The sequence below is a fragment of the Staurois parvus genome, unplaced genomic scaffold (genome assembly GCF_062004578.1).
Source record: "Staurois parvus isolate SC_StPar_1 unplaced genomic scaffold, SC_StPar_1.0 ptg001025l, whole genome shotgun sequence".
NCBI lineage: Eukaryota > Metazoa > Chordata > Amphibia > Anura > Ranidae > Staurois > Staurois parvus.
In genome coordinates, this window is record NW_028318821.1 from 188966 (window position 1) to 333144 (window position 144179).

At 42.6% G+C, this 144179-nt stretch overlaps 2 protein-coding genes and 1 pseudogene across 3 annotated transcripts; 1 reads left to right on the forward strand and 2 right to left on the reverse strand.

Annotated features, from left to right (window-relative positions):
* Nucleotides 1–24781: 24781 nt before the first annotated feature.
* LOC149441116 (choline/ethanolaminephosphotransferase 1) lies at nucleotides 24782–106445 on the reverse strand. Of its 2 annotated transcripts, XM_089657717.1 has the most exons (7): nucleotides 105878–106445; nucleotides 102473–102614; nucleotides 83973–84057; nucleotides 82241–82372; nucleotides 80653–80811; nucleotides 42439–42564; nucleotides 24782–27487 (listed from the first exon to the last, which is right to left on the reverse strand). In XM_089657717.1, exons 1-7 carry the CDS (start codon nucleotides 106077–106079, stop codon nucleotides 27368–27370), a joined length of 966 nt encoding a protein of 321 aa, XP_089513843.1. In that variant the 5' UTR covers nucleotides 106080–106445; the 3' UTR covers nucleotides 24782–27367. The 2 variants fall into 2 exon arrangements, with proteins under 2 accessions (XP_089513843.1, XP_089513844.1); XM_089657718.1 differs by lacking the exon at nucleotides 83973–84057 and having other exon boundaries at nucleotides 105878–106018.
* LOC149441117 (serine/threonine-protein kinase 25 pseudogene) lies at nucleotides 35353–36938 on the forward strand (annotated as a pseudogene).
* LOC149441118 (uncharacterized) lies at nucleotides 56384–57250 on the reverse strand. The gene has a single exon (XM_089657720.1). The coding sequence runs from the start codon at nucleotides 57248–57250 to the stop codon at nucleotides 56384–56386; it is 867 nt and encodes a 288-aa protein (XP_089513846.1).
* Nucleotides 106446–144179: the final 37734 nt, after the last annotated feature.

Here is a 144179-nt window from a genome sequence, read left to right on the forward strand (position 1 = left end):
CATGTGTATCAAAATGAGAATTAATGAGAAGGAATGGGAGGAAATGTTTTTGCTTCAACAATATGAGGAAATGCATGGGATGGAGACGATAGGGAGAGTGAGTCAATGAAAAGTGTTATCACTATGTGATAAAAGAGGGGACTGAAAGGATTAAATGGAATCTATAACTGAATCCATTTTGTATACACTAATACAAGATGCTAGTTTAACATACATACAGTGGGGCAAAAAAGTATTTAGTCAGCCACCAATTGTGCAAGTTCTCCCACTTAAAAAGATGAGAGAGGCCTGTAATTGGCATCATAGGTAGACCTCAACTATGAGAGACAAAATGAGAAAAATCCATACAATCACATTGGCTGATTTGGAAAGAATTTATTTGCAAATTATGGTGGAAAATAAGTATTTGGTCACCTACAAACAAGCAAGATTTCTGGCTCTCACAGACCTGTACCTTCTTCTTTAAGAGGCTCCTCTGTCCTGCACTCATTACCTGTATCAATGGCACCTGTTTGAACTTGTTATCAGTATAAAAGACATCTGTCCACAACCTCAGTCACACTCCAAACACCACTATGGTGAAGACCAAAGAGCTGTCGAAGGACACCAGAAACAAAATAGTAGACCTGCACCAGGCTGGGAAGACTGAATCTGCAATAGGCAAGCAGCTTGGTGTGAACAAATCAACTGTGGGAGCAATAATTAGAAAATGGAAGACATACAAGACCACTGATAATCTCCCTCGATCTGGGGCTCCACACAAGATCTCACCCCCTGGGGTCAAAATGATCACAAGAACGGTGAGCAAAAATCCCAGGATCACACGGGGGGACCTAGTGAATGACCTGCAGAGAGCTGGGACCAACGTAACAAAGGCTACCATCAGTAACACACTACGCCGCCAGGGACTCAGATCCTGCAGTGCCAGACGTGTCCCCTGCTTAAGTCAGTACATGTCCGGGCCCGTCTGAAGTTTGCTAGAGAGCATTTGGATGATCCAGAAGAGGATTGGGAGAATGTCATATGGTCAGATGAAACCAAAATAGAACTGTTTGATAGAAACACAACTCGTGTTTGGAGGAGAGAGAATGCTGAGTTGCATCCAAAGAACACCATACCTACTGTGAAGCATGGGGGTGGCAACATCATGCTTTGGGGCTGTTTCTCCGCAAAGGGACCAGGACGACTGATCCATGTACAGGACAGAATGAATGGGGCCATGTATCGTGAGATTTTGAGTGCAAACCTCCTTCCATCAGCAAGGGCATTGAAGATGAAACGTGGCTGGGTCTTCCAACATGACAATGATCCCAAACATACCACCCGGGCAACAAAGGAGTGGCTTCGTAAGAAGCATTTAAAGGTCCTGGAGTGGCCTAGCCAGTCTCCAGATCTCAACCCCATAGAAAACCTTTGGAGAGAGTTAAAAGTCCGTGTTGCCCAGCGACAGCCCCAAAACATCACTGCTCCAGAGGAGATCTGTATGGAATGGGCCAACATACCAGCAACAGTGTGTGCCAACCTTGTGAAGACTTACAGGAAACGTTTGACCTCTGTCATTGCCAACAAAGGATATATAACAAAGTATTGAGATGAACTTTTGATATTGACCAAATACTTATTTTCCACCATAATTTGCAAATAAATTCTTTCCAAATCAGCCAATGTGATTGTCTGGATTTTTTTTCGCATTTTGTCTCTCATAGTTGAGGTCTACCTATGATGCCAATTACAGGCCTCTCTCACCTTTTTAAGTGGGAGAACGTGCACAATTGGTGGCTGACTAAATACTTTTTTGCCCCACTGTATATATGAATTGTGTATACACTAACAAAACTGTTTATGCCAGCTTCATGTAGAAATAAGTGTTTTTGCAAACTTTACAAAAAAGCAGATAAGGTTTACTCTCATTTCCGAAAAGTTGTAACCACAGCTTGGGCGTGGGGTCAGATTACAGCCATGGTTTGGGCGTTGGGTCAGATTACAGCCATGGTCTGGGCATTAGACCAGATATGGCATGACAGATAAAGCAGAAGAGTGAAAATACAAACCTCATAGAAATAATTGTTGAGGTAAGGTAAAAATAATGTACATGTATTTGATTGGATGGTCTGAGGGTGTGACGGGAGTGACTTTTGGGGGTGGGGGGACCGCTTGGTCAGCTCATGTCCCCCTCATTATGTTTAAGGCACCCTGTGCCTGTTAAGGGTTACAGGGTGTGTATGTGAATGTCTGAGTCTTGTGTGTTGTCCTTTGTCTAGGGCACATGGCTGTCCATTGTCTGTTTACCATGTGCTACCCCCCATTGTGCTGTGTCTCTCTGTCTAGTGAACTATTATGGGATGTACTGTTTGTGTATTGGTGTGGGGGTTGGTCAATGTCCTTGGCCACATGGTTGCATCCCATTGTTCTGTGTCTGGTTGGATGGGGAGGGGTGATGAGGTGTTTCCTGCCTATACTGTAGCCCTTCCCACTGAGGGTGGGCTGATGATGTATGTCCTGTCCCTGATTGTCTTTCCCCGCCCTCTGTATAAAACATGTTTTGTGTACAATAAAGTTAGTTGACTTCCTGTTTTAGTAGGAGCTGGGTGTCTGTCTATTTTCCTGAGGGATTCCAAGGGTGTGGTCCGTGGATGGTGTTCGGACAGGGGAAGTTGTGCTATAACGGAAAAACTCAGTGCGGTCTGGGTTCCGGTTCCGTTACATTGGTGGCAAGCGGTGGGATTGTGCTTCCAGCTGTAAACACATCCAAACCACCACCGGGATTCAAGAGCAGGAAAAGACGTCAGTCACCCCAGTGGAGCTATGGACCTGGCATCAGAGTTCCCAGGGCTGCTGCAGATCATCCTTGCAACATACCCCAGGACTGTGTCTACGGATCAGTACCTGGAGCTCAGGCAGCGGATTTGGGAGGTGCTTTGGAGAGGAGCGGTCCAGGCTGCTGGTATGGACAAAGGCAAGTGCTATCCAACCCCAGGGGAACGGGTCAGGGACCATTGGAAGTTACGGATGCCATTTCTGGGAGAGCAACCTCAGGAGCATTTGTTGGCTGAGTTGGACAGATTGGTTCAGCAGGAGATAGAACTGGACAATCGATATCGGGCTCTGCGGTGGTACGCAGAGCAGGAATATTTAGGGGTGTCAACAGAGTGCTCTCCTGAGGGACTTGACTTTGGTGGGCCTGGATTGTTGTGGGAGAGCCTTACAGACCTTTTTCTGTTTGGCGATAGAGGAGAACCTACTCTGAAGGAGTTACGAGAAGGCAGAGAGGCTATGTTCGGTCTCACAGGGGTCTCAGAACTTAAACCAGATCTGGAATACCTGCTGAAGAAAGAACTGGATCTGGAAAGAGCATACAGGCAACTGCTAGGACATGTTCGGCAGCATGCCCAAGAATCAGCAGTGGAAATTCCAGAGACTGGGGATCTGATAGACCTCTCAGCCGAGGAGGAACCAGCAGTAGACCGGGCAACAGGGCCAAACAATACTGAACTCTGCCCAGCACTGGTAATGTCTCCTGAGTTCCACGGACAGGAGATGGTGAGCCCCGATTCCCAAACCCCAGTTCCAGAGGCTGGGGATTTGATTGACTTTTTTTCTGAGGAGGAACCAGCCGGGGAGCTGCCAGCTGAAGCGCTGACAATTGGACAGAGGGTCCAGGACCTCTGTCCCATGCCTGTGGTAGTTTCAGAGGCCCAGGGTGAGAAGGGAGAGGAGGTTGTTGTCCTCTCTCCCCCACAGTCAGCCAGAGTGGAGGAAACTGTTTTCCCTCCCAAGCCAGGATCTGTGCACCAGGGGGACAGTGACAGTGGAATTCCATCCCAGCAGCAGATCCACAGTCTGGGAGGGGAGGAAGCCAGCCTCCCTCCCCTACGGTTAGCCGGAGCAGATGTGGGGTCCCCAGCAGAAGTGCTGGCAACAGGGCAGAGTGCCGCTGGCCTCTGCCTAGCAACTACAGCCACCACCTGGATACCCCAGGGATGCTGGGCAGTCGGCCCAGATCCCCCACAGAAGGATGAAGGAGGCCCAGCCACCCTGTCTTCTCCCCAGCGGCTGAGAGGATTCCCGGGAGAAGGACCAGTCCGTACTTCTCCCCAGCGGCGGGTATGTTCTACGGGAGAGGCAGAGGTTGGCTGGGTGAGTAATGCTTGGTGTGGGACAATTTGCATGGGGTACTGTGTGGGTGCTGGCATTGAGGGACTGGAGATGCAGAGTAACTTCAGAGTACATCCGTCTGGGATCTACTCCTGTGTTACTCTCCTACCGAAAGGGGAGATATGTGACGGGAGTGACTTTTGGGGGTGGGGGGACCGCTTGGTCAGCTCATGTCCCCCTCATTATGTTTAAGGCACCCTGTGCCTGTTAAGGGTTACAGGGTGTGTATGTGAATGTCTGAGTCTTGTGTGTTGTCCTTTGTCTAGGGCACATGGCTGTCCATTGTCTGTTTACCATGTGCTACCCCCCATTGTGCTGTGTCTCTCTGTCTAGTGAACTATTATGGGATGTACTGTTTGTGTATTGGTGTGGGGGTTGGTCAATGTCCTTGGCCACATGGTTGCATCCCATTGTTCTGTGTCTGGTTGGATGGGGAGGGGTGATGAGGTGTTTCCTGCCTATACTGTAGCCCTTCCCACTGAGGGTGGGCTGATGATGTATGTCCTGTCCCTGATTGTCTTTCCCCGCCCTCTGTATAAAACATGTTTTGTGTACAATAAAGTTAGTTGACTTCCTGTTTTAGTAGGAGCTGGGTGTCTGTCTATTTTCCTGAGGGATTCCAAGGGTGTGGTCCGTGGATGGTGTTCGGACAGGGGAAGTTGTGCTATAACGGAAAAACTCAGTGCGGTCTGGGTTCCGGTTCCGTTACAGAGGGTGTGTTTGCCCAAAGACTACAGTATAAAAACCCTGATGTTATGCCAATAAAACTGAAGTGTTTGCAATCGCAACTGAGGTGACTTGAGTGCATTCACTTTCCAAGATCTTGTAGCTGTGTCCAGGTGTGACCGTTGGTATCTTGAGGGGGCCCCCAAGGAACAGGAAAAAGATCACCTACCTACTTGCAGATTTGTTTCATTTTTGAAGCCTTACAATGACCTGTTTCACTTACATGGACAGCTCCTTTGAACGCATGATGTAGGTTCACAGCAATAGATTCCAAATGCAAATACCACACTTAGAATCAACTCCAGACCTTTTACCTGCTTGACTGGTGAAGAAATAATGAAAGAGTAGCCCACACCTGGCCACGAAACAGCTTTTGATTCAATTGTCCAATTACTTTTGGTCCTTTGAAAAAGGGGGGATAGCTACTCTTAACAGCAGTTGTAACAGCGTATACCTAGAGATGGACGCAGTTCAACCATTTTGGCTTCAACCTCCATCTTGGCAAAGGGATTAACCATCGTGACAAATATATTTCTCCCTTATTCTTCCCCCCTCCCTTTCTAAGAGTCCCAGCGACATTTGGCCAGTGTGTATGTGTGTCACAGAAGGGTCATAGGAGCTATAAAGCCCCCAAGGGAGCCGGGGCCTCCCTGCCCATAGAACCTGCAAATTGTAACACCTTGTAAGAGATAAGGCAAGCTTTCCCAAGAGTTGAAAGAGATTCCAACCTAATAAACCTAACTCAGCGTATGTGACAGAATCAGATAAACACTTTTCAAATCCATTTTTCCCCTATGTCTCATATCTTGGAATATGAGAGACTTACATAAAAACCAGACATATCGTCAGATTGGCTAAGAATAGACGAACAATTTGAGGGGTCACTTGCCTTGTCTCGAATACATAGGAAAGCCGAAAAATGGATCTCGTGAACCGTTCAGTATAGAATTACATATTTCATCTCTAATCAATCCTCAGACGTGTCTGCATAATAATCTACCCGCGGGTGGAATGTCACTTGTGCATAGGAAAAGTTATGAGCCCAAATATGAACTACACAAGATTTTGGCTCTAGTTTAGGTTGACACCCAGACCTCCACGGGATATTGGTCCTTGATGTCAGCGACACCCCCTGCTTGGAAACTACCAATTGGGCTGGCAGGCCTAAGAGAAATAAGTTGAAGACGTCTCCCATTTTTACATCAATACCACCTGGGGAGACCCATGCTCTTTTGCTCTGAAACTTGGATCTGCTAACCCAGGACTTTGGCAAGTACCTTAACCCTTTAAACTCTCTCTGATATCTCTTTGCTGTGCTGTTGGTCTCTGTATGTTTATATATATATCTTAGTTATCTCTTTTCTGTAATTATTTTTATTGCACCCATTTGACCTTTTAGTAATAAATCTTTCCTTCTGAAAGTGTTGAACTGTTTCTATAGCGCTTTATTGCAATTTCCTGCCTCTAAAGAAAACGCTACTGTGTTTGTTTAACCCTCTGTCTAACTGTGTTATGCAGACAATTACCTCAACCATTATAGTGTTATTGCTGAGATTGCCGAGTTTCCTCTTTCTCTGTACAAAAAGGAGGTGGTGGCAGTGTGAAGGGTTAATTGCGTTATTAACCTGACCCAGTAACAATCGCTCAAGCTGCCGATACATTGATTGTGGTCCAATTAGCTGGAAAATCGTTGTGCAGGGTGCAGCTGGGTGTGGCATTGTTATGCACGTGACATCGCGGTTTTAGATCGGCTAGTCCTTCGGTCACGAGTTTGGTGAGAAGGTCTGGGATCTGACGCCGTGATTGTGACATATTGGCTGGCAGCCTACATGGGATAGTTGCATTAAGAGCTTCAGTGCAGTGTTAAAAAAATGGCTCTATTTAAAATGGCTCTATTTATATAGAGAGAGAGACATATAGCAACAGCTCCTTCCTCTTTCTATTCTATCTTTGCTTGCAATTATGCCTGGTGATGCAGAATACAAGAAATTGAGCAAAAGTGATGAGTGCGGAATGTGCCTCACGAGGAATGGACGTCGGTCTCAAAATCCGTGAAAATTTACAGGAGCATGATAGCCGAGCAGATCAGAACTCGGGGGAACTTGAGCATGACGGGGTTCCCGCTACCTACATTCCCAGTGGCTCAGAGACTGCCTCGCAGGATGGGCATACAGAGACTGACACTGGAGGATCACCAAATGGTATCGTCACACCACCGCCTGAGCGGGGCAGCTCCGGAGTGCCTGTAACCAGCAGAGACTCTCCTGAGATGCAGGAAGCCCTGAAACGCATCCTGGAGATGGATCCTATGGCATACTTGCAGTTCCTTGACCGCCAGGCTGAGAGAAGGGCTGACAGAGAGGTGGCGGAACGCCAAGCAGCGGCGGACAGAGCAGAATGCCAGGTGCAGAGGGAAGCTGATCGTCGGCACGAGCTGGAGATGGCGAGACTCCAGCAGTGACAGGTTCAGAATCTCGGGTCCATAGAGCACAGGGACGCCACTCTGGCCGTGGGCCCAGCAGCCAAGTTTGCAGTGATGGACAAAGATAGCGACATTGACACGTATTTACTGTCATCTGAAAAAACGTGCTGTCAGTACCATGTTCCCCCAGCTCAATGGGTTTGTCAAAATGCCAGAGGGGCAGGGCGACGATTATGAAGCTTTAAAAGATGCCATCATCCAAAAAGTACCAGATGACCCTGGAAGTGTACCGCAAGCGGTTCAGGTCCATGCAAAAGGGACCTGGGGACTCTTACATGGATGTGGTGAGTCGCTTACGCACCACATTCCGACAGTGGACTAAGGGACTGAAAGCTGACTCCTACAAGTCTTTAGAAGATCTCATGATACGGGATCAACTCCAACACATCTGCCTGGCCGACGTCAGTTTGTCTTGGAGAGACAGCCAGCATCTACTAAAGCTACAGCCGATTTGGCAGATACCTTCGTCCACACGCGAGTGTCTGACCATCGCAAGGCTCCTCCGAACGGCTGGAAAGGGGGGAAATCTCCCCTAGCAACCTCTCCTACGCCAGTGAGTCAAGATTCCCCTCCACCCACACCTGCAGCACTTGGAGTCAAGCCATTCCTGCCTGACAACCGCAGATGTTTCACCTGTGGGAAAGCCGGACATCTCAGGATGCAGAGTCCAGAGCAGAAGCAGACGACATCATCTGGCCAGCCGGCCAGCATCTCTTCTTACGTGCTGTTTGTCCACAGAAAGATGCGGGTAACCCCTGCCAACTTGCAGCCAGTCACTGTGGGCAACCGGTCTGTAACTGGTTTCCGGGACACCGGGGCAGAAGTCACCTTGATCCGGCCAGAGGTGATTGAGCAAAGGAACCTCATCCTAGGAAAGTTCCTTACCCTCACAGGAGTTGGGGGGACCCATTCACGCATACCCTGTGCAAAGGTATTCCTAGATTGGGGTGCGGGAAGGGGGATGAGGGAGGTGGGGGTCTTGGATGAAATTCCCACACCTGTTTTGTTGGGTGCTGACCTAGGCACTCTTGTTTCTTACTATGCCCCTGCCGAGAATACCCGGAAGGGCCCCCTGGAACTCTCTGGACATGCAAAGGTACTGTGTGCAGATATTGGGGTAATGTCTGGGCAACCTGTGGATGGACAGAGGGAAGGGGCTGGGAATGGGGTGGGGATACAGGATTCTCCGTTAGCTGGAGAACGAGAAGAAATCCCCTTGCCTGGGGAGGTATCGAACTCATGTGTCATTGATATTACAAACGTGACTGTTGATAATGATGACAATGACACTGTTATTGATAACGTCAGTAATGTTGATGAGAATGTTGGTAATGCTAACGATGATTATGATGGTCATGGTAAAACAACTTATGCATTTTCAGTGTTGGGGTCACCCACAGTGCTGCGAAGGGGGCAGAGGTGCAATCTCTGGGGGCTGAGCAAAGGGATGGTCTGGATAGGCCTGTTCATTGCCCAGGCCCAAAAGAACATGCCTTGATAAGTGCCCAGCCGTTGGCCTTGTATGGTACTGGGCAGCCGGCTGGGACTTGTAGTTCCACGCCTAAGGCAGCACTGAAAAGCGATTCACAACGGATCTTCAGAGGTCAGCTAGCTATGAGTTGCCCTGCTGAGAAGGGTAAACAACAGCCAGCTGGGACTTGTAGTTCCACGTATAAGGTAGCACTGAAAAGCGATTCACAAAGGAACTTCAGAGGTCAGCTAGCTATGAGTTGCCCTGCTGAGAAGGGTAAACAACAGCTGGCTGGACCTTGTAGTCCCACATGCAGGCCAGCACTGGAAAGCCATTCACACAGGGATTTCAGCCTCTGGCTAGGTGTGAACTTCCCTGCTGGGAAGAGTAAACACAGGCCTGACAGGAAGAATGGCCTATCCACAGGGGGCTGGGAGCCTGAAAGCATGTCATTTGATCTGACCTGTCATGGTGTGTCAACAGGCAGACAAACATGTGTCCTAGGCAATGACAGCACACCTGGATGGGCCTTATTGGGGTTGATCCTCGGATCTCAGAGAGGTGGCTGCGGCCCTCAGCCACAATCACCTCTCCTTTCCACTCAGGTCTCGAAGCTGCTGGCAGTGCCTATGATAGAGGGTGTCTGGATTCTGGGAAACCCGGGGAGAGCTCACCATGCGGTTCAGGAGGTGGACGGTAGAATGCATGCCCCCCTCCTGCCTTCCACCAACCTTATCTCCAAGGAGGTGCAGGCTGAATGGGCCAAAGAGACAGAGGGAATGGCGCAGTCCGGAATCCAGGGGTCAGCTAAAACCTGGGCATCCCCGGTAGTCTCGATCCCCAAACAGGATCAGATGACCAGGCTTTTTGAAGACCTTGGAAAACTGAGCGCCAGCCCTGTAGGTATGGCACACCCCATGCCCAGGGGCCATGATGTAATGAAGCATGCGGAAGGTGCCCGCTGTTTAACCATTATGGACCTGAGCCGGGGGTATGGGCCACCATCTCTAATCCAGGAGGCTCAGGATGAGTCAGCCTTCACTACCCCATGTGGCTTGCCCGAATTCACGGGAAAGCTAGTTGGGGTTGAGAACGCCCCAACCACCTCCCCAGGGGTCAGGGATGACCTGCAATGTGGAGTGGAACTGGTGTTCGGCCCTGTCTGGGAAGAGCAACTTGGGCCCCTGTCACTAGCCAGGAACCAACCGCCCATGCCTAGTCTGACAGTTGAGAAGGGTAACTGTCAGAGGGGCATGTCAGTGGTTCAGCTTTGGGAACCACCGGTAGGAAGAGACCCCCAGAGGTCTGGGCATAGGGAGACTGAGGCAGTGGTGGCCTGGTCTGCTCCTCAGGCCAAAAAGCAGGTTACGTCAGTCGTGGGTGCAGTTGGCTACGGTAAGACGCCTGGGTGCAACTACCATTGCTCAGCTGGACCTGTGCCTGACCTAGCAGACAGGAAAATGGAGGAACTGGTGTCCTGGATGCTAGCAGGTAACGGGGACTGTTCATCTTGGATGAAGGTACCTGTGGACACATCTGGGAGGCGAGTTCCAGAAATCGCCTGTCCGGTTCCGGTGCACACAGGCGCCACTACCTTCGGGCCAGATATAATCCTAGGCCTGAGAAAGAAGATGGGAGAGGGAAATCTCCTCTACCTCAACAAGAAGCTACATAATTATATGTTGGCAGATGACACCCCTGAGCCGAAGTGTTTTGTGAACAAGTGGGCACCCCGGCAGTCACCATGGTATTCGGATAGCCACAGCCGACTGGTGCTCACCCGTGACCACTCACTTGGTTGTCCCAGCAGTGTTGCTGGGGAGAACAGCTTCCTTTTCAGAAGGAACCTGGGTCTCCCACAGTGCATATCACCCCAAGGTGAACCCCTAGGCACAGTGGCTCTGTGCCCTGGTCAGGTCAGCCGCAGCAGAAGTGGGTTGCGTCAGGAGGGAAATTGCAGTCCCCTCCCATGCAACCACCTAAGGGGGGAGGTGTAACAGCGTATACCCAGAGATGGACGCGCTTCAACCTCCATCTTGGCAAAGGGATTAACCATCCTGACAAATATATTTCTCCCTTATTCTTCCCACCTTCCTGAGAGTCCTAGCGACATTTGGCCAGTGTGTATATGTGTCGCAGAAGGGTCATAGGAGCTATAAAGCCCCCAAGGGAGCCGGGGCCTCCCTGACCATAGAACCTGCAAATTTTAACACCTCATAAGAGATAAGGCAAGCTTTCCCAGGAGTTGAAAGCGATTCCAACCTAATAAACCTAACTCAGCAAATGTGACAGAATCAGATAAACACTTTTCAAATCCATTTTTCCCCTACGTCTCATATCTTGGAATATGAGAGACTTACGTAAAAACCAGACATATCGTCAGATTGGCTAAGAAAAGACGAACAATTTGAGGGGTCATTTGCTTTGTCTGGAATACATAGGAAAGCCGAAAAATGGATCTCGTGAACCGTTCAGTATAGAATTACATATTTCATCTCTTATCAATCCTCAGACGTGTCTCCATAATAATCTACCCGAGGGTGGAATGTCACTTGTGCATAGGAAAAGTTATGAGCCCAAATATGAACTACACGAGATTTTGGCTCTAGTTTAGGTTGACACCCAGACCTCCACGCCCTACACGGGGTATTGGTCCTTGACATCAGAGACACCCCCTGCTGGGGAACTACAAACTGAGCTGTCAGGCCTAAGAGAAGTTGAAGACGTCTCCCATTTTAACATCAATACCACCTGGGGAGACCAGTGCCCTTTTGCTCTGAAACTTGGATCTGCCAACCCAGGACTTTGGCAAGTACCTTAACCCTTTCACCTCTCTCTGATATCTCTTTGCTGTTGGTCTCTGTATGTTTTTATATATATATATATATATATATATATATATATATACATATATATATATACATATATATATATACATACATACACATACTTAGTTCTCTCTTTTCTGTAAATATTTTTATTGCACCCGTTTGACCTTTTAGTAATAAATCTTTCCTTCTGAAAGTGTTGAACTGTTTCTATAGCGCTTTATTGAAATTTACAAACTCCTGCCTCTAAAGAGAATGCTACTGTGTTTGTTTAACCCTCTGTATATCGTGTTATGCAGACGATTACCTCAACCATTATAGTGTTATTGCTGAGATTGCCGAGTTTCCTCTTTCTCTGTACAAAAAGGAGGTGGTGGCAGTGTGAAGGGTTAATTGCGTAATTAACTTGACCCAGTAACAATCGCTCAGGCTGCTGGTACATCGATTGTGGTCCAATTAGCTGCAAAATTGTTGTGCAGGGTGCAGCTGGGTGTGGCATTGTTACGCACGCGACATTGCTGTTTTAGATCGGCTAGTCCTTCGGTCACAAGTTTGGTGAGAAGGTCTGGGGTCTGACGCTGCGATCATGACAGCTGTAACTCCTAAACCCTGGCTCCTATTTGAATGTACATACCCTCACATTAAACCTGAGAGTGTGCACTTTCAGCCCATATCCATTATATAACTATAGCTTGAATATGTTTTTGTAAATACCTGAAAAAAACGAAAATTGTGCCTGTATCCAAATATATATGGACCCAACTGTATGTGAGCTAAAACATAAAACTTTATCTATCTTGTTAAACTCACATCAACATTATTTTAAATGTAATGTTAGCAATGTTGTTACCCTAAGTAAGGAACGATGTTACTGGATGGATCACCTGGCCAAAATAAAGGAAAAAAGCCATCACATCTAAGGACTGGTAAGCTGATATAAGTGACTTTTTTTTTTGTATTTCAATGATTTTTATTAATTTTAAAGAAGAAAGAACTGAAGCAAAAGGCACGCCCACACAGGGGCTGTCAATGGCACATAGTGTACAAAAGAAACCATGCTACAACACCAGCAGTGCAAAAGGCATGCCCGCACAGGGGCTATCAATGGCACAGAAAATGTGAACAATACAATGTTATACTTCCAACAGCAAAGTAAACCAAAGGCAGATCTTTACTGCCGCACAAAAATCAGACAGAAAAGAATAGAAAAAAAAGAAAAAGAAGACAAGACCAACAGCAGGGATCCGGGAACGCATAATATTGATCAACAACCTAGACTAGCCTGGGGGAATGTGCAAAAAGCATATATGTCAACCACGGCTCCCAGATTTTCAAAAATTTGCGTTGGGAGTCAGTATGGATACATTTGTTCGTTAAGCATCAGAGTGGACATACGGTCCCGCACCCCCTGAAGAGGGACAGATGTACTTTTCCAGGCCTGAGTGATCATTCTCATTGCCGACAAGAACAAATATAAGGTCAACTTCTGCTGATCAGCCAACAGACCCAGTATGGGGCAATGAAGCAAAGCATACTCGGCTTCCCGGCATATGGAGAGATGAAACAGTGTGTAGAGCAGGCCAAATACATCAGACCAAAACTGAATCAATCTCGGGCATGACCACCATAAATGTAACGCATCTCCATGATGGCCACAACCCCAAAAGCAGTGATCACTATAGGTAGAGTTCGCCTGGGCTATACAAGCCAGGACCCAATACCAATGGAACGTATGCCGCCTCCAGCTTATTTGTGTTGATTGAACATTTAGCAATAAACAACCAGGCCTAATTCCAGTCCTCCGGATCCACAGTCGCCCTTCCATTGAGCGATATACGATAGGGAAGCACGCATCGAGCACCTATTCAAAGATGCATAAAGTAGGGAAACAAGATCCGGGGTGCCAGGATGCTGTTGGCAAAGCTGTCCGAGGGCAGATTTCTGATGTGGCTAGGTGGAGGTGCTATGCAGAGAGGCCAATGCTACAATTGAAGATAATGAAAAAATTCCGCCTGAGGGACATCCCGTGAGTCCCAAAGAGAATTCCAAAAGGGGAAAGACCACGAGGTCAAGAAGTGTCGCACTTGCGAAAAGCCATGGGTCACCCACCAGGAGAATGCCCCAGGTTGATCTAAACCCAGTGGGAAGAGAGGATTGTTAGTAATTGGGAGCAACACAAGCAGGCAATGGAACAAAAGTGTTCTCAAGGTCGTCGGGTGTAGAGCAGGGGGGAGCCAGAGAAGCGTTTAAGTCGTAATACGGGCACAATTAGGTAGTTCCAAAAGAACCCAGAGCAGAACATCAGAGGAAGCGTGCAACAGACAGTGGAGCAATCTGGATTGCCTGATAATAGTTGCCTACATTAGGCACCCCTAGACCACCTTGCAGCCTATGAAAAAAAAGTGTGTTTCTAGAGACTCTGGGCCGCCGATCAGCCCAGATAAATTGCATAAGCCGCGCCTGACTCAACTGAAGGAAATAAGAGGGAACCCACACTGGAACGGTGCGGAAATAATATAACAATTGTGGAGAATAGTCATTTTCACTGAATGAACTCATCTTATCCGAGACAAGAACGGGAATTGCCAAGATAGCATAAGAGAGGACACGGAACGAAGCAATGAAAAATAGTTGGCAGCAAAAAAAGCACCATAAGTGGAGATCAGGAGGATGCCCAAGTATTCAAGTTAAGAAAAAATAAGGAAAATGGGACGGCAAGTGTGAAACCAAGTCCGAGGTCAAGGTGATATAGAGAGTGACAGTCTTATCTAAATTGATAAGGAGGCTCGAAATCAAGGAGAAACGCACAAGCGCATGTTGCAAGTTTCGGAGTAAGAGTCAAGAGGCCATTGCCCACAAACAGACTCCGCTTAAATTCCTGCTCGCATATGTGGCCCCCGATACGTTACAATCAGCCCTGAGCGCCAAGGCCAACGGCTCAAGCGCCAAGACAAAGAGCACCGGAGAAAGGGGACAGCCCTGTCTCGTCTTTCGCCAAATAGGAAAGGGGTCCAAGAAATACCCTGCATACTTGACTGAAACTGAAGGGGAAGAGTACAAAGTCTGAATCCAAGAAAGGAAAGAATCATCGAAACCCCAGTGGGACAGCACTAACCGCAGATATTCCCAGGATGAGGAATCAAAAGCCTTATATATGTCCAAAGACAGTAAGAATCCCAGAATATTCCACTGTTGCAAAAGGTGTATAAGGTGAACAACCTTACAAACATTGTCGCCCGGCTGCCTCCCAGGGACAAAACCCACTTGGTCCCTATGGACCAGGCTACACAAATATTTATTGATCCAAAGGGCGAGAATCTTGCCCAAGATCTTCATTAAGAAGCGAAGTGGGCCTAAAGGCTTGCAGTTCCTGCACATCCTCTGTTGTCTTAGGAATCATAGAAATATGGGCTCTGAGCGCATCTGGAGAGGGCAAAGAGCCCTGTCATAAGTCATTGAAGTAACTAGCCAAAAAGGGCACCAACAGCGTTGCAAATTTCTTGTACTAGAGGCCTGAGAAGCTGTCTGGACCCGGGGCCGTGGAGGACCACAAGGATTTAATAGCTTGAAGAGCGTCTGACAGACGCACCTGCATTGAGGGCTGTCTGTGCCGCTTCTGCTGTAAAACCTGAAAAAAACACTTCCGCCTGAGCTACAGGAAAGGGATCCGGTTTGGCGTACAAATGCGAAAAGAAGTCCGTAAAGCACAAGACGATCTGCCAGGGATTGGAAGTACAACCCCCACAAGGAGCAGCAACTGGACCAGCTTATAGGGTTTCCCTATAATTAAGTTTCCTAGCTAGCATCGGACCCGGCTTATTAGCACAGGTATAAAAAAAACTTATGTTTAGTCCAACGTAGGGCCCATTCAGCCTCCGAAAAAGCAAGTCCAGTTCTGCGGCCAGGGTGTCTCACGTACGTTTATGGGCTGAGGACGGGTGTGACTTCCAATGAACATCAGCCGAGGCCAAAAGAGAATGAAGTTCCGAAAGGCGCCGCTCCCACTTTCGAACCGCAGCCAGCTGTATAATGTGGCCCTGCACCGTAGCTTTATGCGTCTCCTATAGAGGACTACCGAGGAAACAGATTCTGAGTTGTCCGCAAAATATGTCCGTATGAAGAACTCAATTTGCTGACAGGTGACCTGAGTGGTCAATAAAGACTCATTAATATGCCAATGAAAAGGGCGCCGTGCCATACTTGAGAATGCAGGAAGTAGGACCAGGGGATCATGGTCTGACCAGGGTAAGGAAGGGATAGATATCTGCCCGACTAATGGAAGCTGTTGCACCTGCATAAATGCGCGGTTAATTCTACAAAAACTGTCATGAGGATTGAAGTAAAATGTGAAGTCATGCTCAATAGGGTGAAGTTCCCTCCAAATGTCTACCAGCCCCGCAGATTGCAGGAGCGAGTACATACATGCCTCCTGCACAAAGTCGTGAGAAGGGGCCGCCCCATGAGCATCACGCCGATTCAATGCGGAATCCAAAGTAACATTGGAATACCCCAAAAGGAGTACAAGGCCCTTAGAGTGACAGGAAATGATAGAACAAAGAAGCGAGAAAAATTTGTGCTGAAAGCGATTAGGGGCATAATAGGAGACAAAGGTGTCCTCCTGATCCCAAAGGGTGCTCTGCAAAAGTAGATACCTGCCCGTGAGGTCCGCTATATTCCGGACACAGGTGAAGGGGATATTGTGCTTGAAGGCTATCAAAACACCCAGTTGTTTCTCAGGAGCCAAGGCTGTGTAGAAAGTGGGATAATAAGGTGAAAGATATTGCGGGGCGGAGGACTGGGAAAACCTAGTTTCCTGCAGGCATACCACGTCAATGTGCTGCGATTTAAGGTGATAGAAGACTTTAGACCGTTTCCGAGGCAAATTAAAACCTTGTAAGTTTTGTGAATGTACTTTCAAGAGGGGTGAAGCCATGGTGGGATTAGTGCAATCTGCTCAGCAGAGAAGGCATAGGTCAGCCAACAAGCACCCCTCCCAGGGATAGTCAATCCAGAGTCCCGAAACCCTGCTGAACACAAGAACAGAAAAACCAAGAAAGAGAAAAAAAAGAGAAGCAGGAGAAAAAGAAACACAAAAAATATGTACAATGGCATAGCCATATAACACCTACGGAAAAAAGCATCCTATACTCAAAGGATACCAATTTGGGGTGGCTCAACCACCGGACACATGGCTGCAAATGAATACATCAATAACCTAAGCCCCCAGAGAGCAAGGGGCAACAAACATAAAACCGCCAATAACATGACTACATCCCACATCAATATGACTAAAGGCTTATAGGAAGTGGGATACACCCATGGAGCTTGGGGACCTAACTCCCGCCGGGAAAATAACCACAGGTCACAGCAGAACCCAACCTACTCAGCACGGATGGTCCCCGCTCCAGCAACCCCACAAGACCATCAGCCTGGTACCAAATAAGGGCCAGTCAAACCAACCTCCCTCTCCGGGACCCGGGGGTAACTACCGACCCAAGCCAACCCCACTAATCCAGCCACCCTCGCCAAGACCCCTAATAGTCTATAGTGGAGGACAGTCTCAGAGCTCAAGTCCAGTCGGTGACCCCCTACCCTAGGAGAGATGCAGGGGAGTTGATCGAACAGGACCCCAACCCGCAAACCAGGGGAGCCCAAAAGACCAAACTCACAGTCCCATCAAACGGATTCAACGATGAGGCACAATGAAGGACATGACTGCAGCCCAGTGAGGAGCAGGTCGGACTGGAATGCAGGGGAGTCCGCAAGAGGGCCCTCTTCTGGTTGGATGACTTCTCCCAAAGGCAACCCAGAGGAAGTGGCCCTGCCTGGGATCCACATAAATGCACCGGGCTCTGCGCAGTACCTCCAGGCAGGATAAGATGTAAGGATTCCAGAAGAGAGCTTCCACCGGCATGGCAACAGAGTGGCTGCAGCCTTGATAGTCGAAGATGAGGTGAAATGGAAAGCCCCATGCTTATCTGATTCTACGATTCACCAAGACCGAAGTGAAGGTCTTCAACTGGCAACGTTTCTGAAAGGTGAGCTGGGAGAGATCCAAGAAAAGCTGGTAGCGATGCCCCTGGCCGCCAAGGGAAGTTTCCTTTGTGCGATAATACATGAACTTGATGTCTCTTGGGGGCCCCTCCAGCCATCGGGGGCCCAATGCTCAATGTATGCGGTCAAGCTCCTGGAACAGGGCAGTGGCAGTTGACGTGAGATTCGTAATGGTTTCAGGAATACCCCGCAGGCATAGGTTACCTCGGCGGGAATGGTTCTCAAAATCTTCAAGCCAGAGCAGCGTGTCTACCAATTCCTTCTTAAGGTCGCTCAGATCCTGCTTATGATTTTCAATCACCATGACCACAGCATCCATTTTATCAAGATCGTTTGTACGATTCACTAATTTCTCTAGAGAGACGCTCAGCCAGTCTGGAAGTAGAGGAAGACAATTCAGCCTGCAGAATGGATTTAAAGCGATCCAGGAGCTCAGCATCCCAAAAGGGCCGGTGTAGGGGGCTTCAGGGGTGCCTCTTACGCAGTGTCTGTGTCATAGGCAGGATCCGACTCACCTACTAGTAGCGATCTGGGCGGGTCCAAAATTGAGGGATTCAGGGTGTAACCGCCGGCAAGCAGGCCACAAGCTCCGGCACGGATTCCCAAGCGCTGGAAGTGCAGGTGGCCCCTGTTTTCTTCCCCCATCGATGCGGGCATGCGGTAGTGATCCGGGGAGGGGTAGTGGATGGGCAGCTTATCTCCCTGGGAGCCAGCAAAGCGGCCTATGTATCCAGCGGGTGGGAGTGTACCAACTAAGTGGTCATCTTCAGTCACTGCTCATGAGCACCCCCCATAAGTGACCTTTTTTTTAAATACAATTTAAGGATAAAAGGCATTAATATTTTTAATAATAAAGCTAAAGTAATGTAATATTTTTTAAATGAATGCAACACTTAGCCAAGTATAAGCATTTTTCCATATACTGTATAAAGCCCCTTGAAATCAGATTGTGAAACTTCAGTCTGTAACTAGAGCATGTGTGGGGTAAGCAAGTTAAAGCTAAACTTCATGCAGATATAAAAAACAACTAATAATGCAGGATTCATTATGAATAAAGTCACCTATAAATGCTGCAAGCGCAAGCATCTGAATTTGACTTAAAATTAGCCTCTTGTAATGCCACATATACTAGAATGAGGATCATGAAGGGCCAATCAAGTGTTCTGCAGAATACATGTGCTCACAAGGATCAAGATATCAGCAGACGTGAGGAAAGTTATAAATTCATCAACCCGTTGCTATTTCACTATCCAATCACAGAGTGGAGGCAGAAAGGTGACCCAGCTTATATTACGTTCAGTAGACAAGTCCGGTTACCAACATAGCTTTCTTGTTTTGCATGGCTGTATATATACACTGCTCAAAAAAAATTAAGGAAACACTTTGAAAACACATCAGATCTCAATGGTAAAAATATCATGCTGGACATCTATACTGATATGGACTGGGTAATGTGCTAAGAATGTAAGGATGCCCTATTGTTTGATGGAAATAAAATTTATCAACCTACAGCGGACTGAATTCAAAAACATCCAGAAAATCAAAGTGAAGAAATGATGCAGTAACAGGTTTTTGCTGCATTATTTTGTTGAAATTTCATTGCAGCAACTCAAAATGGTACTGAGTAGTTTGCATGGCCCCCACGTGCTTGTATGCATGCCTGATGTTGGGCATGCTCCTAATGAGATGACGGATGGTGTCCTGGGGTATTTCCTCACAGATCTGGACCAGGGCATCACTGAGCTCCTGGAATGTCAGAGGTGCAACCTGGCGGGGTTGGATGGATCGAAACATGATATCCCAGAGTGTTCTATTGGATTTAGGTCAGGGGAGCATGGGGTCCATTCAATGGTATCAATTCCTTCATCCTCTAGGAACTGCTGCCACATGAGGCCCAGCATTGTTGTGCACCAGGAGGATCGCAGGACCCACTGCACCAGTGTAGGGTCTGACAAAGGGTCCAAGGATTTTATCCCGAGACCTAATGGTAGTCAGGGTGCCATTGTCTAGTCTGTAGAGGTCTGTGCGTCCCTCCAAGGATATGCCGCCCCAGACCGTCACTTACCCACCAACAAAACAGTCATGGTGGATGATGTTCACAGGCAGCATAACATTATCCATGGCTTCTCCAGACCCTTTCATGTCTGTCAAATGTGCTCAGGGTGAACCTGCTTCCATCTGTGAAAAACACAGGGTGCCAGTGACAGACCTGCCAATTCTGGTGTTCAATGCCAAATGCCAATCAAGCTCTATGGTGCTGGGCAGTGAGCACAGGGCCCACTAGAGGATATCAAGCCCTCAGGCCACCCTTATTAAGTCTGTTTCTGATTGTTTGGTCAGAGGCATTCACACCATTGGCCTGCTGGAGGTCATTTTGTAGGGTTCTGGCAGTGCTCATCCTGTTCCTCCTTGCACAAAGGAGCAGATACCGGTCCTGCTGATGGGTAAAGGACCTTCTATGGCCCTGTCCAGCTCTCCTAGAGTAACTGCCTGTCTCCTGGAATCTCCTCCATGCCTTGTACTGGGAAACACAGCAAACCTTCTGGCAATGGCACGTATTGATGTGCCATCCTTGAGGCCTCATGTTACCAGTAGTGGCAATGACCCTAGCCAAATGCAAAACTAGTGCTAGTGAAACAAACGTCAAAAAAGATGAGTAGGGAAAGAAATGTAAGTGGCCTCCACATATAAAACCATTCCTTTTTTAGGGGTCATCTCATTGTTGCCCATCTAGTGCACCTGTTAATTTAATTAACACCAAAGCAGCTGAAACGGATTAACAACCCCTTCTGCTGCTTAACTGAGCAGATCAATATCCCAAGAATTTAATTGACTTGATGCTATACGCTGCTCAAAAAATTAAAGGAACACTTTTTAATTAGTGTATTTAAATATAGATCAAACTGATGGAAATACAAATACAGTCATGACCAAAAATATTGGCATCCTGCATTTCTGTCAGATAATGCACCACTTAGCCCACATCATACCAATAAAAACAAAAGAAAAATAAACATGAGAATGCCTATACATTTGTAATTGAAAAACAATTTTCTGGGTGAAGTGGCACATTATCTGACAGAAATGCAGGAGTGCCAATATTTTTGGCCATGAAAATATTTTGGCAGGTATGACAGCAACTATATATGAATTTAAATTGTGTATTTAGCCTGGTGTTCAACTTTAACTGACCATACAGTTTCTAATATTTAAAATTACTAATAGGCATGTTTGAGGAAGCAAACCTAAAAGAGAATTATAAAAACTGACTGCAGACTACATTACATTTTAATGTGCAGGCATGTCCTTTCCCATCTTGACCCAACCACTTTAATAAAAACCACTTGCATTTAGGTATGGTCCATCAGTGTGGCTATTTAGGATGTATGGTGAATCAATTGCTTAGCATTATTAGGCGATTATGATAAATAAGCAATAATTATTTATTCAAAATTGTATGATATTATATGATTAAAAGCAAATTTTTACACTTAGGGATTTGTCAATAAATTACCTTGCTTCTGGTTATAGTTGAAATGGAATTCTGAAAGTAAAAAAAAAATGTGAGGGTCACTACAGCCAAAACAGGCATTGTAGTTCTTGGGAGATGCCAATGGGTTAAATCACTAATAAGATCCTTATATCTCTGCACTGCATTTAATTAAGAAGTTTAGGGAAACTGCTAACAGGGCTGTTGAATTTGTATCACCTGACGCCCGGGACATGTTCCAGGCACAGGGCATGTAGTTTTAAACAACCTTTAGCCCTGCTGTGGGCAAGCAGCAGGGCTCACCTGTCAGGTGGAAGCATTTCGCCAATTGCTTCCACACAGTGCCAGCTTCTGCACACACCCCCCCGTATGAACCTCCCCTCGTCCACTGTCTCCCAGGCTCCGCTTGCCCATCTGCAGGCCTGGGACTGGTGCAATGCCATCGGCTAGAGGGGATGGAGGAGAGTGGGCACATCTGCTCCCCTCCTTGTCCTGACCCGGCAGTGATGTTATGTCACTTCTGGGTCCCTGTTGACAGATTCCCAGCCATGGAGGCAAGGAAAGAATGTAATGTGGTGCGATGTGCACTGCATAACATTCAGTGGAGCACAGGGGAGACATGTACGGTCTTTTACACCCTGGATGTCTCAATAAAGAGAACCTGTCACCAAAAATCATCACCCAGGAGACTTTGTCCCCTAGGTGATGAAAAAAAAAACCAGAGGCTCCCCACCCCCACATATACGCACATACAAACATAAAAGCACACGCTGGGGCGCCTATGCATGAAAACGTTGACTGCAATACACATTACATATCGCTGCGCATGCCAGAATAAGAGCAATAATTCTGGCACCAGACCTCCATAACAGTATAGTGATGACCTATAAGGGGCTTTAAAAGTGACGCCTATAGAGTGCGCACAAATTTCAGGTTTGACATTTTGGATATCTATTTACTCCGTGCAACCTCATCTTTTATATTTTACAAAAAAATAGGGTAATGTATTGCTTTTTTTGTGCCCTTAAATTAACTTTCAGAAAATATATAATGCGTGGGGGTTTTATGTAATCTTCAGGCCTAAAATCATTTTTTTAAACTTGTGCAAAAAAAAGGCCAGCTGTGGCATCAAAAGGGATAAAGGATAAGCCTGACACTCCCCTTCCCTGACGAACAACAAACCGGTGCTCATTACACTGCAAGGTCTTTCTCCTCCCTGTTAGTCCTTGGGTGTGGTGCTGGAGACAGGCAGGGAGGGGATGACAAAATAAACAGTGCAATGGTACAAATATTACAATTTAAGTCACCATAATGCCCCTTTTGTTTTTAAAAGCCCCAGACATTCCTAATAGCACCTCAGATTTAAATACGGTTTTGGTTAAAATGTATTTTTTTTTATCTGGACAAGTGGATTGGGACACTGGACAAGTAGTTTTTAAAAAAGATTTCCACACCCCTGTGCTAGATACACTATTAAAACACATATGCGTAAACCAAAAATAATATACAGGTGTGTTCAAAATAATAGCAGTGTGTTGAAAAAAGTGAATAAAGCTCAAAATCCTTCTAATAGCTTTTATTTCCATACACCCAAATGCATTGGGAACACTACACAGTCTATTCCAAATCAAAACATGAAGAAAAATATATCATATTTGTGTTGTTCCTCTAAAAAAATTTAAGAAAAGTGAATATTAGACTGTTCAAAAAAATAGCAGTGTTTGTATTCTTCTTCAAAAAATCAAACATTCACTATATAAACTGAAAAATGTTTGAAGATTTTGCTTTCCTTTGAATCACTTAATAAATATTTAGTTGTATAACCACTGTTTCTGAGAACTGCTGTACATCTGTGTTGCATGGAGTCAACCAACTTCTGGCACCTGTGAACAGGTATTCCAGCCCAGGATGATTGGACTACATTCCACAGTTCTTCTCTATTTCTTGGTTTTGCCTCGAAACTGCATTTTTGATATCACCCCACAAGTGTTCTATTGAATTAAGATCCGGGGTTTGGGCTGGCCACTCCATAACGTCAATCTTGTTGGTCTGGAACCAAGATGTTGCACGTTTACTGGTGGTGTTTGGGGTCGGTGTCATGTTGGAACACCCATTTCAAGGGCATTTCCTCTTCAGCATAAGGCAGCATGACCTCTTCAAGTATTCTGATGTATTCAAACTGATCCATGATCCCTGGTATGCCATAAATAGGTGCAACACCGTAGTATGAGAAACATCCCCATATCATGATGCTTGCGCAACCATGCTTCACTGTCTTCACAGTGTACTGTAGCTTGAATTCAGTGTTTGGGAGTCGTCTGACAAACTGTCTCCGGCCACTAGACCCAAAAAGAACAATCTTACTTTCATCAGTCCACAAAATGTTGCGCCATTTCTCTTTAGGCCAGTCAATGTGCTCTTTGGCAAATTGTAACCTCTTCAGCACGTCTTTTTTTCACCAGTGGGACTTTGTGGGGGCTTCTTGCAGATAGCTTGGCTTCACATAGGCGTCTTCTAATTGTAACAGTACTCACAGGTAACTTTAGACCTTCTTTGATCTTCCTGGAGCTGATTGTTGTTGCCATTTTGCTATTCTTCTATCCATTCGAATGGTAGTTTTTCGCTTTCTTCCACGTCTTTCCTGTTTTGGTTGCCATTTTAAAGCATTTACGATCATTTTAGCTGAGCAGACTATAATTTTCTGCACTTCTTTATATGTTTTCCCCTCTCCAATCAACTTTTTAATCAAGGTACGCCGTTCTTCTGAACAATGTCTGGAACGACCCATTTTCCTCAGAATTTCAGAGAGAAATGCACTGTAACCAGCATGTACAACATTTGCTGCCTTCCTTCCTTAAATAAAGGCAATAATTGCCACCTGTTTTTCAAAGAATGAATGACCTCACTAATAGAACTCCAAACTGATATTATTTTGAACATGCCCCTTTCAATTACACAGAATCAGCAGCATGCATGTCATTACTGTTGGGTCTGTTGGATTTCTATTACTCTACTACACCTGCTAGTAAATTATTTGCCATGTAGAAATATAATTTCTACCAAAAACAGTGATTGATCAGGTTAGTGATGTCTGACTGCTATTATTTTGAACACAACTGTATATGTTCATTGTTCTGTTCCCAGAGTCCTTGTCAGACACTATAGCCTGCAAATCAGCAAGTTCCATTTGTTTTAGAGAAATGTGGACTAAAACCTGATTGGTTTTAGGTGCTGTTCTTGCCTTTTTCAATCTGAATGCTTATGTACAAAGGGTTATAAGAAGCTAGCACTTTACATTTTCATATCTGACCAACTGCTATATCTGGATGTTTGAGCTGGCCAAGTCTTTAAAATGAACCTGGTAGGATAGCGATCTGTGTTTGCTGGTTTGTATTTGGCAATTCCCTTAGCAAGAGAAAGCATCCAGCTAGAGAAATGTCAGAACATACTTATTCATCCCACTTGTGGTATTTTAAGTACAAACATGCAAGATCTCCTTTTTTCTGTCTTTAAGATGCACAGAACATGAAGAAAAATCACACACAAACTCAGATACAGAGAAGAAAACTAGTTAATTTTCTGTAAACACACAGACACTTTTATTCCAGAAATGGTGTATATATATATATATATATATATATAAAAAGGGAGACCAAGGTTTAATAAAATAAGCTGGGATCAAAGTGTTAAAAATGTGTACTTTGCAGCCATGTCTCTCACTACTGGCATGGCATCCTTAAAACCAATAGGAGCTTTCTTTCTGTAGTTGACCTGAGTGAATCAAATTACACAACTCATCCTCTTCCACAAAGGGCTGGAAGAGAATACAGACTAATAGCTGGGTACCCCTTAAATAGGTTTTTGTTCACATACCAGGCAGGATTTGCTTGGGAAAAAAATGAATCTTTGATATTCTAGTTTTGATTTTACCCTTACGTTCCTTTAATTTTAAGCCACTATGTAATGAATCCAAGTACAGGAACATAAGACTTCAGTGGATAAGCTGCTCTTAAACTTTCATTGCTTCCACCAAGACAGAAAGCCACTGCAACATGGTAGTTTTTTAATATAAAGTTACATGATGCTCCTCTCTGCCTTCCACAATTCAATGCTCATGCCTAAGTGTCCTAAGTGCTGTAACAGGAGGGTGGTCAGAATCTCTTCAATTATCAACTTGCTGTGCTTGCTTCACAAAATGCAACAGTGTTATTTTGTACTCAACACAGTTATTTTAGCTGCTTCCCAACCTCCCTATAGCAGAACTACTGCTACAGGGCAGAAGGACTGCACAAAATCCCACCCCCGCGCCACCACTGACTACAGCTGTCGATCACTGGGTCCTGGCCAGAGATTCCCCGCCGGCACTCGGCGATCGCTGAGAAACACTGACGGGGGAGAGGTTATGTAAACAATACAGAGCTCTCCCCTGTCAGCTCCAGCACACTGCTTTGTATCGCTCTGCATAGTAGAGCAATACAAAGAAGCATGCTTACACAGTAAAACACACATAGCACAGTTAACCCCTTCCTGCTCAGTGTCATTAGTACAGTGTTGGTGTTTTTTATTAGCACTGATCACTGTATTAGTGTCACTGGGGATGTCAGTGACAGTTCCCCCCCAGTGGCAGAATGCCCAGCGCAGTCCCACAGTCCCGCTATAAGTCGCTGATCACCACCATTGCTAGTATATAAAAAAAATCCAGTATATATATTTATCGCCATTTGTAGACACTATAACTTTCACGTAAACGAATTCATTTACACGTATTGGGATTTTTATTTAGCAAAGATATGTAGCAGAATACATTTTGGCCTAAATTCATGACAAAATCTTTTTTTTTTTTCCAAAATTGTTTTTTGTTTATAGTGCAATAAATAAAAACGCAGAGGCGATTGAATAGCACCGAAAGAAAGCTCCATTTGTGGAAAAAAAAAAAAGAACATAACAGCGTTGCATGACCGTGCAATTGTCAGTTACAGTAACAGTGCCGTATTGCAAAAAATGGTCAGGAAGGGGGGTAAATCCTCTGGAGGGCAAGTGGTTAAATGGCAAGTGCATGTTTGCTATTAACATTATGATATGCCAATGTCAACGATTTTAAGCATACGTAAAACATTTAAAGAAATACCTGTAAAAGGCTTAACCCCTGCTCATAAAGGCAAGCATGCATGTGGCTGTACGTCTTGAGCAATCAAGCCCTACTAATTTATATGTTCAATTATGACTAAAGTGCACTCAAATTGTTTTCAATTTTGGATAGCTTGATGAAAAGGTCAGATATATATTACTGTGGTCACTTCTCATTACTGTGTTTCCTTCTCACCACAACAAGTACTGTTTGAAAGTCTCTCCATCAAAAATAAAGACAGCAGATATTGAGCTGAGATTCTAACATTTTCACACTGTAATACTAGAAAAAATAAACGTTTTGACTGGAGTTGTACATTAAAATTCTCTGACACTGGCATAGTGTGTGCATATCCCCTTAAAAGAGGTTGAAAAATAGACCATCTGACAGGTAATTTATATTTTATGTAACATATTGAAATAAATGTACAAAAGTACATACAGTAATGTACGTATAAAACCATAACTGGTTTTCTTTCATTTTGGATATTGTGGAAGGGTTAAATCCCCTTTCAGGTTCTTTACTGCCATTCATGACCCCGCTGGAGCCAGTTGGAAGACTTCCCCTCGCCTCCTTGGTATACCTCCAGTTTTGATTGGAGTTATACCTAATAAAGCGTTTTATATGCACAGAAACTCTTCAGTAAAATGGCAGCTCCCACAAGATTAAAACAATATTAGAAGATTGCAGTTATATGTAGGGGTGAAGTTACACTAAATGTACAAGATAAGGAGCATTATTATTTTTCACACAAGTGGTTGTCTTGTTGTGTCCTTTAAAATACTGCATATTTAAAATGCTTCAGGGTTTTTCAAAATCAAAACCAACATTTTCTTTTCATGCCCAACTCTTTTCAGGACTAATGACGTGCTACTGTAAAAACATAACATTATGCCCTATACATAGAAAACTGGAGCTTGATGAATCAGAACAAGAAGTTTTCATTGACATTGAAGACACTGAAATATTTGTTTTGAATTTTGCCATCTCTTCTTTTATGAATCATGCATTTCTCTTCCTTAGTTTAGGTCACTTAATGGTGATTAGAATGTGAGCCATTTGTTTTTATCCTGAAGACTTCAATGTGAAGATGAGAAGCTATTTGATTGCAGACGCTTACACTGTATCGGATCAAATCAAAGAGTGAAAGTACCTGTAAAGAATAAGATTGCTGCATTAGTATTGGCTTTCCCTTCAATGATGTAATACTAAAATTTGTAGATTTTAACGTTATAAAAAAAAAAAGGCAGATTTCAGGGAACAGGTAATGGGGTTACCAACAGCTTTTCTGTAGATAATAGAAGTAAACTAAGCCTTGAAATGTGATGTGAATATATCCTAGAGGTTATATTTCCCATTATTATTTTGACAACTTGCAAGCCTCCTGTATAGAACTAGAGCAGTGGCCAAATGTTACCATTAGAGATGAGCGAATTATTCAAAAATTTGATTCGGCTGATTCGCCGAATTTGCGGGAGAAATTCGATTCGATGCGAATTTATTCGCTGCGAATTTAACTTATTAAAAGGGTTTCTAGGCTTCAGAGAGCCTTTATATTAGTGCAGAACACTGTACCTTTAATTTAAATGCCCTTGGAGTCTGCTGGGGAAGAGAAATAATACTGTCAGTCAGTATGACATGCAGATGAGTGCCGTCGATCTTAGAATCACCGCACACTTCACTCATTTGGGCAGTCACGGGGGAGAAGGAGAAGGAGAAGAAGAATGAAAAGAAGAATGAAAAGAAGGAGAAGAATGAAAAGAAGGAGAAGAATGAAAAGAAGAAGAATGAAAAGAAGAAGAAGAAGGAAAAGAAGAAGAAGAAGAAGAAAGAAAAGAAGAAGAAAGAAAAGAAGAAGAAGAAGAAAGAAGAAGAAGAAAGAAGAAGAAAGAAGAAGAAAGAAGAAGAAGAAAGAAGAAGAAGAAGAAGAAGAAGAAGAAGAAGAAGAAAGAAAAGAAGAATGAAAAGAAGAAGAATGAAAAGAAGAAAGAAAAGAAGAAAGAAAAGAATGAAAAAGAAGAAGAAGAAGAAGAAGGAAAAGAAGAAAGAAGAAGAAGAAGGAAAAGAAGAAAGAAGAAAGAAGAAGGAAAAGAAGAATGAAAAGAAGAAAGAAAAGAAGAAAAAGAAGAAAGAAGAAGGAAAAGAAGAAAGAAGAAGGAAAAGAAGAAAGAAGAAGAAGAAGGAAAAGAAGAAAGAAGAAGAAGAAGGAAAAGAAGAAAGAAGAAGAAGAAAGAAGAAGAAGAAGGAAAAAGAAGAAAGAAAAAGAAGAAGGAAAAAGAAGAAAGAAGAAGAAGAAAGAAGAAGAAGAAAGAAAAAGAAGAAAGAAAAAGAAGAAGGAAAAAGAAGAAGGAAAAAGAAGAAAGAAGAAGAAGAAAGAAGAAGAAGAAAGAAGAAGAAGAAGAAGAAGAAGAAGAAGAAGAAGAAGAAGAAGAAGAAGAAGAAGAAGAAGAAGAAGAAGAAGGAAAAGAAGAAGGAAAAGAAGAAGGAAAAGAAGAAGGAAAAGAAGAAGGAAAAGAAGAATGAGAAGAAGAAGGAGAAGAAGAATGAGAAGAAGAATGAGAAGAAGAATGAAAAGAAGAATGAAAAGAAGAATGAAAAGAAGAATGAAAAGAAGAATGAAAAGAAGAATGAAAAGAAGAATGAAAAGAAGAATGAAAAGAAGAAGAATGAAAAGAAGAAGAAGAAGAAGAATGAAAAGAAGAAGAAGAAGAAGAATGAGAAGAAGAATGAAAAGAAGAATGAAAAGAAGAATGAAAAAAAGAAGAAGAAGAATGAAAAGAAGAAGAAGAAGAATGAAAAGAAGAAGAAGAAGAAGAATGAAAAGAAGAATGAGAAGAATGAAAAGAAGAATGAGAAGAATGAAAAGAAGAATGAGAAGAAGAATGAAAAGAAGAATGAGAAGAAGAATGAAAAGAAGAATGAGAAGAAGAATGAGAAGAAGAATGAAAAGAAGAATGAAAAGAAGAATGAAAAGAAGAATGAGAAGAAGAATGAAAAGAAGAATGAGAAGAAGAATGAAAAGAAGAATGAAAAGAAGAATGAAGAAAAGAAGAATGAAAAGAAGAAGAATGAAAAGAAGAAGAATGAAAAGAAGAAGAATGAAAAGAAGAAGAATGAAAAGAAGAAGGAGAAGAATGAAAAGAAGAAGGAGAAGAATGAAAAGAAGAAGGAGAAGAATGAAAAGAAGAATGAGAAGAGAATGAAAAGAAGAAGAATGAAAAGAAGAATGAAAAGAAGAAGAATGAAAAGAAGAAGAATGAAAAGAAGAAGAATGAAAAGAAGAAGAATGAAAAGAAGAAGAAGAATGAAAAGAAGAAGAAGAATGAAAAGAAGAAGAAGAATGAAAAGAAGAAGAAGAATGAAAAGAAGAAGAAGAATGAAAAGAAGAAGAAGAATGAAAAGAAGAAGAAGAATGAAAAGAAGAAGAAGAATGAAAAGAAGAAGAAGGAAAAGAAGAAGAAGAAGAAGAATGAAAAGAAGAAGAAGAAGAAGAATGAAAAGAAGAAGAAGAAGAAGAATGAAAAGAAGAAGAAGAAGAAGAATGAAAAGAAGAAGAAGAAGAAGAATGAAAAGAAGAAGAAGAAGAAGAATGAAAAGAAGAAGAAGAATGAAAAGAAGAAGAAGAATGAAAAGAAGAAGAAGAATGAAAAGAAGAAGAAGAATGAAAAGAAGAAGAAGAATGAAAAGAAGAAGAATTCTAGTACAGCAAAAAGTGTATCTGCAGAAAGCTCCGCTATTTCTGACAGTTCTCTGACAGTTCCTTCACATTTACAGCGGTTGAAACATTGTATCTATTTATTTCCGAAAACATCTGTATCCTAAATGGAAACAAATAGATACAATGTTTCAACCGCTGTAAATGTGAAGGAACTGTCAGAAATAGCGGAGCTCTCTGCAGTGACACTTTTTGCCGGCTGATCGGGAAAAATTCGATTCGTGCATCCGAAGTTTGCTAAAATTCGGATTCGGTGCGAATCGAATTTTTCCTAATATTCGAAACGAATTCCACTTCGCCAAGTTCGATTCGCTCATCTCTAGTTACCATCCAATGAAGCAATATTTGAAGACTATTGCAGGGTAAGTTAGTTATATATTGCTTTCTTAAAAGATAAGTTCACCTTTGGAACATGTTACATGTTCCACCCATTTTTAGGGTGGAACATGTAACATGTTCCCAAGCTGCAGCCGCGCCACCCTCCCCTCCCCTCCGACAGATAGTATGGCGGAAGTTCCCCCGTATGATCTGTCAGATTTGAAAACAGCACGGCCACGTGGGGCTCTACCCACACGACTGCATCACTCATTCACAGTGTTCTGTGAATGAGTGCCTACAAGTCCCGACAGACTTATTGGCTATAGGCTTGTAGTTTTCAAAGGAAGCCTGACGTATATCTGCTTGATCATATATTCTGTACGGCAAGCAGATATACTGACAGGTCTGCAGGAGACCTGCATGGCATCAGTGATCTACAGGCTCCTTTGGACAAAAATAATAAATGCATTTTTTTACTTGCAAAATTAATTTTGTCCAAAAAGGTAAACTTATCCTTTAACCAGTTCCCAACTGCGCTATAGCCGAAGGACAGCTACAGCGCAGTTGTGTAATCCTGGGAGGACATCCATGGATGTCATTCCAGAACACGCCCCCTGCGCGCACCCAGCGCCGTTGGTGATCGCTGTGTCCTATGGACACAGCTGATCACGTGATGCCGTAAACGGGCAATCTCGGCGGCCTTTTGCCACATGATCAGCTGTGTCCAATGACACAGCAGATCACCGGGTAAATACAGTTGCCGGTTATGGACTGCACTTTCCTCACGCTGTCAGTGTGAGGAAAGTACTGCTGGGAGCCGGCATTGTCAGTGAAGGGATCAGCACTGATCATCAGGGCCTCATCAGTGCTGCCTATCCTTGCAGCCTCATCAATGCACATCAGTGATGGTGAAAAATTACCTGTTTGCAAAATTTTATAAAAGAAACAAAGAAAAAACATTTTTTTTTTTGCTTTTTTTGTTTATAGCGCAAAAAATAAAACAACCAGTGCCAAGTAAATACCACCAAACGAAAAGTAAATACCACCAAAAGAAAGCTCTATTTGTGTGGAAAAAAATGATAAACATTTCATATGGGTACAATGTTGCATGGCTGCACAATTGTCATTCAAATTGCAACACCGCTGAAAGCTGAAAATTGTCCTGGGCAGGAAGGGGGTATAAGTGTCTGGTAGGCAAGTAGTTAGGGACTAGAAAAAAGACAATTCACAAAGAAAGATAGGCCATTAAAACCCTTAAAAGTGTAGATCAGGGCTTCTCTACCAGGGTTCCATGGCACCCTAGGGTTCCTCCAGAAGTTGCTAGAGGTTTTTTGGGCAATAAGTGATTTCTGCTTCTCAGATGAGTAACAACAGATACAAATGATCTTGAAGTAGGGATTCTTCCCAATCACCACAAATGTAAGTAGAGCATTTTTCCCAATGACCATCACACTAATGTACTGTGAGCTGTAAATACAGAATTATTAGCAGGTGTTCCCTGAAGCCAAATAGTTATTCAAGGGTTCCTCCATGTTATAAAGGTTGGTAAAGGCAAGGCGGCAGTGAGTACAGTTTCCTACACCATAAAAAGGTCTTTGGAAACTGGACAGAACTCTAAAAAGTAACAGAAGACAAGTTGCAGCTTGCATGATAGGCACCTTATATGACAGCTTCAAGCACAGTCTCACTTCCAACTTTGAAAAAAAACAAAACTTTGAGAAAAAGAAATGACAGGTCAAGAGGCAGTAAAAGATTAAATTAAGGTCCTATAGATTGATTACCTAAAGATGAATTCCAGGCATACTATATTTTTATATAGTTACATTGGTCTAGCTTGGATCAATGTAAAAATGTATACTGTATATCATACCTAGCCAAAGCCTCTGGAAGCTGGAAATCACTGAAGTATATACCTAGTACTCTAGTGATCTCCACTTAATTCCAGGTCCTGTGCTGAGCAGGACATACTCCTCACTCTCACACAAACTTTCACTGTTCCCCTGACCTTACAAGCCTGTATTGCTGAATTTGATGCTGTATCTGACTATAAAGTGACTCTAAATTAGAAGCCCTACCCAATAACCTGACTCCACAAACCCTTGACTTTTCTGATATCTTCAAATATTACTATGCTACCCGTTTTTACTAGTGTTGTCCTGGTTCACCCTGAACTCATATAATAATGGAAAGGTATAGCTAGCCTTGATATATTGTAATTCTCTGATAAAGGGGACCTTCAGTGGTGCAATAGGATTTGGATCTTCTACGCATTATGAAGTTCACTACAGGGATATGGATCGCCTGCAGGTCCAAATTTAATTTGGCTTCTTCACCTTTACCACTAACCTTCCTTTACAACCCTGCCTTGTCTGACAGGCTTACACATCACATTGGTTTTTCCCTGGATGAGGTATAAAGGTAGAGGGCGGATCCCTATCTCGAGGTCCAGGGAGACCACACTTTATCATATTTCCAGGAACAGCCTCTATTGATATATGTGATTTTATACATAGGTAGACCCGCTTCCACCACAGATTCCCAGAAGGACACTGTAGGAGGAGTCAAGAAGGTTCACTTAAAGCGGCGTTCCAGTGAAAATAAAAAAAAATAAAAGTCAACAGCTACAAAAACTGTAGCTGCTGACTTTTAAAAAAAATGGACATTCACCTGTCTCTCGATCCCGCGGTGTCCCTCCTGCAACCCATTTCACTGGCCACCCTGTGTTCCCAGTGCCAGAATCTTCTGTGTGGGCACCTGACTGTGACAGATTGTGGCTTCACAGCCAGGTGCTCACTGCGCTGCACTTTGTGAATGGTCCCGTAGTCTTCTGGGACCTGTCACGTGTCCCAGAAAACTACGGGGAGGGACTAGGCAATTGCAGCGGAAGTGGGAGCGGGTAACCGCTTCACTAAGTTACCAATCCTTTATGGGGGGCAGGGGACCAGTCCTTAAAGCGGAACTTCCCCTTTTGGATGGAGCTCCACTTTAAGTAGGATTGCCTTTTTAGAATAGGAGACAGGAAATCAGATATCTGGCGTGATGGGGACACTGATCAGCTTCCTGGATCCCCAGAAGAGCCATTTCCGGAGAAGAAGGAAGGACAGCTGCAATCAAAGTTTAATTATATCAAAAACATCAGACTAGAAGCCCATAATACTTGGAGATGCACAAAACATATGGAAAAAGGAACCTGAATGGACACGGCATCGGGGACACATTGAGTCATGTGCCAGGTAAATTCTATGAAGGCTCATAGGAGTATACTAGGAAGGAACTTAACTTGGATCAACTTATCTCTAGAAGAAATCACCAGTTTGGGACCATCCTCCAGACATTCTACCCAGTTCTCTTTATCAAAAGGGAGGAATATCTTCTTTCCACATCTCACAACCAGTCAAGTTTAGGGGAGTCTGTAATAAGGAGGGCCCCATAAAGTGTAGAAAGAGGCTGGTCTATGTCACTTTGAGAAAGCAGCTCTTCAATCGGATCAGCCTGAAGGAGGAGCAGCTGAAGGAGCTGAGTCATAATAGCATGGTGTAGTTGGCAGTAGTGGAATTGCATCTAGGTTGGCAGGTGGAACGTACCAGAAAATTGCGTAAAAGACAAAAGGATCCCAGAGGGCATGATGTCATCCAGAGTTTTAATGCCCTTGCGAGCCCAACTGAGGGTCTGGGATAGTATGGAGATGAGGAAGGGAAGGATTACCCCAAAAGGGTTGTGCAGGGGACCACTGATTCCTGCTCAAAAAGCATCAATGAGCAACCCCCCACACCCTTCAAGTGGCACATGTTGGAACCAGAATTCTGTTGTAGGCTTTGGGACATCTGTAAACCAGATTTCGGAGATCGGCGAAGGACCCCAAATAATCAGCCTCCAAACATACAGCAGCACTGGATCTAGGTCACGTGAAGCACCAATAAATGGAAACTATCATTTCTGCCCAGAAATCGATAAGAAAATTAGACAGAGCCAGCCCCCCCAACCTTGAAGGAAGCCAGAGAGTGGATTTAGCCAGCCTGGGCAGCGCTCCGTTCCATATAAAGGAGGCCACACACATTTCAATCTCACAGAAGAAGGAATCAGGGACCCAAATAGGGCAATTTAGAAAAATGTAGCTAAAGCTAGGCAAAAGCATTATTTTAATAAGATTAATGTGACCAAGGAGATTCAAAAGGGAGATTAGCCCAGGAAGAACAAGGTGACTTAAGAGCTTCCAGCAGCGGGAGAAGGTTGTAGTAAATATAATGGTGCAAGTCTCTAGTCACAATAACCCACGAATACTAAAACTCGTCCACCCAACACAATGGAGAAGGGTTAGCAGAAGCAACAGTGTGTTCATCAAGAGGAAAAAAATTATTCTGATACCCGAGAAGAATCCAAAAGGTGTCAAAAATATGCAGCGCAGCCGAAAGGGATGGCCCACATCACTGAGATATAAGACGACATTATCTGCATACAGTGATATCTTCTCCTCCAACAACCCCACCCGCAGGTCCCAGAAGATCTTTGAACCACAATGTCCAGAGCGAACAGGCTCAGAGAGAGTGGACAGCCTTGGCGCGTACCACGATGTAGAGGAAAAGAAGTGGAGAGACAAACAATGGTGCAGATTCGTGCTCTAGGGGCACGGTATATCAGTTGGAGCCAATTTTGGCCCAAACACGTAGCGACAGAGAACCTCCTAAAGGTATACCGATTCCACTAAGTTTTTGGCATCCAGTGAGACAATAATTCTAGAACCCACATTACCATGGGACATAGATAGATTAAGGAACAAACATCTGATATTAATGTCAGTGCTCTTGCCCTGCATAAACCTAGTTTGGTCCACAGCAATCAAATCCTCAATAACCTTAGAAAGGAGCATCACCAAAATCTTGGCAAAGATTTTGGCATCAACATTTAATAATAAAATTGGATGGTAGGATGCACAGTCCAGTGGGTCCTTACTGGGCTAGGCACCAGCACAATAGCTTCATTGTCAAATGCAAAGAAATCAGGGAAGAAAGGTCAGCAAACTAAGCAGTAAGTATAGGAGCTATAATTTCCAGAAATTGAGAATCAAATTCCATCAGGAGGCCATCAACCCAGGGAGTCTTACCACCCTGCAGCTACCCAATAGTCTCCTTCCCCTGGGAACTTTATTCCGTGTTCCATGTCAACCTCTGGGAACCCCTTTCTGGATGGCGCTTGAGGTCATCAAGCAGTCTGCCTATGATTTCAAGGCTGATGTTTGGTCCTTGAGATCACAGCTATTGAGCTAGCTAAGGGAGAACCCCCTTACTCAGACCTGCTGTAAGGGACCACCCGGCGGTACCACTAGCACTCCACTAAATAGGCGTTCCCAGAGCACGGAGTCTAAGTCCCAGAGTGCTTGTTCACCAGGGCCCCTGATGGTGGGGATGGACTTGGAGCCCCCCAAGACCAGGTCGTGACTACTGGGCAAACCCGTTAGTGGTAGTGGTATTTGCCGAGGGCTCCCGCGGGGAAGAGCCTGATATGAGGAGGTCAGAAGACCCCACTGGGAGGGATGGACGGATGGATGGCTGAGCAGGTGCGAGGTCAGACAAGCCGGGTCGGTAACAGGGAGGACGGTATGGTACAAGGCAGCGGGCAGAGAATAGTCGGGTCACACGCCAGGTCAGCAACAGCAGGTCAGATCCAATAGGGGGCATTCAAGAGAGAGGTCAGGCAAAGCAAGGGTCAGGGCAGGAGAAATACAGCAAGGTCAGAGCACAATCCGGGTCAGCAACTTACAATTCACAGGTTCACAGGATACAGGTAAGACCAGAAGGCACTGAATGACAGCTCAGGGCCATTTAAATATCCCGCCCTGCGCTGCCATTGGTGCCCAGCGGGCGGCCGCGGCTTCTACTGCGCATGCGTGAACTCGAATGCCGCGGCCGGCCCGAACCTAGTGCCCAAGTCCCTGCACAGGGCGGTGCACTGCGCCTGCGCCGGGACCATCGCGGTGGGGATCGAGGAGATCCCTGACACCTGCATCCTATGATCGGTTTGTTCCTCAGCCCCAAAAACAACCTCCCAGCTCTGTAGGGATATATACACAGCAAACCATTTAACGATTTTGTAAATGCCTGTCTGAACAAAGAATCTTGATTAAGGCCTACAGCATGGGAGCTCGGTTTATCCTATGATACACTAAGAAAACCTCTTTCCATGGAACTGGTGGAGATATACAAGCGATGGAAAGCTCAGGATGACTGTGATGACTCACCAATTGAGTCTGACATGGATAATGAAGATGAGAGTAATCAGAATCAGACTTCTCATAGCTCATTTCCAGAAATTATGCGCCCCTCCTCCATGAGCAGATTGCTGGTATTCCCATACCAGCAGCCAACAGAGGCAATACAGCACTTGCTTTAGTCTATCTGCCCAGGTGACTCCTGTATTTCAGGAGCTAAGGAAGTAGCACTGTGCTGGAGCATTTGGATCTGTTCAGGATTTGGAGAATACATTCAGTTTAGCAGAGGAGTCCAGTCCTGGAATCACAGACCAGATAATTTCTCAGCTGGTTTAGCATGTGCAGAGGTATTCCTCTTCATCCTGAGACCACATTACTGCTGCTTCACTCATTCCCCTCTTCAAGTCTCAGTGTAAACTGAGGTTGACCTGTGACTGGGAAAGTTACTATTATGGCGTTATTTCAAGTATAGTATTCTTTATTTTTAGATTGTAACATACAAAATGTTTACCATTATGTCTCATCAACCAGCACTTTATGTACAAAATAAACTGACATTATATAGAAAAAAATACGTATACAACCTTAGCTATCTCCAAAGTAAACATTTCAGGCAATTTCTCCTACTTTGGTTTTATCCATCCCCTTTGAAGAGCTTTGCATTATGGGCACAACTTACATAGGTCTGATTGTTAACATATATACAACTTTAATGATGCCCAGCTCTGATACCTTCACGAAGAAGACTTACATGGTGAAATGGGATCAGATTTTGAATAGAGAGTTTACACCAGAGGAATAGGGCAAAAACGTGGAATAATGCACATACTGTAGATCTACAATCTGTGCAATTTACAAGGAGAATCAGTACAAAATTCTTTAAACCATGTTCCTTCCCTCCTACTATTCCAGATTGATGCTGGAGATGCCAACAATGCCCAGCAATGCTGTTATATATTGGACTCTGCTGGCCAGGCTGGGATTACGTCATACGCCGATGGCGTCGGCATGCCTGGTTGGGGCGCTTATAAGCAGCGTGGGCCGGTGTGCTACCTCTTGGGACTCCTGCAACACTGGACCCTACTGGCGACCCCACAGATTGTGTGCTTCCTTGTGGCCACAGGTATATTACATTACATTTTCTCAGGATGGGAATTACTTTAGGTGGTTCAGGGATATGAATATAGAGTGGAGCCACATTAATGGAGCCACTTTGTCTTCTCTTTTTTCACCTAGGCCAATCGGTTTCTATACTCTATCAGTGGTTACCCATTGTGGCCTAAGTTAGAGTTTCTTGCCTTTTACTTTTCAACGAGGGATCGTGTATACACTAGTCTCTCTGGTCTATATAATTGATACATCATTTCAAGCATAAAGGTAATTTTGTTTTGTGAATTTAGGCCCATGATGTACTACCAGATGGTTTGTCCCTGTGGGATATTAGTTAATTTATATTTACATTATGGTTTTTCTCTAGGCCCACATAGCTTTGTACCATTAATCCGTCTGTGGTTGGACTATCATACTGACGTTATAGACCATTAACTGGCATTTCTGACTGATAATCTCTACCTGCTGATTACTTGGAATTTTTGTGGGGCTTTTCACCTGCCCATGATCTGGTTGGTGCACCCCCACACCAGACAGTGGGTTCTACCCTTCCTTGTAGCCCTGGGGGGACCTGGTTCTGATTGCGCTAGGGAGCCCTTTGCCACGCAAAGCACACTTGTTAACTCTGTAAGTGTTTATAAGTGTTACTTATGTTATATTTTTGTCTCAATTCATATACATGTTTATTGCTCAAGTTTGTTTATCATCTTTAGATGCATTGCTAGCCCCTGAAGAAGCAATTTCAGTCGCGAAACACGTTGGGTGTCTGCTACACAGATTGAATACTCCACACCTTCTGAAAGAAGTATACTGTTCTTACCATCCTCATTCAACTCCTTTTTGGAACCAATCTGTTATGGTTGGTTGGTTGTGGGAGATCGGCTGTGGTTCACGTGTGCAATGTAATCTTAAATATATACAAGATAAATTTTAACGGTGCCTAAAAAGTCCATTAGATATTTTTGTTTTCAATACTATTCAGTAAGGACGTGGCACTATGGTATGGGTTGGGGTATTACCTCCTACCACCCGATGGTTGCCCCATTCTTCTATTTCCAATCTCCTTTTGGCTATAAGTACAAGTCCTTTTACATGCTCAAATATCTTTTCAGCTTGACTCAGCTACGTTCTTTTTGTCTTCTACCACCTAGTATGGGTAAGGATGCCAAAAGACTAACTCTACATGTGTTAATGGTTGCAAGATGCCTGACTGCCTTTCTTGGTGACAGTCACAAAGCCTATCTACATGAGAGTTCCATCCCCATATTTAAGAGATTAAACTTGCGTAGGTTCTCGCGGACAGGCTAAATAACATACTCCCTATCTATGGATGGGTTTGGGACCCTTGGGACCGTTTTCAATGCCCTTCCTGAAATATGTGGTGATTGCTACTACATCTGTCCCAGTGTTCCTTACTGCCTATCATTATTCTCCCTTCTACTCCTCTACTATGTTTATTTTTCTTTTCTTTCTTTTTTTATTGTGGTTGGTTTATATGGTGTAACTACAGCCTCTGACCTACAGTCCATGGCTGGGAATAGTAGGATGCTGCTTTCTATCACATTACTTTGAAACTTGCATGGGCTAATGTCAGGTTATATACTGCTTTCCACCTATGTATAGCTATTAGGTTTTTCCTGTTGTGCTATATCATTGATAGCTTTATTTCTTCTCTGAGTCTATGTTGACTATTTTGCTCATTCACTTCTGATGATACTTGTTGTTATATCACTTGCCTTACTGTATGGAAATTGTGTACAAAGGCTTTCTATTTTTTCAATAGAGGTGATTGTAGCTGTATTAGTGCACTTGCGACAGAGACAATTGAGTACTGTCCGTGATACTTTTTTTTATTTGCACTAACATACAATTTTGAGGACTAAAAATAGTTCTCAAAATTGTATGTTAGTGCAAATAAAAAAAAGTATTACGACAGTACACAATTGTCTCTATTTTTTCAATAGAAATTTAATTTAAAAAAAATCTCTCAAATTGGCTGTTCAAATAATAGGCATACTTTTCCTAGTATATAGAATAATAATATCTGCCCAGAATAGGGGAAATGTCTAAACTGAGCGAGTTCACCGCTCACAGCAGCCCAAATATACTTTTAAGCCTCTTGCACAAAGACATAATTTAGTGATGTTTATACTCCAAATCTTGTTGATAGCGTACACAGGTGCATGGGTGTTCCTTGCAGCCCTGTGCAGGTAGTCCCATTCATGTAATTTGGGAACAGAAATAAAGCTACACCTTCACAGCTGAAGATATACTTTTTAAATATATAGTACAAAATGCAAAGATATAGCGTAGTCTTCTTCAGTGTCCTATCTCTGATTCTTGACAATAAGGAACAGGGATACATACATTCTAAATAATGTGCTGTTAAGATGTCCATGTTCAGTGACTGGGATCATAAAATAAAAATACATTCCAGTACCTTTACCTCTGATACTAAACAAGTGCTGGCAAAAATACTAGGCACTCATTTGCTGATCTGTTTTTGAAAATACTAGTTAGCTAGCTGTCATATTGACTCTATGCCACCAAAATGTTCTGAATTATGAACCTGGAACAAGCAGGCTAAGTAAGGAAGCCACTGGATTAGCATGACCGCTGGGTAACTAGTTTGCACTGCAGAAGAAAAAGGTCCACAACGACAACTTCCATATTACTTCAATATATTTTCCGCTAACAGCTTAGCCATGTACAGTGGGGATTGAAAGTTTGGGCACCCCAGCTAAAAATTTGTATTAATGTGCATAAAGAAGACAAGGAAAGATGGAAAAATCTCCAAAAGGCATCAAATTACAGATTAGACATTCTTATAATATGTCAACAAAAGTTAGATTTTATTTCCATCATTTACACTTTCAAAATAACAGAAAACAAAAAAATGGCGTCTGCAAAAGTTTGGGCACCCTGCAGAATTTATAGCATGCACTGCCCCCTTTGCCAAGCTGAGACCTGCCAGTGTCATGGATTGTTCTCAATCATCGTCTGGGAAGACCAGATGATGTCAATCTCAAAGGTTTTAAATGCCCAGACTCATCTGACCTTGCCCCAACAATCAGCACCATGGGATCTTCTAAGCAGTTGTCTAGAAAACTGAAACTGAAAATAGTTGACGCTCACAAAGCTGGAGAAGGCTATAAGAAGATAGCAAAGCGTTTTCAGATGTCAATATCCTCTGTTCGGAATGGAATTAAGAAATGGCAGTCATCAGGAACAGTGGAAGTTAAAGCAAGATCTGGAAGACCAAGAAAAATATCAGACGCAACAGCTCGCAGGATTGTGAGAAAAACAATTCAAAACCCACGTTTGACTGCACGATCCCTCCAGAAAGATCTGGCAGACACTGGAGTTGTGGTACACTATTCCACTATAAAGAGATACTTGTACAAATATGGTCTTCATGGAAGAGTCATCAGAAGAAAACCTCTTCTACGTCCTCACCACAAAAATCATTGTTTGAACTTTGCAAATGAACATATAGACAAGCCTGATGCATTTTGGAAACAAGTTCTGTGGACCGATGAGGTTAAAATTTAACTTTTTGGACGGAATGAGCAAAGGTACGTTTGGAGAAGAAGGGGCACAGAATTTAATGAAAAGAACCTCTGTCCAACTGTTAAGCATGGGGTTGGATCAATCATGCTTTGGGGTTGTGTTGCAGCCAGTGGCACAGGGAACATCTCACGAGTAGAAAAAAAAATGGATTCAATAAAATTTCAGCAAATTTTGGATGGTAACTTGATGCCATCTGTGAAAAAGCTGAAGTTAAAGAGAGGATGGCTTCTACAAATGGATAATGATCCTAAACACACCTCAAAATCCACAGGGGATTACATCAAGAGGCGTAAACTGAAGGTTTTGCCATGGCCTTCACAATCTCCTGACCTCAACATAATTGAAAATCTATGGATAGACCTTAAAAGAGCAGTGCGTGACAGACAGCCCAGAAATCTCAAAGAATTGGAAGACTTTTGTAAGGAAGAATGGGCAAAGATACCTCAAACAAGAATTGAAAGACTCTTGGCTGGCTACAAAAAGCGTTTACAAGCTGTGATACTTGCCAAAGGGGGCAGTACAAGATATTAACTCTGCAGGGTGCCCAAACTTTTGCAGACGCCATTTTTTTGTTTTCTGTTATTTTGAAAGTGTAAATGATGGAAATAAAATCTAACTTTTGTTGACATATTATAAGAATGTCTAATCTGTAATTTGATGCCTCTTGGAGATTTTTCCATCTTTCCTTGGCTTCTTTATGCACATTAATGCAAATTTTTAGCTGGGGTGCCCAAACTTTCGATCCCCACTGTAAATATACCTCTGTGCATATTAATTTGCTTAATTTATTTGCATTCATATGTTCATGCATACATTTATGGCAGCATAATCAAATTTACCTAGCAAAATAGCATCCTAATCCTGCAATCACAAGTTCTTAGGCAAACAGATCTAAGATGGTTAAAAACAACCACATGCTATTGACATATAAACAGTATTGATGTTTACTAGGTTTGCTACTTCATGCATGTGAAAAAAGAACTTAAAATGAAAGGCAGGCCATAAAAACTGACTTGATTTTTTTTTTTAAGTAGAAGAACAGGACAGAACACATTTGAATTTCAGTAAAGTTGCAAACTACTGGCAAAATAAATGAAAACAGATTGTACAGTTTGACAAAACTTAATAACAAAGTAAATAAAAATTCACTAAGAATAGGGATACCCAGATGAAATCAAATACTTACTAGAGCAATCCAAAGAACAATGTATTCATCTATAAAGCTGTTAAAATACTGATCTAGGAACAACAAGGCAGGTCCAATGAAAGCAGTATCATGCAAATGCATCTCACTTTTTGTCATGTGTGCAACCTATAGACAAAAGAAAAATACAATGCAAATGAGAAGAAAATAGGTTATCCAAGGAAGTGGAGACTTTACATTTGTCCTGATCAAGCTTGAATAAAGAGTGGCTTTAAATCCCACAAAAAATGTACTGCAGCAACCTAATGTTTTTCTACATTTATAAAGATTATGTATACCGACATACTAAAAAGAATTAAAAAAAAAATTAGGATTTTTTTTAAAGATTCTAGTAGAAAACATTTGCTAGGACACTAAATATACTTTTAGCAGACTCAATGGTTAATGCTGACCATATATTATCTGATAAAATCAAAGAAGCTGGCCAAAAAACTGATGGCCAAACAGCGGCTGCATCCAATCAGGTGCAACCTCTGTTTGGGCATTTTGATGGTCAGTGGGGCTGGCTCTCGAAATATACTACACCAACAGGGGTTATTGTCCAGTTGTCTAAGTGTATGGCCAGTTTTACAAAGTAATGAGATCAGTTTTCTAGTACTAGTTGGCTCAACTGTTACCCTTGCTACATACCCAATTCTGATCAGAATCCTATACATATGCAAACATATGCAGGGCCCACTCATCATAAGGTGATTTACATTTGACACTCCATTCAACATTGGACAAGGAAGCTAAATCCCTCCATCATCCTACCTCCTGCTTTGACTCCGCATCCAAATATTTTTGCATTCATCTAACCAGACAAAACTGTATTTTCTTGCATGATTATACACTGCTCAAAAAATTAAAGGAACACTTTTTAATGAGAGTATAGCATCAAGTCAATTAATATCCTTTGATATTGATCTGGTCAGTTAAGTAGCAAAGGGGGTTGGTAATTAGTTTCAGCTGCTGAAATTAACAACAGGTGCAATAGATCCCCAAAACAGGAATAGTTTTACAGGTGGAGGCCACTGACCTGTCTTTCCCTATCAGGGGCGGACTGACCATTTGGAAACTCGGGCACTGCCCGAGGGCCCGGGGTCAGTAGGGGGCCCCATGATATGCCCCTGGTACCTTTTCCATAGGCTTTTTTGAGTTTGGGCAAGGACACGGGGGCCCCATGATCCCCTATTGCCCGGGGGCCCCATGAATTGTCAGTCCGCCCCTGTTCCCTACTCATCTTTTCTGACTCTTTTTCACTAGTTTTGCATTTGGCTAGGTTCAGTGTCACTACTGGTAGCATGAGGCCATACCTGGACCCTACAGAGGTTGCACAAGCAGTCCAACTCCTCAAGGATGGCACATCAATACGTGCCATTACCAGAAGATTTGCTGCGTCTCCCAGCACAGTCTCAAGAGCATGGAGGAGATTCCAGGAGACAGGCAGTTACTCTAAGAGAGCTGGACAGGGCCGTAAAAGGTCCTTAACCCATCAGCAGGACTGGTATCTGCTCCTTTGTGCAAGAAGGAACAGGATGAGCAGTGCCAGATCCCTACAAAATGACCTCCAGCAGGCCACTGGTGTGAATGCCTCTGACCAAACATCCAGAAACAGACTTCATGAGGGTGGCCTGAGGGCTTGATATCCCCTAGTGGGCCCTGTGCTCACTGCCCAGCACCATAGAGCTTGATTGGCATTTGCCATTGAACACCAGAATTGGCAGGTCCACCACTGGCACCCTGTGCTTTTCACAGATGAAAGCTGGTTCACCCTGAGCACATGTGACAGATGTGAAAGGATCTGGAGAAGCCATGGAGAACATTATGCTGCCTGAAACATTGTTCAGCATGACTGTTTTGGTGGAGGGTCAGTGATGGTCTGGGGAGGTATATCCATGGAGGGATGCACAGACCTCTACAGACTAGACAATGGCACCCTGACTGCCATTAGGTATCGGAATAAAATCCTTGGACCCATTGTCACACCCTATGCTGGTGCAGCGAGTCCTGGGTTTCTCCTGGTGCACGACAATGCCTGGCCTCATGTGGTGGCAAGAGCATGCAGGCAGTTCCTGGAGGATGAAGGAATTATACCATTAAATGGCCACCATGCTCGCCTAACCTAAATCCAATAGAACACCTTTGGGATATCATGTTTCGGTAAATCCAATGCTGCCAGGTTGCACTTCAGACTGTCCAGGAGCTCAGTGATGCCCTGGTCCAGATCTGAGAGGAAATAACCCAGGACACCATCCATCGTCTCATTAGGAGCATGCCCCCGATGTTGTCAGGCATGCATACAAGCACATGGAGGCCATTCAAACTACTTTTGAGATGCTGCAATGAAATTTCAGCAAAATGGACTAGCCTGCTGCATAATTTTTTCACTTTGATTTTTTGGGGTATGTTTGAATTCAGTCCTCTGTAGGTTGATAATATTAATTTACATTAAACAATGGGGCATCCTTATGTTCCTAACACATTACCCAGTCCATATCAGTATAGATATCCAGCATGACATTTTTAATTTTATTTTTTTTGAGTATATTTCTTCCTTATATCTCTTTTCTATCATTCTCTCCTGAGGATATCCACCCCGTCCCATGATTGATCATGACCGTCTCCATATCCCTCTAGAATTAAATTTTTAAAAGAGTACTTGTGTGCATAGCATTATTAAAGTGTCATTAAACCCAGACTATGAAAAACTTTTTTTACATGCTATATAACAGAGTATTCATACTCACAAAGTATTCATTTTGTGACTATAGTAAAATATACTTGGTTGATCCTGCCATCAGCTGTCCCTAACAACTTCTCTTTGTCCCCACTGCAGTCTGAGATTTTGTAGACCGGCTGGTGTCCTATTCTGATCATGCTCATATTTCAGTTCCCTTCTAAGATCTTTATTTCCTACTTTTTCTTATCTGTGCAGCCCACATAAGTATAGAGTCACACATGTGGGTGTATACACTCTGGATAAATGACAGCCCACTCCATTCCTTCTCCTCCATGTCCTCCTATTGCTAAACTCTATGGGGACGGGATATACTGTAATATGCAGATTGACTACATTTACTAAGAAACTCACAAAAAAGCTCAGTTTTACTATAAATCATTATTAAATATATCAGGTATAATTGCGGATACCTGGAAAATAAAAAAAAGAGCCTTGGATGCAGATGCCGTCTGAACACAGTGCAAGTTAGTGTCAATCATCTTTGACTCCGTCTACACCATATTAATGCACAAAAAACGTTTGATGTTCAATAAATATTTATAGGGAGATTTTTAGTCTAATTTAAATTTTTTTGAAACTTTTTTTTTTCATACGACTGGAACAGTACCAATCAGGGCTGTGCAGACAGACTTATACTGTAGTAATAGAAGTCCCTCCCAAGGATCTTTCCCTGCTGATGTCAAAGAACAGGGAATATGAAAGATGTGCTAATGCGCTTATGGATATATCAGAATCTCTAATTATCACCTGCAGCAGTCCTAAATTGTGAACTTAAGCTCCCTAGCGTCTGATTATGTCAGTATTTCTGTGCTCAAAGCGGTACATTTTTTTGCATGGAAATATGTAGTTTTTTTTATTGTAGGCCTGTAATTTTTAGGAATAACTCACTGAAATCTGTCCGAACAAGAGTCTAGTAAACATCCCGGGTATGTTAAAATTTGAAACACGAAATCATAAATTATAATTTGATAAATAATCATAACAAATAATATTATAATAATAATACATTTAATTCAATAATATAATCAAACCAAAAACACTGAAATTTGAAATAAGAGCGCCAAGTTCGCACAACACTGAGCAAAGTCGCAAAATTGTTTTCAGTATCTGATGACAAATTTCCCCACAAATCATCACTCAATTCTGCAAGTAGTTCTAATTTACTATCGCTGTTCTCTAGCTGGTCTAAAACCGCTTTTGACCTAAAGGGACACTTTTTGGACACCATGGACATTTCTCAGTTTCCAGGCAGAAAGAACAGTAAATATGCAGGCAGGGCACAGGACAAAGCAGTAGGGAAAAAATGTATGTGAAATGGTTTGATAAAGTAATGTTTTACTATGTGATTTTAGTGTATTTAGTGAATGTCACTTTTTGACATTTTAAAATTTCCCGCCAATTTCATCCCCGTACGTTCTGACGTCGCAGGGAACGGAACCCAGAAGACAGATGCCGGCATCAGCTGGAGGACATTGCTGGGGATGCTGCAGGGGGGGCATCGCAGGATCAGGTAAGTGCAGAAGGGATCCCGGAGCAATGCTGCAGGGTATTCCCAAGTATAGCTTGGGGTTACCTCTTGTGGTGCTGAAACTTTACCCCGAGCTACACTCGGGAATACCTCCAGGGAGGTTAAACACACAAACTATATAAATATATAACCATGTGGACCGTGCATAATATGTGCATAGAACAAAGAAATATGATATAACTTAGTTCCAAATCAGTGAAAATAGTGCAAAGTGCTGGTATTCAACTATTATTTTATTATCTTGATTGTAAACTCTTCCTACAAGACAACAGGTGCTCCACTGTGCTCAGAATAGTGCCCCACATGGACTGCCACTCACTGTCATCTTATGACCACCTATCTCTAGAATGGTCATTCGCGACTATCCCAGTGAAAAAATTGTTACAATTTGTGACCACCTCTCCTTGGAGTAAACTGTAACTGATAGTAGACAATATCCAGGAAGCCAACTTTCTCCTCACCTCCACAAGCAGAATAGGCAATAAGTCACCATATATAAAGAAACAAAAGGGTACATCCTATAGTGTAAAACCGCGTTTACCTTTATTATGGGGAAATAGCCCGGCACCTGGTGTACTCAGCCTTGTTGCTGTTGCAATGAAAAAAAAAATGGATGCCGCTGTGGTGGTTGCTCCTCCAGGCGGCGTGCGTTCCACAGGGCAGATGTGACTTCGGCAGAAATTACGTCATCAAACCTCGACGTGTTTCGATTATAAATTGTCTTCAGGAAGTGCAAAATCCACCATTTTGAAGATGATATTTATACCTTTCAGTCGCTTAGCCAGTTAATATGCTAAACTGCACCTTTGCCAATTTCAATCGTTATTACAAATAATTGACCAAACTAAACTGCAACATTGCTGGGTACAGTCAGTGTTACAGATACAACTGGGCTAACAGGCATCCAATTAAAACTCAAACTCTAAAAAACAAATATATAAATCTCCTTAATGTGGTAAGGAGCACCGCTCTTAAAGGGGAAGGTACCCTCATAATGATGTATAAAATGTCCTCCAAAGACAAATAAAAAAAGGGGAAGTACAAAAAAAGGAAAAATGTACAGAATAAATCTAAAATACACTAAAATATATAAAATAAAATGACAAAAAATGGCGCTTAAGCCCCACTCTAACTTTAAAAATTGGTCAAAAAACTGTTTAAATCTATCTCCACATTTAACCCTTCTGATGTTAATGTCTGGAGCTCATAAATCCACTGTGTTTAATTTTTAGAAATCTCTCTAGTCATGTGGGACCTCCTCCAATGTTTTTCTATCTTATCTATAGCAAAAAAGGAAAAATATGTGATGGATCTTTATTAAGCACCATCTTAAAATGATTAGAGACACTATGTTTATGATAGTCTTTTCTGATGTTAGTAATATGTTCACTTATTCTTTTAATGAGTTTGCCGGTGGTTCTCCCTATATATTGATACCCACAGGTACATTGTATCATGTAGGTATCAAATCTAATAACATAAACCTTTTCAATAATCTACATACACCCTCTCCCGCAGTCTCATACTGCTCACATAATGTCCATAATACAGTCCATAATCCAAAATTGAAAATCCAAAAATAAAAAAAAAATAAAAATTAAAAATAATCTTCCAAATGTGTAAATGTCCAAATCTTCCCTTCAATCCAAAAGCACCTCAAAAAAATAAACTAAATATAGTGCATTATCTTTGATACAAAATTATTATAAGTGATAACATGCAACCACACTGGTGATATATAGCTACTAATACATAAACATCATACATGTGAAGTGAAAATCAACACACCACTTCACTAGTGGTCCAGTGAAACAACCACTGCAAAACGTGAAATATCACAAAACCACACTAAGTGATCAGTGAAAAAATGATCAGTGAAAATTGTGCCAAAATAAAGTGCCACCACTCTGCTTATGGGATAATATACAATTACCCTCTTGCTGTTTTCAAAGCATTCTGAATTTCTTTATACCAGATGGTATAGTATACCAGATGATACCCGTTTCTATCAGTTTCCTTAAAATAAGTTTTAAAATATAATTTATTATTACATTTAAAAATATTCAAATCTAAAAAATTAACCGAGTGAGTGCTACTATTCTGTATTCTATTCTGAAGGTATACTCACTCGGTTAATTTTTTAGATTTGAATATTTTTAAATGTAATAATAAATTATATTTTAAAACTTATTTTAAGGAAACTGATAGAAACGGGTATATTCCTATTTATAGTTGCCATCACCCTCAGTGGATAGAAGGTATACCCAAGGGACAGTTCTCAAGGATTATGAGGAACTGTTCCAGGCTCGAAGATTATATCACACAGTCGGATATAATCAAAGAAAGATTCATTCTTAAGGGCTATGACCCTGTGAAATTGGAAAAAAACAGATATAAAATTAGCCTAAATTATTTGGGGGAAGGAAAAATTAAGAAATAAAATAATTTAAAAAAAAGGGATGGCAAGATAGCAGAATTTGCTTTTATTTCCCGTTTTAACTGTCATTATAAAGACATAGAAAATATTTTTAATAACCACTGGCCGATTTTAATAAAAGATGCTACTTTGGGGACCCATCTTCCTAAAAAAGCGTCTTTCATCTATAGGAGAAATAATAATTTAAGGAATGTTTTGGTGAAAGGAGTTATATCACCTCCCAAGTCGAAAGGTATTAAGTTGTTTGATTTTAAAGGGTTTTTTCCATGTAGAAAGTGTAAGGTGTGTAAAACCACCAGTAATAAAAGTAAAATCTCTAGCTTTGAATCTTCTAATACGGGGGGAAAAATTTGAAATTGAGAAATTCATTACTTGTGGTACTAAATATGTGACATACTTGTTGGAATGTCCCTGTAAATTACAATACATAGGGAGAACTAAAAGGACCCTTAGCGATAGAGTTAGAGCATGTGAGAAATATCGCGAAAGGGAAAAAGGACCATAGTGTGTCTAGACACTTTAAGGAATACCATCGTTCAGACCCCAGTGTCCTTAAATTTTGTGGGATAGACACAGTAGAAGCTCATTGGAGAGGTGGGAATAGGGTCCAGATGCTGTCCAGGAATGAGACGTTTTGGATCTATCAGCTGCGTACTTTAAAACCCAGAGGTTTAAATATTGATTTAGATCTCAACTGCTTTATCTCTGATTGGTAAAATAGGTAATTGTAATATCGGATTGAAATAGTGGAAGGTATTCCCTGTTTTTGAGACAAGGGTATAAGATACTGTCATGATTGTAATTGTAATTTTAATTTATATTTGAATAACTCTTTTTAGAATAGAGGATATAGGGGACTAATTATTTAGAGATGTTTGTATATTATTGAGGAAGTGAATAGGAGCATTGCATCGTTGGAATTCTAATTGTAGTATGAGGTCTATCTAATTTAAATTTATATATTAGTTTGGTAATTTATTTTAAATTATTTACTTATTTACACTGCCCATCTGGGCTATAGTTTATGATTTAGGAATTAGGGGTGGTATTTATTTAGTGATGTAAGTTGGGGTTCATATACTAGATACATTTTATTATTTATGAAGTAGAGGTGGTATGTACTTATTTATTTTTCTGAGTTGGGGTTCATATATTATATAAATTTGAGGAGTATCATTTAAACTGACCAGTAGAGGGTGCCCTTCCTGTATAGGTGATCTGTCTTAGCTGTAATTTTATATATTTTTAATTTCAATTTATTTTATTCATTTAATTTATATATATACATATATCTCTCTAATTTATTATATATATTGAAGTATAGTTCATTGGATTTAATTAAACATATCTACGGATTTTATTAGTATTTCAATAGAAGTATTTGATTAGAAATACTGTTATGTTACAATTGATTGTTTTATATGTAGATGTCGGATAGTAATAAGTATTGATGTAACATATTGAGAATATACCTGTCCATCTGCTCCCTGTGTGTAAATGGGAGTAACTGTGTAAATTTTAAGCCGGTCCTGTGAGTAGTATAAGGTATCGGCGTGCGATGCCCACAGTTAAAATGGTGGCGGGGTGTCCTGCCAGTAGCTTAAGCAGGATAAGAGGAACCGCCGTCTTGACGTCTGGATCCCTTGTGAAAAAGTCGGAAGTGACGAAACGCGTCAGTGTCGTGACGTCGGACGCTGAGCTGGAAGGAGCAGCGCGGCAATTTTGAGATAGTCACAACAGTGAACGGACTGTAGCAAGGATGGACGGTATTTTTTACAATGTAAGTTTGTGAATAAATTGTGTATTACATTTATTACTCCACTGAGTCTGCTCCTATCTGTCCTGTGAGGAACGGGGACCCCGATGCCTATGACTGTATGAGAAAGGGATCCCATTGCGTATTCCTGAGAGGAACGCATACTCCCTAGGAAGGTTATACCATCTGGTATAAAGACATTCAGAATGCTTTGAAAACAACAAGAAGGTAATTGTATATTATCCCATAGGCAGAGTGGTGGCACTTTATTTTGGCACAGTTTTCACTGATCACTTAGTGTGGTTTTGTGATATTTCACGTTTTGCAGTGGTTGTTTCACTGGACCACTAGTGAAGTGGTGTGTTGATTTTCACTTCACATGTATGATGTTTATGTATTAGTAGCTATATATCACCAGTGTGGTTGCATGTTATCACTTATAATAATTTTGTATCAAAGATAATGCACTATATTTAGTTTATTTTTTTGAGGTGCTTTTGGATTGAAGGGAAGATTTGGACATTTACACATTTGGAAGATTATTTTTAATTTTTATTTTTTTTTTATTTTTGGATTTTCAATTTTGGATTATGGACTGTATTATGGACATTATGTGAGCAGTATGAGACTGCGGGAGAGGGTGTATGTAGATTATTGAAAAGGTTTATGTTATTTTGCACTTTCAAGGGTGGAAGTTTGACTTTTCTGTGGGAAGTTAGAGTTTTGATTTATTATTAGGTATCAAATCTAGTTTGGCAAGTAATAAATGGTTTGATGGTATATTGTTTATAGGTCTGATGGGACATAAACTTGTTAAATTTTCTTTGGCAGTTTTTTGTGTGTCTACATGGACCACATCTTCCACATCTATAAAAAACCCCCTCCTGAAAGGAGGAGAGCTTTTTTTGGAGGGTTTGGAATGTTATGAACCAGTTTGGTTCTGAGACCTGGAGCTCGCCTATATATGAATGCTGGCTTTTTTGGGAGTATGGCTTTAAGTGTAGGGTCTTTACACAGGATTGGCCAGTGCTTTTTAAAACACCTTTCTACTTCTTTATATGGTTTGTTAAATCCTGTGATATAAGCTATCTCTCCCATCTTAGTTGATGTTTTTCCTGTCCCTTGCAGTGTATGTTGCCTATTTAGAAGATCTACCTCCTCTCTCACCTTACAGAGTTCCTCTGGGTTGTATCCCTTTTCCTTAAATCTATCTATGAGGATATCTATTTGTCAATCCTAGTCTTCTTTCAACAAAGAGTTCCCCCGTATCCTTATAAACTGCCCTTTGGGTATGGCTTTCTGCCATCTTGGGTGGTGACAACTCTTGACATGTATGTATCCATTCCTATCAGTACTCTTAAAGAATATTTTGGTCCCCAGAATGCTGTTATATTTGAATATGGTAAGATCAAAAAAGTCTATGCTGTCTTGTTGGATATTCACAGTAAAATTAATTCCATATTTGTTGGAGTTGATGTGTGAAATAAACTTAGCTAGAGTGTCTCTAGTACCATGCCACACCACCAAAATGTCATCAATATCTCAGATAGATAGATAGGGCCGTATCTCACCATAAATGTTCTCTTCCTCCCATTTGTTGAGGAATATGTTGGCCACACTGGGGGCGTACTTAGCCCCATCGACTATCCCGCACCTGGTATTAGAGCCCCATACCTTGGTTTTGTCTCCCTTGCTACGCAGACACACTGTGCAAGATTTTGACTCAAGTTGGGCCACCAAAAGGATCTCTGGATCAGTTCCATTGTTTTACGGGCCCCAAAGTGTCCAGCAAGTTGATGGTCATGGAATGTCCTGATCTTATCCTGGTGCCATAGAAAACCATCCTGCCTCCTTAACGAGTCTTGTTCAGGCTCGTAGCATAGTGCAGAGGCCTGTTCGATAGACAACTTTAGACTGGGTTGGATCAGTAAAAAAGTTTTGGCAGACAAGATAATATTGGGGGGAGAAGGCTCAGCTGGGTCCAGGAATATACAGGATAGAGCATCTGCCTTCCTATTCTTCGATCCTGGGTGGTAGGTTATGTGGAAATTGAATCTGGAGAAGTATAGAGCCCATCTAGCCTGCCGAGGTCTTAAGCACTTTGCGGATCTTAAATATTCCAAATTTTTATGATCTGTGAAGATCATAATCGGGTGGTTAGCTCCTTCCAAGAGGTATCTCCATTCTTCAAAGGCTATTTTGATTGCCCACATCATAGTGTCTTTCAGCTTGGCTCAGTTTCCTACAGCAAAAGGCTACCAGATGAAGCAGAGCCTTTGGGTCCTGACGTTGAGAGCACAGCTCCTGTAGCAACCTCAGATGCGTCCACCTCCAGGATGAAGGGAAGTGTTGGTTCCGGATGTTGTAACACAGGAGTAGAGGTGAATCGAGTTTTTAAATGCTCAAATGCTATTTGTGCTTCCTGGCTCCAGAGGAAACGTGTATGCTTGCGAGTGAGTTCGGTAATAGGGGCAATGATGGTTGAAAAGGTTTTGATCAACGTTCAATAGAAGTTGGCAAAGCCTACAAATCTTTGGACTCCTTTCCTGTTAGAAGGTGCAGGCCAATCCAAAATGGCAGAGACTTTTTGAGGGTCCATGGAGAATCCTTCAGTGGAGATTATGAGCCCCAAGAACTAGACAGACTGCTTCTCAAACTCGCACTCCTCTGCCTTTGCGTACAGGACATGCGTCCTCAGAGAAGTCAGTACTCTTTTAACATGGTCTCGGTGGAGTTCAAGTGAGGTAGAGAAAATCAGAATATCATCCAAGTAGACGATCAAGAAGAGATCGAGGTATTCCCTGAAAATATCATTTACAAAGTGCTGAAATGTTGCAGGGGCATTGCATAGTCCATACAGCATTACAAGGTACTCAAAGTGTCCAAAGCATGTTCTGAAGGTGTTTTTCCACTCATCGCCTTCCCTAATGCGGACTAAATTGTAGGCCCCCTATAAGTGTAATTTAGTGAACACTCAAGCTGTCCAAAACCTCTGAAAATAACTCGGGAACAAGAGGAACTGGATACTGATTCTTGATGGTAATTCTGTTGAGTTCTCTATAATCAATGCAAAGTCTGAGAGACTGATATTTCTTTTCAACAAAGAAGATACCCGGCAGGTGAGGAAGAGGGGCGGATGAATCCTTTGGCGAGGTTCTCATCTATGTATTGCCGGAAGGCTTCCAGCTCAAGTTCGGACAATGGGAAAATCCGCCCACACGGTATTTCTGCCCCTGGAAGCAGTTCAATTTGGCAGTCATAAGATCGATGAGATGGCAATGTGTCAGCCTTTTTCTTATTAAATACATCAAGGAAGTCATGGTAGGTAGGGGGAACAGATTAAATCAAAATAAAATAAACAAGTAAAATGACGGTATGCATCTTAAAATTCAATAAATGAAAGTTCATAAATGAAAAAGTGCAAGATAAAACGTGACTTCTGTGAAGCGTCAATAAACTGGTACAGCAGAGTAACCGTGACTCATGTGGTGGTGAAACCGAGTGTAGATTACACTAACCAGATAGATGAGGTGCTTGTGCATGGAGTATTTAAGACCTACTCCTGGTACTCTGGATATGGAACACTGGAAAGGTAGCGGTCATCTTTAATGTAGCCACCAGGTGTCATGCATCCAGGATCAACAGAAGGTCTCCATAAATGCCAATATCAGCCACCAGGGGGATCATCCCAGTCATCAGGTATTGGGTAGGCAGGATACGGTGAAAACCTTCAAAAGGCAGGGGGCTCCCATACAAAAAGAGCCCCAGACAAGAGCTTTGATAGTGTAGTAGGCTTTAATGAAGAATATTGCAAATAAAATCAAACACACCTACAAACTGAATCAAAGATGGCCGTCAGCCGTCCTATACAGGCCATGCGGTGTGGTAAAACAGCTGGGGGGCACCTCCCTGATGCGTTTTGTGTGTAATACACGTTTTCAAAGGCAGAGTACCAGGAGTAGGTCTTAAATACTCCATGCGCAAGCACCTCATCTATCTGGTTAGTGTAATCTACACTCGGTTTTACCACCACGAGTCACGGTTACTCTGCTGTACCAGTTTATTGACGCTTAACAGAAGTCACGTTTTATCTTGCACTTTTTCAATTATGAACTTTCATTTATGAACTTTCATTTATTGAATTTTAAGATGCATACCATCATTTTACTTGTTTATTTTATTTTGATTTAATTCATTATGGCAATTAGCACTGCATTTTATTGTTTACTATTTATCTTCTGGAGGTTTTAGAGGTTTAACTTTCATGCTAGCCCCCCTGTTTTTCCTTCATATTGCCACCCAGCACTTGATTATATTTGATTTTTAGGGAGAACAGATTGACTGGCATCTGATGTAGGTTGAACTGAGAGGCACACGGCAAAAATTGGTGGGTGTGGAGGCGCCACAGTGCTGAAGGCAGTAGCTTGATGGAAAGGTGATAATAAAAATGTGAAAAAATATACAAATCACAAATAATAGCGCAAACCAAATCACACAACTAAATATAACCACCACCAAATAAGTGCATATTAATAGTGCAAACAAAAAAATCAATAGGGAATCTCAATATAGTCCATTCAGAAAAGTCCATATAAGTATGATCCTCAGTAAATGAAGTAATGAGATCCTCCTTCATAAGCAATGTGGTATTCAGTGCTCAAAACACCCCATCAAAATGCACACTCACCATGTGCTAGTAATTAACCAGCATGTCAGTATATATCCAGCATTCACCAAACAGACTTCAAAGGACGATCCTCATGTGTTGGTAATTACTCAGCATACTACTGTGTATCCAGCATATCACCAAACAAACTCCAGAGAAGATCCTCTCATATCCAGATTAGCACATGTGGTTAAAGAAAATACTCGCCATAGTGCAGTATCATCCAACAGATTTATTGCCAAACAAACCCCCCTTAAAATCACACTCACAATGAGCAAATAAAAACAAGGCGTTTTGTTATATCAGAGCTCCAGTCTCTGCATCCTGTGTCTCACCAGCCAGCCCGCATTCAGGATGGTAGTAGTGCGATCACGTGATCCGGACACGTGCATCAGCATGAGTAGTGATGTCACAGGAAGGCCACACCCGGACACGTTTAGTCCAATGACTTCTTCCGAGGGAATGGTGAGCTCTCCATAAAGAGCACTTATATAGACCCAAATGTCTCCTAATTGGCCCAATCTCAAAAAACACCTGAGGGTGCATCATTATCACTAGGTAGAATTCAATCTAAATGAACTCCAGATCATCTGATCACAATAGCACCATCTTGTGTTCAAAATTAATTATAGCACCAATATAAACATAATTAAAGAATATATTCAAAATTCAGCTAAATAATAAAAAAAAATTATATAAATACATTCCAAAATTACATAAATAATACTGCAATATAGATTGAAATAATATAAATATAAATCAATAAAAAAACTGAACATACAACTTATATAATAAATCATATAACATGAACAAATGAATCATAAATCACTTCTAAAACAATTTAAGTCCAGTTCGACATTTAAAACCCCAGGAGATAAAGCCTCAGTCAAATAAATCCATTTTGTTTCACATTTTGACAGTTCCCTAACTCTATTAGAACCCCTCCACGCTTTAGGAACGGATTCAATGGCCCAGAATTTGATATTAGTTGGATCACAATTATGGTATCTCTTAAAGTGTAAAGATACACTATGGTACTTATACCCTTTACTGATATTCCTTATATGTTCAAGTACCCTAACCTTAAGCTGTCGCTTAGTCCTTCCAATGTAAATATGGCCACAAGGACATTCTAAACCATATACTACATGGGTAGAGTTACAAGTAAGAAAGGAGTAAATATCAAATTCCCTTTGATTAGAATTAGAGGTGAATCTGACCAATCCCCTAAATTTATGTTTAACCACATTACATGCAGTGCACCTCCTACATGAATAAAAGCCTTTTTTATTACTAAACATATTCAAAACCCTTGGTGGATCCAAAATTTTATGAACAATTCTATCACCAATAGTGGGCGCTTTCCTATAAATAAACACTGGTTTCTCCGGGATAACACTCCCTAATATCTTATCAAGCTTCAAAACATGCCAGTGTTTCTGAAAAATATCCTCAACCGCCTTATATTGTATATGGTAATTAGAAATAAACCCCCACTGATGTCTATTATCTGTGACCCGATTTGGCTTATCCGCCAGCAACTGGTCCCTGGGAATAAGCTGAACCTGGTCCACTATACCCTCAAGTTGATCAACCTTATAACCCTTATCCACAAATCTTTCAAACGGAATATCCGCTTGAGCACGAAATGCACTAACCTGACTGCAATTCCTCCTCACTCTCATAATCTGACCCTTGGGGATATTCCTTAACCAATGGGGGTGATGACCACTAACTATTGGCAAATAACTGTTCCTGTCAGTGGGCTTAAAATACGTTTTGGTGCATTTCGTGCTCAAGCGGATATTCCGATTTGTGGAGGAGGTGCATCTCTGGGAGGCAAGGAAGCCGGCCGCCTGGCCGGAGGCTGACAGGGAGCAGGAGAGACTCTGTTTTGCCGGACGACCTGCTTCCCCCGGAGCCCTGGCAGGTGGTCGATGGTGAGCCTGCCCAACAACAAAGAAAGAAGAGTGTAGAGGAAAGTCCTGGAGGGTCCCCCTGAGAGGACGAGAGCTGACCTACCAAAGGAGCTGAAGGATGGAGCCTGGAGCCGTCTCACGAGAAGCGTGATTGAGGGGAGTATTGAGGGAGGGGGGGAGGGATAGGGGGAGGGAAAAGGGTAGTAGGATAAAAACGCTCTATAGGAATAAGAAAGAGGAAGGGAAGGAGGAAGAGAGAGATGGTAGGAAAAGAGTAAGATGGAAGAAATCCAATATATAACCTACAATGTAAAAGGGTTAAGCTGTCCAGGAAAGAGATTCAGGTTATTTAAAGAACTTCAACATAGAAAATCCTCAGTAGTATTCTTGCAGGAAACACACCTAGAGATAGAGTCGAAGGTTAGACTGAGGACTAGATATTTTCCAACATGGTTCTATGCGGATTCACCAACTAAAAGAGCAAAAGGAGTTGCTATAGGCTTCGCAAAGAATATAAGGTTTGAGGTGGAGGAGAGATTGACGGATGTGGAGGGAAGGTATCTATTTTTGAGAGGAAAATTACTGGGAATTGAGTGTACAATAGCAAACATATACAGTCCAAATAAGAGGCCGGAGAGGTTTATGAGAGAAGTGTTGAAGAGATTGATGGATTTTAAAAGCGGGTATATGATAGTAGCAGGAGACTTTAACATCTGTATGGACCCGCGGATAGACACCACTTCCTCTGTGAGGAGGGAGGAAAGCAAATCCTTGAGAATGTTAAAGAAATTAATGCATGAATGTCAGTTGGTGGACATCTGGAGAATTAGGAATATGAAGGAGAGAGATTATACTTTCTTTTCGCACGTTCATGAGACTTATTCTAGACTAGATTATATATTAGTAGAACATCGAGTGATAGAGTTGGTGGTAGAAGTAAAAATTGAAGGAAGTACCCTGTCGGATCATGCCCCAGTTGCAATGAAGTTAAGATGGGGTATTGAAGGGAAAGAAGGTTATGTATGGCGGTTGAATGAGGCACTTCTCATGGAGGAAGAGATTGGTCAAAGAATTGAGAAGGAAATTGAATGGTTTTTTGAAGAGAATGAAACAGAGGATGTGTCGGTTGCAACGGTGTGGGAAGCACATAAAGTTTATATCAGAGGTCTACTTATCGCAATGGGGGCAAAAAAGAAAGGAGAGAAAAGATAGATTATTAAATGAAATATATGATCTTGAACAGGTGCATAAAAGGGAAAGATCTAAGGAGATAATGCAGATGTTAATAAAGAAGAATTAGAGAATGTAATGGAGGAAAAAAGAAGAGTCTTTAATAAAATAACAAGTGAAAGGTACAGATGGGGAGATAGGCCGGGAAAGTATTTAATGAGAACTTTAAGAAAGAAGAAAAATATAAATTATAATCGAGAAAATAAGAAATCCCAAGGGGGAATTTGTACACTCAACCAAGGATATTGATAGAATATTTAAAGAGTATTATAATGAACTGTATAATATCATACCTCAGGATACGTTTAGGAAAACGGAAACAGTAAATAGAGGGAAAAGAAAGACATACCTAGAGGAGGCAGGCCTACCGAAATTAAGAGAAACACAACGGAACTCTCTAGAGGCAGAAATAACTTTAGAGGAAATAAAAATAGCATTAGAAAGTATGGCGGGAGGGAAAAGCCTGGGTCCGGATGGATATACGGCCAAATACTATAAAAAATATAAAGAGCTTTTAATCCCCAAAATGAAGATTCCTTGGGGAACGGGATGGAGATAAGGGGAGAGTCTTTACAGGCGAATATAGTATTGATACAGAAGGAAGATAAAGATCCCTCACAATGTGCGAGTTATCGTCCAATAGCGCTGCTGAATGTAGACACTAAAATATATGCAAAGGTTCTGGCAAATAGACTGAAAGAGCTGATGCTGGAGTGGATACATGGAGATCAGGTGGGGTTTGTCTCGGGAAGAGAGGGTAGAGATAATGCTTTGAGATCACTGTTGCTTATACAGGAGGGCAAAAAAGGGAAAACCCCAATGATACTGATGTCGATAGATGCTGAGAAGGCATTCGACAGAGTGAGTTGGGGTTTTATGATGGGCACTCTGGAAGCATTAGGAATGGGAGATAGAATGAGAGGGTGGATTGGTGAGTTGTACAGAGGGCCTACCGCTACCATAATGGTAAATGGAGGAAGATCAGAGTACTTTAAGATGTCAAATGGTACAAGACAGGGATGCCCATTGTCTCCATTGCTATATGTGTTATCACTGGAGCCCTTACTGTCCATGATTAGGAGGAACATAGACATAAAAGGAATAAAGATAGGTGATAGAGAACACAAGGTAGTGGCTTATGCGGATGACCTGATGTTTTATGTTGGAAACCCTAGAACATCACTTCCAAATCTAATGAAAGCATTGAGGGAGTACGGAGACCTGTCAAACCTACAAATTAACCCGACAAAGACCGAAATCTTAAACATAAATCTCAAAAATAGTGAAAAAGAAAAACTACAAGAGGAATTCCTTTTGCTTTGGAGAGACAAAGAATTAAAATATCTAGGAATAAAACTATCAGCCTCAAATAAGAACCTTTATAAAGCCAATTATATAACGCTATTAAATGAAATCAAGGAGGAGTTGAGAAGAGTGGAAAATGGAAATCCATCGTGGATAGGTCGCATAAACTTGATAAAGATGGTAATAGTCCCCAAAGTATTATATAAATTTCAAATGATCCCAATCAAAGTCCCAGAGGCATATTTTAAAGAACTGAGGAAAATTATAATAAAATGTATATGGAGGAATAAAAAGCCTAGAATAGGTTATGAAACGCTGACCAGAAGTAAAGAAAGAGGAGGATTGGGGGTACCAGATTTTAGGAGATATTACAAAGCGGGGATTATTGCAAGAATCTTCGACTGGATTCATAATCCGGAGAAAACTTGGGTTAAAATTGAGAAAGCACTGAGTGGAAAAAGTTTGAGTAATAGTATCTGGGTGCCTGCACAATACAGAGAATTAGAGGAGAGCACAAGCACGTACACTCTTAATGTTCTAAAAGAATGGGATTTATTACACAGACAAAAGGGGTGGGTTTTTAATTCACAACTAATACCACTTAGGAACACAAAATATTTCATCCCGGGAAAAGATAGCATAGCAGGGAAATGGATTATAAAACAGGAGGTGCAATTGAGAGATATAATGGTAGGAGAGGAAATGGGGTCATATAAGGATATGGAGGAAAGAAAGGGTGAAGTCTTTAATAAGATGGATAGACTAAGATATTACCAACTGAAGAATTTCTTTGAAAGCCTTCCAAAACCTATAAGAACTAGAAAAGACTGGAATCCATTTGAGAGAATTTTGGAGTTACGGGGAAATGGTAGACACGGAACGGCAAAAATACACAAGATATTAATGGAACTTGATATAGACACAAAATTAATGCACATAGAGAAATGGGAAAGAGATATGGGAAGAAAAATAGAGGAGGAGGAGAAGAAGAAGATGTTCACATTAATTCACAAAAATATTAGTATGAGAGAAGTGGAAATAAACTATAAGTGTTTGAATAGATGGCACATTACCCCCTACCTGGAGCACAAGATGAATACGGAAATCTCACAGATGTGTTGGAGAGGCTGTGGAGAGGTGGGCACGTGGTATCATGTGTGGTGGGAGTGTTCAGAAATACAGGTGTTTTGGCGGAGGATAGTTTATTTGATAGGGAAAATCACAAAAATCAATATAGGATTAGATCCAGAAGTATGTCTCCTCCATATCTCAGAACTCTCAGTGAAAACATATAAGAGTTCGGGGATATGGCATTACTTGACTGCAGCAAAGAGTCTGATACCCAGGTTCTGGAAGAAAAGAGAGGTGCCAACTGAGGAGGATTGGATGGCTAGAGTAAATCAGATCTCTGGGACAGAAAGATTGTATTATACGCACGAGGACAAGCTGGAGTTATATAAAAAAAAAATGGAAAGGCTGGGAAGAATACAGAGAAAAGGTGAAATATATGAAGAGATAATATTCCTGGAAGCTGGCTTAGAACTGAGATTTAGAAACAACAGAATAATATGGAGTTAACGAGAGTAAAGAGAATGTTGAGCGTGGGAGGGGTTGGAGGAGATGGGGGGGGGGGGGGGAGTGGGGGAGGGCAAGAAAAGAAAGACATAAATTTAGGGGATTGGTCAGATTCACCTCTAATTCTAATCAAAGGGAATTTGATATTTACTCCTTTCTTACTTGTAACTCTACCCATGTAGTATATGGTTTAGAATGTCCTTGTGGCCATATTTACATTGGAAGGACTAAGCGACAGCTTAAGGTTAGGGTACTTGAACATATAAGGAATATCAGTAAAGGGTATAAGTACCATAGTGTATCTTTACACTTTAAGAGATACCATAATTGTGATCCAACTAATATCAAATTCTGGGCCATTGAATCCGTTCCTAAAGCGTGGAGGGGTTCTAATAGAGTTAGAGAACTGTCAAAATGTGAAACAAAATGGATTTATTTGACTGAGGCTTTATCTCCTGGGGTTTTGAATGTCGAACTGGACTTAAATTGTTTTATAAGGGATTTATGATTAATTTGTTCATGTTATATGATTTATTATATAAGTTGTATGTTCAGTTTTTTTATTGATTTATATTTATATTATTTCAATCTATAGTATTATTTATGTAATTTTGGAATGTATTTATATAATTTTTTTTTATTATTTAGCTGAATTTTGAATATATTCTTTAATTATGTTTATATTGGTGCTATAATTAATTTTGAACACAAGATGGTGCTATTGTGATCAGATGATCTGGAGTTCATTTAGATTGAATTCTACCTAGTGATAATGATGCACCCTCAGGTGTTTTTTGAGATTGGGCCAATTAGGAGACATTTGGGTCTATATAAGTGCTCTTTATGGAGAGCTCACCATTCCCTCGGAAGAAGTCATTGGATGAAACGCGTCAGGTGTGGCCTTCCTGTGACATCCCTACTCATGCTGATGCACGTGTCCAGATCACGTGATCGCACTACTACCATCCTGAATGCGGGCGGGCGGGCTGGCTGGTCAGACACAGGATGCAGAGACTGGAGCTCTGATATAACAAAACGCCTTGTTTTTATTTGCTCATTGTGAGTGTGATTTTAAGGGGGGTTTGTTTGGTAATAAATTTGTTGGATGATACTGCACTATGGCGAGTATTTTCTTTACCCACATGTGCTAATCTGGATATGAGAGGATCTTCTCTGGAGTTTGTTTGGTGATATGCTGGATACACAGTAGTATGCTGAGTAATTACCAACACATGAGGATCGTCCTTTGAAGTCTGTTTGGTGAATGCTGGATATATACTGACATGCTGGTTAATTACTAGCACATGGTGAGTGTGCATTTTGATGGGGTGTTTTGAGCACTGAATACCACATTGCTTATGAAGGAGGATCTCATTACTTCATTTACTGAGGATCATACTTATATGGACTTTTCTGAATGGACTATATTGAGATTCCCTATTGATTTTTTTGTTTGCACTATTAATATGCACTTATTTGGTGGTGGTTATATTTAGTTGTGTGATTTGGTTTGCGCTATTATTTGTGATTTGTATATTTTTTCACATTTTTATTATTATTTTGAGTTTTTTAATAATAGCAGCATCCAGTGAGTGTATTTCCTCTCTTTATTACATTGGCGCAATGATGTTGGTATAATAGAAGTGTTGTATTTATTGGAACATTTCTTTGGTAACTAACTTTTTAGTGATTGATGGAAAGGTGACTTATCTTTTGGGCCAGTTGATTTGTGGGTTGTGAGCCTGCAACCAAGGTATTCTTTGGATGGCTGGAAACATGGGGGATCTGATGACATCAAAACGGTTGAACTCCTGGTGGCCAAAGTCAGTTGTTGCTAGGAAGGGAATGCTTTCCTGGGTAACAGGAAAGCATGGAGTTAGGAGTAGTGCCATCCGCTAGTAGTACATCAAGTTTTTGTTTCTTTGGATAAAGAGGAATGCATAAGTCCTTGGCAAGGTTGATGTGCAAGAAACAGCTACAGGCTCCCAAGTCAACAATTGCCCGCAGCTCAACTTCCCTTCCAGCCACTTGCAATGATATGGGGAAAATGACATGGGTGGTTAAAGTTTTGGATAACTTGAGATACGAAGGATGGGGCTAGCTGGGCTTACTTGGTCGCACTGGGCAGTTGCACAACAAATGGCCCCACAGTAAAGACAGATTGCCTTGCCGTCTGCGTAGCCGTTCTTCTGAAGTTCGAGCAGGTCAGAGAAGGTTAATTTGCATTGGTTCTACAAAAGTGTTGGTGAGCTGAGGAGCAGGGGCAGGAGCCGCTGGTCCTGGAATCTTCGGCAGAACCCACGTGGGTCGAAAAGTCTGGGTACGTTCAGAACGTCTTTCCCGTAGTCGTTGATCCAACTGAGAGCTGAATAAAGTTCTCCAGGGAGGAGGGAACATGAACCCTAGCCAACTCATCCTTGAAGGATTCAGACAGGCTTAGACAGAACTGGTATTTTAAAGCTGCGTCGTTCCAACCGGTATCAGCTGACCCATTTGTGGAATTCCACAATGTAATCCTCCACAGGCCACCGGCCTTGTTGTAAAGCATGGAGGGCGGATTCAGCAATGCAGGTCCTCTGCGGATTATCATAGAGGGCAGCCGTGGCTTTGAAAAATGTGGTCATCGAGCTAAGTGCTGGGTTGTTTTGTTAAAGTAGGCTGTGTGCCCATGATTGAGGTTCGTCAGACAAAAGGGAGATAATGAACCCCACTTTGACAGCCTCAATTGAAAAAGTCCTTGGTTGCAGAGCAAAGTACAGTTCACAAGAATTTTTCAAGGCCCCGAATTTACGTCGGTCCCCTAAGAATCGTTCAAGAGTGGGGACCCTGGGCTCCGGAGACAGTAGCACCACAGCAGGTGTAGAAGCAGGAGGCGAACTGGCAGGTGCAACTATAGGGAAAGAACTAGCAGAAGTATTTTGTTCTGCAGAAGTCACAGTAGTGAGGGAGTGAAGACATCCTTGAAGCTGAAAGTATCCTTCTTGCAGATCTGTAACTGCTTGTGTAAGAGCCGACATCTGTTGGCACAGGGCCTCTAATGCGGAAGCGCCTCACTCGGCCTCAGACATAATAGCTAGTTGATACTATCACGTACCTGGTGTTAGAGGCCAATAGAGAGAGGGCTTCCCTTGCGGCTAAGTTCCAGACTCCCCTGGATATGGGACAGCAGAAGTCGGGCCCAAAGTAGCACAGGTCGCCTGTAGGAGTATTTGTCAGAGGTACACCCAGGAGCACAGCTGATGCACTGGAATGGTGTCTGCAGACAGGTGGCACCTGTGAGAGGTATGCAAGCCTTCAGGGAAACAGGGGACTACAGGATGGTCAGTTCAAAGCCAAGGTCAAGTGCCAGGTGGAGATTGGAGCAGACGTAGTTAATAGGATAGTCGAGGTCATACACAGAAGAGCGGGTGAGAATATCTGTTAACCAAGCCAGGGTCAGGTCAGGAGTCAGGCAGAGAAGACAGGTCCAGGAGCAAGCCGAATCGGTAACAGGAGATCACAATAGCAAGGGAATACGGACAAAGGTACTGGGGAGCCAGAGATCAACCAGCAATTTGAGGGAGTGATGGGCCTCCTTATAAAGGCCGTCCGGCGCCAAACTGAGCCAATGCGTGCATAACTACGCGCCAGTGTGCATGTGTGTTCCGGCTCATGTCCGTGCGCCAATGCGCATAGATTTTCGCCAACATGAACTTCTGCGGCCATGCAAGGTACTGGCAGGAATGCCAGGTGTCCTATTACCTCTGCTGTGGACAGAGCCCTGACATCGACACTCCCTTAGTCTGATTATAGTATTGGCCATCGTACCAAAAGAAGTTGTTGGTCATTGCTAACTCAAGTCCTTCCCGGATAAAAGTCTTTTGTGCCTTTTTTAGACTAGTATATTTATCCAAAGCCCATTTAATTGCATCAATTGTATATTGCTGTTCGATGTTCGTATAGAACGACTCCACATCTATTGTAACTAGTAGACTGGAGTCTTCAACTCTAAGGCCAGTGATCTTATTGATGACATCTTTACTGTCCTTAAGATAGGAAGGGCTCTTGCTTACCTCAGGTTGGAGATAGAGATCAGAGTATTCCCTCAATTTTGAGAAGAGGGAATCTATCCCACTGAGAATAGGTCTACCTGGTGGTGCCTGCATGTTTTTACAAATTTTGGGCACCTGATACAATACCGGCATTCTCGGTGCATCAGGTATGAAATACCTTTCTTTTTTGTTCAAAACTCCGACCTTGATCGTCTTGTCAACAAAGGTGGTTAATTTTTGTTTTAAAACTTTACTGGGCTCACTCTTCAGTTTTTTGTATGTCTGTTCATCACTAAGCAATCACATCATTTCTTCTTCATAGTCCTTTTTGTTTAAAATGACTATTCCCCCTACTTTTTCCGCTGGACGAATCACTGTTATTTCTTTTCTCTAAATTTCTAATACCTTGCCATATAGTTTTATCTGAAGTGCATTTAGTAACGGACATCCTCCTAATATCTTCCTCAATCATCCTCTTAAAAACTACCAGATAATGATATGTGGAGGATTTGGGGTTAAATGTGGATTTATTACGAAGTCCACTATGTACATATTTTGTAGGTAGTGAAGTAGTAAGGGGTCTCCTTTCTCTAAGAAAAAATTATTGATGCCTAATTTGCTAATAAACTTTTGCAAGTCTATATAAGCTTCACATTTGTTTAACTGTTTGGTAGGTGCATACTTGAGGCCTTGATCCAAAGTAATCAATTCTTCCTTACTTAAAGTGACATCACTAAGGTTAAAAATACCTTTACCCAATTCTCTTTTTTTTTGCCACTCTCTCCATCCCCCCCCCCCCTTCTGAAGGTGGTTAGTATAGTTGGGATGTGTCTACCCCTCCCCCTACAGCTAACCTTAGTGATGTCACTTTAAATAAGGAAGAATTGATTACTTTGGATCAAGAGTTGTCACCACCCAAGATGGAAGAAAGCCATACCCAAAGGGCAGTTTATGAGGATAATAGAAGATTATGATAGACAAACAGATATCCTCATGGACAGATTTAAGGAAAAGGGATACAACCCAGAGGAACTCAGTAAGGTGAGAGAGGAGGTAGGTCTTCTAAATAGGCAACATATACCGCAAGGGACAGGAAAAACATCAACTAAGATGGGAGAGATAGCTTATATCACAGGACTTAAACAGTATAAAGAAGTAGAAAGGTGTTTTAAAAAGCACTGGCCAATCCTGTGTAAAGACCCTACACAGCCATACTCCTAAAAAAGCCGGCATTCATATATAGGTGAGCTCCAGGTCTCAGAACTAAACTGGTTCATAACATTCCAAACCCTCCGAAAAAAGCTCTCCTCCTTTCAGGAGGGGTTTTTTTATAGATGTGGAAATGTGGTCCATGTAGACACACAAAAAAACTGCCAAAGAAAATTACCACGTTTATGTCCCAGCAGACCTATAAACAATACATCATCAAACCATTTATTAACTTACCAAACTAGATTTGTAACCTACATGTTACAATGTACCTGTGGGTATCAATATACAGGGCGAACCACCCACCAACTCACTAAACAAATAAGTGAACATAGTACTAACATCAGAAAAGACAATCATAAACATAGCGTCTCTAATCATTTCAAGATGTGTGTATAATTAAGATCCATCACATTTTTGCTATAGATAAGATAGAAAAACATTGGAGGGGGCCCCACATGACTAGAGAAATTTCTAAAAATTAAATAGTGGATGTATGAGCTCTAGACTTTGATGTCAGAAGGGTTAAATGTGGAGATAAATTTAAACTGGTTTTTTTTTTACCAGTTTTTAGTTACGAGTGGGGCTTAAGCTCCATATTTTGTTATTGTCATTTTATATAGTATAGTGCTTAGATTTATTCTGTAAAAGTTTCTATTTTATTTGTCTTTGGAGGACATTTTATACATTGTTTTGAGGGTACCTTCCCCTTTAAGAGCGGTGCTCCTTACCACATCAAGGAGATTTATAAATTTGTTTTTTAGAATTTTAGTTTTAATCAGATGCCTGTTAGCCCAGTTGTATCTGTAACACTGACTGTACCCAGCAATGTTGCAGTTTAGTTTGGTCGATTATTTGTAATAACGATTGAAATTAGCAAAGATGCAGTTCAGCCTATTAATTGGCTAAGCGACTGAAAGGTATAAATACCATCTTCAAAATGGTGGATATTGCACTTCATGAAGACGATCGCGTTTCGCTTTGAGATTTGATGACGCAACTTCTGCCGACGTCACATCTGCCCTGTGGAACGCATGCCGCCTGGAGGAGCAACCACCATAGCGGCATCCATTTTTTTTCATTGCAACAGCAACAAGGCTGAGTACACCAGGTGCCGGGCTACAGGCACTTCTTTTATGCAGTTATTTCCCCATAATAAAGGTAAAAGCGGTTTTACACTATGGGATGTCCCCTTTTTGTTTCTTTATATATAGTGACTTATTGCCTACTCTGCTTGTGGTGGTGAGGAGAAAGTTGGCTTCCTGGAACTTGTCTATTATCAGTTACAGCTTACTCCAAGGAGAGGTTGTCACAAATTGCAACAATTGTTTCACTGGGATAGTCCCAAAAGCACGAACGACCATTCTAGAGATAGGTGGTCATTGGATGATAGTGATTGCCAGTCCATATGGGGCACTATTCTGAGCACAGTGGAGCACCAGTTGTGTTGTAGGAAGAGTTTCCAATCAAGATAAGAAAAGAATAGTTGAATACCAGCACTTTGCACTATTTTCACTGACCTGGAACTGAGTTATATCATATTTCTTTGTTCTATACACATATTACGCATGCTCCACATGGTATATAAAGAACAGGGAAAGAGGATGTGACCACACAACAGCACTGCAGGAATCAGGTACTTAGAGGATTAAAAAAAAAAAAAAAAAAAAACCAGTGGCATGATATATATGATTTATGTGAAAGATTCATGGAAATTAACACTTTGTTTTTTTTTGTATCACTGTGTTTAGTATTACTTTAGGGAGTGCCACCTATTTTTTTGATAAATGCATTTTCCAAGAATACTTAGGAAGCATATCCTCTCATAATACTGTTGAAGTCCATAACGCCTCAATGGAGGGGGACAATAGATGCAATTAGCAACTCCTCACATGAAAGTGATGATCAGAATATCAATTTCTCTCTCCTCCCCGCAGCCCGTTTTCACCGGCCATCCTGTATTCCAAGTGCCAGCATCTTCAGTGTGGGCACCCAGCTGTGACAGCTTGCGGCTCCACAGCCGGGTACCCACTGTGAATGCGCGAGCAGTGCTGCGCTTCCTGAATGGCCCCCGTAGTCTTCTGGGACCTGTCATGTGTCCCAAAAGTCTACGGGGAGGGAGGGTGGGAGGAGAACTTCCTCTTCCGATCGCCAAGGCGATCGCAGCGGAAGTGGGAGCGGGTACCTGTTAATTTCGGGTATCCACTCCCCCCCACTCCCCAAAGGTGCCAATCGTTAATGGGAAGTGGGGGACTAGCCTTTAAAGTGGAACTTCCCCTTTTGGGTGGAACTCCACTTTAACTTTGGCCTTATGTTACTAGCAAAAACTGTAACTGCTAGACTGAGCTCAGGTATGTCAAATGCGACAACGTACACAAATGAATGCATTTATTCATATTTCTGAAATCCTCAGGCCTTCATGCTTCTCCCAATATCAAACACGCTATTGATTTACTGTCTTGGAGCTCTTTTTTATGTTTTCTGCAAATAGGGTTTTCATGACAACTTGGGCCCATGCCCTCAACAACTCACTTTTAAGTTTTTACTGAATGTCCACATCTATACTGGCACACTCCAAAGTTGTCCCCTCTCATCCCCACAATTTGTCTTGCCCATAGAGCCACTTACGATGGCACAAGCCACACACTAGGGCCTAAAGATAGCAGGATACCACCATAAATATTTGCCATTTGCAGGCAATATTATGATACCTACTAATCCTGTAACTTTGACTCCATATTAGACCAAGACAGAAATCCAAAGCTTTAGATCAGCGGCATCACTATTGGGGTGTGCACCGCAACCAGGTGACACCTGCCAGAGGGGTGATATCAGGGCCACCACCAGCATAAGGCAGGAGGAAACTTAGTCAGTAAAGAGCAGCTAGCTCCACCTCTGAGCTTCGCCCCCGACTCTGGCTTCCATTTCTTTCCTCCAGCCAAGCTGCTCCTGCCGTGCCGATAAGGTAAGAGAGCTCCTTCCTGCTCTGAGGGTGCTCCCATCAAGTAGCCATACCTTACTCTTCTACACAGTGCCCAGTGTACAGTATAGTGCAGGGGTCTCCAAACTATGACCCTACAGTTGTTTAAGTACTACAAGTCCCATCATGCCTCTGCCTCTGGGAGTTTTGCCTGTGGCTGTCAGAGTCTTGCAAGACCTCATGGGACTTGCAGTTCCTCAACACCTGGAGGGCCATAGTTTGGAGACCCCTGGTATAGTGTGTGCCCAGGTGTCCTCCTGTCACTCTTCCCACCTCCTGTGACACTGCTCCCCTCCTCTCACACTGCACCTCCTGCTGTAACTCTGCCCTCCCCAATCACACTGCCCCCCGTCACACTACCCCCCCTCCTCTCACACTTCCCCCATACCTGTCATACTGCGTCCTCCTCTCACACTGCCCCCCCCTCCTCTCACACTGCCCCCTTCTGTCATACTGCCCCCCCTCCTGTGATACTGCCCCATTTTCACACTTCCCCCCCTTCTTTCACACTGTCCCCTGTCACACTGCCCCCTCCTGTCATATTGCCCCCTCCTATCACTCTGCCTCCCTCCTTTTACACTACCTCCCTTCTGTCATACTGCCCCCTCCTGGCACTCTGTCCTCTCCTGTGATACTGCCCCCCTTCCTGGCACTCTGCCCCCTCCTGTGATACTTCCCTCCCTCCTCTCACTCTGCCTCCCTCCTATCACACTGCCCCTCTTTTGTCATACTGCCCCCCTCCTCTCACACTGCCTCCTTCCTGTCATTCTTCCCCAGTCTTGTCACTCTGCCCCCCTCCTATCACACTGCCCACATTACTTTATGATGAGTATGTAATTGTAATGGGGGAAATACTCCGGGGTAATTATAATGGGAGGAATTGGGGGTTAATTAAAACTATGAAGTGTGTGTGTATGGGGGGGTGAAGTAATTTGATGTAATGTGGGGTAGTTATAGTTGGGGAGGGGGTCCAGGGTATTTATAATGAGGAAGGGGAGGGTGCAGGGTAATTATAATTTGGGGGGGGGTATTGCAGGGAGATATGTAACAGAGTAGGATGTGTGAGGTAATTATAATGGGGGGGGGGTTGTGGCACAATTAAAAAAGAGAAATTATACAATTATCGCGGTGGGGTTGAAACCATGTTTTACCGCACCAGGTGACACCAACCCTACGCCACTGCCCTAGATATCGCTTTACCCTTGGATCTCACCCGCTGTCAGGGACCGCCGTGGCGCCTTCCCTGGCGCACGCGCTCTAGCGGCAGTTCGCGTTGGGATACAAGCACCAGGTCCCGGCGGGCCGCGGCTGACAGGAATCCGCGCACGCGCAGTAGGAGCCGCGGGCGTGCCCTGGACGGCCAATGACAGCCAGGGGCGCGTCCTGGGCGGCCAATGACAGTGCAGGGCGCGATATTTAAAGATGCCCTGCACTGTCACAGGTTGCCGCAAGGTCTGATCTGTAACCTGAGTTCCTGTGCCCTGTGATTGTTGACCCGGATTGTTTGACCTCTCTGCCTGCTCCAGCTCTGACCCGGATTGTTTTGACTACGCTGCCTTCTCCTGAGTTTGACCCGGATTGCCCCTGACTACGCTACCTTCTCCTATCCTGACCCCCGGCTTGTTTGACCATTCTGCGGACTGACTACATTACTGACCCTGCGTGTGACCTGACAACTCTCTGCCTGCCGACTCTGTACCTCGCCGTCCCCCACGGTGACAACCGCCTGTTTATCCTGCCAGCCTCCTCACATCTGGCTCTCTTCCGGTGTACACACATCCCCGGAGGTTCCCTCTGCCACTGGTGGGATTGCTCGGAGGTCGTGACCTGGTCCTGGTTCTGCTCCAAGTCCATCCCCACCATCAGGGGCCCTGGTGAAAACGCAGACCGGGACTTAAGACTCCATGCTTCGGGCAGTCCTGTCAAGTGGGCTGCCAGAGGCACCACCTGGCGGATCCGTAACACCCACACTCTTATGGATCCTATGATTTCCATTGGGTAGCAAATCACCTCCTATAATTGGGCAACATTCTTACTAAATCTTAAAAAAAATCAAATACAAATACTAAAACAACCAACTACATCAAGCTCATTATCCTAGTACTATCATAACTTTACAATATCTATTGAAGGAATGTAAAACTAATTAAATGCAATTAAATTACATTTTTTCCCAAAATGTTTATACTTCTTCAGTGTATTTTCATTTAAATTAATATGGAAACCACTCAGACGTAGAATAGATGGGCATACTGTTTACAAAGGACAACTTAAAAGGAGAACTCAGTGGCCCACATCTACAAGCTATTTTTACACCACTCAAATTGTGAAACTTACACGTCTCCATAAGATCCCCCATATCCCCTTCTGGGTTATTCTTAAAGAGTATGTAACCTCCCCACTTAACTGCCTACCTTCTCTGGCTTATACCAACCTACAGGCGACATATTTTCTAACCCCATAATCAAACATTCTTTGTAAATGTGGTACAGTATGAAGACAATATGGGGAAAATCCTGTAAACCCCACGTGCCCCTGTCCACAATTTGGGGTAACCAAATCTTTTACCCAACCTGAGACTTGCGACAGTAATATATATGGTGGTGGTCAGTTCAAATCCGACAGATATATGACCTTTTGTTACAATGGATTAGAATGTTTGAATCTCTGAAAAACTCACATAAAGTCCCCTTCAACAGAAATATTCTGTTAACTACAGCAAAAGATTTTTCCACACGTTTTTTGAAAATTAAATTTTTTTTTTTTTTGTCACATATTGCTCACACATGCCATGGGTATATGTGGAACTACACCCCAAATATATCCTCCTGAGTATGGTGATACTACATATGAAAGATTCATTTGGCAGCCTAACTGCATACAGGAGTCCAAAATCCAATGGCCCCTTTGAGTGCCTGATGGTGTGTAAATTCCTCATTTCACTTCCTCGCTACCTATCAGTTTCAACGGTTTTGAAATTCCAGGATAGCAAACCCACCCCCCCACACCACCAATGACCTATTTTGTGGAAGTAGACACCCCACAATATTTGCAGACAGGCATGTTGGGTCAATGGAAGATTTTTATTTTACCACAGATTTTTAAAAAATGACAAAAGAAAAGTTTTTTTTTTTTTGCACAAAGTTGACACTTAATTGATATATTGCTCTCACATGCCATGGGTATATGTGGAATTACACCCCAAAATACATTCTATTACAAGTATGGGCATACAGACCTAGGGAGACTGACAGTTGTTTTGTGTTTCTTCCATTTGCGAATGATTGTACCAACTGTTGTTACCTTCTCACCAAGCTGCTTGGCGGTAGTTTGGTAGCCCAGTCCAGCCTTGTGCAGGTCTACAATCTTGTCCCTGACATCCTTGGACAGCTCTTTGGTCTTTGCCATGGTGGAGAGTTTGGAATCTGATTGTTTGATTGCTCCTGTGGACAGGTATCTATTATACAGGTAACAACATGAGATTAGAGCACTCCCTTAAAGAGACTGCTTCTAATCTCAGCTTGTTACCTGTATGAAGGCCACCTGATAGCCAGAAATCCAGAAATCCTGCTGAATGATAGTGGATCAAATACTTATTTCCCTCATGAACATGCAAATCAGTGCATAATTTGTTAGACATGCATTTCTTTGGAATTTTTTGTTGCTATTCTGTCTCTGTTACAATACACCTACCATTCGATTTTTAGACTGATCATTTCTTTGTGAGTGGGCAAACATTCAAAATCAGAAGGGGATTAAATACGTATTTCCTTCACTGTACCCATGGCATGTGTGAGCAATATATCATTTAAGTGACAACTTTGTGTACATTTTTTTTTTGGTCATGCTTTTTTTTAGGTTTGCTTTCCTATTTTTAAAAATGGCACTGTTCGGAGCTTCCGGTTTCTTATCCAAAATGTCTTGGTATGCTGACATCTTAAGCGTTCTCTTCACTGAAACTAAGGGGCCAAGCCCAACCCCTGATAAACAACCCCACACTATAATCCCCCCCACCAAACTTTACACTTGGCACAATGCAGTCAGGCAAGTATCGTTCACCTGGCAATGGCCCAGACACGTCCACTGGATTGCCAGACAGAGAGGCGTCCAAAGAACACGTCTCCACTGCACTAGAGTTCCAGAAAACCAAACAACAACGGTTAACAATAAAACATAGTAACAATAGAACATTAACTCAATAAAACAATAATTGAATGGTGTTCCTGCAAAGCAAACAAAAACAGTTAACAATAAAACAAAGTAACAATAGAACATTAACTCATTAAACATTAAAATATTTGTATTTTCTTTTTTATGTTTTTTTTTTCTTCTACTTTTTTTGTAACATTTAGGAACAGCCTCTTATTTTAGGGTCTCTCAAAATGCGATAGTTTCCTGACTAACATCTTTCGAGACCCTGTGTGAAAATAGTGAATGTATGCCTTAGACTGTGCCATGCTGTACCCTATACTAATATTCCACTAGTGTGTGGTGGCGACTGAAGCAGTCCTTGAGGCAGAGACCAGGTTGGCCAGGACAGGAAGAACAAAAAAAAAGCGGGTGTCGCATCTTATTCGGTGTCTGCTACAGATACATCTTCTGTGGATTGACCTTTGGGTTGGGGTACTAGAGAGGATATCCGGAAAATGCCACTCATGCGGCTGGCTCACTGCATCTGGATTTGGGTATTGGTCCACAGCACCTTCTGGATACAAAAGTGCCGTGATGATCTCTTCCTGAAATTTTAGGTAGGATCCACTTTGTAAATAGACAACTTTTTGTACTAGAGTTGAACTTTGCGGGAAACTAGGTATGGATTCATCATTTGGTTGTTAAAGTCCACCCCTCCATCGCCATATGCTGTGCTAATTTGGGTCATTGTGTCGTGTCTGCATGAATGGAAGACAGGACGAAAAATCTCCAATTTGTCCGCCCTCTTCACTGCAAGCAATTCATCATTTCCCAAGCAGGATTTCTCCCCCTTTCTAAGTTGGGTGTTTACAAGCCATTGGGGGAAGCCATGGTGATTAGGTCGTGTGGTGCCACATGAGCCAATTCCAGGATTGTACAAATGTCTAAATAGTGGCACGCTTGTATAGAAATTGTCCACATGTAAGTGGTACCCCTTGCAGAACAAAGACAACACCAAGTCTCATACTATCTTGCCACTGCTCCCCATGTAGTCTGGGCAGTCGGGGGGGCTCTACTTCACTGTTTCTTCCCTCATAAACCCTAAAGTTGTATGTATAGCTTGTGGCATGCTCAAGGAGCTAATACAATTTGAACCCACACCTAGCACGCTGTCAGGGATGCGGGTGTGACCAGAAGTGTGTGGACTGACACAGGGAAACGCAGGTTTCAGCTATAGTAAATACTATAATTTATTGAGACTAACAATACAAACGCAGTGCAAAACTAAACATAACACAGTGCAAACAAACTGAACCAAACCTCCAACAGATAACAAACATACGATACAAGAGTAGTCAGGCAGGCCGGGTCATAGCAAATGGGCAAACGGAGTACCAGGAGCAGGCGGGAGAGTGGTCAGGACTAGCCGAGGTCAGTACAGGCAGAGTTCAGGCAGCGTCAGGACAGGCAGAAACAGGATCAGGAAACCAGGGCCAAGCAACCAGTACAACAAGGCCCTGACTGCAGGTCTGGCCATCCCTTAAATACACCACCTGCAATCAGCCCCAGGTGATGGCTAATTGCCGAAGTGAGCCTCTGGTTGTTGAGAGCACCCGCTGGCCAGCCCTGGTACTGCAGCCCACAAGGCAAGTGAGTCCCACCACTATTGGCAAGTCCATTCCTGACACACGCTTGCTGGGGAGGTAATGTTTGAATGCAAGGCGGTGAGTAAAGTGATTGAGGGACTCACGCAGATGTTTCTGCTGGGGCGTATACACATCTGCAAATTTCTCAGTAAGATGGTCTACAAGAGGCCGAATTTTGTAGAGCCGGTCATGAGCAGGGTCACCCACGAGGACGACAGAATGTGTTATCACTGAAATGCATGAAGCGCATATCGTCTCATATTTATTCCTGGCCATGGAAGCAGAGAACATGGGCACATGATGAATTGGATCTTTTTTGTAATGCCCATGTTGAGGGTTAGGCCCAAAACAGTTTTAAATTCGTAAACTGTAATAGGTTTCTGTCAGTAATCTGGATAGGACCAGAAATGTGTGGACTGACACAGGGAATAGCAGGCTTCAGGAGTGATGTAAAATATAATTTATTGTGAGCTACACCAGTGTATAACAACATACAGTGTAAACAAACCCAAATAACAAAAACCTTCACCCAATATATATATATATATATATATATATATATATATATATATATATATATATATATATATATATATATATACACATATATATATATATATATATATATATATATACATATATATATATATATATATATACATATATATACATACACATATATATACATACATATACACACACAGCAATCTAGCGTAGAGGAAGACAGAACACATAGCAGGTAACTGGGGCTCAAGGGCACAATACACCAAGGCACTGATGGCAGGCCTGGTTACTGCTTAAATACACCTCCTGCAATCAGCCTCAGGTGATGGCTTGATTGCAGGAGGTGAGATCCTGGCTGGTGAAAAGCACTCTCTGATAGGGACTGGTACTGCAGCCCACAGAGCAGGTGAGCCACAGCACCACCAGTGGTGAGCCCTTTCCTGACAGTAACCCCCCTTTAAGGAGTGGCCTCAGGACGCTCCGAACAGTCCTTAATGGGCAAAATGTTCCACCGCCTGGGTCAGGTAACTGGTTGGATATCCCACTGCCGGAGTCAAGCGACTGGCTGAGTTTCCTGCTGGTAGACCTATCTTTATGTATGAAAACACATGAAGGCAGGTTGCTGGACACAGGATCTCCAGAAGCAGGCTGGGAATCAGGTATTGGCCAGCTTAGCTGGACCTCAGGGGCTTGCAAATCATGCTGGGCAGCAGGCACCGGGTCGTCGGGCTAAGCAGCAGGCACCGGGTCATCCGGCGGGGCAGCAGGCACCGGGTCATCAGGCAGAGTAGCAAGCACCGGGTCATCTGACTCGACAGCGGGCACCGGATCATCAGGCTCGACAGCGGGCACCGGGTCATCTGGCTCGACAGCGGGCACCGGGTCATCAGGCTCGACAGCGGGCACCGGGTCATCAGGCTCGACAGCGGGCACCGGGTCATCAGGCTCGACAGCGGGCACCGGGTCATCAGGCTCGACAGCGGGCACCGGGTCATCAGGCTCGACACCGGGTCATCTGGCTCGACAGCGGGCACCGGGTCATCTGGCTCGACAGCGGGCAGAGGCACATCAGGCTGGGCAGCGAGCAGAGGCACATCAGGCTGGGCAGGAAGCAGAGGCACATCAGGCTGGGCAGCGAGCAGAGGCACATCAGGCTGGGCGACAAGCATCAGGTCATCCGGCTGGGCGACAAGCATCAGATCATCCGGCTGAATAGTGGGCATCGGGTCATCAGGCTGGACAGCGGGCACCGGGCCACCAGGCTGGACAACGGGCAGCGGGTCATCAGGCTGGACAACGGGCAGCGGGTCATCAGGCTGGACAACGGGCAGCGGGTCATCAGGCTGGACAACGGGCAGCGGGTCATCAGGCTGGACAACGGGCAGCGGGTCATCAGGCTGGACAACGGGCAGCGGGTCATCAGGCTGGACAACGGGCAGCGGGTCATCAGGCTGGACAACGGGCAGCGGGTCATCAGGCTGGACAACGGGCAGCGGGTCATCAGGCTGGATAACGGGCAGCGGGTCATCAGACTGGACAACGGGCAGCGGGTCATCAGGCTGGACAACGGGCAGCGGGTCATCAGGCTGGATAACGGGCAGCGGGTCATCAGGCTGGATAACGGGCAGCGGGTCATCAGGCTGGATAACGGGCAGCGGGTCATCAGGCTGGATAACGGGCAGCGGGTCATCAGGCTGGATAACGGGCAGCGGGTCATCAGGCTGGATAACGGGCAGCGGGTCATCAGGCTGGATAACGGGCAGCAGGTCATCAGGCTGGATAACGGGCAGCTGGTCATCAGGCTGGACAGCAGGCACTGGGCCACCAAGCAGGACAGCAGGCACCGGGCCACCAGGCAGGACAGCAGGCACCGGGCCAGCAGGCAGGACAGCAGGCACCGGGCCAGCAGGCTGGATAGCGGGCATCAAGGCATCAGGCTGGATAGCGGGCATCAAGGCATCAGGCTGGATAGCGAGCATCAAGGCATCAGGCTGGATAGCGAGCATCAAGGCATCAGGCTGGATAGTGAGCATCAAGGCATCAGGCTGGATAGCGAGCATCAAGGCATCAGGCTGGATAGCGGGCATCGGGTCATCATTTGGGATAACAGAAGACGGGTTCTCAGACAGCAGGTTGGCCGATTTGGACACTGGCAGGATGGTACTGGTTGGAAAGAATTTTCGCTTCTTCTTGGGTTTAGTTACTGAAGCACTGCAAGTAAATGCAGGGCTGTAAACGGAGGGAGCAGCTGAAGACAGAGAAGAGCTGAAGGATGGAACAGAGAAGGGAGCAGATGCTACAGAGGACTTCTTGATGGGGTTAAAGGCAGGGTAGGTGCAGCGAGTGGGAACAGGGTACTGACATGTGGTTGATAGCAAGGTATACTGGGCTGTAACTGGGGGTGCTGTCGGGAATGCAGGAATAGAGCTTTGAGAAAATTAATTAGAAGCAGGACTGGGTTGTTGCAAGCTGACTGAGGCTGGGTGTAACAAATCTGACCATGTCTGTAGTACTGGTTTAACAAAGCTCAGCTTACACATAGCCTGTCTGACCAAAGACTGCACTGTGTTTATACAATCAATTAGCACATGTTGTGAACATGCTGAATAATGCTCAAAGAAGCAATCCGGATCATCCTCCAACAACCATACCAGTGACTCTACTTGTTCTGTACTGAATGGCGGAGAAAAGTCATCCCTGCTTTCAAGGGTACTGGACAGAGCCAACTCAGCACAAGCCTGGATCAATGGCTGCACCTCACTAAACACCGTGCCCTGATCAACTAGGGAATGAGCAACTCGCATGCACTCTAGCAGCTGATCCCTGGCCCACTCCTTCAGAATCTTATAGCAGTATTCTCTATCTTCTATTGCTAGCAGAGACAAGTACACAACCTCCTCAGGATGCATCCTTCACAAACAACAAGCCAAGATGACTTCCCTGTGCAGCCACTTCTGGTCAGCACTGGCCTTGTTGTTATGTCAGTAATCCAGATATGACCAGAAATGTGTGGACTGACACAGGGAATAGCAGGCTTCAGGAGTGATGTAAAATATAATTTATTGTGAGCTACACCAGTGTATAACAACATACAGTGCAAACAAACCCAAATAACAAAAACCTTCACCCAATATATATATATATATATATATATATATATATATACAGCAATCTAGCGTAGAGGAAGACAGAACACGTAGCAGGTAGCAGGGGCTCAAGGTCACAATACACCAAGGCACTGATTGCAGGCCTGGTTACTGCTTAAATACACCTCCTGCAATCAGCCTCAGGTGATGGCTTGATTGCAGGAGGTGAGATCGTGGCTGCTGAAAAGCACTCTCTGGTAGGGACTAGTACTGCAGCCCACAGAGCAGGTGAGCCACAGCACCACCAGTACAACAACTACACCAGTAATGACGGTGATCAGCGACCTATAGCATGAGTGCTATTGTGTGCGAGCAATCTAATGCTAACTGACCTTGACTGGAGGGGTGCTAACTGACCCTGATGCTATTAGACGTTGCTAGTGGCACTAATACAGTGATCAGTGAAAAATATTGTACACTGACACTGTACTAATGGCACTGGCAGGGTGACAGGGCAATCAAAGTTTTAATGTGGCAATCAAGGAATTAAATTTATCTAACATTTGTGGGTGCAATTTGCTGCTTTTACTCACATGTAACGTCTCTTTCTACTCTCTAGTTCCAGGGAGAGAATATCCAGCTAGATCCTGTGCCTATATTTACAAATATAGGCACAACTCCGCTTCTCCATTCGCTGTAGAAGATCAGCAGAGTCCCAGCCAAAAATCACTGGCCGAGACCCGCTGACATGCATCTCCTGCAGCAAATGACAGCAAGGGTAAGCTTGGGTAAGTACAGTACATTGTACAGTGGGCGGGAAGACCAAAAGCGATGAATTGCTCGTGTGTTAACGGCGGTCAAACAGAAGACAGCTAAGGCATGTAAAAAACCTACTATCCAATTTGTTGAACTGAAATCTCACATACATTACTATAAGATTTTAAACAATTTCACGTTATTCGGGACCTTTGGATCACCAACTTTCTGGCTGAGGCGCGCTCCCAGCACAAAGACAGGTACGCAAATATGCGGCCCCACAGAAAAAAGTCCAGTTCTGTGAGGCCGCATATTTGCGTACGTTGGCGTCAAGGGGTTAACCATCAAACAACAAAAAATCTTTTTGCCTTCTCCTCATGCTTCTGCCTTGCACCCCCCCCCCCCTATTTATTATCTCACAATGTACTACTGTATATCTCCTCTCCTACGCTTACCCTAAATGAAGAGGTCAACAGACACACAGTAGTTCAAATCTCAAAATGACTATACTGTGATCTCTGCCCTTATTACCTTAATCTGACTACTTTTAATGGCTTGTTATGCTTATTGCTACATTGTTTTTATAAAACTGATGACTAGAAAATCTAACAATCTTAGAACATACTTAGACTGTTTTGTATGGCTAGAACAACTAGGTCAAAACATACAGTGGTATGAATTTTTTTTTTTAAACAAGTAAAAAAAGACTACTTACTACTAGCTTATTTGTTACTTTCGCAGAAACAAATCCAAATGCAAGAATATAAAGGCACGGATGCTTTTCAAAAAGCTGAACAGCAGATTTCTTGTAAATCATCGTTGCTAAAATAATGACTGTGCCAATGTGTAGCATTGGGGACAATACACTGGTTCCCTGAAATAGAAATAAAATCATGAATAGAAGAAGAGAAAAAAACAGCATACATAAATGGAAAATATAGTTTCTCATGCTGATAAAATTCACAACATTATAATACTGGGGCAGAATATACTACAGAACATAACTCAAACTGAAATATGCCCCTGTTGGCTTACAAAATCTTGACACAAAAATGAAACTAAATATACTCCCATTTGCACAATGGGAGGAATAGAACACTGCTGATTTAACATGTGGAGTACCATTCCTGTATACAGACAGAAACGGAAGACAGACAATATACAATGGCGTCCATCGTCCACTGATGTCTCTAGTCTGTATGAGATATGTTCTTCACATCTTATCAGTAATATGAAATGTTGTGTTTACATATTCTTTTAAGTGCCTGCTGTACCATGTACATGTATGAAAAGTATTCTGTTCTCTTTGCGGGAAAACCCTTGCGTTCCTGCCAATCCGTCTGCTTTCCTAATATAAACTGACCCCATTGGGCATTAGAGCACAGCATGGTGCCGAGAATGCATACATTCCTGGTACGTACCTGCTGTACTATGTACTTGTATGAAAAAGTATCTTGTTCTCTTTGTATTGCTTCATTTGTGTGAAATCCCTGGTGTTCCTGCCAGTCCCTCTGCTTTCCTAATAAAAACTAACCACAGTAGGCATGAGAGCACAGCATAGTCAGTTTTCTGGCTGTGCTGAGAGCTAATCCAATGATCAGGCTTGTGCTGACACACCCCCTCTTCACTGAAATTCACTGGGAAGATCAGTGTACTGCTGTTTTTCTTCCCCCAGCTCCATATGCAGCTGAGAACAAAAGGGTATGTGATCACTTAAAAAAAAAAAAAAAAGATATTTATACTGGTTTTTTTTTATATGTATACATGAATGTTTTGCCTTTCATTTCAATTTTAAACTGAATGGGGTGTTTTACAAGGTGAGGGTTTACATATTCTTTAACTGATTTTCTGCAATCATTTGCCATAAAATGTGATCTGATGCTCAGCTAAGTCACAACAACAATAGACAAACACAGTCCCTGAAATTCATAAAGACTGGCAAAGACCTATTTTGAAAAAAGGGTCAATCGTGTTTTAAAAGTGGTGAGAATGCTCCAAATTTGTGTATCTGTCTACAAGTCGTATGCTGCACCACTTTTTAGAATGCACACTTCTGCAAAATCTATCTGCGCAAATTTTTCTCTTTGTACGCCAAAAGAGACTTGGTAATTAGCTTCACTTTTGTAAGATACAAAGCGTTGTTATGTTATTCTGAATTTGGTGCATTCATTGCACCACAATGTAGAAGTGGTGCATTTAGAACAGAGTTGCTGTCTGAACCAAAAGTTCTGCTTTAAAGCTCATTCAAGTCTTTGTAGACTGAAGAATGCATTACTTTATTATATACTTAATTATGAACTTACTGCAATTGTTGATCCATTCTTCCCAACCCCACCGGTAAAGATAACTCGAAAGTAATTGATAGAAGAAAATATGGTGCCAGCAACAGTGCAGAGGGCTGGAGCAAGTTTTACTTGCATGTTCAGCACTGGAATCTTTAACAGGAGAAATACAGAGAAAATGTGGAATAAACAAATCTGCGCCTATTATAGTACCCATGCTATAATTTCAACTTCTTTGAATATTGATAGTCTAAAAAAAACCCAGAAACTGCAATAATCAGTACTTTACTGCATAACAGGTAACATTATGACAGTATGTGATTTACTGATTTTACTTCACATTGCTAATATACATTAATTATAAAATACCTCACTGTTTAGAATACAGTTAAATGAGTCCACAGAAAGTTAATTTTTGGTTGCAGATAGATAGATAGATACCATCTAAATCTGCCAGTCCATCTTGCACTACCCTCTCCAGACAATGCTGCCTAACAAGGGTGACTCCATTGCTCCTGCGTGAATATAGGAGCAACCCTAAAACAGAAAATGTGTTACTGGTTGGATCACCAGGTAAATATAAAAGGAAAAAAAAGAAAACTAATGCAACCTCCACATTTAAAGCCCAAAGCCAGGAAAAACATGGAAATGGAAATAGTGTATTGTGCATCAATTACCTTACTCCTCAATATTGATTCCAAACATTGATTCCTAAACCATCATACAGTATAATAGATTATATTGAGCAATCTACAAGCAAAGCTAAAAATCCTTCCCTGGGGACCAAGCATTCCACTATTAGGAGGTGTGCACATCAAACAGGCAGTGATGTGGACAGACAAGGAAGGACTCCGGGAGGTAAATAAAAGGATCATCATGTGATCGTGACTTCAGTTAAGTATAAATAAGCATTTACATTTTTTTTTCGTACCAGCATTTAGTTCCTTAAATCTTGGAGTTGGGCTTTAAAAGCTGCAAGATAGTACATTTTTAATTTTGAGTTTATCATCACTAATGATGTTCAGACATGAGCTTTGTTCTCATGCCAGGGCTACCAAACCAGATTTTACTCCTTCCACAAAAAAAACACAGTGATGGGAAATCTCCACACTGGGGATACTGACAGTTGGCATGATATAAAAAAAATGAAAATAAAATATAGATGGAATTCAACTTTCAGTGACCATGCACACTCTAGTACCTGCCACCAGAAGATATCATAAGCATACTTTTCCAAATGTTTGTCATACTTTTAATTCTGAGCTCAGCAGCGTACCAAAATGTACACCTAGTGCAAAGATTCCATACTTTGGCAAACACGAGTGTAACACAAATAAAACATTCAGTATGCCAACTACAACCGTTTGTGATTGGTGGGGACAGTGGCAGCATGTAAAGTTGGGTGTAGAAAGTAACTGGTTCTTCACACAGTGGTACATATCTCTTTTTATATTCGATGGAATATGGACATATGTTCACCAGTAACACTGCTTCCACAATAGCGTCAGTGGACAGCAATCATGTATCAAAATAAACACAGTTTTGCCTTGAAAATCCTCTCCAGAATGTGGCAGCTTACACGACTGAAGATACATGAAAAAATACACTGTATTCACACATACACAATCAAATGAAAATATTTATGGATTCTTGTTAGCAAATGTGAATTGTATTAGAAATTTTAGTATAATTATTTGAATGCAATGATTAAAACATAAAGCAAATTTGTAAGAAATAACATCATTCAGATTACCATTGATTGCCACAAATCTGGTCCACCGATCACAGCCAATAAATGCATGATTATTATGAAGATCTGAACTTCAGTCACATCAATTCTGATTTCATGCAAGGAGGCAGAAAAAAAAAAAGAACACTTTTAAATAGTTATTTGCAAATGCTGGTTTTAAACTGTAAAGGTAACTCAGTAAACTATGGTCATTAAACATTTCCAATATTCTAAGTTACAGTTGACTTTGGTTCTGCCATTTCCCATCCTGCCTACTACCTAATAGAGGCGTACCTCGATTTACGAACGCCTTGGTTAACGTAATTTTCGGTTTACGAATGAAAATCCATTGAAAATAATGCCTCGGTTTACAAATTTTGTCCGCAATACGAATGGATTATTTGGTTTTCAATGCATTTACAAATTAATTTTTAATCATGTCCCTGTACAATATTTATGCCTTTAAAGTGCACTTTATAAAGAGTTTTGAACAGATAAAATACTTTTTTTTTTACTTTTTTCTGACCCCCGGAATGGTTTTCAATGCATTCCTATGGAAAACCGCATTTCAGTTTACAAATTTTTCACAATACGAAAAGTCCCGCAGAACGCATTAAATTCGTAAACCGAGGTACGCCTGTAAATGTTACCAGATACTAAGGCTGGACATACATTATAGAACATTTCTTTACATTTACCAAAACCATTTAATATGAGATAAAAAAGATTTTCCATTTGTATGCAATCAGGCAGGCGCTTGCACTACATAGTTGAAGAAAAATCTCAGGAAATTAAATAAGAAAATTACATAATGTATGGCCAGCTTCACCCATTATTCCCCATTATCTACAGCAGTCTTCAACCAAACCTGACCAGCCTAGTGACTTCCTATTGAAGCAAGTGCAGGTCCTGTGTAAAGAGGCACTGCTCAGGTCAGTAGGCAGCATGGGGGACATGTGGACCTTGAGTCAAGATCTTCTCTGTGCCTGTCTGGATTTGAAGACATGGCATTATTTTCATAAACCCAAAAACATCCTGGAAAAAAAATGTTTTCTACATACTTACCTGTAAAATCCATTTCTTGGAAGACATCACAGGAAACAGAGCAGGCTATTCATAACTATAAGGTTATATGCCACCTATAGCTGAATCAAACTGGCAGATCAAACAAACAGGAAATCCTCCCCTATATAACCCCTCCTACACAGGAAGTACTTCAGTTTTTGTAGCAAGCAATAAAAATCCCGAAAGAGGGGCGGGACCTCTGTGTCCCATGATGTCCACCAAGATATGCATTTTACAGGTAGGTGTAGAAAAAAATCCAATTTTCTTTAACGCACAAAACGGGACACAGAGCAGTCTATTAATGACTATGTGGAATGTCCATAAAGGAATAAAAATATCTGTGGGGTGAGTGACACCATAATAACCACCATCATCAAGTTGCAGCCAAAGGCAGAATCCTCCATGGCTCTGACATCAACCTGGCAAAACCATGTGAATGTATGAACTGAAGACCATGTAGCGACCTTGCAAACCTGAGCCTGATGGCAGACAGCCCAAGATGCCCCCACGTTCCTGGTAGAGTGTGCTCTCACCTAAAAGGGTGGGGCTTTATCCTTAAAACCACGGGTTTAAATGATTAACTGGTGGATCCAATGAGAAATAGTTGATCTGGATGCCACCTGCCCTTTCTGGGCCCCTCTGGCAGCACAAACCAGGATTCCTGACCTGTGCCACCAAATTCAAGTAAATCGTAAGGCAAGACGCTGTCCTGATTCAAGTGAAAACTAGAAACCACTCTAGGCAAGAAAGATGAATGAGGATACAACATCTCACCATGATGCAAGACAAAGAACAGATTCTTAAGTGAAAGAGCCGCTAGCTCTGACACTCGCCCAAGTGATAGTAACCTTTGTGTCAAAGGACTAACGAAGTCTCTCGAATTGGTTCAAAAGTTGGCTTCTGCAAGAATAGCCAAGACCATGTTCAAGCTCCAAGGATACAAGGGTGGCCTAACAGACGGGACTGGCCACATTACACCCTGCACGAAGTACGAATCAAGAGTGAGGTTATGGGAAAAAAATGGGTATAGTGACTAAATCTGACCCTTAATGGTACCTAAGGCCAATCTTTTTCATGGGTGCCACTTCATGGCTTCACACCAGGCAAATAAGATTTCCAGGTCCTGTAATGGAAGCTCCCTGAAATCAGCTTGCTGGTGCTAACAGTGTGGAGAAAACAGGACCAAAGACCCCAGATCCTTCCAGACCTAGGCTTCAATAGCCAAGCCTTCAATCCTAGCGATCGTAAAACAGGATACAATAAGTCTGGGCAGACCGGAGGTGTTCAAGGAGCATCCCCTACCAGATACGCTATGTCGATGTACCAAAGCCCTCCCAGGCTACCACTATTATCAGTGTTATCTTCTCCCGGATCCTGCGCAAAAAACACAGCAATAGTTGAATTGGGGGAAGGCATAGATTAGGGGAACTGGTGCCCAATGTGTTACCAGTGCATCTACCTCTATTGGCAGTGGGGTAGAATCTGGAAGTCAGTAGATCCACATCCAGAGTTCCCCAATCCTGGCAGATTGTCGAGAACACTCTCCTGATAACAGCCACTGACCTCTGGGGAAAAGCCAGTTTTCTATACCTGGAATATGTATTGCCGACAGAGACAGACCCAAACAGAATATGGTTTACCTTTTCCTGAACCACACGACTTCTGGTACCACCCTGGTGGTTGCTATACGCCACTGCCATTGCATTGTCAGACCGAACCCTGACCACAAACATGTGCATCTGGTTTGTTTAATAATTCAAAGCATGGAGAACTGCCCAAAATTCCAAATTATTCATCAGCAGTATTCTCTCCTGTGGAGACCAAGTCCCTTAAACTGTAGCCACCTCTAAACCAGCCCTCCAACCTGGTTAATAACTGTGGTTACTAAATTCCATATCACTGGAAGGATAATTACCCGTTCTCCAGATTCTGAACAACCACCCACCAATACAGACTGCAATATCCTGGGGTTAAAGCTCTCTGGCTATCCAATGCTTGGACCTTCATAATCCAGACAGACAGAATGTTCCTCTGGAGTGGAACAACCCATAGGAAACTGCTTCAATGTAAATATTATTTCCTCATGCAGAGATATATTGAAAGATACCTTTTGCTTCTTAGATTTTAAACTCGGAATCAACTGCTCCCTGATCAAAGGAACATTAAGGTCTTTTGAGACTGACACCCCCGTGTCCTCAGCAAACCCAGCATCGGGGCTAGGAACTTTCTGAACACTCTGGGGGATGTGGCCAGCCCAAAGGGCACTGCCCCAAACAAAAATGGTGATTCTTTACTGCAAATCACAGAAACCCTTGATAAGCCTGAAATAAATACAAAGATATACGTCATTGAGGATTATGGACATCCGAAATCTCTCACTTGCAGAGTGGCCACCACTGATCAGACTGATCTTATGTATAGTGCCTTGAGATCTAAAATAGACCTCACATCCCTGTTTGGTTTTGGGCCTATGAACCTGTCAAGTGTCTCGAATCACCTCAGAGACTGCCCTAACATCCTCTGCCTGAGATTCCTCTCTAAACACAGCTGTTTCAGACTCTGGAGGGGAAATGCTTACAGCAACTGCTATTCTCAGGCAGTCTCCCCACCAAGTAATAACCTGGGTGGGCTGAGCTGGGAATTTTTTTCTTTTGTTGTTTGAGCTGGGCGGGCTGACCCTGCTTAGCTTGCGAGTTCAGATGAGACAGGTGCATTCATTCAGTGTGATGCAGCCGCAGTCCATTGCACTTGCGCCACCAGGAATAGCTGCAATGCCAGACAAATCCAGTGGCCCAGATACACCTGACAATACTGGTCTACCGTGAAATGCGAACACGCTGTGTTTTGAGAGGCATCACAGGCAGAGGATGCTAGGGCAGTCTTTGAGCTTGGATCCCCCCCCCCCCCACTCCCGAGTCCACGGCACCAAAGGGGCGGTGCGCACCTGCCTCTTGGCTGCCTCCCACTTTCAGGACCATTTAAGTCACCAATGTAGCAACTATATTGCCACCTAACTATGCAGTCCCGCAGGGATGCAGGTCCATAGCCATGTTGGTCTACAGCTATGCAAACACGTAGGCATGCAAGCATGCAGATATGTAAGTACAGTACACAGGTATGTAATTATGTAGGTACAGAAGTATGCAGTTATAAAAGTATGCATTTAGTTAAGCAGTTTATGCAAATATAAGTATGCAGTCTATGCAAGTAAAAAAATGCAGTCTATGCAAGTATGAATTTAAGTATGCATGTACGTACAGCATCTCACATAAGTGAGTACACCCCTCACATTTTTGTAAATATTTTATTATATCTTTTCCTGTGACAACACTGAAGAAATGACACTTTGCTACAATGTAAAAGTAGTGAGTGTACAGCATGCATGACAGTGTAAATTTTCTGTCCCCTCAAAATAACTCAACACACAGCCATTAATGTCTAAACCGCTGGCAACAAGAGTGAGTACACCACTAAGTGAAAATGTCCAAATTGGGCCCAATTAGCCATTTTCCCTCCGGTTGTCAGGTGACTCGTTAGTGTTACAAGGTCTTAGGTGTGAATGGGGAGCAGGTGTGTTAAATTTGGTGTTATCACTCTCACGCTCTCATACTGGTCACTGGAAGTTCAACATGGCACCTCATGGCAAAGAGCTCTCTGAGGATCTGAAAAAAAAAAGAATTGTTGCTCTACATAAGGATTGGCTAGGCTATAAGAGGATTGCCAAGACCCTGAAACTGAGCTGCAGCACGGTGGCCAAGACCATACAATGGTTTAACAGGTCAGGTTCCACTAAGAACAGGCCTCACCATGGTCAACCAAAAAAGTTGAGTGCACGTGCTCAGCATTGCTACAGAGGTTAAAAGGGTGGGGGGGGGGGGGGTCAGCCTGTCAGTGCTCAGACCATACACCACACACTGCATCAAATTGGTCTGCATGGCTGTCGTCCCAAAAGGAAGCCTTTTCTAAAGTTGATGCGCAAGAAAGCCTGCAAACAGTTTGCTGAAGACAAGCAGACTAAGGGCATGGATTACTGGAACCATGTCCTGTGGTCTGATGAGACCAAGATAAACTTATTTGATTCAGATCGTGTCAAGCGTGTGGGGCGGCAACCAGGTGAGGAGTACAAAGACAAGTGTGTCTTGCCTACAGTCAAGCATGGTGGTGGGAGTGTCATGGTCTGGGGCTGCATGAGTGTTTCTGGCACTGGGGAGCTATAGTTCATTGAGGGAACCATGAATGCCAACATGTATGGTGACATACTGAAGCAGAGCATGATCTCCTCCCTTCGGAGACTGGGCTGCAGGGCAGTATTCCAACATGATAACGACCCCAAACACACTTTCAAGATGACCACTGCCTTGCTAAAGAAGCTGAGGGTAAAGGTGATGGACTGACCAGCATGTCTCCAGACCTAAACCCTATTGAGCTTCTGTGGGGCATCCTCAAATGGAAGGTGGAGGAGCGCAAGGTCTCTAACATCCACCAGCTCTGTGATATCGTCATGGAGGAGGAGAAGAGGACTCCAGTGGCAACCTGTGAAGCTCTAGTGAACTCCATGCCCAAGAGGGTTAAGGCAGTGCTGGAAAATAATGGCAGTCACACAAAATATTGACACTTTGGGCCCAATTTGGATATTTTCACTTAGGGGTACACTCACTTTTGTTGCCAGTGGTTTAAACATTAATGTCTGTGTATTGCGTTATTTTGAGGAAGCAGCAAATTTACACTGCTATGCAGTACAGACTGTACACTCACTACTTTACATTGTAGCAAAGTGTCATTTCTTCAGTGTTGTCACATGAAAAGATATAATAAAATATTTACAAAAATGTGAGGGGTGTACTTACTTTTGTGAGATACTGTATGCATTCTTTGGAAGTATAAGTATGCAGTTTATGCATCAAAATATGCATGTTCGTATGCAGTTTATGCAAGTATAAATATGCAGTTCACATAATTATGCAGGTATGCATGCAATAATGTAATACAAAGCTGCACCTGCCCAGATTCGCTTTCTAGAAGCATATTGTTTCATCAAAGAACTGTGTCAAAATTAACTGTACTTGGCTTCATACTAGTTTTGCAGGACTAGTCAAGCACACATGCATCAAACACAGCCTGAATGCAGCCTTTACGCTGCTTCAGTGCAGCCTAAATGTAAGCTCCTGCAGATCAAATGCAAGCCAAATCCTTCTACCCACATGTGATTGCAACCATAAGCCAAAATGGCCTCCCCTCTACTTCCTACACTTGTACAAGAGTAGGCTATGCAGAGTGGCTCTGTGGCCTCTAGTGGCTGGAGGAGAAAACTGCAGGCCAATACTCCTTCAGAGACACCCAGAGCATGGCCCAGCCAGACCAAACAGCACATTGGGAGAATGACCAGACAGTCAGATTTTCAAAGAAACACTGCAAATGTAAATTTACCATTCCCGCCGTGGGGCTCTGAATCATAACAGGAGTCCAACCTTAAACCATCACGGCGGGCCCTGTCATAAAAAGCCTTCAAGGACTTGGTCCCCCTTACATCTGGGGTCTACCCCCTTGGCCCGGTATAGCACCCTGCTGGAAAGCACCTTGGTCAGAACAAACACTGCACAGGATTCCATTAGACCAGGTCCAGCGCTGCAAAGCTGCATTACAGCAAACTTTTAATAGTCTTCTGTTCTATCCAAAGAGGCTCGAGTAACATCCAATTTGGCTAACATCTTTTTGAACGGATCTTATTGAAGTCTTGATTCTCAATAGAACCATTTCAGAGCTCCAGGTGTGCTCCAAGAGCACATGCAGCATATCAGTGACCATCCACCTTACAGATACTGGCAAAAAAAACTGAAGAACTTCCTGTGTAGGAGGAGTTATATAGGGGAGGCCTTCCTGTTTGATTGATCTGACAGTGTCCATTCACCTATAGGTGGCACATAACCCACATAGTCATGAATAGCCTGCTCTGTGTCCCATGATGTACAATAAAGAAATTATCTTGTGTAAAGAAAACAATGCTAAACTATATAACATATATCTGTAAGAGTTCAAATTATACTGATCATAGTACCTGAACAGCATCCAAAGAAACATTAAATTTACTATTCAACAAACCCATTCCCCTTTCACTGCTCACAGGCCAGTCTTTATCCTCCTCGATTCCCTGCAATCAGCCGGGTGTCAAGGCCCTGGAATCTGCTCTTGCTCCCCTGTAATCCATCATCCTAATAATGGGCCGCACACTGAAGACATCCAACTCCAACCAAGGTTTATTGCAATGACAGCTCACTGCTCGCACCCACCCAAAGCCATGCAGCCCTCATAGGGGAGCATGGCTTTGGGTAGAAGTGAGCAATGTGCTGTCATTGCAATAAAACCTTGGCTGGAGTTGGTATGTCCCTGGTGTGCAGGCTGTTAGTTGGCTACTAATTTCACTATGAAAAGTATAATATCTGGCGCATAACCAGGACCAATAGTCCAGAACCAGCCTAATGCATAATGCAAACAATATGTAAGACAGTCCTTATAAAGGCTTCTAGAAGGAGCAAGCAGCTCCGACCACATAGCCTGACACTGGTCCTCCTTCCGGTGATGTAATTTTGGCCCGTTCGTTCCACAGTGGTTTCACTGCACTTCCTAATGTACACAGGGAGTCCTGGCCCAATTTTTGCATCTCCTAGCCTGGATGACCCTGCTAAAAGGAGTGAGCGGAGGACCCATAATCTCGATGTCTTGTATTTCAGCTATTTTATGAGTGCTTTTAACCGCTTTTAGTAAATCATCTTACATACATACTACACTTAGCTGGCACCTTCTTTCCTTCCCTTACTAAATTCATTAAGCTATAACAATTGCTATTTGTCATGATGATCCCTATGTTAAAAAGTATATATAAAGACAAAACTTTTTTTTTTTTTTTTTTTAGTTTTGATAAATAAGGGAAGGGTTTGACCTTCTGCCCTCATTAGGGATACTCACACCTTTATTGTCCCTGAGACAAAAATTAAAATCCACAATTTTAGAGTTGTCACTAGAACAAGAGGCAAGGGTAAATCTTCCAATGGGAACACCTGTTCTGGTGATAATTGTTTAACAGGGGGATCTTCCCTTACTTTGGAAGATTACGTCTAACTTTATGCTGTATCTCCAGGTCATAATATGAATGGATATTTCCAAAATGATAAAAAATAAATAAAATAACCTGGCAGGGCAAACAAAAAGGTTCATGAAATGATAGGTTATAGCACTAGCTTGTATAACTATGAATGATCCCAAAATACTGTTTTCACCAAATAAGGTCACTGGAAAAGACACAAGCCCAGATATGAACTTAATTAGGCTCTGTGATCAGGCCCGGACTGGGACAAAAAATAGGCCCAGGCATTTTAGACTGAGCAGCCAATTGTTCCAAGGGGGGGGAGGGGTAGCGGGTATTTGCGGGGGAGGTTGGTGGTGATGGGATATTCATGGAGTAGGTCCTTAGGTCCTCTGCACTGTAATGTAAAAGGGCACGGAAAGGGTTACAGTGCAGTCCCCTTTATATCACAGTGCCCCTTGCAGTCATGCCCCTGTCTCTTTTCTCTCTAATCACAGTGCCCCCCTTTTACACTCTGCCTCCCCTGCACAGTCCTACCTTCAGAGGAAAGACAGATAAAGGATTCAGCCTGTGAGTCCTCTCCAGGGTCTCCTGCCCCGCTGACGATGTCATCCTATCAGCAAAGCAGGGACAAGAGGAGCTGCAGATCAGGATCATATTAATAAGTGGCCGATAAGCTTGTGAATATGAAAAGACTGCCACTCTCTGTGCAGATCTGCAGCTCCTCGCACCCCCTGCTCTGCTGATAGGATGACATTGATGGTGGGGCAGGAGACCCTGGAGAGAACACAAGCATGGCCGCATAGCAACCCCCTCTCTTGAGAACTCTGTATATCAGATCTATGCAAGTAGATCACTCTCTCTTTATACATATGGGATTCCTCTCTATATATTAGCTCTCTTTCACCCTCTCTCTTCTCTCGCTCTCTCCCCTTCTATTTCTTGCTCTATCTCTCCCTCTCTCTGGGACCTCTATTTTTCTCTGTTGTAGATTTCTCTCACACACACTCTCGGAGCAATTAAAGCTCTCTCTGTACCTCTACTTCTTCTGGCTCTCCACAGGTCACTTGTTGTCACTCTGCTCTGCAGCCAATGACCAGTCGTGGTGTGGTCCCTGAATGCTCCTTCCTGAGTGTCAGTCCGGGTCCCACCCCATCCTTGCTCTTCTATCTTCGTTTGATCTGTGCACTGCGGGTGGGGGGTGGGTCAGTGCAGATCTCCAGCTCCTCTCACAGCAGAACGGAAGAGGAGACACAGGCACAGCCACATAGCAGGTGGTGAGTGGTGACCGTAGTCTGTGTTAACCCTCTCCAGACTGCGGTCGCCACTTACCTCCCACTGTGCAGCCCAGTCATCAACAGACCATGGACCGGTACCAGCCCGGGGCTTGAGCATGGTGGCCTGACACACCGGGCAAATGCCCAGTGCACAGCCAGCCTGGGCTTGTCTATGATATTTAGCGGTCTTCCTTCATGTAGCATTGGCACCAGTGTTTTACATTCACAGCAAAGGCAATATTTGGAAATAAAATCCCCAAACCCACCTAAACAGATACAATGTACCAATTATATAATCAAACTAGTGTGAAATAAAAAGTGAAAACTCAATAATGAAAGAAAAGGAAAAGGAAAGAAAAAAAACTGAAGAGAGAGCTGCTCTTCAAACCTAAACGTCTACAAACACTAATACAAAATCCTATCAAGGACTAAGGACTAGACCGTGCTCTCATAGGAATATCTCAAGCCACTACATAAAAACATCAATGAGTGTAAGAAACAGTAATGTAAACATAACTCAAATGTCCATATGACATAAATAAGACAGTTCAAGATATGGGCTCAATCTCGTGTGGCTAGTGAAAATTAAATCCAAAAATGTGGCAAAGTTGTATTACCAGGAAAAAGTATGGTTCCTATTTTATTCCCAGTCCAGGCTAGCTGGCTCCCAGAGACACAGGGCAGCAGAGCAGGAATTATATACTTACTAAACATATTGATGCAAATGTTGGGCACATCCAAATGTGAGTGTTATACCCGTGTGCCTATTTTAAATGTTGTAAATCAAAGTTTTTATATGGTGTGCAATAAAGGGTGTTTTAGCTATTGCTTTATGGGTCTGAGTTCTAACAGAATAAGAAGCTACAAGTGGCAGAGATCCAGGAGTCAGGGGTGGAAATCCAGGCAGCCATCTGGATTGGCATTTTCCAACTAAGCACATACTGACCGACATCATCTTAAGGGTCTTAAACTCTGTCACTAAAGAATCTAAAATGTCTGTACTTGGATGGAAATCTCCTTGATCAAATCCCACCTAACTTGCCATCAACCTTAGAGGAGCTTAAAATAAATGAAAACAAACTTGGAGGCCTTGAAAAAGACAGCCTGAAAGAAGTTACATAGAGTCGCTCAAAAGGCACAAGAGCGCTACTTAGAGCATGGTGGCGTCCACATGTACAGGATTCATCACAAATGGAGCAGCAGATTGAACCTCAATAGCCGCATATGGGAGACTGCCATCTTGGGATATACAAGCGCTTGTCTCAAATTTTTGGTGAGTGTGGTGCACATCTGTCTGGTGTTACAACTTTGTCACTTTTTTGGATCTCATTTGCACCAGCCACATGAGAGTAAACAACATATCTTGAACTGTCTTAACCACCTGACCTCCAGAAGATTTATTCCCCTTCATGACCAGCCCATTTTTTGCTATACAGAGCTGTGCTACTTTAACTGGTAATTGCACTGTCATGCAGCACTGTACCCAAATTAAATGTATATATATTTTTCACACACATAGAGCTTGCTTTTGGTGTTATTTCCTCACCACTGGGTTTTTTATTTTTTGCGATCTAAACGAAAAAAAACTGAAAAGTTTGAAAAAAACCCCACTATTTTCGATTTTCTGTTATAAAAAATATCCAATAAACTCAAATGTCATCATAAATTTAGGCCAAAATGTATTCTGCTACATCTTTGGTAAAAGAAAAAAAAAAATCCCAACAAGTGTATATTATTTTGTGAAAGTTATAGCGCCTACAAACTATGGTATATATATGTGATTTACACAGCTTTTACTTTCTGAGTGCATTTCTTGAGGTGCTAAAATACCAGGGCAGTACAAACACCCCCCAAATGACCCCTTTTTAGAAAGTAGATACCCTAAGCCATTTGCTGAGAGGCATATTGAGTCAATGGTAGATTTTTTTTTTTACGACAAGTTTTTGGAAAACAACAAAATATATATTTTTTTTAAACAAAGTTGATACTTAAATGATATATTGCACACACAAGCCATGGGTATATGTAGAATTGCACCCCAAAATACATTCTGCTACTTCTACCAAGTATGGGGATACCACACGTGCGAGAATTTTTGGGAGCCTAGCTGCATACAGAAGCCCAAAATCCAATGATCCCTTTGAAAGCCTGAAGGTGCGTAATTTCCTCATTTCACTTCCTCACTACCTATCACAATTTCAGAGGCCCTTAAATACAAGGATAGCACAAACCTCCCCCCCAAATTACCCCTTTTTGGAAAGTAGACACCCCAAGGAATTTAACCCTTTCACTGCCTGGCCCTCTTCTCCACTTTTAAACCCAGGTGTCCAGGCCAATTTTGTTATTTTTCCATTGCTTTTTTATTTTTTCCTTACAGCTTTCAGACTTTGGGGGTAAAAGACCCCACAAACCATATATTTTCTGAAAGCACATGACCAGTAGAATAAAAAGTTGATACTGAATTTTAGGACAAAACAATATTTGCACAAATGTTTATTAAAATTAATAAATATTTTCACAAAAAAACCACTAAAATCCTTATTAGCACACAAACACAAAATAACTTACAAATTTCCTGCTAAATTCCTACTAAGGTCTCATTCAATGGGGTGTGCTAAAGCATACACCCATGGAGGGCCACGTTTACCATCATCGGGATGCTCAGGTGCTTTGCCACCCCCCTCCCTTTAGCTGCAATAGGCAGCAGACAGAGGTGTTTACATGATGGGGCTGTGGAGCATTTATCTGCATAAATGTTATTAAAACAGATGGTGAGAAGGCGTTGCATCACTTCCTCACTGCCTGTCAGAAGCCTCTTGAGCATAGCCCCAGGCTTCAGAGGTCGAGGAGATTTAGATGCATGTCTAAATCTACCCTTAGCTCTCGTTCACACTAGCCCGCAGGCTGCTGGCAGGTTGCAGATGCAGGAATCATACCTGTTCCCGCACCCACAACCACCCGCAGCCGAACTGCGCTGCTCTTGCGAGACACGCAGGGCTGCCATTCATATTAAATGGCACCCCTACGCATCTCAGCCCACAGTGGACGCAGAAACCACAGGGAAATCGCATAGTCAAAAAAGACGTTTTGAAAAAAGGTGCATGCACTTTTTTTTGCGTGAAACATGGGCACGGCAGCCCATACAAATGGATGGGCTGCCGTGCCTGGCAAACGCAGGCCACACAGCCCACATTAGTGTGAACCTAGCCTTGCTAATTTTTTATGATTTATTTATTTTGACCAAATACATTTTTTACAAATTTTTTTTGCTTTTTTGGGGGGGGGGGGGGGGGGGCTTTGGAGAGACATCAGGGGAGACAGAAGACAGCCCCTTTCTCTGCAGCCTGAGCTGAACTGAGGATGAATGAGATAGGAGTCTCCTAATGCATTCATAAAATGAAGCATAGTAAACAGTGTTTACTATATTTAATTCACAAACTGGCACATAGTAAATACAGCTTACAATGTGTCAGTGGTTAATGAATACAGAAACAATCTATATTGATTGCTGTCTGTATTAATTGAGTAAAGGAAGGGGGGTTGGTAAACACATGCTTACCTGCCCCCCCCCCCCCCCCATTCCTGATAGCTATTAGCTGGCTGCGGCCAGCTCTCCCTCCTTTCCCTCGCTCTCCTTTCTGACAGCTGTTAGCGCTGCACCTGGCGGGAGGGTGAAGAGGGAGAACTGGCTAGCAGCACTGCATGAAGGGGGGCCACGGGAGATCGGGGGTGCCACAGGGGATGGGGGGGCGGGGCAGGGAGGTTTGCAAAGAACTGGGGAGAGCCACATCAGTGCTCTTCCTCCTCACCCCACTCTTGATCCTGACAGATGTCAACTCTGCAGATGGCAGGAGGGTGAGGAGGGACTCTGACGCTAACGCTATCTGAAGTCGCCTGCGAATACCAATGCAGCGATCAGTAAAGAAATCTGTACTAATGACACTGGTCACAGGGCAGAGAAATGGTTAACTGGGGGGCGATTGGGATTAAATGTAACCTAACTGTGCTTTGACCTAAGTGTGTTGCTTTGACTCATGTGGATCTGCTTTCTTCTCTCTCAGAAACGGAATGTTCTCCAGAGAAAGAAGATTGCATCATTGCCTGTGTTCTGCAAACACAGGCACATAATGATCTCTGATTCAGTACAACTGATCAGCAGGTCCAGGCCAAATACCATTGACATGGATCTGGTGAGTGATCCGTGCTGTACCAAATCACAGCATCGCCATGCCAGCGGGCTGTGAACACATCGGAAGCGAAGATCTCGTTTGTATATTTGATTTTGCACTGAGTCCGCCCTGCAGCAGTAAATCTGCTATAGGGTGGATGGCAATTGGTTAATTTATGTCATATGGAGTTTTACGTTATGTTTACAGTTAATGTTTCTTACACTCATTGATGTTTAGATCTAGTGTTTGTCACGGACGCACGATCGCCACCCTCAACATACGACAATCGCACGACCGCGACCAACAATACGTCTTGCCTGCGGCGTCAGACCCCAGACCTTCTCACCAAACTCGTGACCGAAAGACCGGCCGATCTAAAACCGTGATGTGACGTGCGTAACAAGGCCACACCCAGCTGCACCCTACACAGCGATTTTCCAGCTAATGAACTACAATCGGTGCCTGCAGTCTGAATGCGCTTGTTACTGGGTCAGGTTAATTACGCAACCAACCCTTCACTGCCACCACCCCTTTTTGTACAGAGAAAGGGGAAACTCTCTTTATCCAATATACACAGTAATGGTTAAAAATTCGCCTGTCTAATACGGTCACCGCAGGCCGATTGGGCAGAGGATTAAACAAACACAGTAGCGTCTCTTCAAAAGGCAGAAATTCGTGATTTGCAAGTAAGCGCTTAGAAACAGTTTAACACTTTCAGAAAGAAAGATGTATTACTAAAAGAGTCAAACAGGTGCAATAAAATATTTACAAAGAAAATGTAACTAAGATATATATATATATATATATACACATATACACACATAGAAAACAGCACAGCAAAGACATAACAGGGAGAAGTTAAAAGGTTAAGTTACTTTCCATGTTCAGCCTTAAGGTAAGCAGATCCAAGTTGCAGAGTGAAGGGTCTTTGATCTCCTGCTGTTACGATGTTAAAATTGGGAGATGTGCTTAGCTTACTTTTTAGGCTTGCCAGCCTGTCTTTTAAAGTCCCCCTGCAGGGGGGGTGGCTCTGAGTACTGGCCAATACCCTGTTTTGGGCGGGATCGTCGGATGGACTCTGCATTAAAACGGACAGCTTCATAATCCATGATATGAAACATAGGTGACAGCTGACCTGAGGAATGTTCATTTAAGTTCTGTCACCTGGCTGGTAGGGTTTATGAGGTTCCAACTTCTTTCAAGTCCTGGGAAAAAAACTACCTTATCTTGGTTAGGAGGTGTAAGTTTACACAGGCCTTGGGACAGAGAGTCTGCTGTCTCTATGGGGGGGGGGCTTTTTAGCGCTGGGCCACCCGCTGCTCTAGCTTGCCAGCAACTTTTAACACTTACACATCTGTCCCTGTGCCTCTCAGGAAGGGAGGGGGTAGGGAATAAAGGATTGAGGAATACTTCTAATAAAAAAGTGGAACTCCGTGTCCATCTCTGATGAGCAAGTTTGCTACAGTGTTCTTTTATATTTACTGATGAGATATTTCTATGGGAGCGCGGTCTAGTACTTCACTCATGAAAGATTTTATAGTAGGGAAGAGTTATATTTTGCTGATCTTTATCTGCAGTGCAATGTGGAGGGTCCAGAGGATTATGGAAGTTTGGATGCAATACTGATAAACTTGATTGTACAGCCTTTACAGCTACAATTGCTTTCAAAACACATACATTAACCTTGGGTGTGCATGTTTTTAGTATATTTGGTAGGGCTCAATTCAGACTCGTGTGAGCGTGTTTGCGCATGCACATCACTGGTAGGACAGCCCATTCATTTCAATGGGCTGCCTTATCCACAACAAACTCATTGAAAGAAGTTCTTTAAATCTTTGAAGGAAAAATGAAGGTTCATGATGACCCATGGTGCCAGCTGGTACCAGCAATCATAAATGTCCTTCTATTCAGTACTATGGTACAATACTCTGGCTCATAATATATCAATTTTGATGTGATTGCAGCCAATATACTGACCATTAACTGTATATGAAAAAACATGAAAAACAACTTACAACATTTTCTAAATGAAAAAGTAGCCCTTTAAAAGCCTATGTTGTAGTAGCCATTCCAAGTTGTAGTAGTTTGGAATGCTGGTTTCCAGTCTTTTTATTCCAGGCTCAACCAGCAAAAATACAACATACACTTGTTAATCACAACACATATGAGCACAAAGAATTTTAAACCACAAAGCTAATTACTTGTGAAATTTTCAGTGGTTACAGTCCCCCCTGAAAAATTTATTTTAACACTAGTTAATGTCTATAAGCATTTATAGATGCTTTCTGAATTGAAATATCAGTAATAAAATGTACTGTAATGCCTTTCCAACTTGTATAAGTTAGAAAGCACTGGGCCAAAGCCTGAGAATAATTTGAGTGCTTCATAATCAATGTAATTTGTTAACTGAAACTGACCAGTGTCTCTATAAAAAAGCCAACTCAATTCACATAACTACCAGTATAAGTTGTACAGTATCATTTGTGTTTAGACTCCATATCTAAACACAGCCATAAGGCAACTATTTTTTTTCTACTTTGAGTGCAGTACAGTAGTGTAGAATGCTCGTGAGATCTTTAGCCCTTTCGCTGCCTAAATACATTTTTTTTTTTACAAACACTAAAATGTGTATTTGTGGCCTGAAAACTCCCTCATCCCCCAAAATATTTTCTGAAAGCAGGCAACCTGTAAAATAAAAGGATGGCAGTTGCAAATATTTTCGCAACAGTTTATCAAATATAAAATACACTCAATTTCTTTTTACGGCACACAAAACCAACACAATTCACATGTAACATTTTAAAGAATGAGATTGTTTCAAGTAAATAGATGCCAAACTATAAAACCTGTGAAACGCAAAAATGCGATACCCTAAATTTTCCATATGTGTCAATTTAAAAGCTTTACAGTTCATTACTTTAAAGTTAACTGTAAATAATGGCGCAAGAATAATTTTTCTGTCAACAGCATATGCATTCATATGTGAATATACATTTTTAAACACTTTTTCACTTAACTTTGATATCACAAGGGGGCTGAGAAGGTACTCTTTATAAGGGAATCAGGAGGAGTTAAAAATAGAAACAGAGGTTCTAACTCTTCCTTACTCTATCCCAAATTAAGAAAAAAGTATTTTGCCTTTAGATATACTTTAACTGTTGAGCGCATTATAAATTGTTATGCTATTTCAGGATGTGTTATGTTATTACCACCTGGTGAAGGAAATGTGTTGATTTACCGACAGGCTACACACACTGCATGCTTCCCAGCATGATCTAAGCTTCATGGCATGAACTCACGTACTACATTATTTATTTTATTTATTACAGGTACTTATATAGCGCCATCAATTTATGCAGCACTTTACATCTATATTGTACATTCACATCAGTCCCTAACCCTCAAGGGGTGTGCAGTCTAAGGTCCCTAACTTACATTCGTACATACACATACTAGGGCCAAATTAGAAAGGAGCCAATTCACCTACCAGCACATCTTTGAAGTGTGGGAGGAAACCGGAGTACCTGGAAGATGCCCACACAGGCACAGGGAGAACATGCAAGCTCCAGGCAGGTGGTGCTGTGGTTGGGATGCTTCAAAGTGCTACTATACACCTCATTGTAGCTACAAACCGCTGCAATTTTATTGAGGATCATGTACATCATCAAAAACAACCTCTGAGCTGGATATGGAATGTGACACTAGCCACAACTGCAAATATTTAGACATGGTTCATGCCGTTATGGTGATGACATTGACTGAGAGGTTTGGTCATTTGATGTACAGAAGGTTATTTTCAATGCAGAACTGTTGGAACAAATGTGTAATAACCTTTTAGTCGATTATGACATTAAAATATATAATATTTTAATAATGCTGTGGGATATTTTTGTTTAGAAGTGCACACTCATACATTGTGTAACATTTAAGGACATTTTAGCCAGCAAGCTATATGATAATATCTACCCAAGCAGTACCCAAAATGAAAAAGGTTTACAAAACGAAGACCATGTGATGGAATTGTGTGTACAGAACTCCAGGGGCTATTTGTTCCCTACACAGCAGCTCTGGTTACATCTCAGCCAATAAAGCAGATTTTCTTAAGCTGCCCATAGACGGTTAGAATCTTGGCTGGTTCAGCACGAAGGCCAGGCTGAATGTACCCAAATTGGGTGCAATGAGCTTGTCGCATTTTGCATGCGATTAATGCTAGCAGCTATAATATCCGCTAAAGTAATCACTGTGTTCTCCTGGCGGGTATGGCTCCCCTGCCCAACCCCTCCCCCCCACCCCTGCTGGGAGAAAGCAATGGCACCATGGGAGGGATTACCCCATCAACCCCGACTGTATTGCAACCACAGGTTGCAGGAAAGAAGAATTGCTTTGTCTATGGCCAGCTTTAGAGCATGTTGATCTTGGGATGCAACTAGATGGTTATCAGATAAGCTCTTGCCACTGCTTACTACTATTTCCTCTCATAACATCTGATAATGCATTGACTTGCTCCATACACTGTAAAGACTAGGTCATGAGCTGAAGTATTCCAGATAAATTGAACATGTCAAGAGGACATGCACATTCAGAATACACATTGCTTTTGCGTTTATGGAGCATGATATTTTATTACTATTGAACTGCCAGACCTTTGGACCACAAATCCACTTACTGCTAACTTTGCAGGTACTATGCCTCATAATATGTTGTACTCAGCTGAATAACAGCCATAAATAAACCAAGAAAGTATCAAGTTTTTACAGGTATTAAACATTTACGTTTAAAACTTTTATTTACTATACAGTTTCAGCAGTTTAGCAGTTATATTAAACAGTAAATGTTTGAATGATTTGGCAAAAAAAACCAAACAATGTAAAAAAAAAATATATATATATTTTGAATTGATCAGAGCATAATATAAATCTTACAGCTACTTACATTCCAAATCGCAGCATTCCAGAAACATATGTTTGCCAGTGAGCACAGTAGAACATGAACATGCCTGCAAAGCAGCAGAAGAACATCCAGTCCGGGTGTGTACCAAGCTGTACAGCAATACATGTTCCCAAAACCACAAACACTGTAAAGAAAAATGGCAGAATGTTAACAAATTGGTTTTTAATTTAGAAGCATATTTCAGATACAATTCGCCTTTTACCTGAATAAGATACAAATACTGATATGATCAGGTCTAAGCCAACAACTGTGATATCAACCAAAACAACATTTTACACCTATATGCACCTATAATGATGACATTGCAGTAGCATGCCACAGACACATAATGAGTATACAAATTTACAGCTATTGAGTAGGGATATTGAAAAAAGAATCTCCTAGTACTGGCATATCTTGAGAAACACCCAGTCGTCCAAAATAAAAAAAAATAAATAAAAAAGTTCTCTCATGTTAAAACATTTTAGAAAATTGTACTAGCAATTACAAATATTAACCAAAAGAAATGCTCTTTTTCAGATTTTTAAAAATGACATACCATTATGATTTTTGTCCCAGTACCTGTGCATGGGCTGACCTCAACCAATAGAAGAAAAAATTAATTGCAGCCAACTACAAAAGAAGGGATGGCTGCACTTCAGAATGTGAATTTGACTTTGACAGAGATTTCATGATGCTTTCCAGGGATTAAAGGAGGGCTGTAACAGGAAAGGGGGAGCAATAAAGTGCTTAAAAGGAGCCTTTATTCACAGGTATTGTTTGATGGGAATATGAAAGACATGATTACATACATTTGCAATGACAACGAGTAGCACCACAGAGACTCGTACAATGGAGAAAATAGTATTCTCGATTATCAGTGTCATCGATAATTTGTCTAAAATATGCTCACAGAGGATACCAAACAATAACTAACTAGCCACAGATCCCTTTAGATGTATACAAACACTATACACTATGTTTTTTTTATTAACAAAGAGGATACACATATTATTAAAATGTAATATGCGTACTTATATAGCGCTGTCAATTTAATCAGCGCTTTACATATAATATTATACATTCACATCAGTCCCTGTCCTCAAAGAGCTTACAATCTAAGGTCCCTAACTCACATTCATATATACACATACAGTGGGTATAGAAAAGAATCACTCCCCCCACCCCCCTTTAAAATGGTCACAATTCTGTTGCTTTGCAGCCTAAAATGAAGACAGACATAGTTTTCGTTTTATCCAGCTGTATTTACAGGGCAACTTATAACATCCAAGTGAAAGATATGACACCAACATGTCAGAAAGGATCACCCCCTTGGGTCAGTATTTTGTTGAACCATCTTTTGCTTTAATTACAACCTTTAGTCTGTTGGGATATGTCGCTACTGACTTTGCACATCTAGACTCTGCAATATTGCCCCACTCTTTTCAATGGGGTTTAAGTCCAGGCTCTGATGAGGCCATGCAAGGACATTCACCTTTTTTTCTTTCACCCACTGTATGGTAATTTTTGCTATGTGCTTTGGGTTATTGTTATATTGGAAGATAAACCACCTTCCCTTTGACAAAAGATTTTCCCCAGGAATTTGATGGTATTTTACCCCATCCAGTTTTCCATCTATCTTGACAAGTGCTCCAGTCCCTCCTGCAGAGAAACACCCCCATAACAAGATATAACCATCTCCATGCTTTACTGTAGGAATGGTGTTATTAGGATGGTGAGATGTATTTGGATTTCCACCAGACATATCGTTTAGTGTTGAAGCCAATTAATTCAATTTTAGTCTCATCAGATCACATTTTTCCATGTGGCCTCAGAATTCTCAAGGCGTATTTTAGCAAAACTCAGTCATGACTGCATGTGGCCCTCCTTGAGGAGTGGCTTTTTTCTTGCAACCTTCCCAAACAAGCTACATTTGTGGAGAATGTGAGATATTGTAGTCACATGCACACATTGACCTCTCTGTCAAACATTCCTGCAACTGCTTCAGAGTTGCTGTAGGCCTCTTGGTAGCCTCTCTGACCAGTTTCCTCCTAGCTCTTTCAACCAGTTTGGAGCGACATTCTGATCCATGGAGGATTTGTGTTGTATCAAATACCTTCCACTTCTTAATAATAGACTTCACTGTGCTTATAGGCATTGATACAGCCTTTGAATTTTGTTTGTATCCAACTCTTGAAAGATCTTTTGACAGTGCCTTGCCACCCATAGTTGATTGTTTGCTTCAGTTGCACTACCACAGAATAAAATGCTCCAGGAAAGCGCTTTTTCAGGCTGAGATAATCAAAATGACCACAGCTGATCACAGATGAAAATCAAATGACTGTTTACCATTGAGAAGGTGATTAGCTATACCTGATTGAGTTTACAAGTAATTTTTAGGAGGGGGTGATCCTTTTTCCAAATAGTGACTCTGTTTTTGATTGTTTCTTATTTTTTTCTGATATGTTGGTGATATATTTTTCACTTGGATGTTATAAGTTGCATTGAGTAAATACAGCTGGAAAAAAACAAAAACTGCGTGTCTTCATTTCAGGCTTCAAAGCAACAAAATGTGATTATTTTAAAGGGGGTGATTCTTTTCTATACCCACTGTACTAGGAACAATTTAAACAGGAGCCAGTTAACTTACCAGCATGTGTTTTGAGTTTGGGAGGAAACAGGTTTACCCGGAGGAAACTCATGCAAACTGTTCAAGTAGTGCCAAGGTTGGGATTCGAACTCATGACCCCAGTGCTGCTAGGCAGAAGTGTTGACCACTTAGACACTGTGCTTCCCAAGTTAAAATTCAAAGAGATTTATTTTATCTTTTTGGACATTCTATGAACAAATGAAAGAGTTGTGACTGCTTGCTCTATGCCTGGAGTCCAGCTATAAGCATTTACAGAAGTTAAGCCTGGTACACACTACTACTTTTTTTTTCATTTTATCCAGCGGGCTGAACAGAAAAAAAAACTGACAGCTCAGGAGGAGCCGCTGTACCAACTATAAGATGTTAGCACAGCGATCTCCCCTGCTGTGCTATTGTGCTCTGAAAATGGGGAGCAGCCCCCCCCCCCCGAACACTCCGGTCAGCACTCTCAGCCATTGGTAGACCTTTTTCAGTCATGCCCCTGTGATAGAAGCCAGCCAAACGGTCGGATTCTGTCAGACTGGCTGCCGTACACACGGGCCGAATGTCGGATGGCTTCTATTGAACCAGCCTATGCCGCTCAACATTCGGCCCATGTGTACTAGGCTTTACTTGATCAGCTTAAATTTGTACTATTCTGAAACTTCTGATGTTACTGACATTTCTTGCTGCTTGACCAAATCCTGAAGCTGAGGACAGGTAAGAAATAAAGAGCAATAAAACAATAATTGTTTGGTACAATAGAACCTAAAATCCACCTGTAGAGAGGGAGTCACATCCATGGTCAAAAAGCTCTCCCAGCGGAGTACTGCTGTTTGTTCTCCTTGCTTGCTTCCCATCAATGGCATCCAAGGACTGGTAAATAAATAAACCAACAGCACAAGATATGTATGTCCACGTTGGGGCCTGCAGAAGGAATAAAAAAAGAGAACTGCATACAAAACATACTGTATGTATCATTTTTTTTGATTTATTTTATCACTTAAAGTATAACTAAACTCTCTCAATCAACATTATTTTTAATTCTGCTTATACTGCTAGCATTAGTAAATAGATAGGGAGGTATATTATATGTACTTGTTTTAAATGTTTTTTTGGAACATTTCTTCAGTTCTTCCTGGTTTCTGTTCTGGGCGAAAAAAGAGGTCATACATCCCAGGAGTTTACATGGGCATTTTTTCTTCTTTCAACTGGGGGAGAGGAGAAGGGGTTCTCAGCTAAGCACACCCCCCTGCTTGCATGCCTGTGCTAAGGGCAGATGGATCCTAGAAAGTAAATGCTACATGAATCATCTGCCCTTGCTCAGGATGGCTGTGGCCAGAAATGCTAGGGGGGGGGGGGGGGGGGGATTCCAGTGTTTCCTCAACAAAAAAGCATGGAGACATGGATGGATGGGTGAAAATTCACCAAAATCGCATTCAGGAGAGGAGCGTTTGGGCAGAAAAAACGCCCAATGCGCCTAAATGCTAGGTGCATAGGTGCTTGAGTATTCATTTCAATAGCCAGAATAAACCAGTATTCTGGCCAATGAAAATAATGAACAGCGAAAACATTGATGTGAATGAACGCATATAAGACCCCGCTAACACCGGGTGTGACTTGCCATGCAACTTGCAAATTGCATTGCAAGTCACACCCTATTGTCCGCAATTACAGCGGTCGTATCAGTGCGATTCTGACTTGGTCGGAGCCGCACCGATTTCTAAAGTTGTGCATGCACTACTTTAGGTGCGACTTGCTTAGACATCTGTGTCTTGTGATGGGGGGAGGAGCTGTAGCATGGCGCCATAGCAGCGTGGCCGAGAGCTTGGGACGCCAGCCTGCAAACCTGTCAGTCTGATGAATCCTGATGAGTGAACTCACCCCTCCCTGTGGAGCTGGACGATAGGAGCAGGTCTGTGACCGGAGGTGTTGCTGGGCGGAGGAAAGGAGAGAGATGAGGACCTTAGAGACACTGAAAGACCCACAGGTGCCCGTGGACTGCCTGACACAAAAGTAGATGCATGTCTCTCGGTTCCCAGCAGAAGCTTAGGAGATGGAAAACAGAAAGGGAAACATGAGGGGCTACGGAGTGTAAAAACGAAAAGAAACGCCGTTAAAAACCCCAGTGAGCTCCAATACCTTCACCCCAGTGCCAGTAAATCAAATAAAAGGAGCCCCAATGAACAGCATTTAAGACTGCCCAGGGATAGAGAGATTAAAGGAGGACACAGAACCTGAAGATAAAAGTTGCAGAGCTCAATTGGAATATTCGGAGGAACAGCAACACAAGAGGAAATTGAATATGAACTGTTATTGCACTGCAACATAATACAATACGAATGTGTAAAACGATTGAAGAGAGAAAGATAGAGAGGTCCTGTGGCCTTGTGACATAGCGGGACTGTTCACTGCTCTAGTAATATCAATGTATGCAAAGTCAAATGGAGTGTTACTACTGACTATAAGACTCTTCCACAGATTTGTTAGTAGGAAAGGTAAAGAGGAGTAGAACAGCGATATTTTATTCGATAAGTAACTGAAGAGTTATTAGCTACAGGTGAAACTCTAAAAATTAGAATAATGTGCAAAAGTTCATTTATTTCAGTAATGCAACTTAAAAGGTGAAACTAATATATGAGATAGACTCATTACATGCAAAGCAAGATAGTTCAAGCCGTGATTTGTCATAATTGTGATGATTATGGCTTACCCCAAATCTCAGAAAATTAGAATATTGTGAAAAGGTGCAATATTCTAGGCTCAAAGTGTCCCACTCTAATCAGCTAATTAAGCCATAACACCTGCAAAGGGTTCCTGAGCTTTTAAATGGTCTCTCAGTCTGGTTCAGTAGGAATCATAATCATGGGAAAGACTGCTGACCTGACAGTTGTTACAGAAAACCATCATTGACACCCTCCATAAGGAGGGAAAGCCTCAAAAGATAATTGCAAAAGAAGTTGGATGTTCCCAAAGTGCTGTAACAAAGCACATTAATAGAAAGTTATGTGGAAGGGAAATGTGTGGAAGAAAAAGGTGCACAAGGAGCAGGGATGACAACAGCCTATAGAGGATTGCCAGGAAAAGGCCATTCAAAAGTGTTGGGGACTTTCACAAGGAGTGGACTGAGGCTGGAGTCAGTGCATCAAGAGACACCACACGCAGACGGATCCTGGACATGGGCTTCAAATGTCGTATTCCTCTTGTCAAGCCGCTCCTGAACAACAAACAACGTCAGAAGCGTCTTACCTGGGCTAAAGAAAAACAGACCTGGTCTGTTGCTCAGTGGTCCAAAGTCCTCTTTTCTGGTGAGAGCAATGTTTGCATCTCATTTGGAAACTAAGGACTCAACAGTATGGAGGAAGAATGGAGAGGTACACACTGCAAGATGCTTGAAGTCCAATGTGAAGTTTCCACAGCCTGTGTTGATTTGGGGAGCCATGTCATCTGCTGGTGTTGGTCCACTGTGCCTCATTAAGTCCAGGGTCAACGCAGCCATCTACCAGGAGATTTTGGAGCACTTCATGCTTCCTTCCGCAGACAAGCTTTTTGGGGATACTGACTTCATTTTCCAGCAGGACTTGGCACCTGCCCACACTGCCAAAAGCACCAACACCTGGTTCAATGACTGTGGGATTACTGTGCTAGATTGGCCAGAAAACTCACCTGACCTGAACCCCATAGAGAATCTATGGGGCATTGCCAAGAGAAAGATGAGAGACATGAGACCGAACAATGCAGAAGAGCTGAAGGCCGCTATTGAAGCATCCTGGTCTTCCATAACACCTCAGCAGTGCCACAGGCTGATAGCTTCCACGCCACGCCGCATTGAGGCAGTAATTGCTGCAAAAGGGGCCCAAACCAAGTACTGAGTACATATGCATGCTTATACTTTTCAGATGTCCGATATTGTTCTATGTACAATCCTTGTTTTATTGATTGCATGTAATTTTCTAATTTTCTGAGATTGTGGATTTGGGGTTTTCATGAGCTGTAAGCCATAATCATCACAATTATGACAAATCACGGCTTGAACTATCTTGCTTTGCATGTAATGAGTCTATCTCATATATTAGTTTCACCTTTTAAGTTGCATTACTGAAATAAATGAACTTTTGCACGATATTCTAATTTTTCGAGTTTCACCTGTATACTTGGGAGCAGGAATAAGAAGGGAAAAGGAAAGGAAAAAAGAAAAATGAGAAGAAAAGCAAATAAAAGGGGAGGCCCTAAAACCCCCCAACCAACCACAAGCTCCTCCACTATAAAAAAATATATGCCCCGCAAGAAAAAAAAAGCCCAGAGTCACAAAATAATGAGAATCATTGTGAAAGGTCTTTTAATTCAGAAGGAGACCAATCCAGATTGTCTTTAGGTATAAGGGAAGAGAATCAAGATAAAGAAATCTCTCCTATAGGAAGTACAGGGGAACAAAGAAGAGGTGAACAAGAAGGGGCCTCGGCCCACCTAATTTCAAAATTTGATCTGGTTGAAATGTTTGCAAAAATGGAAACGGTTCTGAAAAAGGAGATTGGGAATCTTCGTAGCAACCTGAGGCATTTATTAGTCCGAATGGAAGATATTGAGAGAAAATCAGAGGACCAGGAAAAAAAAAATAAGAACTTAGAGGGGCAAGCAGAAGAGAGGCAGTTAGAACAGAGAGAACTTTTACTCAATTTAGAGATACAAGAGAACCGCATAAGAAAAAACTTAAGGATCAGAGGGATACCTGAAGAAACGGGGCAAGAAGAGGATCTGATAGGGAAAATTAGAAAAATCTGTAACCCAATAATGGGTAGAGGAGAGTCAGACAATTTTAAAATGGACAGAGTATACAGGACTAGATGCCCAAACGGAATACCAGTAGAAAGCCCCCGGGATGTGATCGTAAAATTCCAGGAACTAGGAGATAGAGAACGGATATGGAAAGGGATGTGGGACTTTGCTGAAATAAAATATGAAGAAACAGTCTTACAGATATTTGCAGATATAGCCCCAGAAACATTAGCTAGGAGGAGAACTTTGAAGCCGTTGTTAATCCATATGAGAGAGAAAAAAGTCAGATATAACTGGGGTTTTCCAGCCTCCTTGATCGGATGGAAAGATGGCAGATCAGCAAGGTTAAGATACCCAGAAGAATATAATGACTTTTGTGACAAATTGGACTTGCAGAGAATACATATTGTGGGATGGTCAGAGGGCGGCAGTGAGAAAGAAGGACAGGGCCCGGGGGGGAGGCAACAGGTATCCGGGAGGAAGAATTAAGAGGAAGATGGGAAGGGGAGGGGGGAGAGGAGGGGGGATAGGCTTAGTATGTGTTTAAAAAAAAAGGGAATTTTTTCCTTTTTTTTTGCCTATTTCTCCACCTTCCCTCCTTCCCGCCCATATTTGTCACACTTCCTATTTGATTCTGTATGGGCAGATTTTCAAGTACTTATCCCCCTTAACGGTGTTAGTTACCCCTAGGGGATAGTTGGGGTATGAGAGGGGGTGGGGGGAGAAGACAGGGCAGGTTGGCATCATGGGAGGCCTGGTATATGACTGCTTCAATTACGGATGTTTTCAATACAGGGAAATAAGAACCGGCCATGTTCCAAGGTTTACCCTATATTAGGAATCATCAGTAGGGATTTCCCCACTCAGATTCCAAGGCTTAATGTTGGCCAAGGGGGGGGGGCTAGGGAGCTGGAATGGGAAGAGGAGAAAGAGGAATAGTAGAAACTATCTGTATTTAACATCACATGAATGGAAGTCAACAAGTTAGAGAAATTGTGGGAGAAACAAACTGGATTAAGTTTATGACTTATAATGTGGAAGGGCTACATTCCCCTAAAAAAAGACATAAGATACTTAGGGAAATTCAGCAATACTCAATAGATATAATATTTCGCCAAGAAACCCACTTAACCAGAAATATAAATGTGAAACTTTATTCGAAATATCATCAAACTTGGATATACGCGGACTCACCTGTAAGGGGGGCAAAAGGAGTTGCTATTGGGTTTTCGGGCAAAGTTAACTTTTCTCTGGAGGACAGAATGAAAGACCCGGAGGTTCGGTACCTGTTCATCAGGGGAAAGTTAAAAGGAAAGGAATATACATTGGCTAATATATATTGTCCGAATAAAAACCCAGCGGGATTCCAAGAGGGTACACTAAGGAAACTTGCAGAATTTAAAAAGGGGTACCTGGTCGTGGCAGGAGACTTTAATCACCGGAAACGAGGAGAGAGGGGGATGGGAATATTAAATAGGTAAAAAAGCTATTGTACAAACACCAATTGGTAGATGTATGGAGAATAAACCACCCAAGGGAAAGAGACTATACATTCTTGCAAGTTCACAGCTCATACTCCAGATTGAATTACATAATGATTGAGCATAGACAGTTGGAGATATTGAAAGGATCAAACAGAGATATCATGTCAGTATCTGATCACTCTCCTGTCACGATGAGGTTACAAACAGGTGGAGGTAAAGATAAAATTTCCTCTTGGAAACTGAAAGAAATGCTCCTACAAGATCCTGAGGTAGAGAAGAGGTTAAAACAGGAAATTGAACGATTCTTCGAGATAAACGAGACCGAGGGGATATCTGAGGCAACAGTATGGGAGACACACAAAGCATATATTAGAGGAATATTGATTTCTATAGGAATAGAAAAAAAGAAGGAAAGAGGGGAAAAAATAAAGCAGATAATAGAAGAACTATATGAATTAGAACAAAGACATAAAATAAAGAATGAAACAGAAGTATATCAGAAGATAATATTGAAAAGAGACGAGTTGAAAGATCTGATGGAACAAGAGACTAGGAGGATATTTAATAAAGTTGCAAAGGAAAGATATCAATGGGGGAATAGACCCAGAAAACATTTAATGAGAAGACTTAGGAACAAGAAATCAAGGAACTTTATAGAAAAAAATTAGAGATGGGAAGGGTGAAATCGTATATAAGACATCTGATATCGCTAAGAGGTTTCACAGTTATTATAGTGAATTATATGATGTGGAGGGGGGGAACCAAAAGGGAAAAGAGGAGGAGAAGAGAAAAAAGACAGAAATATTTAAACGAGGCAGGTTTGTTACGACTAACTCAGGAAAAACTAGAGAGCCTCCAGAGTCCTATTACCCCAGAGGAAATTAATATAGCATTAAAAAACACTACGGTAGGTAAAAGCCCAGGACCAGATGGGTACACAGTAAGGTACTTGAAAAAATTTAAAGAGCTTCTAGTACCAAAAATATGTAGACTTATGAACGCAATAGGAGAGGGATTAGAAATGCGGGAAGAATCTTTGCAAGCCTATATCACGCTCATTTTGAAGGAAGGGAAGGACAGTTCACAATGTGCTAGCTATAGGCCGATATCATAATTAAACACCGATATTAAATTATACGCAAAGGTCCTGGCAACAAGGTTGAAGGACCTGATGGCTGAATGGGTACATCTGGATCAGGTGGGCTTTATCCCGGGAACAGAGGGGAAGGATAATGGTTTGAGATCCCTGATATTGATACAAAGAGCAAAAAAAGAACAAACACCGGTAATATTATTATCGATCGATGCAGAAAAGGCCTTTGATAGTGTCAATTGGGGATTTATGTTTGATACGCTGGAATCACTGGAAATAGCAACAAAAATGATGAAATGGATAAAAGTATTATATAAAGCTCCATCAGCTGTAGTAAAAGTTAACGGCTCCCTCTCTCAGTTCTTTAAAATGTATAATGAAACTAGGCAAGGGTGTCCACTTCCCCATTACGGTTTGTACTGACATTAGAGCCACTCTTGGAAAGGGTTAGGAAATGCACGGATATAAGGGAGATAAAATTAGGAGAAATAGAACATAAAGTCGCAGCTTATGCAGACAATATGTTGTTCTATATTGCTAACCCTAGAATAACTTTGCCCAATCTAATGAAAATATTAAAACAGCATGGGAAGGTATCTAACTTGAAGATAAACCCTGGAAAATCAGAAATTTTAAATGTTAGTCTTTTAGCAATAGAAAATAAAAACTTACAGAAAGAGTTCCCTTTCTCTTGGAGGAAAAACAAATAGGATATCTTGGAATAAAATTATCTCGCTCATTAAAATATTTATATCAACTAAATTATATTCTCTTGATACATGAAATAAAGGAGGAGTTAAGATTAGCTAAAGGAGGTGCTTCGTGGATCTGAAGAATAAATTTGGTTAAGGTGGTGATACTTCCAAAAATTTTGTATAAATTTCATATGCTCCCGATCTCCATTCCAGGTACCTTTTTTACGATAATTAAAAAAAAGATGTTCACTAAATTTATATGGACAAATAAGAGACCAAGAATAAGCCAGGAAGTGTTGCGCAGAACAAAGGAGAATGGGATTACCAAATATGAAGAATTATTATATAGCTGCAATGTTATCACGAGTAGTAGAATGGTCATTTAAGTCACAAGGGAAAAGCTGGGTAAAAATGGAAGGGGTAATAAGTAAATCACAGCTAGAGAAGATGATATGGATACCACATAGGTTTCGCACACTAGATGTAGACACTAGTACACTGACTAGGATAGTATTGGGCACATGGGATAGATTACACAGTAAGAATAAATGGAAATTTAATTAACTGATGATCCCACTCGTGGGAACAGAATTTTTCCCGCCAGGGAATGATAAAATAGGTGGGGCTGGATAAAAAATAAGAATGCACGTTTGAAAGACATCACAAAGGATGGGAAAATATGCACGTTTCAAAGTTTAAAAAAAAATAAAGATTTGTTAGGATGGATGAATGGAGATATAACCAGCTTCACCACTCTGTTGCGAGTCTGGCACAGCCGTTGAGGATTTTGGAGGATAAGAACCCATTCGAAAAATTAATGAGTGGGGATGTGACTCCAAAACATATTACCTTAAAGATATATAAGATAATATTGGACTCCGATGGAACAGATCCACCAGGGTATATAGGAAAATGGGAAAAGGAATTAGGCATAAAAATGAACCCACAGCAAAGGAAATCTGTCTTTAATTTAATACACAAGGCGACAAATATGCACACGGTAGAAATTAACTATAAATGTATGGCCAGATGGTATATAACACCAAGTGTTGCGCAAAAACAGCAGACAGAAATTTCCTCGTTGTGTTAGAGAGGTTGTGGAGAAAGGGGTACTATGGCGCACATATGGTGGAGTTGCCCGAATATACAGAATTATTGAAAGGAAATAGCTGGGCTTATTCAGGAAATATGTGGGGCAGATATTCAGAGAGACCCATGGAAATGTGTTTATTTTATTACTCGGAGCACATACTGGAACCATATAAAAACAAAATATTGTACCACCTAATAAGTGTGGCTAAGGGTTTGATTCCCAAACTTTGTCAGGTAACAGAGGTACCAAAGATTGGAGATTGGATAGAGAGAGTGGAGAGTATTGTTAGACTGGAGGAACTGTGTCATATGGAGGAAGATAAATGGGAAAAGTTTAAGAAAACATGGAGTAGTTGGAGGAAATTTAAAACTTCCAAAACATACACAGAATTAATGAGAATAAAGGGGATAGTATAGAAGTGATAAAGGTGGTTTTCTTTTTCGTTCTTGAATTTGGTGTATAGAATAAAAGAGACTAATACAGATAGAGTGAAGAACTGGGTGGGCTAGGGTAGGTGGTGGGGGTAGGGTACGCAGGGATAGGGGAATAGGCAATATATTGTATAGGAATGGTTATATTATTACTGCTGTTGTAATGTATTTTACTTCTCTTTTGAATAATAATTAAATAAAAATTTAGATTAAAAAAAAAAACAAAAAAAAAAAAAAAAGACATCTGTGTCAAGCTGCAGATGTCTTAAAAATCGCACCTCAAGTCAGAATACCATCTGACTTTGAAATTGTGCGACTCCACTGGAAGTCGCATGATTTCAAAGTCGGATCATTGTGACTGGGTTCTCAACGCATTTGAAAAATATGGCTTTAGGCACAATTTCATGCTGCTTTTCTCCGGACAAAAGAAATGCATTCAGAAAAGTGTTCAGAAGAGCCTAGCATGCATGAGGCCTAACAGGAAAAGTGCTGCAGCTTCACTGCATATTAGAAGCTGTAAAAAAAATTCATATAGCACAGTGCTTATCTCTCATCAGCACTGCTGAGAGGATTGCTCATTAGAGGATATGCAAAATTGAAAATCCTTGGTAGCACCTCCCCAACAATCAGCCTTTTTTTTTTTTTTTACCAGAGCCAACATTTCAAAAACAGTAGAAAGACAAACACCGCTCCAGGTTGGTTTCCACCTATCCCACCTCCACGCACACTACCAGGTGCTGGTCTTGCTCGTTGTAGTCTCCATGATGGAGAAATAAATCTGGTGGCCGCACATAAAATAACCTTTATTGGGTTTTCATCCAAATACACTGCACATACAGTAAAAAAGGGGGAAAATAGCAGACCAGCTGAGGCGTTTCACGCTGTCATCTGTGCTTAACCGCTTAAGGCCTGCCCACAGTACATTTACTGCTGCAGGGAAGGTCCCTGCGCAAAATCACGTATATATGATTCTGCATTTATGGGTAGGGGGGGTGCACGAGGTGTGTGACCAACCTACCCGCACCACCGATCACCCCCCCGCCCCCATTAAAACACTCCCATCACACAGTTGACCCTTTGATCACCTCCGAATGTTAACCCCCTTCTTGCCCAGTGCCATTAATACAGTGTCAGTGCTTTTTGTTTAGCACTGATCACTGTACTGGTGTCACTGGGGATGTCCGTGACAACAAAGTCAGTTTCCCCCCCCCCCCCCCCCAGTGTCAGAATGTGCACCGCAGTCCCGCTATAAGTCGCTGATCGGCGCCATAAGTCGCTGATCAACGCCATTATTAGTATAAAAAAAAAAACTCCAGTATCTATACCGCCATTTGTAAACACTATAACTTTCACGTAAACTAATTAATTTATATGTATTGGGATTTTATTTAGTAAAGACATGTTGCAGAATGCATTTTGGCTGAAATTTATGACAAAATTTGATTTTTAAATTTTACTGGACATGTTTAATAGCAAAAAGTCCAAAATATTGTTTTTTTCTCAAAATTGTCGCTTTTTTTTATAGCGCAAAAAATTAAAAACACACAGGTGATCAAATACCAAAAGAAAGCTCAATTTGTGGGAAAAAAAAGGACGTAAAATTCATTTGGGCATCGCGCAATTGTCAGTTAAAGTAATGCAGCACCGTAACGCAAACCGCTTCTTTAGCTACTTCCTGACCGCCCTATAGCAGAAATACTGCTACAGGACAGCATGGGTGGTTTTCACGCCCCTCCCATATAGCGTTAGATTGCCTGTCAGTACACCAGGCATCACATTTAACCCCTTGATTGCCAGGAACACGCTCATGCACAATAAACCTCCATTGCTAGTATAGTGTCTGAACGGATCAATATCTTTGATCAGGTCAGCACTATAAAAGTGTTCACATTAGTATAGTGTCCTCAAACACAGTGTTAGCGTGATCAGCCTCAGTACCTGCGTTTAGCCCCTACGCTTAGCCCCCCCCCTTCTTCCCCAGCAAGTGCAGTGTCAGTAGGTCACTGTCACTTCATACATTGCACACAAAACTGCAGTGTTCACAGAATCAGGCCTGATCTCGGTTAGCACTTTCCGGTAAATTTTCATGACTCTCATATGCAGCAGAGTGCCAGTACTAGTACCACTCTACGTTTTGGTGAACTGGAGAGCACCAGCGGCCTAGTACACCCTGGTCTTTCACATACCAGCAATGCAGTAAAACTGGGTGATAGGGCAAGACCCATAAGTGCAGTACAAGCTGGTGCGGTGGCGAGCACAACTATTGCCCCGCAACCACCAAGAATTCGCACACAGGCCCATAGAGCACCTAGTATCCTTCCGGATGTGCTTGCAAATCCCAAATGGCAGCCCACAAACTCTGCAGCATCAGTACTTCCCCCATCCGCTGCCCAACCCGGAATTCAGGTGGAAACAGCAAATTTAACTACTCCCCTTGATTTTTTGGAGCTGTTTTTCATGGAAGATCTGTAAGCATTGACTGTGGATCAAAGCATTTTATATGCACAAACAATTTATCACCGCCAACCCAAATTTAAACCTTGCCAGACCATTTGCATGGAAACTCATTATGGTTTCCAAATTTAAATTTTTTTTGGGCCTAACCCTCAACATGGGCATTACTAGAAAAAATGAATTGCGGTTGTAATGATCCTCAGACCCGATCCATCATATGCACGTGTTCTCTGCTGCCATGGCCAGGCATAGATATGAGAATATAATGTGTTTTATGCATTTCAACGACAATACACTGTCATCCTCGGGGTGACCCTGAATTTGACCAGCTCCACAAAATTCGGCCCCATTGTAAATCACCTTAACCAAAAATTTGCAGATATCTATACTCCCCAGCAAAAAATCTGCGTTGATGAGTCTCTCTGGCTGCCTTGCATTCAAACAATTTCTCTCCAGCAAGTGTGCCAGATATGGGGTCAAGATGTATAAGACCTGTGAGAAGGCAATAGGCTATACATATGAGTTTCGGATTTACAAGGGAAAAGATAGTCAGTGGAGCCCCCCAGATGCCCAGACTATATGGGGAGTAGTGGCAAGATAGTTTGGGACTTGGTGTCATCCTTTTTCCATATGGGGTACCACTTATATGTGGACAGATTTTATTCAAGCGTGCCACTATTTAGACATTTGACCAATCTCGGAATTGGCACATATGGCACCGTGTGACCTAATTTGTGCCCACCATTAGAAGTGGGTGGATGCTGGGTGGTATATTCTAATGGTGGGCATACCACACACTTTTTCTGGCAGAAATTTCTTCTCTATTTTTTTATTTAGCCCACAGGCTGCATGCAAAAAAAAAAAAAAAAAAAAAAAAAAGAACATATCATATATACCCAACAAGGACCATCGACGTACTGGTACATCACTGGACTTTGGTTATACCAGGATGATGCCTACAGCTGCAAAAAGGGGTCATTTGGGGTGGGGTGGGGTTTGGCATTTCAGGGCCTCCAAAACTGTGATGGATAGTGAGGAAGTGAAATGAGGAAGTTACGCACCTTCAGGATTTCAAAGTGGTCATTGGATTTCAGGTTCCTGTATGTGGCTAGGCTCCCAAAAAGTCTCACACCTGGGGTATCCCCATACTCGGTAGCAGAATGTATTTTGGGGTGTAATTCCACATATACCCATGGCTTGTGTGAGAAATATATAATTTAAATTACAACTTGTGTAAAAAAAAAAAGTTTGTCATTTTCCAAAAACTTGTGGAAAAAAATATATCTTCCGTGGACTCAATATGCCTCTCAGCAGATAGCTTAGGGTGTCTACTTTCCGAAAAGGGGTCATTTGGGGGTATTTGGACTGTCCTGGTATTTTAGCACCTCAAGAAATGTGGTGGGCAGTCAGAAAGTAAAAGCTGTGTAAATTCCATTATCTATATCATCGTTTGTAGATGCTATAACCTTCACACAAAGCAATCAATATACACTTATTTTTTAACCAAAAACATGTAACAGAATAAATGTTGGTCTAAATTTATGGCGAAATTTTAATTTTTTGAGATTTTTTTAATGACAGAAATGAGAAAATATAGTTTTATTTTCAAAATGTTTTTGTTTATAGCGCCAAAAACAAAAACAGGTGATCAAATACCACCAAAAGAAAGCTCTATTTGTGTGAAAAAAAGGACATAAAATTTTGTTTGGGTACAGCATTGCATGACCGCGCAATTAACAGTTAAATTAGTGCAGCGCTGAATAGCAAAAACAATCCTGGCCATTAAGGGGGGTAAATCCTCAGGATGGCAGGTGGTTAATCATAGCTATGATTAAGTACGGATGACAGCGTGAAGCACATCAGCTGGTCTGCTGTCTTCCCCCTTTTCTACTGTACGGAGTGTATTGTGGAGTGGAGAGGATAAAACTCAATAAAGGTAATTTTATCGGCTGTGCGGCCACCAGATTAATTTCTCCTAACATATCAAACAGTTAAAAGCTGACCATAGATGGAATGATTTTTACACGATTCCCCCATGAACAGTCAGAGTTGTTGGGGGAATCCCTCCCACTGAGCCATTGCGTTCTCCCAGGAGGGGGAGCTGTCCCCGCCGGGAAACCACAATAATTACTGCTAGCAGCTATATAGCCGCAAGCAATGATCACATGTAAAATCCAACAGGCTGGTTGTACCCAAGTTTATCAATCAACTTGGGTACATTCAGGCTACCCATACATGGTTCAAATCTCGGCTGGTTGCTGCTGAACCAGCTGAGATTCTAACCATTCAAGACTGTCACAAGAGTGTTTTGTTGCGGAAGTTACTGAACAGAGGGCTGAAAATTGCTGAACTGCCTATGAGTCTGCACAAAAGCCCAACTGTTCTGGAACACCTCTTTAAAGCTCATTCACACTAAACCAGTGTATTGGGATGTGTGTTCACTTGCACTGCGCTAAGGCAGTCCATTAATTTGAATGGATTGCCAAAGCACCACAACAAACTTTAAAGAAATGTGCACCATGTTTGGCAATATAGAGCACTGTACTGCAATACAGGCGCGATTCCTTAGTACACTAGGGTGCCACTGAAAATTGCCAACATGAATCACCACAACACACAGGTGATAACTGACTCTTAAATGAAGTACAGTAATACCTCGGTTTAAGAACGCCTCGGTTAAAGTAATTTTCGGTTTACAAATGAAAATCCACTAAAAATAATGCATCGGTTTACAAATTTTGTAAGAATTTTTTTCGCAATACGAAGTGTATGTCAGCGCTGATTTTTAAATACAATTGCTGGCTTTTTTTTTTCTTCACTATAGCTCACAGAATTAGCTGTCACTTTCCACAAAGTTAACGGAAATGTTTCTTTTAAGAAACTAAAAAGAAACATTGTTTGCCCCCTTTCCTGACCTGCCAGGCTCCATGCTCTGAAAAGGGTCTGGTATGGATTTTGGGGAGGACCCCCACACCATTTTGTTTTAAATTTTGGCGTGGGAGTTCCCCTCAAAATCCATACCAGACACGAAGGGCTTGGTATGGATGGGAAGGGGGACCCCACGCAGTTTTTTAAATTATTTTTTTAAATAATAAATACTGTATAATACTGTATAACAATAATAATTGCCGGCAATTCTTTTACATTCAGCTGTCAGTGGGGAACCCTGCTGACATCTGAAATATTAACACATGGTTGTCACTACTAAAATGCTGCATGACTTGATAAAATAACTCATGCGGTATTTATTAGTGTTTACTTTTTTCTGATCTCTGGAACAGATTAATTGGCTTTCAATGCATTACTATGGGAACCGGCGTTTCGGTTTAAGAATTTTTCGCTACAAGAAAAGTCCTGCAGAACAAATTAAATTCTTAAACCGAGGTATTACTATACAGTATATCTAACCTACTAGTAACTACTGAACAAGATACATAGATCTTTTTTAGAATCATTTCACAAACACTCCTTCAAGCTCTAGTATGCAAAGTCCAACTTCACTTGTTGAAGTCAAAAACTGGCTACTGTCACCCACTTTACTGATCAGTGAGACCATCTATCACAGTGATGGGACAATAGGGAGCATGATATGGACACTGTGACAGACCCAACAGCGACAGGGGTTTTTGGAAGGCACTGCAGGCTAGCCTCTTGCCTACTGAGTATGGACCCTGGCGTTTACGGGGACTCTATTCTTTGAAGGTGTGCCTAGGGGACCTTTGAAGTAGTTTTACTTCGGATTCCATGCCTCCCACAGACTCTGAGAACTGGAGGGCCTGGATACAGATTTGGGGTCTCTGTTTTGTTTGGGAATAGAATTAAAAGCCTAAACCAGCATTGACTGCTTCAACCCCCTCCTAGACTCAAAACAGAAAATTATAATTGGCTCAAACAATGTGGTGCTGGGGTCTCCAGCTGTTATGTGTAATCTGCTATTAAGGTGCTATGTGTTTACTGTTATAATGTACAGAAAAAAGTGCTGGACAAAAATTGCCATGAACCCTTTACACATGATGTAATACACATTGCCATATTGTAGAAATACTATTATCAAAAATGTTACTATATAATTACAAAGGGTCAACGCGTTTTGCCTATGAATAAGGCTTCTTCAGGACCATAGCTTCTTTGTAAAGGGAAGTTAAAAGTTTGCACATAAAAGCACTCCAGAAATTTACAAGGCCTGTATAGGTGACATGAGTAACATGTAACAATTATTGTAATGGTTTAAAAACCTTGTTTTTTTGTATAGAGTATTAATAGTCAGCATTTCGGCAAGACATTCTTTTTAATGGATAAATGAATACGCATGCATAATCCATAACAGAAGTGTAAACCAACCAGCTTGCTAAAATGGAGTTACAACATGGTTTTCACTTTATAAAATTATCTACAACTGGGGAGGTGTGTCCGACTTCTGGCATGTAAGCAGCTCTTCTTCACTTTTATTCTGACTCATAATCCTGCACAGCTAGTGCTGCTACACCTGATCCACAGCTACCTACTTGTATTGGAATATTCCCTCCATCGCCTGGCAATGACCAAGATCGCACTGTGACTCCTGGAAAGAAGCTAGCACGCGTTGCTCATGCAGCCCAAGATGGCACCCGCAATACACAGGCCTGCAGCTCGGCTCCACAATCTGCTGATCCGCTCTGGGAAGAAAGGATCCAGAACTGGTCAAATTCCCCTACCGTATCATCGCTGACCCAACGGCTGCAGACTGGGTTAAAAATCCCTCTGATGACACCAAGGAGCAAGTAACAAAACTGATCTTAGCTCAGATTATGGCTGCTATTAAAACTTGCCAGGCCCCACGTACTAACCAAACAAAGACTCTCAGGGTGGCCTTTTCCCTGCTGAAAGAGGTTGTTCACAAGCTGTGTCATAGTGTCACTAACGCAGTGACCCTATGTAATAATTATTGTAATGGTTTAAAATTGCGTTTGCATTTTATGGGGTTCCCAGAGGGGACTGAGGGCAAAAACCCTGAGGAATTTCTCCCTGAATGGATGAAAGATTTTCGGAGCGGACACCTTCTCCCCATTGTTTGCCACTGAACGATCGCACCGCATTCCTCTCAGAGCCTCCTTTCCCCCAGAAGCCACTCCCTGCACATATCCTTTATTTACATGACCGAGATACTGCACTGCGCAAGGCCCGTGAGTCACAGGATCTGGTCTACAACAATAATGTCATCACTATCTTCAAAGATTTCTCCACTGCAACACAGAAACAGCATGCTGCTTTTCAAAGTGGGAAGAAATGGCTATGTGAACGTCCTCTACCTTACAGTATGATGTATCGGCTAGGCTCCGAGTAGTACACAATGGAAAAGCTCAATGTTATTATTGCTCCGGCAGATCAATGGATAAAATCCAGCTATTCCCAGTCCTTATGGCCTTATCCTTGCCAGGTTCATGGCTTTGCCTTTCACATTGTGTCCAGCAGCTCTTTCTACCTTCACCCATCAGCCACTTTATTAGGTATACCTTGCTAGTGGCAAGAAAATATCCCCCACAGCATTATACCACCACCACCAGCCTGAACCGCTGACACAAGGCAGGATGGATCCACACTTTCATGTTAACATCAGAATGTCACAGCAACCAGTCTGCCCATTCTCCTCTGACATCAACAAGGCATTTTTGTCCACACAACTGCCGCTCACCGGATATTTTCTCTTATTCGGACCATTCTTTGTAAACCTTAGAGATGGCTGTGTGGGAAAATCCCAGTAGATCAGCAGTTTTTGAAATACTCAGACCAGCCTGTCTGGCACCAACAACCATGCCACGTTCAAACTCACTTAAATCCCCTTTCTTCCGAATTCTGATGCTTGGTTTGAACTTCAGCAAGTCGTCTTCAGCACGTCTACATGCTTAAATGCATTGAGTTGCTGCCATGTGATTGGCTGATTAGCAATTTGTGTTAAACAATTGAACAGGTGTATCTAATAAAAAGTGTCCGGTGACTTTTGATTTATTTTTCATGATGTTTGATGAGGAGCTGCTGTGCTGGAAGGACTTCCCTGACATTCTACAGCATGGCTGCCTCATATTCCTTGTCACCTAGCGCATGGAGGAGTCTATCGTAATTTTTTTTGTGACTCTTCACTGACTTTGCCTGATGAAAGAGTGCGCCTGGACTCATCTCATCCTGCACATGCTCAGAAACATGTCGCATTTTGATTACGTCAGGCGCCACATGTGCTGATCCCGGACATCTTGGAGACTCTGCCAGGCCCCACCATCCATGCTGCATATGCACAGCACCATCTGCTGGCAGACACCTTGGCGATTCCACCAGGCTTCCCATCCATGTTGCACATGCACAGCACCACCTGCTGACAGACTTAATCGATCTCCTCTCTGGATCAGACACACAACAACATCTGGCTACAGGCGTCTCACCCTGTTACCCATGAGCCTGTTTTTAAATTCTAAGATGTGAGTTACTACTTATCTTTCTATTAAATACCTTCACAGTACACACTTAGAGGTGCTGTGTTTCTTTCGGTTCAGGGTTTAAAGCTGATAGTCAGTTGGACTATGAGCTGGGTGGGAGGGATCTGTTTGTTTTCTAAGCCAAACATTTTAGCTTTTCTTGGGAATGTGTTCTTTTGTTTTTCTTATTTTTCTTTTATGCTGGTGTCTGGTATGAAGGTTTTGATTCCTGATTGCAAGGTTGTACTGATAACTGATATTGTCCAGAGGTTTATTCTGTATACTTTTGGAGTACTGCCTCTAGCTCCTGTTACTTTTGGTACAATTTTTTTTTTTTTTCGAAACATGGCTATGCAGAGTTTAACAGTGGTCTCTTGGAATGTCTGAGGCCTCAACTCTAAAATTAAGTGCTCCCTGCTGTTCATCTACATACAGAAGAATAAACCTCATCTCATTTTTCTACTCATTGGCTCAAAGGTCATGGCCTTGAAAGGTGAGTATTTGTGGCACACATTGAAAATATCAAAGGAAAAAAACGAGCGCTAGATCTATGTGACAGGAGCAGCTGGCATGAAAGGTAATCACCTCAAAAACCTTAAATATCACTCAAAATTCATACACCATGCAGCGCTTAAAAATAAACATATATATCTTCAATAAATCTCTACATAAAGTCTCTATTATGATGATTCAAGGAATAATTCAATATTCCATACTATTTAGATAGGTGATAAACCGTGACAGTCTCTCTGATATTCTTAATTAAAATATGGTGACTTCCGTGAGAAAATATAGCTGTAGAGTGCACTAACCAGATAGCGCTTAATATTGCGCATGTAATAGATGGTATTAGATCTAAGTTTAGACATCCAGAACCCGAATACTTTGAATAGCATCTGGCCAGATGGGGAATCCACGTGGTAAAGTCACTGAGAGCAACTTCCTGACATGTTTCGTGCGATTGCACGTTATCAAAGAAAGCTGGCTGCTCTCAGTGACATTTCTTATATAGTGTGGGCGGCGCCTGCGCATTAGGACTTCATGACATCATTGTCATCTGCTCGCGCATGCGCAGATCGTCCGCGCGGTGGCCATTTTGAAGGAGTCCTAAATTACATTGATTTCTATGGGGATTTTTCGTTTCATGGGAAAGAGCACAGGGACTCGCTCTATGATAAGTCAATGTAGTGGGCTACTGTCTCCTATATACCCAGATTGCATAGTGAACATGTATATTCACATTTAAGGAGCAAGGATAGTTTAAATCTCACCCTCTATTTTTCATAACAGATTATATCCCCTCATTTGGCTGATATAGTTAGTATATATAATATAATGGTGGAACTACAAGTCTCAATTGACTAAAAGTCATTATGGCATGCGCAGACCCACAAATATAATTAGTCCTCAGTCATAATTATTAAACATATTAAATTATTCATAAATATAGAAAATTGTATGTAGCACTGCCCCTTGGGACAAGCTGGAATATATTATGGGTCCTGCGCTCAATAGATCCAACCCTAAACAAACCCAATCCCTCTGGCACAACTGGTAATGAATAGCAAATACCCCGCCAAGAAATTTGCTGACACAGGGTTAAATGAAACAAGAACAATTTTATGGAGAATGAAATGCAGTGTAGAGGGGTGGGGTTCCCCTTTCAACTTCAAAACGTACTTTTCTTCTTTTATGCAATGCACTAAATTTGGTCTGCCACTAGAGGGCTTCACAGCCAAGAGTCTCCGGATGGCAGAGTTGCACTTTAAGCAGAATACAACTGATATCAAACAAATAAACGTACTTATACTCTATCAATGAAATGTATTACCCACACCGGTGTATGATTCTGCTTCTGAGGGGCGTTAGCCAAAAATCACCTCAGAGTCAGAACAGGATGCAATAAAGAGGTACATCTAATAAGGCTACTAAGCCAGATTCCCCTACTCCAGTCCTTGTAACGGTGGAGCTCTAGTTGGTGCACGTTTAGTCCTTACAATTAAGTAAATAGCAGCTGAAGGCTTCTTTGGAGTTTCAGCTGGTGTGGGTTACATCAGATTTCACTAGGTTTCTGGGCTGAGAGGGTCCAACCTCAGTGTCTAAACGCAACACAAAGCACCTCAAGACCAGGGGCAGTCACAGGATGCAATCTCCCAGTATGTGTCAGTCCCCGGGGCAGACAGTCTCAATTACACTGGTGGTGAGGGGCAAAGCAGGCAGGAGGATCTGTGGCTTGCACAGGGCCCCGGATGGGTGAGATCCCAGCAGTGGGGTGCGGATGTCCCAGTCTATATGCAAAGTGTAAATGGTGTGTCTTACTCTCTCCAGGGGGACAGCTCACCAGACTCTGAACACACAGCAGGGTCCCTCTATCCGCGCTGAGTGCTGTAGTGCCTCTTCCTCTGCTTGGACGGGCTCCACATGTCTCTGTCTTTTCTCCAGCCTCGTGTCTCTCTGTTCTTCCCTTCACTTCCTGCTTCCTCCCCCTCCCAGTGTTCTTTGCTGTGTAGTGGATGAGTCATGAACTTGGCAGAATGCCCAGGTTTTACAAATAGGAGAGAGAGAGAAAGGACTGACTGCTGAACATGTGATTCCTTCTGAATCCTCTTGTACAAGGAGCCTGCTACATGTATGTGTCATAAAATCGTGTAATATAATGGTGAATTGTGTGTATTTAAAATTCCTAATACTAAACCGTAAAATTATGCAAAATGTATAAAAATTATATCTGTATAAAATTACAAAACACTCCGTATGCATACAAACAATAGCATGATATTTGAAAGTGTATATAGAATAAATAAGTTACTTCATATTTATTATGTAAATAAGGAGGCTGTCCTTCAGTGCATATCTAATATTTATATTCACATGTGATGTGAATATAAATATTAGATACGCACTGAAGGACAGCCTCCTTTTCATACCAGACACCAGCATAAAAGAAAAATAAGAAAAACAAAAGAACACATTCCCAAGAAAAGCTAAAATGTTTGGCTTAGAAAACAAACAGATCCCTCCCACCCAGCTCATAGTCCAACTGACTATCAGCTTTAAACCCTGCACCGAAAGAAACACAGCACCTCTAAGACTGTCACGGTTTATCACCTATCTGTAATAGTGTGGAATACTGAATTATTCCTTGAATCATCATAATAGAGACTTTATATAGAGATTTATTGAAGATATATATGTTCATTTTTAAGCGCTGCATGGTGTATGAATTTTGAGTGATATTTGTGGCACACATATTGCGCTCCACATATTCTAATTACTCAAGAGGGGTTACAGTGTTAATTTATAAATCACCATGTTGTGCTCTTCAAACGGTGGCACAGTAATACCTTGGTTTACAAATTTAATTAACTCTGCAGAACTTTTCGTATAGTGAAAAATTTGTAAACAGAAACACAGTTTCCAATAGGAATGCATTGAAAATCAATTTATTTGTTCCGGAGGTCAGAAAAAAGTAAACACTACTAAAATACTGCATGAGTTATTTTATTAAGTCATGCGGTATTTTAGTAGTGACAACCATGTGGTAATGTTTCAGCTGTCAGCAGGGTTCCCCACTGATAGCTGAATGTAAAAGAATTGCTGGCAATTAAAAGATAATTAAAAAAAGGGCAAGGGGTTCCCCCTCCCATCCATACCAAGCCCTTCGGGTCTGGTATGGATTTTGAGGGGAACTCCCACGCCGAAATTTAAAAAAAAAAAAAAAAAAAAAGCACAGGGCCCCCCCCCCCCTAAAATCCACCATATCAGACCCTTATCCGAGCATGCAGCCTGGCAGGTCAGGAAAGGGGGGGGGGGGAGACAAGCCAAAGCCCCCCCCTCCTGAACCATGGGGACAAGGGCCTCTTCCCCACAGCCGTGGCCGATTGTTTCAGGGGTATGCGGGCAGGGGGCTTATCGGAATCTGGACGCCCCCTTTAACAAGGGGGACCCCAGAACCCACCCCCCTTCCCATGTGAATGGGAACATGGTATGGGGTAAATGGTAACGCTACCCATTCACAGAAAAAAAAAAGTGTAGTGTGAAAAAAAGACAGGACATGGTCTCTGACAAGTCCTTTATTAAAAGAAAAAATGAAAAGAATGTCCCCCACAGTAGATCTAACGTCAATCACGATGCCCACCACCGCAGCCCCCAAAAAAAAAAGGTTCCGTTCACGACGCCATTTCATAGGAACACATAAATCTAAGGTTTAGCATGTTGGGTATCTATTTACTCAGTGAAACCTTATCTTTTATACTTTACTAACAATTTGGGTGATTTATTGCGTTTGTTTACCCTAAAATTCACTTTAGTGTATTTTACTGACATTTGAGGTAATATCATAAAAAAATTGGAACTACCACTATTTTATTCTCTAGGGTGTCAGCTTTCAGAAAATATAGAATGTTTTGGGGGTTTTGTGTAATCTTCAGGCCTAAAAATTGGATTTTGTGTTACGCACCATAAAATCTCTTTCTCTGCCTTCATTAATGGACACAGCAGCTTTTTCTTTATCCATAGCCAAACAGGGTTTTATAGCTCCACCTAGGACACTAGGCAGAATAAAACTCGGCACTTCTTATCGGCAGTCCTCTCTGGGCATAAAACCCCCTCTGTTATAGGCTTCCAGTCAGTCACAAGCAGTGTCAAAGGAGAAAACTCCATGGAGGGGTGGGTGTCGTGTCCCTCAATGAACTCAGAGAAAGTGATTTTGCTGTAAAAAAAAAATCCCGTTTTCTCTTATGTACATTGATGGATACAGCTGCTTCTTCTTTATCAATAACCAAACATGGATGTCCCCAAGCAGTTCCACAATGAGGAATGGGCCAACAAACTAATGAAGAGAAACCCAGAGCAAAATGCCAACACTCCAAACCACCCCAAGTGATGCCCAAGAGTCTGAAACAGTCGCCTGCAAAATCTTGCGACCAAACCTAACATCAGAAGATGCCAACACTTGAATTCTATAGAACTTAGTAAACAGGAGCACATTTCCGACCAGGTCGTCCCTTAGCAGGTTTAGGAAACAGACACCTGATGTCAGAACACCCAGGAAGCACTAACTGTCCAGGTGGAATGCGCTATCTGGGGGAAGGGAGGTTCCCGACCCTCCATGGCATACACCTGCACAACCATCTGCTGATTCAATGGGAAACGGTGGCAGAAGAGGCTGCCATTCCTTCTTTGACTGTCTGACTGTGTGATGATAAAGCTAAAGATAAAGGGAGGTAAGCTCAGGAGTCTTTAAGATAGTCAGAATCACCAAACAGGACAACCCCCAGTCTGGCAGGACCCAGCTTCCAAGAAACATGTCAGCAAGCGGCCAACAGTAAAGCAGAGTGGAAGACCAGCCTCGGGACAGCTGCTTGGGAGCGAAAGCCACCACCCGTGTCACAGTGGTGTACCAAGGGGCGTCAAGGCCATTCCGGAGCCACTACTGGTATTCCTATGGCTTCTTTCCTGCAAAGCAGGTGAAGAATTGGCAAGAGTAGAAGGGCATAGATAAGCATGCACTGGATCCCAAGCAATCTTGCCATATCAGAACCTTTCGGTCGAGGCGGGGTGCCAAAAGATCCATGTCCAGCATCCCCCAGCAAAGACAAAGCTGATGAAACACCCCTGGGAGCAAGAACCATTTCCCCTGATGCAGCTCCTGTCAGCTGAGATAAGCTGCTTACTAGCTTTTGACACCTGAAATGTGTTCGGCGGACAGAGTTGGGACAAATCTTTCTGTCCATTATAGGCTTTGAGGTACTTCCAGTGCAGCTACAGCACTTCTCATACCTCCTTGACAAGTGGTGACAAAAGTCATCACAGTGGCGGTGTCCGACTGTATCCCAATTGGTAGACTGCAGGCAATCCATCCATGTGGCAGCAACAATCTGATCGCTCAAACCTCCAGGATATTTGATGGGCAGTTGAGCTACCTCTGATGTCTGGCGACCCAGAGCCAAGTCCAATCCCAGGACTCCTTCCCAGTCCAACAGGCTGGCATTAATTGAGAACATAGTCCAATGAAAGAAAGGCAAGGGCTCTCCAGTCCGTACAGTCAGAGATCGCAGCCCCCAGAGAAAAGAGGCCCTTGACGAAATGCACCATATGAATCCGATTGTCCAGGGAATCGGAGGACCTGTTCCATTTGGATAGGATTTACCTTCTGCAGCGTTCTCGTAAGGAACTGGACATATGACACAGCTACAAAGGGAGATACCATCAGGCCTAAAACCTGAATGCAAAAATGCATGGAGGACCACTTAAAAGCAAAGAGCAGGCGGATTGCTGACCGGAGCTTCCGGAATTGTCCAATGGGCAGAATGCCTTGGCCTGCTCTGAATCGAGAAATCAGCCCCTATATACTCCAAGCACTCGAATAGGGTCAACACAGACTTCCTGCAGTTCAGGAGCCACCCGAAGTCCTGTACAAAACACATGCAGATTTCTAAGCTGTCCATCAAGGAAGAGCATCAGCACTAGCACCAGTCTGAAATGTTCTCAGACCCAATACCAAACCCCAGGAGGAGAGAGGGACACCGGCTGCAGTCAACCTTTGGGTCAGTATAGGATTGGCCTGTCTCTGGCTAAACCCAGGGGACCAGTCAGCCCGGGGACACAGGAGGAACTACCCAACATATGGTAGTACAATGGCATCAGGGAAGCCCCTGTTTAACAGCACACCAGACGGTAAGCCAGCAGCCGAGGAAGGGGGTTAATGTACTGGAAGCCCAAGCCTGTAAGGTCCAGAATGGCGCTTTGTAGCGGCCGACCAAGTGTGGAGTTAACAGTTTTCGCGTGCTCGCTGGTCAGACTAAGGTGACCACTGAATATAGATTATCCAGCCTGTCACCCAGCCCGGACTGAAGATCTCTGCAGTAAAAAATACTAGGGAAAAATAAAATGACTTAAGTCATGGGACCATAAGTCCCAGAAAAAAAAATCACATCCATACTCCTGAAGACACTAGGCAGAATGACTGGAAGCTAATAGCAAAGAGGAGGTTTTATGCCCAGAGAGGACTGCCCATAGGAGGTACCGAGTTTTATTTCTGCCTAGTGTCCTACTCCTGTAGTTTGGTTATGGATAAAGAAGAAGCAGCTGTGTCTGTCAATGATAGTAAGATAGAATGATAGAATCAAGAATCAAGTATGATAGAAATTATTTTTTTTAACGTGTGCAAAAAAGTGCAAAAACGGCCCTGGCAGCAAAGGGGTTAAGCCTACATTGAGGCGTAGTATTGCTGGAACTGTTAAGACAACTTAGATCTGAAAGGGCATGGAGTGTCCTAATGAATGAATAGGCTGTCTCAATGGCTGAATTTGAATATATTAAAAACCCCTGCTCCAGTAATTATCAACTGTGGAGGGATTCCGTGAGACAACTTGATCTTGTACTAGTATAAAATACCCAGAAGATGATCTCAGTGACATCGGCGGTTTGAATTTGGGGATAAAAATAGCAAAATATTAGCACACCCGGCAAGGTTAGACTTCCCTTCCTCCTATATACCATGTATTTATGACACTACATAGGTGCTTCATACAGCACTAGGGCTCCCAAAGGCCCTTCTATCATACTTGGATTGGGTACAACTCCCTACGTTATCTCAGGCTGTTGCTGGTAAACTTGACTTCTCTGTAACTACAGAGGAAATTTACTTTGTTATAGCTTCTTTTACACCCAATAAAATTCAGAGCCTAGATGGTTATCCCATAGAATGGTATAAAACCTATGCTGGGTATCTCACGCCTAAGCTGTTGGCAGTGTATTCCAAGGCTTATGATTCTGGAATAGAAACAAATGGCAACTGCCCCAGTCTATAACTGGCCTTTGCAGCAAGGAGCACATGGAAGGGTGACGCACGTCAAACAAAAACAGAGAAAAATTCCCATGGTAACTTATCAACCAGCCTGAAACCAACCAAATTGTCCTGTCTAACAGTTCACATAAAAAACAGAGGTTTAGTTTGCACACATTTGCATTTGCCTCTTCAAAGCACCCCGGTATTCTGCAGTTCCTAACTATAAATATTTAAAGCCTCCATAGTAGAAGCACTTGTATAATGAAGGATAGGTGGTTACTTGGATAGCTGGTTGCTGGCTGGTGCTTCTTGGGAAGTAGTGGTAGGGAGTCAAATAACTAGTGTTATTGCTGCTCAAGACAAGTTTATCCACCTGAAATATTGCATTGGATCTATTATACCCCACTCAGACTCTATAAAATGGGAGTGTTATAGATGTCATGGAGCTGCTGGGGATTTCTTTCATATGATATGGGCCTTCCCCAGGGTGAGATGCTTCTGGTCTTATATTACTGAATTTATGAAAGAGAAGCTAGCCTTACCTAATATTTGTAATCCTAATAGATGTCTCCTTGGAGACTTCGGGGATGAAGACCTTCGTGAATCCAAAAAGTTGTTGCTGCAATTTCTTTTTTTTCTATGCTAAAAAATGCCTTGCTTTACATGGGAAAATTCTGAACACCCTAGTTTACAAATGTGGATTAATTTAGTCACTGCGGCCTTACCTATGTACAAATTGACCTATATAGAAAGAGGTTGCCGACATAAATTTGACAAAGTTTGGTTTCCCTGGATGTTCTCTGTATCAGGGGATATTGAGGTTTAAGATATTTCAAAATAAATGTGCACTATACCTTTAATATGATACTGCTCAGGGAACACAGGTGCTATGTTTTATGCTTTCATCTTGCCATCGAAGATTGGGATTTCTTTTCCCTGTATATTCACCAGCTACACTGTTTATATTGAGTTGTACAGCTGATGGGACTTTATACAGTAACCCATGATTATGTTGGACTACTGTTGATAATATTTGTTTCAGCCTTTTGCTGTCCTTCCTTGCTGTCAATGGACATTTTGTCATTTGGCTAATACAAGTCAGCAGGATGTATCTGTTTCTGTGTTATTGTTATGCTCGGCCCCTGCATGGGCGTATATTGAGCTTGCTGTGTTCCTAAAACAAAACTTTCTTAATAAAAATATTGAAATAGAATAGTAACCCATGATACTTGTACTTCAATTCTGCTATTTTGTATTACACACCCATCACTGGATACCCTGTTCCCTATTCTTTTTTGCATGTTTATTTAATATTAATAAACTTACCTTTGAAAAAAAATTATCTACAGACAGGATTTCACAGAAAAATACTCCATGTGAAACAGAAAACAGTGAAATGCCAGGGAATAAGTAAATTCAGTTTTTTTTTAATAAATAAGGCAAAAATCCTGCATTTTAAAATGGTTAACTTTTCTTTATTTTTCATTTAAAGATAGAGTTTAGCTTAAAAAAAAAAATTAACTAAACTTTAAACCTCTAAAATTATGCAACATATAACCTGTGTAATATACACTTGTAGCATTATGGTTCTTTCACACAGGTGTCCTGGGACATTAAAAACGGGCGACTGAGCAACCAATCAGCATTAGTGCACGACAGACTAGTAAAACCTGAAGCAGTGACTTCACCCACGGGCTTCAATGGCCCATCCGTTGTTGGCGACCCCTTCTCTCCCCCACGTTAGTTGGTGCAGGGGAGCTGGATCACGTAACTGGGCAAGAGTGGCCTGAAAATAGGCAAGTATACAAATCTTTTTTTACACAGGTTAGTCAGAATAGGTGTTGGGAGGGGGAGGTAGGTGTGGGGAAATTTATAAAAAAAAACTACTTGTCCATGGACTAGATCGGTGTCCCATTCTACTTGTTTCATGATGAGAGCATTATACTCACTAAGAATTATATTAAACCTATCAGCAGTAATTCCTACTTGCATTATGACTTGAAAGATACGATCCAAGGAATCTACTTATGTTATGGGAATACCTTGAAAAATAGAGACAGTTCCAATCTCTATTGTAGCAACTTCCCGTACAGTTCACTTTAATGAATGATGTCTCTTTGTTTTTTATCTTTCCCAAAGCTGAGACAATGGTAAGTCCCTGAATAACCAGGCTGTTAATTTGTTGTTTCCACAAATCTAACTGGTCACACATACGTGGTGTCTTCACACTCCACATTTAATGGGACCTGGAAATCCTTGTAAATATATGTTAGTTTGTCTTTGGTTCCAGGTGTTGTGGGCATTCCAGAAACCCATTATCTGAAGACTACAGGGGCCTTGACTTTAAGACCTTATGCACACTGGGAGTTTTTACAGCTGCTATTTTGGGCATCAGGCGTTTTTTTCTACAGCCAGTAATCTACCCAGCATGTTATTATGTGTGTCCATACACACATAGGCTTTTACTAGCGTTAGTTGGCAGGGGCATTTTCAGGCTGGAAAAAGCCCCTAGAACTACTGCATTTGAAAGAAATTTTTCAGCTGTAAAAATGCAAAAAAAGAAAGAAAAAAAAGAAGAAGAAGGAAAAGGAAAGAAAGGAAAGAAAGAAAGGAAAAGGAAAGAAAGGAAAGAAAGAAAGAAATAAAGGAAAAAGGAAAGAAAGGAAAGAAAGAAAGGAAAAGGAAAGAAAGGAAGGAAAAGGAAAGAAAGGAAAGAAAGAAAGGAAAGAAAGGAAAGAAAGGAAAGAAAGGAAAGAAAGGAAAGAAAGGAAAGAAAGGAAAGAAAGGAAAGAAAGGAAAGAAAGGAAAGGAAAGAAAGGAAAGAAAGGAAAGAAAGAAAAGAAGGAAAGAAAGGAAAGAAAAGAAGGAAAGAAAGGAAAGAAAGAAAAGAAGGAAAGAAAGGAAAGAAAGGAAAGAAAGGAAAGAAAGAAAAGAAGGAAAGAAAGGAAAGAAAGGAAAGAAAGAAAGAAAGAAAAAGGAAAGAGAAAGAAAGAAAGAAAGAAAGAAAGAAAAAGGAAAGAGAAAGAAAGAAAGAAAGAAAGAAAGAAAGAAAGAAAAAGAAAGAAAGGAAAGAAAGAAAGGAAAGAAAGGAAAGAAAGAAAGGAAAGAAAGAAAAGGAAAGAAAGGAAAGAAAGAAAAGAAGGAAAGAAAGGAAAGAAAAGAAGGAAAGAAAGGAAAGAGAAAAAAAGAAAGAAAAAGAAAAGAAAGAAAGAAAGAAAGAAAGAAAGGAAAAGGAAAGAAAAGAAAAGGAAAGAAAAGAAAAGGAAAGAAAAGAAAAGGAAAGAAAAGAAAAGGAAAGAACGTTTCCAACGTCTAGCTATAGTAATTTTTGCCGCCAACAGAATATAAAGAATTAATTTAACTGATCTCTTAGGAATATCAGTGGGCAATAGATTAAATAATTTTTAAAATATTAGTGCAGCGCTAAAAAATGCATGTCATAAATTCAATAAACGCATACGACTTAAACGCATATGTCAGTAAAGTGCTGAAAGTGCAATATTAATATAACTAGTATATATTCAAATGAATTAAAAGCAGCTAGCACTCAGGGTATAGGTAACAGTCCCAGAATCACAATTTTTAAATTAGTGCAACGCTAAAAAATGCATGTCATAAATTCCATAAACTCATGTGACTTAAACGCATATGTGAGTAAAGTTCTGAAAGTGCATTATTAATATAACTAGTTCAAGATGACATAAAATGCAATAAAATAAGTTCATCAGAGCATTCGTGGATTTAAAACGTCTCTTGCGCAAAGATATCAGCTGAAGAAATGCCTATGATTGGCACGTGAAGTTATCTGTGAAGAGTAACTGTGCAAAAGCTTGTAAAAGGAAATCCACCCTTAGTACGGATGTACACTCACCAGACCATAAATTATAACACGCATTGATTATAATACATTGCACATCTGGGGGTGCAGTGGTATGCTGACAGCTATGGGGTCATCCGTCAGGGTGGGTCCCTGGAGGTCCTGGGGGGAATTAGCTCAGCCACAGGAGCCAGAAAGGTGCTTATAGTGTAGTATTTTATTTAAGGTAATAATAGCAAGTAATATAACAACGTATCCACGTGGAGTAATAAAATGAATAAACAAATAAAAAAACAAAATGCCGCTGCTCATCAGTAGTGGTGGCTAGAGGTCAGCAATAAGGCTCCATCCAACACGTTTCATGTAATAACACGTCCTCAGGGGTACATTGAATGGGTGTACCCCTGAGGATGTGTTATTACACGAAAAGTGTTAGGTGGAGCCCTATTGCTGACCTCTAGCCGCCGCTACTGATGAGCGGCGGCCATTTTGGTATTTTATTCGTTTATTCATTTTATTACTCCATGTGGATACGTTTTTATGTTACTTGCTATTATTACCTTAGTATAAAATACTATAAGCACCTTTCTGGCTCCTGTGGCTGAGCTAATTCCCCCCAGGACCACCAGGCACCCACCCTGACGGATGGACGGATGATCCCGTAGCTTTCAGCATACCGCTGCACCCCCAGATGTGCAATTTATTATAATCAATGCACATTATAATTTATGGTCTGGTGAGTCTACATCCGTACTAAGGGTGGATTTCCTTTTACAAGCTTTTGCACAGTTACTCTTCATGGATAACTTCATGTGCCAATCATAGGCATTTCTTCAGCTGATATTTTTGCACAAGAGACGTTTTAAATTCACGAATGCTCTGATGAACTTATTTTATTGCATTTTGTCATCTTGAACTAGTTATATTAATTTTTCAGCACTTTACTCACATATGCGTTTAAGTCACATGTGTTTATGGAATTTATGACATGCATTTTTTAGCGCTGCATTAATATTTTAGAAATTGTGATTCTGGGACTGTTACCTATACCCTGAGTGCTAGCTGCTTTTAATTCATTTGAATATATATATATATATATATATATATTATAATTTTAATATTGCATATATAACCCTTAATTTACATATATGTATGGATGAATATGAATACATATGATTGAAAAGAACCACATTAATACATAGATTATAGCGGCCATTTTCCCATAGATTATACACATATATTGAAGGAAGCTCACCCAGAAACACGTAGGTGACATCTAATCCCAACCAAACATTACCCTTACCCCAGGTACCTCCCCCCATACTGTATATAACTAACCACATGGATGCATAATTAACTTATACTATAATATTAATGTAAGCTTAAAGAGAGATTCAAATGAGAGATTATATAGAAGATTTAAAGGGCCACACAATTACTTAATAATCACTGATGAAACAATTGATATCAAATTCTATATTTAATCCTAAAGGTGCTAAGGTATCCATGTTGTAAATCCAATGAGACTCAGCCTGACTCAAAGATTTAATTTTATTACTCCCCCTCCAATGGGGGTGATATTTTTCTATACCCCAAAAAAGAAGTAAAGATGGATCTCTATTATGATGGGTAACAAAGTGTTTGGATACACTGCTCACGTAATCTTTTCCACAAGAGGGCGTTTGGTTCTACCTATATACTGAAGCCCCCATGGGCATTGAAGTCCATAAACATCCCCCTCAGACCTGCAGGTGATGACATCTTTAATAGAAGATTCTGTATTATTAGTATTTCACCTAAATTCAGTCCTCCTTTTGACCTGACCTTTGTTGCTTGACATGCATAACAGTGTCTACATGGATAAAAGCCTTTATTATCAAAGAAAGCAACCTTTTTATCCCTCATCGGTGGATCTACTATATTTTTAGCTATCTGTACTCTCAAATTTGGAGCTCTTCGGTATACAAATAGGGGGTCATTATGTAAAATACCTGCCAACAATTTATCTGATTTCAGAAATCGGCCAATGTTTTTTGAATACGGTTTCAATTTCTCTATGGTGTACAGTGAGGAACAGAAGTATTTGAACACACTGCGATTTTGCTAGTTCTCCCACTTAGAAATCATGGAGGGGTCTGAAATTCACATTGTAGGTGCATTCCCACTCAGAGACAGAATTAAAAAAAAAAATTCAGGAAATCACATTGTATGATTTTTAAAGAATTTGTCATGCATCGCTGAACATAGGTATTTGAACACCTGAGAAAATCAGTGTTAATATTTGGTACAGAAGCCTTTGTTTGCAATTACAAAGGTCAAACGTTTCCTGTAGTTCTTGACCAGGTTTGCACACACTACAACAGGGATTTTGGCCCACTCCTCCACACAGATCTCCTCTAGATCTGTCAGGTTTCGGGGCTGTCGCTGAGCAACACGGAGTTTCAGCTCCTTCCAAAGATGTTCTATTGGATTTAGGTCTGGAGACTGGCTAGGACACTCCAGAACCTTGATATGCTTCTTACGGAGCCACTCCTTGGTTATCCTGGCTGTGTGCTTTGGGTCGTTGTCATGTTGGAAGACCCAGCCACGACCCATCTGCAATGCTCTGACTGAGGGAAGGAGGTTGTTGCTCAAAATCTCACAATAAATGGCCACATTCATCCTCTCCTTAATACAGTGCAGTCGTCCTGTCCCCTTCACAGAAAAGCACCCCCAAAGCATGATGTTACCACCCCCATGCTTCACAGTAGGGATGATGTTCTTGGGATGCAACTCATCCTTTTTCCTTCAAACACGACGAGTGAAGTTTAGACCAAAAAGTTCTACTTTGGTCTCATCTGACCGCATGACTTTCTCCCATGCCTCCTCTGGATCATCCAGATGGTCATTGGCAAACTTCAGACGGGCCTGGACATGTGATGACTTGAGTAGGGGAACCTTCCGTGCAATGCATGATTTGAAACCATGCGGTGTAGTGTTCTACCGACGGTGACCTTTGAAACTGTGGTCCCAGCTCTCTTCATGTCATTGACCAGCTCCTCCCTTGTAGTTCTGGGCTGATTCCTCACCTTTCTTATCATCAGTGATACCCCACGAGGTGAGATCTTGCATGGAGCCCCAGTCCGAGGGAGACTGACAGTCGTCTTTAGCCTCTTCCATTTTCTAACAATTGCTCCAACAGTTGATCTATTTTCACCAAGCTGCTTGGCAATTGCCCTGTAGCCCTTTCCAGCCTTGTGGAGGTCCAGAATTTTGTCTCTGGTGTCTTTTGACAGCTCTTTGGTCTTGCCCATGGTAGTAGTTGGCGTATGACTGACTGTGGGGTGGACAGGTGCCTTTAAAGAGCTCAGACAGGTGCTACTAAGTTAGATTAATGAGTGGAGTAGAGGTGGACTTTTTAAAAGGCACAGTAACAGGTCTTTGAGAGCCAGAATTCTTGCTGTTTCTTAGGTGTTCAAATACTTATGTTCAGCAGTGCAAGACAAATAAATTCTTTAAAAATCATACAATCGGATTTCCTGAATTTTTAAAAAAAATTCTGTCTCTCAGAGAGGGAATGCACCTACAATGTGAATTTCAGACCCCTCCATGATTTCTAAGTAGGAGAACTTGCAAAATAGAAGGGTGTTCAAATACTTCTGTTCCTCGCTGTGTATTAAAGTCCATAATTATGGGTAATAATTCATTTTTAGCGCTTACTTTAATTTTTTCACTTATTAGTTGTTGTCTGTCAATATTAGATATTTCCTGAATACTATTCCTTATCACATGGGGGTCATAACCTTTTTGGTAAATCTATTTTCAAGTTATCCGTGCTTGATCAAAAAAATCCTCTTTGTTGGTACAATTCCTGCGTAAACAAATAAACTGGCCTTTCGGTATATTCATCAACCATGGTGTATGGTGGCAACTATCCCATGGAATATAACCATTTCTATCTACTGATTTAAAATAGGTTTTAGTAGAAATGGTACCATTATTATAAGTCAATTCTAAATGTAAGATATTGACATTCACTTCATTGACACCACCCATGATAATCTAATTTTTTTTTTATTATTATTTAGATATGTAAGGAATATTTTGAGGGCCTCTTTTTCCCCTTGCCAGACAATCAGGATATCATCTATAAACCTCTTATATGACAATAATTGTTGAGGGGATGTTTTATATACTGTATCTTTTTCCCATAAGGCCATGAATAGATTTGCAAGACTAGGTGCAAAACTTGCTCCCACAGCTATCCCCTTAATCTGCTGATAATATTCACCCCCATGCCAAAAATAATTGTGATAAAGACAATATTCAAGGCAATCACAAATAAATTTCCTTTGGCTCTAACACAAATTACCAAACTCTCTTAAGCCCCAACTTACCGCTATAGTGGCGTCAGAGTGACTAATGATAGTATATAGGGATGCTACATCCACTGTTACCAAAAATACATTACCATTTGTGTCAGAGGGAATCTGCAATTGGCCCAAGAGTTATATTAAATGTTTTGCATCCCTCAAACACACCATTGTTTTAAGGACCAGCGGTTGGAGGAAAAAATGAACATACTGTCCAAGTCTATTCGCTACTGATCCTATTCCATTTACAATTGGCCGGCCAGGAGGATAGATATTTTTGTGAATTTTTGGGATAGTATATATAACAGAACCCGACACACATTAGGTATCAGATATTTTGATTCTTTATCATCGAATAATTTTTTCTTTAGTCCTTTATGGACTAATTGGTCCAATACCTTTTTAAATTTAATAGTAGGGTTATTTCTTAACTTCTCTTATGTAGTTGCATCATCAACCTATTTAATTCATTGACAGAATATTCTTTTGCAAGTACTACTATTGCACCACCTTTGTCTGCAAGTCTGATAACTATGTCATTACGTTTGCGGAGTATCTTAAGGCCCAATTGGATACCTTTATGCTGTTTCAAATGAGGTAGATCAAGTTCTTTCAAATCCTTAGCTACCATTCTTTTGAACACATCAACATGTCCATTATCATTAATCTGAGGATTAAATAAACACTTATTCTTAAAATGTGTATGTACTATATTAGTCTTAATATTGACTTTCGTTTTTTCTCTTCCCACTGTTTGTCCCACAAAAATACTTTTTCACATTCCACTTCCTAATATATTTTTGTAAGTCGATGTAAACTTCAAATTTGTTTGCTGGTTTCTTTGGGGCAAATTTCAGGCCCTTATTGAATACTTGTAATTCCTCATTTGTTTACACCGTTCCACTTAAATTAAATATCCCTTCTCCTAATACTCTTTTTCTTTTGTTTGTCCTTTCCTGCTCTGCAACCCCTTTGTTTGGGCTTGTCAGGAATGGACTGGCCAGCAATAGTGGGACTCAGCTGCCTTATGAGCTGCAGTACCAGGGCTGGCCAGCGGGTGCTCCCAGCAATCAGAGACTCAACCTTGCAGCCAGTCAAACACCTGGAACTAATTATACTGGTGTATTTAAGGGACATTCAGACCTGCAGACTCTGCCTTGGTGTTGTGTTTCTCCTGGGCCCTGTATCCTGTTCCTGCTCCCTGTTCCTGTCGGATTCTCTGCTGACCCTGCTCTAATCCCTGGCTTGTCTGACCATTCTCCTCTGCCTGACCCTCTGTACCACGCTGCCCGCTACCTGCTGAACCTGGCCTGTGACCCCGACCATTCTCCGCTTGCTCCCCCTGTACCTACCTGCCCAATTGATATTGACCCGGCCTGCCTGACGACGCTTGCATTGTATGTACTGTTATCTGTGGGTGGTTGGTTGGTTTGTTTGCACTGTGTTATGTTTTAGTATTGCACTGCGTTTATGTTTGTATTGTTAGTGTTAATAAATTACATGGTTTATAATATATCTGAAGTCTGCGTTTCCCTGCGTCAGTCACACACCTCTGGTCATACCCGGGAGCCCTGACATTACACCAAGGCCAATCCTGACCAGAAGTGGCTGCACAGGGAAGCCATCTTGGCTTGTTGATGGGAAGGATGGATCTGGATGAGGTTGCGTATTTATATCTGCTAGTGTTTGATGACAGGGAGTATGCTTATCAAACTCTGAAGGAGTATACCCGGGATGAACTGCTAGAATGTATACGGCTCGGTCATGTTCTAGTAGATCAGGGCACAGAGTTCTCTGAGGTGCAGCCATTGATTGAGGTTTGTGCTGAGTTGGTTTCATCTGGTACCCCCGAATGCAGGGATGAATTTTTGCCACCATTTAGTGCAGACCAGGTAGAGTCCCTGGTGTGGTTATTAGAGGATGATATGGGTTACTTTCTGGAGCGATATTCCACATGTTCACCACAGACACTAAGAGATTGTATAAACGCAGTGCAGTCTTTGGTCAGACAGGCTTTGTGTAAGCTCAGCTTTGTTCAACCCATACTGCAGACATGGACAGACTTGTTGCACCCAGCCTCAGTCAGCTTACAAAAACCCAGTCCTGCTTCTAATCTATTTCCTCAAAACTCTATTCCTGCATTCCCAACAGCTCCTCCTGCCCTGCTATCTACCGCATGTCAGTACCCTGTTCCCACTCGCTGCACCTATCCTGCCTTGTAAAAAAGCCCTCTGTAGCAACTGCTCCCTCTCCTGTTCCATCCTCCAGTTCTTCTCTGTCTCCAGCTGCTCCATTTGTTTGCAGACCTGCGTTTACTTGCAGTGCTCCAGTAGTTAAAACCAGAAAAAAGCGAAAATTCTTTCCAACCAATACCATCCTGCCAGTATCCAAACCGGTGAACCTGCCTTCCGTGGTTCAGCCTGATGCCTCTCTTCGGCCTGAAGCCTCTACTCGGCCTGAAGCCTCTACTCGGCCTGAAGCCTCTACTCGGCCTGAAGCCTCTACTCGGCCTGAAGCCTCTACTCGGCCTGAAGCCTCTACTCGGCCGGACGCCGGCATTCAGCCTGATGCCTCTACCCAGCATGATGAACTGATCCAGCCTGACTATCCTATTAGGCCAGTTGACTCGATGCCCGCTGTTGATCCAGATGATCCGGTACCTGATCCGGTGCCCGCTGTCGTGCCAATTGACTCAGAGCCCGCTGTCGTACCTGGTGACTCGGTGCCCACTGCCTTGCCCGATGACGCGGTGCCCGCTGGCGAGCCAAATGACCTGATGCCTGGTGACCCAGTGCCCGCTGTCATACCTGGTGACCCGATGCCCGCTGTCGAGCCAGACGATCCAATGCCTGGTGACCCGGTGCCCACTGCCTTGCCAGATGACGCGGTGCCCGCTGGCAAGCCAAGTGACCTGATGCCTGGTGACCCAGTGCCCGCTGTCATACCTGGTGACCCGATGCCCGCTGTCGAGCCAGACGATCCAATGCCTGGTGACCCGGTGCCCACTGCCTTGCCAGATGACGCGGTGCCCACTGGCAAGCCAAATGACCTGATGCCTGGTGACCCAGTGCCCGCTGTCATACCTGGTGACCCGATGCCCGCTGTCGAGCCAGACAATCCGGTACCTGATGACCCGGTGCCCACTGTCGTGCCAATTGACTCAGAGCCCACTGTCGTGCCTGTTGACTCGGAGCCCACTGCCTTGCCAGATGACGCGGTGCCCGCTGTCGAGCCAAATGACCTGATGCCTGGTGACCCAATGCCCGCTGTCCAGCCAGACGATTCAATGTCGGCCCCAGTGCCCGCGGTCATGCCAGTTGACTCGGAGCCCACTGCCTTGCCAGATGACGCGGTGCTCGCTGTCGAGCCAAATGACTTGATGCCTGGTGACCCGATGCCCGCTGTCCAGTCAGACGATCCAATGTCTGACCCAGTGCCCGCGGTCATACCAGTTGACTCGGAGCCCACTGCCTTGCCAGATGACGCGGTGCCTGCTGTCGAGCCAAATGACCTGATGCCTGGTGACCCGATGCCCGCTGTCCAGCCAGACGATCCAATGTCTGACCCAGTGCCAGCGGTCATGCCAGTTGACTCGGAGCCCCCTGTCGTGCCTGGTGACTCGGTGCCCGCCGCTTCGCCTGGGGGCCCGAGACCTGTCGCCCCGCCTGGGGGTCCGGCGCCCGCCGCCCCGCCTGGGGGCCTGAGACCTGTCGCTCCGCCTGGGGGTCCGGCGCCCGCCGCTCCGCCTGAGGGCCCGAGACCTGTCGCTCCGCCTGGGGGTCCGGCGCCCGCCGCTCCGCCTGAGGGCCCGAGACCTGTCGCTCCGCCTGGGGGTCCGGCGCCCGCCGCTCCGCCTGAGGGCCCGAGACCTGTCGCTCCGCCTGGGGGTCCGGCGCCCGCCGCTCCGCCTAAGGGCCCGAGACCTGTCGCTCCATCTGGGGGTCCGGCGCCCGCCGCTCCGCCTGAGGGCCCGAGACCTGCCGCTCCGCCTGGGGGTCCGGTGCCCGCCGCTCCGCCTGGGGGCCCGACGCCCGTCGCCCCGCCCGGGGGCCCGACGCCCGTCGCCCCGCCTGGGGGCCCGACGCCCGTCGCCCCGCCCGGGGGCCCGACGCCCGTCGCCCCGCCCGGGGGCCCGACGCCCGTCGTCCCGCCCGGGGACCCGACGCCCGTCGTCCCGCCCGGGGACCCGGTGCCCGTCGCCCTGCCCGGGGGCCCGGTGCCTGTCGCCCCGCCCGGGGGCCCGGTGCCTGTCGCCCTGCCTGGGGGCCCGGTGCCTGCTGCTCCGCCCGGGGGCCCGCTGCTCCAGCCCGGGGGCCCGCTGCTCCAGCCCGGGGGCCCGCTGCCTGCTGCTCCGCCCGATGGCCCGCTGCCTGCTGCTCCGCCTGGGGGCCCGCAGCCTGCTGCTCCGCCTGGGGGCCCGGTGCCTGCTGCTCCGCCTGGGGGCCCGGTGCCTGCTGCTCCGCCTGGTGGCCCGCTGCCTGCTGCTTCGACTGGTAATCCGATGTGCCTCTGCCCGGAGTCCGGCCCGATGTGCCTCTGCCCGGAGTCCTGCCCGATGTGCCTCTGCCCGGAGTCCTGCCCGGAGTCTAGCCCGATGTGCCTCTGCCCGGAGTCCTGCCCGATGTGCCTCTGCCCGGAGTCCTGCCCG

Bases quoted from the DNA above. Each gene is read 5' to 3' on its own strand.
- LOC149441118 (XM_089657720.1), bottom strand. From the start codon at position 57,250: ATGAGAGTGAGGAGGAATTGCAGTCAGGTTAGTGCATTTCGTGCTCAA.
- LOC149441116 (XM_089657717.1), bottom strand. From the start codon at position 106,079: ATGATACATACAGTATGTTTTGTATGCAGTTCTCTTTTTTTATTCCTT. The intron at 82,373-83,972 runs GTAATCTGAATG...CTCCTGTTAAAG, and splicing joins CAGATTTGTGGCAATCAATG to ATTCCAGTGCTGAACATGCA. The intron at 80,812-82,240 runs GTAAGTTCATAA...TTTCTATTTCAG, and splicing joins AGAATGGATCAACAATTGCA to GGAACCAGTGTATTGTCCCC.